The sequence below is a fragment of the Phycodurus eques genome, chromosome 6 (genome assembly GCF_024500275.1).
Source record: "Phycodurus eques isolate BA_2022a chromosome 6, UOR_Pequ_1.1, whole genome shotgun sequence".
Classification (NCBI taxonomy): domain Eukaryota; kingdom Metazoa; phylum Chordata; class Actinopteri; order Syngnathiformes; family Syngnathidae; genus Phycodurus; species Phycodurus eques.
Window position 1 is genome coordinate 31,915,102 of NC_084530.1, and position 142,740 is coordinate 32,057,841.

General features: G+C 45.7%; 7 protein-coding genes across 39 annotated transcripts in view; 1 reads left to right on the plus strand and 6 right to left on the minus strand.

The window, feature by feature from the left end:
- Positions 1-1,260: 1,260 nt before the first annotated feature.
- On the minus strand, positions 1,261-15,433 carry kat14 (lysine acetyltransferase 14). The gene is made up of 10 exons (XM_061679423.1): positions 15,178-15,433; positions 11,213-11,334; positions 11,023-11,144; positions 10,779-10,951; positions 10,224-10,667; positions 9,583-10,106; positions 9,358-9,491; positions 2,334-2,509; positions 2,051-2,241; positions 1,261-1,497 (listed from the first exon to the last, which is right to left on the minus strand). Exons 1-10 carry the CDS (start codon positions 15,431-15,433, stop codon positions 1,324-1,326), a joined length of 2,316 nt encoding a protein of 771 aa, XP_061535407.1. The 3' UTR covers positions 1,261-1,323.
- Positions 15,434-15,484: 51 nt separating this feature from the next.
- Positions 15,485-18,036, minus strand: LOC133403954 (protein PET117 homolog, mitochondrial). The gene is made up of 2 exons (XM_061679428.1): positions 17,824-18,036; positions 15,485-15,643 (listed from the first exon to the last, which is right to left on the minus strand). The coding sequence occupies exons 1-2, from the start codon at positions 17,917-17,919 to the stop codon at positions 15,485-15,487; spliced, it is 255 nt and encodes an 84-aa protein (XP_061535412.1). The 5' UTR covers positions 17,920-18,036.
- Positions 18,037-21,573: 3,537 nt separating this feature from the next.
- On the minus strand, positions 21,574-59,966 carry LOC133403958 (CSC1-like protein 2). Of its 8 annotated transcripts, none has more exons than XM_061679440.1 (25): positions 59,698-59,966; positions 57,589-57,807; positions 57,430-57,509; positions 52,370-52,408; positions 52,040-52,130; positions 49,937-49,974; positions 49,684-49,826; positions 43,471-43,533; positions 40,091-40,142; positions 39,882-39,990; positions 39,740-39,810; positions 39,588-39,668; positions 38,963-39,086; positions 33,062-33,195; positions 32,841-32,978; positions 32,617-32,770; positions 30,760-30,866; positions 30,388-30,474; positions 30,198-30,263; positions 29,955-30,117; positions 29,346-29,451; positions 29,103-29,270; positions 26,382-26,497; positions 26,219-26,302; positions 21,574-24,437 (listed from the first exon to the last, which is right to left on the minus strand). In XM_061679440.1, exons 2-25 carry the CDS (start codon positions 57,778-57,780, stop codon positions 24,261-24,263), a joined length of 2,583 nt encoding a protein of 860 aa, XP_061535424.1. In that variant the 5' UTR covers positions 57,781-57,807; positions 59,698-59,966; the 3' UTR covers positions 21,574-24,260. The 8 variants fall into 8 exon arrangements, with proteins under 8 accessions (XP_061535424.1, XP_061535423.1, XP_061535422.1 ...); XM_061679439.1 differs by having other exon boundaries at positions 21,574-24,440; XM_061679438.1 differs by having other exon boundaries at positions 21,574-24,493.
- A 3,899-nt stretch (positions 59,967-63,865) lies between these two features.
- Positions 63,866-66,985, plus strand: dpy30 (dpy-30 histone methyltransferase complex regulatory subunit). The gene is made up of 5 exons (XM_061679450.1): positions 63,866-63,941; positions 64,291-64,334; positions 66,459-66,506; positions 66,581-66,711; positions 66,870-66,985. The coding sequence occupies exons 1-5, from the start codon at positions 63,911-63,913 to the stop codon at positions 66,940-66,942; spliced, it is 327 nt and encodes a 108-aa protein (XP_061535434.1). The 5' UTR covers positions 63,866-63,910; the 3' UTR covers positions 66,943-66,985.
- Positions 66,986-66,987: 2 nt separating this feature from the next.
- On the minus strand, positions 66,988-99,326 carry psen2 (presenilin 2). Of its 3 annotated transcripts, none has more exons than XM_061679447.1 (12): positions 99,249-99,319; positions 92,413-92,501; positions 91,668-91,810; positions 84,096-84,268; positions 83,879-84,020; positions 83,743-83,810; positions 79,392-79,612; positions 79,231-79,329; positions 77,927-77,989; positions 77,776-77,856; positions 77,202-77,317; positions 66,988-67,708 (listed from the first exon to the last, which is right to left on the minus strand). In XM_061679447.1, the coding sequence occupies exons 3-12, from the start codon at positions 91,788-91,790 to the stop codon at positions 67,553-67,555; spliced, it is 1,242 nt and encodes a 413-aa protein (XP_061535431.1). In that variant the 5' UTR covers positions 91,791-91,810; positions 92,413-92,501; positions 99,249-99,319; the 3' UTR covers positions 66,988-67,552. The 3 variants fall into 3 exon arrangements, with proteins under 3 accessions (XP_061535431.1, XP_061535433.1, XP_061535432.1); XM_061679449.1 differs by having other exon boundaries at positions 92,413-92,464; positions 99,249-99,303; XM_061679448.1 differs by lacking the exon at positions 92,413-92,501 and having other exon boundaries at positions 99,249-99,326.
- Positions 99,327-104,227: 4,901 nt separating this feature from the next.
- LOC133403708 (sodium/calcium exchanger 1-like) lies at positions 104,228-109,146 on the minus strand. Of its 23 annotated transcripts, none has more exons than XM_061678863.1 (10): positions 107,636-109,146; positions 107,359-107,465; positions 105,941-105,961; positions 105,783-105,800; positions 105,698-105,712; positions 105,475-105,543; positions 105,275-105,396; positions 105,048-105,141; positions 104,695-104,976; positions 104,228-104,604 (listed from the first exon to the last, which is right to left on the minus strand). In XM_061678863.1, the coding sequence occupies exons 1-10, from the start codon at positions 109,129-109,131 to the stop codon at positions 104,228-104,230; spliced, it is 2,601 nt and encodes an 866-aa protein (XP_061534847.1). In that variant the 5' UTR covers positions 109,132-109,146. The 23 variants fall into 23 exon arrangements, with proteins under 23 accessions (XP_061534847.1, XP_061534845.1, XP_061534846.1 ...); XM_061678861.1 differs by having other exon boundaries at positions 105,042-105,141; XM_061678862.1 differs by lacking the exon at positions 105,698-105,712.
- Positions 109,147-117,736: 8,590 nt separating this feature from the next.
- Positions 117,737-142,740, minus strand: part of rcor3 (REST corepressor 3) — a 52,362-nt gene continuing 27,358 nt past the window's right edge. Inside the window, exons 14-21 of one of the 2 annotated variants that reach the window (XM_061679472.1) lie at positions 122,543-122,646; positions 119,470-119,624; positions 119,241-119,409; positions 119,051-119,168; positions 118,654-118,978; positions 118,465-118,573; positions 118,040-118,246; positions 117,737-117,933 (exon numbers count right to left, since the gene is read on the minus strand). In XM_061679472.1, coding sequence (XP_061535456.1) covers positions 117,849-117,933; positions 118,040-118,246; positions 118,465-118,573; positions 118,654-118,978; positions 119,051-119,168; positions 119,241-119,409; positions 119,470-119,624; positions 122,543-122,646 — 1,272 coding nt within the window. In that variant the 3' untranslated portion in view covers positions 117,737-117,848. Of the gene's footprint in view, positions 117,934-118,039; positions 118,247-118,464; positions 118,574-118,653; positions 118,979-119,050; positions 119,169-119,240; positions 119,410-119,469; positions 119,625-122,542; positions 122,647-135,862; positions 137,518-142,740 lie in introns of those variants that run through there. The other variant, XM_061679473.1, reaches the window with a different exon arrangement.

Genomic DNA, 142,740 nt, shown 5'->3' on the forward strand with positions numbered 1-142,740 from the left:
GGATCGTCATATATAGGTTTATATTTGCCCTGCGATTGGCTGGCAACCAGTTCAGGGTGTACCCCGCCTCGTGCCCGATGATAGCTGGGATAGGCTCCAGCACGCCCCGACCCTAGTGAGGAGAAGCGGCTCAGAAAATGGATGGATGGCTAGATGGGTGGATTTGGAAAAGGTTAGACCAGGGGTTGGCAACCTTAAATACTCAGGACGATTGGAAAGTCTCCCACTTAAAAAAACACCGGGAGCCATCTTGAGGATATTGCATAGCTTCTTTTTTTTTTTTAAACCACAATGTATAAAGTACTATTGTGTTTCACACGAAAACTAAAAAACAAAAAAAACACACTTTTGAAGCTTACTTTCAAATAAAATAGTCAATGTCTATTTGGGTTGTCATTGAATTCATGAAATGAAAGCCAAACTTCCAATTATTCATCTGCAGCCAACAACAACTCCCCATCTGCTTGTTTCATCATCCTTTGATCGCATGTGGACCATACGTTCGACGGTCAACTTGTATTCAAAAGGAATTTTGTCACTTAATAATGTCAAATATATATTAGCAAAATAATAACCAATTTGAATATTTATTTTTGCTGGTTAATGTGATTTTGGCTCGTGAACCTCAGCGTACAGCGTCGGCAAATCAGGGGTGCAAAAGATACCGCCTTCATCTTCACACTCAATTGTGAGCTGTCATCTGTTAGGTGTGAGTGAGGTTTTCTTTTTAAAACCTGTTGTTCACATAGCATTAAATGTTCTCTTTTCGTCCGAAACTTTTCTTTTTTGGGATTTCTTCAAGTGTTGGCGCCAGGTGTCGCACATCGGCGGCTGTGACACATTTTGAGCGACAAAAAAATAACTTTGAATGTTGCAAGAGCACCATCATATTTCAATTTAGAATTGCATTTGAAAAATGAACAAATTAAAATAAAAAGAAATTTAACTGAAATACTATTTATTTTCCCAAGCAGAACGATGAAAGAGGCACATGCGGCTCTAGAACCGCAGGTTCCAGACCCTGGGTTCGACTAAGAGTTACGCTTTTGAACACAAAGGAACATGATGACTTTTGAACACTTTCATTTTGATAATTTTGGACTTTTAGTAATGGGACTAATTACTTTGAGAAAGTCGTTGAAATAGTATGACTATTACAATTTCAACAGGGTAAAGTAATTGGAAGCAACTCCATTTGCAAGGTCATCTTCTCAACACTGTTGGTATCCATCACTCGGCTAAATGTCACAACCCAAAGGAAAAAAAACCCACGAGCATTTATTGACGTTTTATCGGCTCACATGACAGGAAGTTGAAGATTTGTCAGCGTCGCAGCCGCAGAAAGAAAGCGTGACGACACTCGGTGCTGTCCAGCGTGTAATACTTGTCGTAAAAGTCCAGGATGTACTCCTCGGCCTGGAAGCCGAACTTCTGGTAGAGCAACATGGCGGGATTGCTGGCAGACACGTGCAGCGTCACGTCCTTGCCCATGCACGTCTGAAAACCACACCGCACAAAAAACACACGCCAACAATTCACCAACATTGCAATTGTCATAAAATGTAAAAAATAATCCCTTCCATCCAAAGTGAATACATTGGCTTTCCACAAAAAAAAACAGGGAAATTGAGCAAATCAATACATATAAAAAACAGCGAATAAGTGAATCCACGTCTCGAAACCTGCTTGCTTTGCATAAAAATAAAGTTATTTTGTATTTTTGAAAAATAATTCTAGTAGTACGGTGGACGCCATTTGTGGAGGGTTAGGGACCAGGATAGATTCACCACAAAATCTGCAAATGCTGAAGTGCAAATATGCGGGTCCACCGTAACTCGATTATTCCTCAACATATCTCCTAAACCCTTTGGTTTGGTCCGTTACTTGAGGAAGCCATTCTCCGATTAGCTGACAAGTTGCAGTTGAAAATGCACACCAAGAAGCCAGTACAGGCCCACATTCCCACGGAGGGCTTTTCTGGGCGCACGCGCACCAGTCACGTCGCCAGTATGAGCCCGGTCCCGAGGAAGTCCCGCACGTGGGCGCTCACCTGAATGAGGTGGTAGATCATGAAGGTTCCGATGCCCGCCCGCCGCCACTCGGGGTGCACCAGCAGGAAGGAGACATATGCCTCGTTGTACTTGACGTCGGGCACCATGAAGCCGAAGCCCACCACCACTTTCTTGTATAGGACCACCACGCTGAAGTCGGGGTACTGCAAGCACTCCGACAGGTCTACTCCTGAGGGGAGGGGGAGGGGAGGGGACCCCCGCAAACGTCAGAGACCAGGCGGCGGGGTGCGGCCGCCGCTGGTTACGCCGCCGCCGCGTTACCTGGCCAGAAGCTGTGCTGACACATGGCATTGACCGACGGGATGTGATTGGGCCGCACGTAGCAGTAGTCGAGGGGGGCGTCGGCCTCCGGGGTCCAGCCGGACTCCCGGCGGTGGGGGTGTGCTCGGATCTCACCCAGCAGACGCATCTTCAGGGGACGGCTCTCGTAGTCGCGCCTAGCACACCGGGCGGGCAACACATGAAAACTAGTCCGCCGGAACGCTACAATCGACCGCGTGACTGTGTGTTATTGTCCATGTGATGAAACATGCGCAACCCCGACGTAGTGCCCATGTGACGGAACGACACCGTTGCTAGTCAGGTCACTCGCCCCGTTGTGCTACTACACAATAAGCAGTCTGCAAACTCCCTCACCCATCTGATGCACAGAAGCCGCCCACACCCACGACACGCACATACCCAGTGATTATATCAACTTAATCGGATTTCCGTGCTTCAACATTGGGACAAGGGGAACATGAAAGAGTTTGGCTTGGGCTCATTGACCCCAAAAGGGGTGATTATTCATGATGTCCCCATCACATTTGTATGCACCGAGTCTGAGTCTTTGTATTTAAGCGTCTGCTGATACCAGGTCCCGTTCCGATAATCATCCAAATTTTCTGTAATTATTGTGTAGCCGAGGGCTGAGGGGGCTGGGGGGGAGACAAATCGAATATCTTGGCCAAGTCGACTCCAAAAATAGGTCGACACAGAATTTCTGCATCGAAGCTCCGCTGGGACCCCCCAAAAAATACCCACTGTATGAGTGAGCTGAATGGTAGTTAGCAATAAAAAAAATTTTAAACCGAAAATGGTAATTGCTAGCGCGTTAATGCTGATCGATAATGCTAACCGTTTAGCAAAGGCTGCTGTTTTTTCGTCAAATTCTATACAGAATTTACACCATACACTATGGATGAAAATATACAGTTTAGGGATCAAATTCCAGCACTAAGAAATGAGAATAAAATGCATGTTAGTTGTAGAACAATAATAATAATAAAAAGTCAATTTTTTGGGGGGGAGGGGGGGGGGCGATGATTACTTGACAAAATATCTATAGGATAATCAATTCTAAAAAGATTCGATTGTGACAGTCCTTGTGTAGCCTTTGTATATAGTTACATACATACAAAATGTATACTAATATTTTATATAGATAAAATATTTACAAATATTTTAATAGTATACACACACACGATATATTGGGGCTGTAACAATACACCAAAGTCATTTCGATACGTATCACGATTTCTGACCCACGGTTCAATACACGATTCGATTTTTGAAGTGGGGGGTAAAAAAAATAGATAAGATTGTAATTTAAAAAAAAAAAAAAAAAAAAAAAAAAAAAAAAAAAAAAAACTGGACTATTTACTTAGGACACTTAACTATACATGATTGTAAAAAATAAAATAAACTCCATTCTGTGCTGCAAACAAGAAATTAAAATATGTAAAAACTAAGAATCTTTTCTCTAACAAAATAGCTACCATTTAAAATATAAAGAACTAAACAACGCTGTGGAGTTTAGGAAACAAACTTGGTGTCTGTGCCACGACGTAAACATTTAGTTAACACTGTAGCAAACTTCCTATCTGTGCTGCAAACCAGAAACTAAATAACAAAATGGGTAAAAAATAAACTTCTCTCTTACTGTCTCAAAGGATTTGTGACAGCCCAGTGCTCTCTGTGCAGCCAGGTTTACAACAGTGTGCACCAAGTACACACTACACTAAAGACTACAGGTGTTGCAGCAGTGTCGCAAAAGGCATGTTATGGAACGCTCACAATAGTAGCAAGTACTGTTGGCACACAGTCGTCGTGGACACAACATTGGGGACGAAGATGAACTTTCACTGACATTGTGCTGCTCGCTTCCCTCGTTCCTCTTCCTCCCCGGTGAGTAGATCGGACGAGGCGAGGCTAACGATGCACGGCTAACCGCTATGTTAATTCAAAACTGGGGGGGGGGGGGTCTTTTTCACCCGATCTCGATCAACTGAAAATCACGTGATCGATCCCGATTTTCAATCAAGTGATTGGATTGGGACAGCCCTAGTGAATATAGTGTAGAAGGAACTCAGGTAAAGTGAGCTTCCTTTGAAGGGAATAACTCCCCTTATGGCTAAGAGAAGGGGTGTCCAAACCTTTTCTTCCAAGGGCCCCATGCAGAAAAAAGGCGACAATGAGACTTTCACACAAAAACAATCCATCAGAGTAGGTAAAGCTAAGCAAAGCTACAACATATTTTGATATATACTGTATATTAAAAAAAATAAAATAATCTAGGTAATAAAGCAAAAAGTCTGATTTTTCAGGATTTTGGAGTGGCCAGTCCCATTAGAACAAATTCCCCTCTCCACTGAGCAGCAGCAGCATAATCACATCACCACAACTGGAATCAAAACAGCAAGATTCTGTACAGAGCTGACCTTGGCGTCACATCTTGTGTAATGATGTGTGATTGGTTGAAAACAAGGAAGTGAGCAATACGAACAAACTTTCTCTTCTCCTGCCTTTGCACCCGCTGTAGAAAGTAGATCCTATAGTCCAATGCAATCAAACCACACGTACAGTGTCCAATGTATATTTTAGTCTATGCCGAGGGCCGCTAAAAATGAATGGTGGGCTGCAAATGGTTCCCAAGCCATAGTTTGGACACCCCTGGGTGTCGCCACGGCCGCTCGCTTCCTGCTAAAACTTGCCACATTCCCACGACTTAACTACCCTGTCTGGCGCGTGTGCATCTGTTTACGTTATGCGTGTATGTTTGTGTATGTGCGCATCGTTCATGTATGTACAAACAGCAAAGGAACATAAAGGAGAAATCCACCAAAATGAAGACGAAAAAACATGGATAATATGGTCCAAACATTTACTCGCCATGTGGCGGATAGCCCTCTGAGATGGAGACGCCAAACGGAAAATTTAGCCACATTTGGCGCCTGACGAGTGTTAATTTTAGACCCCGCCTGCATGCTTTGCAAACAGACCCAAAAAGGTCTGCTGGCGCTGATGGCATCCACCACTTCTTTAATTCATATTCCTATATTTAAGTGCGGTGTAAATGTTCGATGTACAACCCCAATTCAAATGAAGTTGGGATGTTGTGTTAAACAAATAAAAACAGAATACAATGATTTGCAAATCATATTCAACCTATATTGAATTGAATACACGACAAAGAAAATATATTTCATGTTCAAACTGATAAACTTTGTTTTTAGCAAATAATCATGAATTTAGAATTTTATGGCTGCAACACGTTCCAAAAAAGCTGGGACAGGGTCATGTTTACCTAGTAGTACCCGCACTCTTTTACTACGAAGCCACGCTGTTGTAACACGTGCAGAATGTGGTTTGGCATTGTCTTGCTGAAAATAGCAGGGGCGTCCATGAAAAAGACATTGCTTGGATGGCAACTCATGTTTGTTTCTCTTTGTGTTTTTCGTTCGTCTTCGGAGACATTACACGACTCACTTACACAAGGGGAGACATGCTAAACATAAACGAGGTTACTCCGGACTTTCTTTCACAAATCCGCTCAGTTTTTTCCCCGAGTTACTCACTGGAGCTGCGACGGTGGTCTTCGGCGCATGGAGGCGGAGGAGACGCCACAGAGGTAAGCGAGCCGGCATCCAGGTGAAACTTCGCAAGAGAGGATACAGACTGGCGTTTCCGTCCATCCACCACGCGAATGTACGCTCCATACCCAACAAAATGGACGAGCTTCATCTTCTGATAAAGTCCAGTAAAGGCTTTGGACGTTCCGCCGCCATGTGCTTTACGGAGACTTAGCTTTGTGAGGGTGTACCCGATGGCGCCGTCATGCTTCCGAAAACATACGGCGGCGAGATATGCTTCTGTATCAACGAAAAATGGTGCACGGACGTCACGGAGCTCAGCACACACTGCAGCCCGCATTTGGAGTCGCTGTTTTTGAACTGTAAGCCATTCTACTCGCCGCGTGAGTTCGCATCATTCATTCTCGCTGGCGCCTATATTCCGCCTCCAGCTAACACTAACGCTGCACTGCTAACGCTTGCCGAACAAGTCAACGAAATTGAAAAAAAAACACCAGGACTCACCCCTCATTATTCTCGGGGACTTTAACAAAGCTAAACTCAACCACCAACTCCCGAAATACAAGCAGCACATCGACTGTCCCACCAGGGAAAATAACATTTTGGACCACTGCTATACTACGCTAAACAAGACATACCGTGCCAAACCTCGTGCCGCCCTGGGCTCGTCTGATCACTGCTTCATTCACTGAATATCGACGTACAGGCAAGAACTTAAATGCGCGAAGCCTACAGTGAAAACAGTGAAAAAGTGGACCAATGAAGCCAAGATGGAACTTCAAAGCTGTTTCGACTGCACAGACTGGAGTGTCTTTGAAAATTCAGATGGCAGCCTGGATGAATATACGGACACTGTTACATCTTATATCAGTTTCTGTGAAGAGGTGTGTGTACCAACAAAGTCATTTCGCACTTTCAACAACAACAAGCTGTGGTTCACTGCCAAACTTAAGAAGCTTCGACAACCTAAGGAGGATGCATATCAAAGTGGGGACAGGGCCCTGTATAATCGAGCTAGAAACCAGCTGACTAAAGAAATTAACATTGCAAAGAGGAACCTCAGCAAAGTTGGAAAAACAGTTTAGCGCTAACGACTCTAAATCAGTCTGGCATGCATTCCAATCGCTGACTAATTACAAGCGACGATCCCCCCCAAGATGAGAACAATAGTCGGCACCCGGCTCTCAAACTCCTGAAGATTGCAGATGACACCACTGTCATCGGGCTCATCAAGGACGGTGACGGGTCTGCATATCAACCGGAAGTGGAGCGGCTGGAGCTGTGGTGTAGCCGACACAACCTGGAGCTGAACACGCTCAAGACTGTAGAGATGATCGTGGACTTCAGGAGGCATCCTTCCTGTGGCTTCTGAGAAAGCACGGCCTGCCACAGGAGCTGCTGAGGCAGTTCTACACAGCGGTCATCGAATGAGTCCTGTGCTCTTCCGTCACAGTCTGGTTTGGTGCTGCTACAAAAAAGGACAAACTCCGACTGCAACGGACAATCAAAACTGCTGAAAGGTTTGTCGGTACCCCCCTACCCACCCTTGAGGACTTGGACGCTGCCAGAACTAAGACAAGAGCGTGCAAAATCCTCTCGGACCTTCCGCATCCCGGTCACTGGCTCTTCCAGCTCCTTCCCTCAGGTAGGCACTACCGATCAATGCAAACTAGCACTACCCTCTTGCAATCACTTCTTAAACACTTAACCTACAATTCCGTTGCAAAATGCTGACAATTTTTTTGTCTTGAGTTTGTTGTCACATTTCTGTCGCGCCAATTATATATTACTCGCGCACTCACTGTAGTAGTCCACCACACTGCACTATTTGCATATCTGTTGTTGACCAATACTGGCCACTCATGCCAGAGTAGCATCTGCTCCATTTGCACACTGACTGCAAGATGTGCATAATCAACATTGTCCCAGATTATCGTACTACTCGCTTGAAGTCTCGGTGCCCTTTGGACAATGGTCATTGTACCGAACTATTGCAATATTAGTCATTCGAACTGCTCTAAGTGCTAGAGGACTCTGCATCTTTTTGCACAATTGTCAAAAAAATAAATCAAATGTACCAGCATTACCAGATAACTAGCAATATTTTTTTGCTCAGTGACTGTTTTTCCTCAATGTCTTTATGTCTCAAAAGTGTTTTCTGTCAAAACTGTTGTCGTACTAGAGCGGCTCCAATTACTGGAGACAAATTCCTTGTGAGTTTTTTGGACATACTTGGCAATACATACTTGGACATACTTTCAGCATTAATGGTGCCATCACAAATCTGTAAGTTACCCATGCCATTGGAGCTAACACAGACACATACCATCACAGATGCAGGCTTTTGAACTTTGCGTCCATAACAGTCCGGATGGTTGTGTTCCTCTTTGGCCCGGAGGACAAGACATCCACAATTTCCAAAAACAAATTGAAACGTGGACTCGTCGGACCACAGAACACTTTTCCACTTTGCGTCAGTCCATCTTAAATGAGCTCGGGCCCAGAGAAGCCGGCGGCGTTTCTGGGTGTTGTTGATAATTGACTTTTGCTTTGCATTGTAGAGTTTCAAGTTGAACCTTATTTACTGACATTGGTTTTCTGAAATTTTCCTGAGCACATGCGGTGATATCCTTTACACATTGATGTCGGTTTTTGATGCAGTGCCGTCTGAGGGATCGACGGTCACGGGTATTCAATGTTGGTTTTCGGCCTTGCCACTTCCATGCAGTGATTTCTCCAGATTCTCTGAACTTTTTTGTATTATGGACCGTAGATGATGAAATCCCTAAATTCCTTGCAATTGTACGTTGAGGAACATTGTCCTTAAACTGTTGGACTATTTTCTCACGCACTTGTTCACGAAGAGGTGAACCTCGTCCCCTCTTTGCTTGTGAAAGACAGAGCAATTGAGAGAAACAATCACGACACCCACCTGCTCCCAATTCGCCTCTTCACCTGTGGGATGTTCCAAACAGGTGTTTGATGAGCATTCCTCAACTTTCTCAGTCTTTTGTGACACTTGTCCCAGTTTTTTTAGAACATTTTGCAGCCATAAAATTCTAAATTAATGATTATTTGCTAAAAACTAATTTGATCAGTTTGAACATTAAATATCGTCTTTGTAGTGTATTCAAATAAATATAGGTTGAACATGATTTGCAAATCATTGTATTCCGTTTTTATTTCTGTTTAAACACAACATCCCAACTTCATTGGAAATGGGGTTGTATAATGTTATAGTCGCTTACGATAACAAAATAACTTTTTAGGAATAAAAGGCCTACTACACTACAGTAGCTTAATGTTGTTTGGGATGGAACGCTAAGAATCTTTTGAGGTGCTCCTTGGCGTTAAACGTTTGAGAACCGCCGCTATCAAGTGTCTGCGGCGTCCTTGGACTGAGTCATGTCATACATTAAAAAATGTTTGTGTACCTGATGTAAGGTTTGAGGAGGCGGGACGTGTACGGGCTCTTGATGCTTTGCTCCAGAGCGCCGTCCGCTCCAGTCAGGCGGCAGGAGAAAGAAACCTGAGGTGGGGGGAAGCCGCGACGAGTAGGACAACTCACCTGTAGACAAGATTCAAAAGTCACGCTGACACCTGGACACAAAGCGGACATCCTGCTTGCTCTGCTCTGACTTCCTGTTACACGGCGTTACCTGGAAGCGGTCCAGGACACGCAGCTCTCGGCTGCCGGTGCCGCACCGTCCACCGCCCCCTTCCCGCGCACCGTAGACTCCTCCCACCAGGCTGAGTGTGCAGTCTATGTCCAGCAGGGGGAGTCCTCGCTGCCGCTTAGCCTGGCGCACCATTAGCTTGCGGCGAAGGCGGCGGGCCTGCGGCGTGACAGCTAACGCTAGCGTGCACGCGTCCAAGCGACGCCGCAGCATCCGCTCCTCGTACAGGCTGATGGGGGCGTGGTGAGGAATTTGAGGGGCGTCGCCCCCGTGGCTTTTGTCGCAGCGAGCCGGCCTCTTCCGCGCCGGGCCCTCGTGGGCGGTGGCAGAGAGCTGCGAGCCTAACGCTTCTTCAAAGTCGCCCTGGCGTCCTTCGTCATACTCGCTGTCCGCCTCCCGCTTGATGTGATGTTGTGCCGGGCAGAGCTTCTTGCGTGCGGCAGCGGGGGGAGGTGCGTGCTCCATCCCGGGGTCGATCATAGCATCCGCCTCCATTTCCTCGTCGTCTGGACGCCACAAAAAAAAAAACTAGGGTTGTTGAAATGAATCATATCCAGTTGAGGATGAATCTTAAACTGCAGCGCAATGCGGGCACGGTCCCGTGACGGGAAGCACAGACTCACCGTGAAAGAGCGCCTGGGGCGGCATGGCGTCCGGGATAAGGTCGGCCTCCGACAGCAGGCTGGGCGTGGCCGAGTGTGAGGCCGGCGTCCCGGGGGCCGAGAAGTCGGGCGAGGGTGACGGTGACGGGCTGGTCAGCGGCGTCCTGTCGGAAGAACTGAGGGAGGAGAAGTCCACCACCTCGCCTTTCTCCAGGAGCACGTCCGGCGGCCGCCGCCCAGCCCCCCCACCGTTGGCACTACCCGCTTTCATCGGCGTAGAAACTGTGCTGCGGTTGGCAAAGCCCGCTTCCTTCTGAGCCCGCCGTATGTCTTTGGCCTCCTGCGTGCGAGAGCGCTTCTCCTTCAGTTGCATGGCTGTCTCCACAGGATTCTTGTTGCTGCCCCGTTTCCGCAGACCCTCCACCATGACAGTAGGCTCCGCTGCTGCAGTTTTGCGCACTGCGCCTGCCACACCAATTATCAATTACTAATCACAACCAAAAAACAACATACAAAAATGAATGTAAACGAAAAACATGACCTGTGTAACTGTTAGCTTAAGCGTGGCTCGCGCACCTTTAACCTTGGCGACAGCTTTGTGGGCATGAGCCCGCAGGGTCGGAGGTCGGTTGTGGACCAGCTTCCACCATCCCGGTTCGCTAAACTCCTGTGCCCCTGAACGGAAGAAAGCGGGACTCCCCACAGACAGGCAGCCCGCCACCGTGCTCCACCATGTGGACGTCTTCTTTCTGCTGGGCCACCAAAAGTAGATCAGATGCACCGGTCGGTCGTCGTGTGAGACAAAGTAACAGGAAGTGACCTGGATCCCAGGAGGAAGTTCCAGTGGCGGCTGATGAATGCACAGATGTCCTCCTTCCATCGGAAGTAGCCTTGGCGTCCGGTCCCTTCCAGAGAGAGATTGTACATTGCCAGCATTACCACCTGCCACACACAAACGGACGTTAGTCGCTGCCGCGCACCCACCGCCAATCACGTGATCATACAACAACCTGCTGCCAGGTGAGCCGCATCCTCTCGAAGGTCTCCTTGCCGTCCTCGGAGCAGTCGAAGCATATGAACTTGAAAAAGTTGTCGCCTTTCAGGTAGCTGGGCTGGTTCCCGTGGAGATGTGCTAGCGTGACAAGCCCACAATTTAGCTGCACATTAGCATTTCAGTGTTCCCCCGCTATATTACGCTTCATTGTTTGTGTCCAGCTCTGTTACCATTTGTTGCTGGTTCGCGCATGTTCACGCAGCACTTGCGTAAGGCTTAGAATTACCGCAACAACTAGGCTAGGTTAGCCCATCTATGGCGTTTTGCACGTTATGTTATCAAAAAGCTAGCGGACCTTTGTGAATACAGTGCTGCCTTGAGATATGCCATCTGCCAGTGGATTTACAGCTTCCTGACGGGCAGGACACAGCAGGTGAGGCCACCTCATCTACACACACCACCAGCACCGTAGCGCCCCAAGGTTGTGTCCTCTCTTCGCTGCTCTTCTCTCTCTCTACACAAACGACTGCACCTTAACACACCCGGCTGTCAAACTACTGAAGTTTGCAGATGACACCACAGTCATCGGCCTCATCAAAGATGGTGACGAGTCTGCATATCGACAGGAAGTGGAGCGGCTGGAGCTGTGGTGTGGCCGACACAACCTGGAGCTGAACACGCTCAAGACTGTAGAGATGATCGTGGACTTCAGGAGGCATCCTTCACCACAGCTGCCTTGTGTCAACCGTCGAGAACCTTCAAGTTCCTGGGAATTACAGTCTCTTAGGACCTGAAGTGGGAGTTCAACATCAACTTCATCCTCAAAAAGTCCCGGCAGAGGATCTACTTCCTGCGGCTTCTGAGGAAGCACGGCCTGCCACGGAGCTGTTGAGGCAGTTCTACACAGTGGTCATCGAATCAATCCTGTTTTCTTCCATCACAGTCTGGTTTGGTGCTGCCACAAAAAAGGACAAACTCTGACTGCAACGGACAATCAAAACTGCTGGAAAGATTGTCGGTACCCCCAACCCACCCTTGAGGACTTCCACGCTGCCAGAACTAAAACAAGAGCATGCAAAATCCTCTTGGACCCTCCAAATCCTGGTCACCAGCTCTTCCACCTCCTTCCCTCAGGTAGGCGCTACCGAACAATGCAAACTACAACTAGCAGACATTCCAACAGCTTCTTCCCTTTTGCCAATAACTTCTTAAACAGCTAACTTATAATTCCATTGCAACATGCTGCCATTTTTTTTTGTCTTGAGTTTGTCGTCACATTTCTGTCGTGCCAATTATATATTACTTGTGCACTCACTGTAGTAGTCTCGCACTACTACTACTACTACTACTACTACTACAACTACGACATTATCGCACTACTATCCATCCATCCAACCAATTTCTACCGCTTATCCGAGGTCGGGTCACGGGGGCAGTAGGTTTCACAAGGACGCCCAGACTTTACTCTCCCCAGCCACTTCATTCAGCTCTTCCGGTGGGATCCCGAGGCGTTCCCAGGCCAGCCGAGAGACGTAGTCTCTCCAGCGTGTCCTGGGTCGTCCCCGGGGTCTCCTTCCGGTGGGACGTGCCCAGAACACCTCACCAGTAAGGCGTCCGGGAGGCATCCGAATCAGATGCCCCAGCCACCTCATCTGGCTCCTCTCAATGCGGCTCTACTCTGAGCCCCTCCCGGATGACCGAGCTTCCCACCCCATCTCTAAGGGAGAGCCCGGATACCCTGCGAAGGAAACTCATTTCAGCTGCTTGTATCCGGGATCATCATCATCATCATCTTTCAGTTTACAACCCACAGCTCGTGACCTGTAGGGTAGGAACGTAGATAGACCGGTAAATTGAGAGCTTCGCTTTTCGGCTTAGCTCGTTCTTTACCACAACGGACCGATACAAAGTCCGCATCACTGAAGACGCTGCACCGATCCGCCTGCCGATCTCCCGTTCCATTCTTCCCTCACTCGTGAACAAGACCCCAAGATACTTGAACTCCTCCACTTGGGGCAGGATCTCATCCCCGACCCGGAGAGGGCACGCCACCCTTTTCCGCCTGAGGACCATGGTCTCAGATTTGGAGGTGCTGATTCTCATCCTAGCCACTTCACACTCAGCTGCGAACCGCTCCATTGAGAATTGGAAATCACGGCTTGATGAAGCCGACATCTGCAAAAAGCAGAGATCCAATTCTGAGGCCACCAAACCAGACCCCCTCTATGCCTCGGCTGCGTCCAGAAATTCTGTCCATAAAAGTTATGAACCGAATCGGTGACAAAGGGCAGCCTTGGCGGAGTCCAACCCTCACCGGGAACGAGTCTGACTTACTATCGGCAATGCGGACCAAACTCTGACACCAGTTGTACAGGGACCGAACAGCCTGTATTAGGGGGTTCAGTACGCCATACTCCCAAAGCACCCCCCACAGGACTCCCCGAGGGACACGGTCGAACGCCTTCTCCAAGTCCAGAAAACATGCACCCTCGAGGACCCTGCAGTGGGTGTAGAGCTGGTCCACGGTTCCACGGCCAGGACGAAAACCACACTCCTCCTCCTGAATCTGAGATTCGAATTCCAGACGGACTCTCCTCTCCAGCACCCCAGAATAGACCTTACCAGGGAGGCTGAGGAGTGTTCCTGCAGTTGGAACACACCCTCCGGTCCCCTCTCTTAAAAAGGGGGACCACCACCCCAGTCTGCCAATCCAGAGGAACTCTCCCTGATGTCTACACGATGTTGCAGAGGCGTGTCAACCAGGACAGCCCCACAACATCCAGAGGCTTTAGGAACTCCGGGAAAATCTCTCCAGAGATAGGACAGACTCTGCTTCCTCATGGGAAGGCGTCTCGGTGGAGTTGAGGAGGTCTTCGAAGTATTCTCCCCACCGACTCACAATGTCCTGAGTCGAGGTCAGCAGCGCCTCATCTCCACTATACACAGTGTTGATGGTGCATTGCTTCCCCCTCCTGAGACGCCGGATGGTGGACCAGAATTTCCTCAAAGCCGTCCGGATGTCTTTCTCCATGGCCTCACCGAACTCCTCACACGCCCGAGTTTTTGCTTCAGCTACCACCAAAGCTGCATTCCGCTTGGCCAGCCGGTACCCATCAGCTGCCTCAGAAGTCCTACAGGCCTAAAAGGGCCGAAAGGACTCCTTCAGATTGACGGAATCCCTCACCGTTGGTGTCCACCAACGGGTTCGGGGATTGCCGCCACGACAAGCACCAACCACCTTACGGCCACAGCTCCGGTCGGCCGCCTCAGCAATGGAGTTGCGGAACACGGTCCACTCGGACTCGATGTCCCCCCGTCTACCCGGAATATGAGCAATGTTCTGTCGGAGGTGGGAGTTGAAACTCCTTCTGACAGGGGATTCTGCCAGACGTTCCCAGCAGACCCTCACGATATGTTTGGGCCTGCCAGATGGGACCGGCATCTTCCCCCACCATCGGAGCCAACTCTTCACCAGAGTGTCCAAGACATGCGGCCGCAAGTCCGATGACACGACCACAAAGTCGATCACCGAACTGCGACCAAGGGTGTCCTGGTGCCAAGTGCACATGTGGACATCCTTATGCTTGAACATGGTGTTCGTTATGGACAATCCGTGTTTGTGGACGGCACGGTCGGAAACCAAAATTACAAGGATGCCTGCACATGGTGCTACATACGGTTGCGCACACGTCGTACAATCACAACAAGGGAACTCCGAACTTGGAATCACCTTTCATAGGTAGGGAAATATTTTTTGGCTCTTTTTTCAAAAGGGCTGCAATTTGGGTAAACCTCTTTTATATAAAAAAAAAAAAAAAAAAAAAAATTTTTTCAACACTTAGTTTTATTGACATTGCAGATTTATTTATTTAGAGAAACATGCTGCCATCCAAGCAACGTCTATTTCATGGACGCCCCTGCTTTTTTCAATGCTACCGCCAGATGACAACCGAAAGAAAATGAACAAAGTGGCGCGCGTACCTGCCGGGATCCACTTGTGGCAGCGCTCACAGTAAAAGGCCAAGTTGTCGCAGGCCCACGCAGCATCTGTCTCCTCACCCAAGTCGCTGGCCAGGGAGTCGCCGCTCTGATCGTGCGACAGGTCCAACGAGACCTGGTCCTCGGACTCGACGATCAGGAGCGTCTCACCCTCTACCTCGCCCTCCTCCAGACCCTCAGAGGCGGAGGTGCACGCCGCCTCGTCCTCGCCACCGCCCAGCTCTCCGCCGCTGTCCATGACCTCGCCTGGAAGGAAGGACACCCGCACGGCGAGCCTGACGTCTTTGAGTCAGTGGGGCGCGTGGTCTCGAGGACAGAGCACCGCCTCCCTCTGCCGCCGCTCCTCTTCCAGGTGAGCGCTCAACTTGCTGTTCTCCTCCAGACGCCGCACGTTCTCCTTCTTCCGCTCCAGGCGCTCCAAATCTCTCAGGACGCCTTCGTGGAGACGCTGCGCGCACACACATAGCCGGCCGCAACCAGTCAAAATGAGTCAAAACCATCTATCCGTTCTCTATGCCACAGATGCTTATTGGGCTCAAGGTTGCGCTGGAGTCCTTCCCAGCTGACTTTGGGTGAAAGGCAAGGTATGTCCTGGACCGGTCGCTGGTCACAGACAACCGGTCACAACTGGTCATAACCTGGAAAAGCCAGTTAAAACTAGACTTTCCATCAATCTGATCTGCTAGATCGGTTCGGTAAATATTTTGCATTTTATGTAGGGATGTCCTGATCCAACTTTTTCACTTCCGATCCAATACTGATATTGTAGCCTTGAGTTTTGGCCGATGCCCATATCGGCCTGATCCGATATCAGCAATGATCATATATACTTTACTTATTTTGAAGCATGGAATGTTAGAAAAGGCTTGATCAAGTGATATTACACAAACAGAGAACAAAAAATCATCATCAAAATCAACAGTAGGTATGAGGAAAAACTGACCCAATTTAATAAGTTACACCTGTAGGGAATGTTGCTTGACAAGTCACACACTTAGGAAAGAAGGCACGTTGATCCCACAACAAAATCAAAACAAAATCAGCTCATGATTATAAATGAGATTGGCTAATGTATTTTGAAGGGTGAATTTATGGCAACGGCAGAAACAACTCGAAAAAAAACTTTTCAGAAACATAAGTCGACATTCACATCGGTGAGGACGGTGGTTTTGGAAGCGCCACAACAAATAGGAAACTGAGCGAGTGGAAGGATGTCACCGCTGCTGCAGTTAACGGAATGAGTTCAACAGGGAGGACTGCAAGGGGGGGGAGAGAAAAGGAAAAGAAAAAAAATAATAATAATAATAATAAATAAATAAATAAAGGTCCCACTTAAAGGTCACGTATTTTACCAAACCAACTTTTTCTAGTATTTGCGAATATTGTCTCTATGGTGCCTCAGTAAACATCCATCCATTTTCTGGACTGCTTCTTCTCACGCTGGTCGCGGGCACGCTGGAGTCTATCCCAGCCAGAGAGGGGCGAGAGTACACTGGAACTGGTCGCCAGGCAATCGCAGGGCACACACAACCATTCGCACTTACATTCACACCTACAGGCAATTTAGAGTCTTCAATCAACCTACCATGCATGTTTTTGGGTTGTGGGAGGGAAACCGGAGTATCCGGAGAAAACCCACGCACGCAAGCACAGGGATAACATGCAAACTCCACACAGACGAGGCGGGGATTTGAACCCTGGTCCTCAGAACTGTGAGGCAGATGTGCTAACCAGTCGTCCACTGAGCCACCCAAAAACAAACAAACAAATAAAAATATAATAACAATAAACAATAAGCATGTAAAATAAATGGAAAAAAAGTAATTTTAAAATAAGTAATAAAGCAAATAACATTTGGCGACGGCTTGTGCATGTCGTTTTACTAGGAAAAATGCCAAACAACCTCCGTTCAACCCTTACTAACCCGACATCGACCTGTATCTATTTTTTATTTAGAAACGCAAAACATACAAATTCGCGAAACATACAAATTCAATCGCCAGGGGGTGAAATTCAAACAAAAGCAAACATTCAGTCTCATTACGGAAATAAATTATACAGAGCACATAACTCTAAAGTGTTATTATGTACTTAAACATTCGTGGCGTGCCTAATGGACCAAATATATGGCTTGAATTCATTTTCAGAAATGCTAAAGAGTGGTTTTTGATTAGTATACCGACATTTATGAATATGCCTTTTAGTCAAATGTATAATGAGATTAATAATATATTTAAACAAATGTTCACAGGTGGATAGTTAGTGAAGCCAAACAATATAAATTCAAAGCAAAGAGAAAGATTTGGTTCTATACAGAGTAAAATCAAATTATAACTATCTTTCCATAAGTGGGTAATTCCAAAATAAAATATCAATGGATCCTTCACAACAAAAGCAATTAGTATCAATGTCTTTTATGAACCATTGCAGAAACAAATTAGACGGGTAAAACCTATGAAATATTTTAAAGGATGAGTCTTTCATTTTATTGTTCATCAAATATTTTGCAGATAAATTCCAAACTCGTCCTTGCTAAATAGCTAGCCTAGCTCGCCATTAGCCACCCGAAGCTAAGTGCGGTCTTTGTACGCCCCGTCCGTCCTCCTGGTTCGGCTCGGTCGGGCTCACCTGTCTGTCCCAGGCCTGCCTGAGGTGTACCGCAGTCACGGTGCTCACAGTCAGAAGCACAGAAAGTCCCAGAACCGCTTTAGAGGTCCGAGACATTACGTTAGAATTCTTCTTCTTCCTCGTCTTCTACTTCCGCTTCTTCTTCTTGTGTAGTTTTATGGCAGTTGGCAACAAAGGTTTATGTGCATTACCGCCGCCTACTGTTCCTCCTAACTTATTAGCCCAAATAAATCCATCCATCCATCCATTTACTGTACTGCTTCTCCTCACTAGGGTCGCGGACATGCCGGAGCCTATCCCAGCTATCTTCGGGCGAGAGGCGGGGTACACCCTGAACTGGTCGTCAGCCAATCGCAGGATCGCAGGAAACACATAAACAAACACCGATGGGCAATTTAGAGTCTTCAATCAACCTCCCACACGTTTCTTTTGTGTGGATGGGGGGTAGTAGGAGTACCCGAGAGAACATGCAAACTCCACACAGGCGGTGCTGGGATTTGAACGCGGGACTCAGAACTGTGATGGAAATGTCCAAAAAAAAATAATATTGTACCGGTATTACCAGATAACTAGCAACCCTTTACTGCTCAGTGACTTTTTTTTTTTTTTTTTTGTCAATGTCTTTCTGTCTCCAAGTGTTCTGTCAATTGACTGTCTGTTGTCGTACTCGAGCGGCTCCGACTACCGGAGACAAATTCCTTGTGTGTTTTTGGACATACTTGGCAAATAAAGATGATGCTGATTCTGATTCTGATGTGCTAACCAGTGGCCACCGTGCCGCCCGCAAATAAATGACAAATTCAAAACTGTTAGATATATTTTAGTAGTTATCATTTATTTGCTTAGCTTGCATTAGTATTTTGCATTAGTAGCTTGCATTAGTATTTTGCATCAGTAGCTTGCATTAGTATTATGGACAATATTTCGATAGAAAGATGTCTCGCCTTCAAGAAGATGACTCAGCAACATTTGATGGAAGGGCGCCTTGACCAAGGACGTGATCGGATGTGGTCGGGGACGGGACGGGTGTCGTCCGGTCCTATGGTTTGTGTTGTGTCTTAATGCTTAGAACGTGATGTCTTGTAGAACCCTCCTATTTTCAAATCAATGTAGGAGCGACGGGGGAGATTGTTTAGAGCGTGTTGAGAGGCTGCCACCTGAACAATCTCCCATGCGCCCTCCTCATGAGTAAAATGACCAACGTCTTCATTCCTTTTGTGTTTATTCATTATCATGTTTGGTGAGATAAATCCAACAAAAACATAACTAGCTATACTCCATCCATCCATTTTCTGAGCTGGAGCCGATCCCAGCTATCATCGGACAGGAGGCGGGGTACGCCCTGAACCGGTTGCCAGCCAATACTGTACATCCTAATTGTTCTCCTTTCCGAGCTCATTTTCTCCTGCTCTTCCTATCCATTTCTTGTTAAACTATTATCCACCCATCGATCTTACTTCTTGACGAGTACTACTCGTCTTTCCCTGAAGTTCATCCCTAACCTCCTCCCATTTCAAACCTTCCATGCCTCGGTGATGTACTGCTGCTATGACTATAAGACAAATTCTTTCTGTTTTCGATTATATATCAGCTGTTGCATTAATTACTCTCTCCACAAAAGTCACTTTTTCTACCCACACTGCTTCACCTAACTTTCCTTTTTCTGCTACTTCCTTCTTGTTGCCTCCTGCGCTCTCATTGCCCTCCTCTCTTCCTTCCACCTTTATCGCTCCCGCATAAGAATTTGCTCTCTGTACTGCTTTTTTACATCTTTCAATATGCTGCACTATGATCCCGTCCACAATTACAACACTTTATTCTCACCCCTTACCGCACTTCCCATGTTAATCTTCTTATGACACCCGCTAGTCACATGACCAAACCCCTGACATTTGAAACATCTCAGGGGTTTTTCAATAAATTCCCTCACTTTGAATCTCATACGTCCAACATTTACCCCCTCTGGCAGTTCCTTTTCATCAAATTCTATCACGACTGTGTTTGTCTCCACTTTCTCGACTCCTCTATTCATTTGTGTTGCATTTTGAGCGAACTATTTCTCACTTTTATATTATCTATCAGCTGTTTCATTTTCATCACCCCTTTACATCCACTTCCTCTTTGTGCTCCCATTCTAACTATTTGGCTCAGTTTAACATTGCCAACATATTTCATTTGTTCTATCTTTTCCACACCCCAGCAACAAGATCCCATCACCTAATATATTTCCATATTTCACCTCTGCCACTTGCCGCCTAATAATTTTTGTTCACTTCCAGGGATCCATTCCTTTAATCCCTCCCTCGCTGTCAAACCTCACCACTACCTTCCCAATTCCTTATGCCTCCATCATACGACAAGACAAATATGGTCTTTCACGATGGCACTATGTCAGACTACTGCCATCAAATCTTTCCGTGTCTCGGTCGGTGAAAACACTACATGACATGTATTCCGATCCCACCGTATCGGGCTTCATCTTGTCAATGAAACATTGTCGGGGAAGCGTGACCGGAAAACATTTCACCTTTCCCCGCAGCCGGATACAACCGTTATCATGGCGACAACAAGTTGTTGTTAAATAATGGATCGCTGCGGCAATGTCGGGAAAAAAAGAACAAAACGAGGATCAAAACATGCGGTGTCACCGGCAGCTCGGGAGAGGTGGTTTCGGGCTTTCCATTCAAGGACTGCTTGAGATAAAGTATGTTCACGCGCTTCTATGATACGGCTCGCAGGCAGGCAACAAAACGTTATATAGCCTAGCAAGCTAGTGCTAGCACGAATGTTTGTACGTAATCACGACGGTGTTCTAAAGCTTCGGTAAACATCGGTTTGCGCGTGTGAACAAATGTTGACAACGGCGAGCACGGGAGGCGATGCGCTGTACGTATCGCAATATGCAATCGTAGATCGAGTTGTCACTGACATGTATCATACTACACGGAAGATATCTCAAAAATCAAATGCGAACAAAACTGAAAACGACAAAATGCGGCTGTTTCAACATGCTTACGTTTAATTGTATTCCCAGTGATTTTGGTTACTATCAAGAAATCCATGGAAAATGCTAAATTCAGCTATATGAGCTGTTTTTCTTGTCATCATTATGTTTGTCCAAACAATTGTACCTTAAGGTACAGCTAAATGTAATTACAATACACTTTCGTAACTAAGGGTGGTCTAATAATTGTTTTCTGTGACTGTATGCATATATGAAACTCATACAGTATGAATAATGGGGATCACAATAGATATTTTTCAAGACGGGAATTTTTGATTTTAGATTTGAAAAGTGGGCATGATTTCATATTCTTGAGTTCCTTTTAGTAAGGGTCCAATTCGGTCCTTGGCGCTGAATTTTGCAAAGTGTAAATCTGCAATGTCAATAAAATTAAGTGTTGATGTAATTTTTTTCCCACTGGGCATCTCGGCCGGGACGGTGGTCGACTGGTTAGCACATCTGCCTCACAGTTCTGGGGACCGGGGTTCAAATCCCGGCCCCGCCTGTGTGGAGTTTGCATGTTCTCCCCGTTCCTCGGTGGGTTTTCTCCCGGCACTCCGGTTTCCTCCCACATCCCAAAAACATGCATGGTAGGTTAATTGAAAACTAAATTGTCCGTAGGTATGAATGTGGGGGTGAGTGGTTGTTTGTTTGTATGTGCCCTGCGATTGGCTGGCAACCAGTTCAGGGTGAGGAGAAGCGGCTCGGAAAATGGATGGATGGATGAATTAACCTACCATGGGGAGAACCATTGATGAGACATTTTATTGATCAATTGACATAAATAAGTAGCATACAAGTAAAAATAAATAGTCACAGCAATAAAACAAATCAAATGTTAGCGCGAGTGAGACAAGACGCCACGTTGTCGGCATTCAGTGCACTTTGACATCTACCCTTTATTTACACACATTGTAGTCATTGGATGGGGGTTATTTTACACAGTTTGACAGCAGCTGCTGTTGTTTTCAGCTCCTTCAACTCTTCCCAAAAGAAGAAGAGCAACAACAACAACAAAATCCCACAATGCTTTGTTTCCCTTTCACGTAATAGTGCATCAGTGTTTTCAATTTCCTGTTCCTTCACAATAAAAGACATGTTCTGTGGTGGCTAATTGGATGACTCAAAAAAAAGAGGGTGACTCTCTGATCTTTTTACAGACACGGAGCCCATTTATACACAGTCAGCAGCCTTTCGTGGAAGTCGCTTTCATTCTTGGAACTCTCGGGCGATCAAAGATATTCCCTTCAAAGGAAGCTCACTGAGTAAACAGGTTTTCGTCCAGTGAGGGCAACCCGACCTGGCTCTATCGAAACGTTCTCTCTCTCTCTCTCTCTCTCTCTCTATCATTTCACATGAGTTCATCCTACCATATGTTTCTTCTATCATTTGGAGCCAACGACCCCTAACCAAACTAATGTTTCCCCCATGTCCCAATGTGAGAACATGATAATGGTTGTGTCTGATTAACTTAAAATGATTATAGGGTATGTCCGTGTCGGTGGAGCTTTTCACGGGGGCTTCTTTCGTTCATAAATTCCCTTTACCATAGTTCAAACGAGGAGAAACTTTTATTGTGAAGCAGGAAACACCAACAGCAGCTGGTTGCCATGGAAAAGAAACTGTTGTCCAATGCGGAGACTGTTTTAGATGTCAATCAGAAGGGAAAACGTGAAGCAAAACCACAACAGTTAAGTACACAGCACGCAGACCCCCAACCAGCACACAGCAGTCAGTGTCTCCAGCATGTGGCCACCCCAGACCCCCACAGACCTCCCGAGATCTTCCACGTTGGGGACCACAGCTTTCATAGCTCACCACTGTGTATACACACGCAGACAGACACACACGCACGCACGCAAAAACAAAACACAATGTAAACATGATTTAAGGAACAAAACACACCTGAGACATCTCTTTCAATCAGCTTCAAATGGCTGCGTCATTTCCTGTTTGTGTTGGCATAGCAACCACAAATGGCGGCAAAGGGCTGTGTGTACGTCAACTTTGACCTCTTGTCTGTGTCACAATTTTTGAAACAAAACAAAGAACATTTTTGTTTGTTTTGCTAATGTTAGCTTATGAACTAGCTAGTTAAAAAAAGTTGTTTAAATTCAAGATGGCTGCCGTTTTCACTCCAAACAGAAGACAAAAAAAATACAAAGAAAACAGCGCAAGTGAACAACCATTAAAGAAAGTGCGGTTAGCCTAGCTTAGCATAGCACTGAATGCCAGATTCAAAGCACATATCTTGAGTTTTATTTAGCGTTACAGTTCAAGATGTCTCCCGAAGCAAAATGATGGCCTTGTAGCTAACATGCTAGCTTTAGGCTAGTGCTAGCAAGTCACTTAGCCAGCCATTTTTTTTTGGCAAGCTTATTGTTTGCAGCGAGCTCATGAAAGCGCCGCCACCCACTGGTATTGCGTCAACGTACAACACATGAAGCTAAACAATACTGGCGCTGTATTAACTAAGCTAGTCACCGTGCTAAGCTAGGCTAACGGGCAGGGCCTCCTACTCACCACAGAAGCTCGCAGATGATCGCAGGTCAAAGAAATCTTGTTGTTTCTTACGCATGCGTTAGCTTGGACTCGCTAGCATACGTGAAAATAACAACAACAACAAAGTCAGTGGAAGAGTCTCGACGTGACGCGTTTAAATCGGGAAGTTCCATGTGCTACTCAGAGAGTTTTTCACCGCTCGTCATATGCGACCGCGACTAGCTTCGTTGAGTCAAAACTGGTCGTTTAGAGTCCCATTGTAGCGAACAGTGATGCGTGAAAAGACCGGTGGGGAAGTTGGATGATGTCATGAGAGAGAGAGAGAGGGAGAGAGGGAGAGAGAGAGACCAGAACTGCAAGAGACAGAGGCCAGAACTGAGAGAGAGACCAGAACTGATAGAGAGAGCAGAACTGAGAGAGATCAGAACAGACAGAGAGACAAAGACCAGAACTGAAAGATAGATCAGAACTGAGAGAGATCAGAACTGGGTGAGACCATAACTGTTAGACACCAGAACTGACAGAGAGAGTGAACATCACAGCCAACTGCGATGAGTGAGAAGACCAGTGGGGAAGTGGGATGATGTCACGTGACATTTGAAGGTCTTTCTGTTGCCGTCGTGGTTTGGCAGAAGGTCCGACAACTCGTTCCAGACGAGTCAAAAGCGGTCGACATGGAGAAAACTCCCGAGCGACCAGTCCAAATCAAGCCACAGATGAGCGCGACGACAGATGGTGGCAGCCAAGCGAGGGGTACCGACGATCACACGCACTTCCTGTTTGATGATGACTCTTTGGTGCCGACGTCAATGGTCAGGGTCAAGTCTTCAGGCTAGGAAGGGGAGGAGCCTCACCAGCGCAGCTAGCTAGCATCGCGTGGTGGCGAGGACCGTGGACTGTCTCCGCCCCCTCCGTGGAGCTCCACCCCCAATTACTGGCGGACCTCGTTTGCGATCAGACTGTCCTCCCCTGAGTGGAAATCCGCCTCATTGATGTTGTTGCTGCCGTTGAGCATGTCATCGTCCTGTGACGACGCCCGGTCCTCCTCGCTACCGCCGCCCGGCTCGTCCGAGTTGGGGTCTTGGAGCACCTGGGCGATGTACATCTGCTGCTGGGGGCAGACAGCGTTAGCACGTTAGCCACATTGCTGAACGTGTACATCTGCTGCTGAGTGACAGACATCGTTAGGACATTAGCCTCGTCGCTAACCGCTATGTTCTCTAATCCGGCCGACATTACACAATACAGGAAGTCCTCGAGTTACGACGTACTCGACCTACGACGTTTCGACTTTACGACGCCCGTGCCTCGTCCGCCATTTTGTCCGCAGCACCATAGTGTTTCTGCTTAGCTAGTGCGTAGAGCTTGTCTGTGTTTGTGCGGCGGGAGTATCTTTGCCTTTTTCGCCCTCCTTTTTTCACACTCTCAGCAGTAATGGTAAGTACAGCATCTTATTTTTTTATTTGAATGTAATTTAGTTTCTTTATACGAAGTGCTAACCTTTCCTGCTACGGTCACCCAAGCGTGGTCGGGAGACGCCTTTTCCAGTGCCGAGGTTGTCCACTTCGGGGTTAACCCCCTTCTCTCGTTGCACAGCGGAGCCGGGTGGCGGCGACAATAAAGGCACGAAGCACCGATTTGCTGCATTAATGGCTTCCTTAGCTCCTCTGCACATTGGACGTCTACGGGTCCTCCGCTAATCGCTACTCTTCCCCGGTCGCCGTCACTACACTTGCCACTGTACACACTCGCACCGGCGCGCACTCCTTCCTCCCTCGCAGTCCCGCCGGATGACGCCTGTGCAGTCCCGTCTCACTCACACATCGACGCACACGCCCACACACACTGAGCTTGCTGTCCCAATCACACGGGACAATACCCGTAACAGAAGTATTTCGACGTAAATTTCGGCTTTAACGGTGAAAACCGACTTACGCGGAAATTCGGGTTACGTCGCAAGCGTAGGAACGGAACTCGTTCGTAAATCGAGGACTTCCTGTACACAATTCACATTAACATGACTCCTGGAATACAATTTTTTTTTATTCATAAAATGGGGTTCATTCAAATATATTTCCCATGTCATTTTTTTTTCATTTATAATCATTCTGTAATTGATTTGGACCATTTGTTATTGTATGACTTAATTGCTTAATCAATTATGGTTCCATCCTAAAATTGCTTACTTCAAATGTATGTGTGCATTTTGAGTTATAGAGCCAGGCCAGCCGCACAGCAAGCGAGGCAGTAGGAAAAACGTGGCCATCGAACCCGAGACCCAGTGTGGGCGAGAGAGACAGCAAGAGAGAGAGAGTGATGTTATTATCTAATTGGTTAATAAATGATTATTAGCTAATTATACATTAGCAATTATTTTTTTCCCCATTGTATTAAGTTAGCAGATCTTTCATAAAATTGGCTAATTAAAAGTCTATTCATGCATTTTTATTTAGTTAATTCATTGAATAATTTAACTTATTTAGAAAAAAAAAAATAAAAAATATCAATAATTGGTCAATAAATTATCATCACATTACTTACAGATTTGCATGAATTATTGTTTTATTAAAATATTTCTAGCATGAATTTCACATTATTTTTCTTGAAATTGGTTAATGAAAATTATTTATTTATTGATCTCATTCAGTAATTTATTTTATTAAAATGTTATCTTTTTTTGTTGCATTTTTCGCTTATGATTGTTAAATTAAGATGTATAATGTGACTGTGTAAAATGTAAAAATTTACATTTAAATCAGTTAACACATTCAATATTGTTTTTAATAGAAAATAATACAAAAAGTATGAGCAGAAAAACCAACAATTGAACATTTATGATATGGTATTATTGAATGCTATAGCAAGTCAGTTTGCATCGCGACCTCTCACCTGCGATTTGGCCGGCGGGGAGGCGGCGCTGCGGACCGGACGTCCGTTCTCCACGACTTCCGCGTCCGAGTCCTTGGTGTCGATCTGCCGCAGCAGAATGTTAGCGTTAGGGAGCGCGTACGGACGGACAGATGAACGGACAAATGCTGCCGGCGCAACATACCTTGTAGTTGTGAGCGCTGAGGTACTTGAAGTGTCCGAAGCAGACGTGTGACAAACACACCACAATGGTCACCACCAGGACCACCAGCGTGAACATCGATGTGGGCGTCTCGAAACCTGCGTGGACTAGGGACCGTTAGCTCGCGTTCACATTAGCTTGTACAAAAAGGTTGTTGGTGATTTTTGAGAAAATTACACTAATGTATATTTTTGAGAGGCATAGGTGCCCCCCCACAAAAAAAAAAAATCAATAAATAAATAAAGAAAATTCTGTGAATAGGTTCATCTATGAAAGCTGAATTGCAAATATGCGGGGTCCACTGTATACAGTATATATATTCTGTAAAAAAGTTAATAGCCAATATTTTTGGCAGTATAATTGGGAAAAAAAAGTTTGGGTTAGTGCTGGTACACACAAAGATTTTTCAAATCTTTATAGATTGGTTATATATCACACTTAATCACTTTTGGTCGTACTGTTTATGGTGTCCGCCAATAATCCCAACACAGAAAACTACACACAAAAAGATTCTGTTCCATCACCAATCTCAAATCCAGGCCTCAAAAACAGAAATCTCGCATGATCAAACATCCATCCATCCATTTTCAGAGCCGCTTCTCCTCACAACGGTCGCGGGCCTGCTGGAGCCTATCCCAGCGATCATCAGGCAGGAGGCGGGGCACACCCTGAACTGGTTGCCAGCCAATCAGAGGGCACACACAAACAAACAAACAAACAACCAGTCGCACTTACATTCACACCTATGGGCAATAACCCTAATCTCCAATTCATGCATGTTTTTGGGATGTGGGAGGAAACCGGAGTGCCCGGAGAAAACCCACGCTGGCACGGGGAGAACATGCAAACTCCACACAGGCGGGGTCGGGGATTGAACCCGGGTCCTCAGAAACCGACGCTCTAACCAGTCATCCACCGTGCCGCCGCATGATCAAACATGATCTAACATGATCTAACAAAATCTAAGAAGAAGAGGAAACAGCAAAAACCAGGGAAACACAAGACACAATGTGGAAGAGGAAACATGAAAAGATGGAATTATGTGGTTTTGGGACTATTTTTGACAGACAAATTCCCCCCCCGCCAAAAAAAAGACTAAGCACTAAGCAGTCTTGCGCTTCTCACAACAACCGATTATGTTGCGCCGATGTTTCCCGGGTGATGTCCAAGCGACCCAAGGCGTGAGTATTGTATTATGGTGATGTCGTCAATGAAACGCTTGCTTTGGAAAATAGTTAGATATTAATTTATATTTACAGCCGCTTCTTTATTCCTCACTCAGGACGCTTCTTGATTGGCTACATGACTCGGGAGGTGTCGGCTTATTGGTCATAAATATCGAACGCGGTTAATAAAATTTGGAAGATTGTCGGCCCCGACACGTTTGGGACCCTGTTGTCGGGACAAATTCACTCTTAACACACCTCAGACCACACGATACAGGACAGGGGTAGGCAAACGTTTTGGCTCAGGGGCCACATTGACTTTTAAAATTTGACAGGCGGACCAAACCATAACCTGATGCTTGCATATAAAAATAAATAAATAAAAAAGGCCTTGTAGCGTTAATACTTAGATTGACTTTTAATGGGAACAGTGTTATTTTGTTGATCACCTTTTTTTGCCAGTGCTTCAAAGTCTGGTGTTAGTTTTGTTGTGGCAATTCTCAGAAGGTGTTCATCACTCAGCTGGGATCTGTAGAATGTTTTGTTGGTGTTCATCACAGTAAAAGTCTGTTCACACACATATGTAGAGCCAAACAAACACCACCAGCATCCTCTGTGCCATCTTCTGTATTTTTGGAAATTTGTCTGCGCTTAATGAAGCATAAAACTCATCCAGTTGAACTTCTCTTTTAAGACAGTATCACATTGGAAATCTATCAGTTCCATCTGCAGCTCGCGTGGCGCTGTTTCAGAGTTTTGTGTGACTGAATCTTGGATGGCAGTTTGTCAGATAAAGGTGTTTTGCCGAGCCAGCAAGCTTGATTTTAACAGCTGAGCCGTAGCCATCAGTTCCTGCGTTGATTGGCTGTTAGCATAATCAGCATGCATGGTAGAAAAGTGACAGCTGATGTTATAGTCCTCTAAAACCGCAATGGTTTCTTAACAAATTAGACATACAGCCTTTGACCGGACTTCAGTGAAAAAGTATTTAGTTGTCCATTCTATATTAAACACTCAGCACTCACTGTCAACCTTTCTTTTCTTTGGCCACTCATGGTTGAAGAAGGGTTCAGAGCAGTAGCAGAGTAAAAACAGAACAGCCAAAGTCAAGTCAATGTATCACTGTACCTACTTCGCTACGTGGTGGAAGCACCGGGCATTACAGGACAACCTGGTGGAACCACTCGGGATTACAGGACAAGGTCAAATGAATGTAGTCATGATTTTGATGTGATTTGGGCGATTATGTACCTATCTTTGACGGGTCAGATTGAAATGATCAACGGGCCGGATGCGGCCTGCGGGCTGTAGTTTGCCCACCCCTGATATAGGATAATCTTAGAAGACAGGGTCTGATGTTTGTCGTCCTTAGTTGGGAAGGGGCAAAATTGGGACAAAAACAGCCCCATTCTTTTAATGTGTGTGCCAGGCCTCAGACCGACCATTGCGTCGCGAATGGGCGAGTGTTCACTGCAACAGCATGAAGGAAGGAAGGAGGAGAACTGAGGTGAAGTGCACGGCGGGTTGAGGGTCTTGCCTGTCCGCATGGTGGAGAAGAAGAGCAGCCAGAAGAGGCAAAGGATGGGCGCCGCCACCACCTGAGTCACGGCGCCAGAGTGGATCTTCTTGTCCAGCTTCGATGGCAGGTACGCGTAGTACATGTTGTAGCGGTCCACCAGGTGCTTCAGTAGCATGTACATAAGACCTGAAGCCAGGACGGACGGGTTCGGGTTCGGGTTCGGCTCAACGTCGGCGTGACGTCATAACGCGCCACACTCACCAAAGGGCACGATGATCGGACAGGTGATGCTGTAGGCCATGACCACGGTGAAGACGTTCATGATCCACGCGTACGCCGCCCCGAACTGGAACTCGTATGCTTGATGCTGATGCAACAGGAAGACACGTTTGTCAATTGCTACGGAAACAACACAGCACAACCGGAAGTTCGGTCAAGATCTGGCCATCTGGACCTGGTTTTCTAGACCTCGTCTTCTGGACCTGGTTTGGACCCAGTTTGGAGCTGAACCTCTGGGCTTGGTCTAATAAACCTGGTCAGGATCTGGCCTTGGTCTTCTAGACCTAGTTAGAATTTGTCCTATTGCACTGAGTCTCTTGTACCTGGTCAGCATCTGGTCTTATGGACCTGATCAGCACCTGGTTTTCTAGACCTCATTTTCAAGCCCTGGATTGGAACCAGTCTGTAGTTGGCCTTCTGGGCCTGGTCTGATAAACGTGGCGAGGATCTGTCCTTTGTCTTCGAGACATCGTTAGGACCTGGCCTTCTGGAACCGTTCTTTTGGCCCTGATCAGCATGTGGCCATTTGGAACTGGTAGTGTCAATCCCAGTCAGGAAATGTCCTTGTGTAGTGGTCTGGTGCGCGCTCACCCTCTTGACGTTGCGTCTATCTGCTGCGGATGGTGCAAGGCAGAGTCGTATCATGTACATGAGGAGGCCGGGGATCCGGAGCAGGTCCATGGCGTTCCCGATGAAAGCCGACGCGATCACGTAGTTGACGAAGAACGCACCGTTGTCGGGCAGGAACACGCACCTGAGGGACCACATGCACCCGACCGGTCTTTTTCCATGTTTCCGGGTGGAGAAAAAGGAAGACAAATAAAGCTGACTCACTCAAAGCGGACGGTGCCGTCGGCCAAGAACTTTTTGTCAAAGAGCCAACGGAAGAAAACATCCAGGCTGAAACACACACACAGACACACACATTGACACACACACATGCAGACACACACGCATAGGGGGTTAGAGGTCAAAAGCAAACGACAACAATTTTACAAGATTACCTGACAAACAATAACATTACCTGCTCAGGCCAAGAGAGGGCAAGAGAAGAACCATAAAGATCAGGAACGTGTAACACTTGTGCATCGTCGTTCGGTTTTCTCCAGACCTGCACGCGCACGCGCACACGCACACAAACGCATGCACGCACAAACACACACACACGCACAGACGCACACACGCACAACCGCCTACAAGTCAGACTAAAATTTATAGTGTGGTGACTAGAAGTAGTCTGGGGGCTAAAAGTGCTCTTCGGAATAAAAGTGGTCTTTGGCTGGATATGGTGACTGAGGACTAGTAGTGGCATTTTGACTGGAAGCGGTGTTTGTGATATAAGCGGTATTGGGATTATAGTTGAAGTGTGGTGACAAGTGGCAGTGTTGCTTGAGACCTGGTCCAGTGTGCCTCGAAGAATGCCGAGTAGTAGACGATGGTTGGCAGCAGGGCAGAAAAGGCCCACAGGAGGAGTGTGGGGAAGAACTGGGTCACAATAGGGTTCTGTGGAGACACAAGCAGTCACAAGCTTTGGAGCAGCGACTCCTCAGGAATATCAACAGACATGCAAACACACCAAAGGCATGAAAAAGGTCGCAAAAAAACAAAAACATTTTAGCGGGGGCCTGGGGGGAGAATTTGTTTTATTTTAACATGAATTAAGCAATCTGGAAGACTCTAAAGAGTACAATAAGGCAAAAAAAAAAATGTTTCTTCACGCAGAAAAACGTATTTACACCACTCAAGTACATGTTGCTGTACAAATTTAAGATTACAATTAAATTTGTCTCATTTCTTTGCTTTTTGTTTTGACCTCCAACTTGACCCAGGCCCATCTCCACCTGCACCTGATTCCTGCTTCAAGCTGTGTCACATGAATAGCAGCCTCCTCTTTAAGCACTCTACATACTCAATCTACATCTAATACAAAATGTACTACCGGATCAACTCTTGTCACCGATGTTACGTGTGCTTCGCGGTTCCACTTGGGACCACAACCAGGGCCACGACCTGCAGCACCTCGACGCGAAAATACAAAAGACCAGTGCAACAAATACCACACTGGCTGATCTGATGAGCAAAAATGTTGCTTAAACGTAAGAGTAGCAAAAGAGGATGTCCGCTCCAGAGGTGGGTAGAGTCACCAAACATTGTCCTCAAGTAAGAGTACTCTTACTTGACAATAATGTGACTCAAGTACAAGTAAATAGTACTCCTCCCAAAATTACTTGAGTAAGAGTAAAAAGTATGCATTGAAATTATTACTCTAGTACTAAGTAAATAGTGAGCAACTTCAGATTTTTTTTTTTTTTTTTACCAAAGCATGAACATCAATTAAAAAAAAAATGTACAAAATAAAATGTACAAATTCTGATGTTGCTGTATGTGTGTGTGTATGCACAGTCAAAACTACAATAAAAACATCTGCAATTTACTGCGCGGTGTTTCCTCAAGTTATAAGCGAGCTGTAATATTCACGTTTGGGCAGACTGTGCCAGACAAATACTACAATACATGAAAGCTGTTGTTTTTGTTCGTCTGAATGTAAACAAGAGTAGCTCGCCGTTGCCTTCATGGTAACGACGACCTTCCCAACATGGCCGCCACGTAGGCACGACCATCAGCCGGGCTGGCTTATCTAGTGTGAATACCTATCTCCGAAGTCTGGGACGCCCAATGGAAGATGTTGTGTGAGGTCATGTGACTTTCTTGTGTCGTTTGATTGGTGAACTAGACTTAAAGGTCACTAGCGCTTAAATTGGATTGACAGCGCCCGATGCGGAAGTCGGAGTCTCGCGCACGAAATAGTTGATAAATAAGCAATAATTGATAAATAAAAGTAGCGAGCGACATTTAGATAATTGTAATGGAGTAAAAGTACCGTGACTTATTAACAGCAGAAGCGGCGGAAGTTTTTTTCTGGTCTTGTCAACTCCTGTGACTTCGAGCGCACAGGCGGAACCTCACGCCGCATATTAGTCCGCCGCAGAGTAATATTCACTATTAGATCTGTGTGTTGATGGTGGATGTGTGGAACGGATCTAGTTGCCAACGTTCAAGGAGTACGAAACGGCCTATGACGCCAGCGACGGCGACCCGCCCCCCCTAAAAAAAAAGATTGATTTCAAAACGGTGAATTTCGCCGAAAGGCGACTGATTTGCATGTATGTATCAAGGAGACGGCGTCGATATCAAGGAGGTGTCATGTATACGAATGAGATGTTGTGCATATTATTAAGGCAGTTCCTCTCACGTTCAGGTACTCCACCGGCTTAGTGACGTTGAACTTGTCCATGGTGGAGATGATGATGGCAGGCGTAGTGAGGAAGAAGAGCAGCAGGAACAGGATGCAGTTGATGATGAGGCAGCGGATCCACCAGGAGACTCCGCCCAGCGACAGGTGCTCCCTAAGAGACACACAGGGTCTCATCAGCAAGCGAGACGGCGACTGGGACTGCTACCGGAATTGGGACCCACCAGCGCACGTTCTGCGGATCGGGCGCGTAGGTGACGCTCCAGTTGTGTACGTGAAGCGCTTCGCTGAACTGCGAGGATCGCGGCTCCTGGCGACAGCGGCACCCTTGAACCTGACACGCGTTAAAATCCTTTAGGATTCTGCCAGGGCAGAAGGAGGGGTCAAGAGGTGGGCTCTGAAAGTAACAGCAGGCCATCTCAGGGGCGGGGGGGGGGGGGCTTACATGGCGGTCATGGCCTCGTTCTGGAAGGTGACAAAGGCCATGCCCAGAGGTTTGGTGTGGACCTTTTCCTTCTCTTTGCGGTATTCCTCCTTCAACTTGGCCTCCCTCTTGGTGTAGAAGCTGACCGCCTCCTCCTGCGAGCAAAGTGCACACACACCGGTCCTACAATCCACAATCTATGTCCTACGATCCACGAGTCTACAATACACAAGTCTACACTTCAAGGGTCTTCAAGTCTACAATCCACAAGTCTATAAATTCACCAGTGCAAAAGTCGACAAGTCTACAAGTCCAAAACGTGTTGGCCAGCTGTCGCCAAGGTGTGGTCTAGGTGTCGTTAGGTGTCTTGCTGCAGAGGTTGGACGTAGCAAAGTACTTTGTTACTGTACTTAAGTAGATTTTTCAAGTATCTGTACTTTACTTGAGTATGTACTTTTCCGGCGACTTTTTCTTTTACTCCTTACTTTTTAAACAAAAGTATCTGTAGTTTTTACTCCTTATTTTTTAAAAAATGAGTTTCTTACTTTTAAATCCTAAAATTAGCAATGATGCGACATAAAAAGCAGAACGCTGAAAAACCTGAAGTAAGCGAGTCAAGCACATTGATCATAGACGCCATAGATTCGACACTCCACTTTGAGCCACGGGCCTACGGCGACGCTAAGATAGTGGCGGCAAAGTGTCAGCGCATTCTATGTAGGTAAGCTAGTGGGGGCATAATCAACCCATAACCTTAACACAAAGTCATGAGAGGACAGGAGACCAACATGCGAGTTAGATTCGCCAGTGCAAGGCAAGATGAATCGGCAGCAGCAGGGAGTTAAGGGGGAGATTTATTTGAAAAGATTAATATGACATTTTAAATAACGTATATATTTACACATACATATTATCTTCTCTGTCTAATACAATTGGTATTATTATCACTGTAAGAGTGATTTGCAATTACATTGCATTTCTATATCAAAACTTGAGTGTTGTTTTCTTATTGTTTGCATTTCAGTGCAACAAAACTCATTTAACAACCAGACATTTACAAATACACTTTATTTGTTGATTTGACAGGCATGCGTGTTCGAGGTCGATCAGGACGACAAGGGAATACATCGTATTATATTAATTGTACATATAAATACTATACAAAAAGAGTGAAGTGATTCACAACAGTTTTTTTTAGCTGAGCTCAGCTGCGCCAAAAGGAGAACTGCAGCATGCTGTCACTCATTCAGAATTTTCGGCTAATGACCAATGAGCAGCCAGCGTCAGGCAGCGCCGCGCAAGCGGGGGAGGGACATAAGTTTACTCAATGTACTGAAGAACTGAAAGTTAACTGAATGTACTGTAATGTACGAGTGATTCGTTCGTTGAACTTCGTCATTCGCAATCCGCCAAGGAGAGACGTACTAGTACGTATGCAGTGAACTGTACTGCCATGAGTGACGAGGACTGAAGTTCACTGCGAATGAGTGATTAGTTTGTGCAAGGAACAACATATTATGCAGTGAACGTACTCGTGAGTGATTTTAACCATTCGTCCTCAGGGGGATAGCTTTTACGAGCATCCATTTCTCCAAACTAACGGCTAATGTTGAGTCAGTCAAGAAAAAATTAAATAAATGTAAATTAATAATAAATACATACATACAACCCCTCTTTGTCTCTAATATGATTATTAAAGCTTTTTGTTTAATAATTATAAAAAAAAATATATAGATTAATACATTAAATTTATTTTGTTTAATAATAAAAAAATAATAATAATTAAAAATCTGAATACATTAAATGTATGTAGCGCTTCTCAAGACACTCAATGACGATTTACACTAATCAGATGACAATAAAAGTACATGGGTGAACAGGAAGTGCGGGTGGTGGTGTCAGCGACGCTGTCCACCGCAGTGGAATGCAGACAAGTCTCGCAGGTCGGCGGTAGCCCGTGTGGATGTGAGGGGATGCGGAAGGAAGGATATGTGCGGCAGCTGAGCTCGCCGCACGGATGTTCACGAGTCACAACCGAAGCCGGTGTTTGAGAGCTTGCTGAGCGACAAGTAGTGATAACTTAGCTTAAGTTTTTTTTTTTTTCTCCAATCTCCCCGCCTTTCCTAGTTTACAATACATGACAACAACAACAACGCATAGTTGTTCGGTGAACGTGTTGAGTGAACGTGAACCTCAGGGATGAATCATGAACTGAAGGAGGAAGCACTTGAATGATTCTGTGAAAAAGAACTGACCGATTCGGTAAACGGATCTTTTGAATGAATCTTTTTAACAAACTGATTCTAGTGATTCAGTATACTCAAAAGAACTGCCGTGACCGTCACTACATTGTGCTGCGTACGGTTGAACACACGTCGTACAATTACAACAAGGGAACTCCGAACTGGGAATAACCTTTCATAGGTAAGAATATTTTTTGGCTCTTTTTGCATAACTGCCTGCAATGAATGAACCATGTTAGTTTTTCAGAAAGCTAGCTTGTGGAAGTCTGTCTCGCTGGTAGTAAATTACGTTTGAGGATTAACATAATATTTTCAAAACATATTTGCGCACAGCCAAAACAAAAAACAAAAACTGAAAATAGCCCTAATTTGGTCTAGTTTCAGTCAATCCGCCCCCCACATCACTCCCAAACCCTGTTTGGCCCTGGGCAAATAAATGTGTCTTTATTTTTAACTATTTATGTTGTACTGGCGGCAGGGTGGTTGACTGGTTAGCACATCTGCCTCACAGTTCTGAGGACCCAGGTTCAAATCCGGCCTCGCCTGTGTGGAGTTTGCATGTTCTCACCGTGCCTGAGTGGCTTTTCTCCGGGTACTCCGGTTTCCTCCCACATCCCAAAAACAGGTACCGTAGGTTAATTGAAGACTTTAAATTGCCCGTAGGTGTGAATGTGAGTGCAAATGGTTGTTTGTTTATATGTGCCCTGCGATTGGCTGGCAACCGGTTCAGGGTGTACCCCGCCTCTCGCCTGAAGTTAGCTGGGATAGGCTCCAGCACGCCCGCGACCCTAGTGAGGATAAGGGGTACGGAAAATAACTGAATAGCACACTAACCAACGACTTGAACACCTTCTACTGCAGAATTGAAAAGGACACTTTCACACCCCACACCCACCCAGCCGCACCACTTTCCACTATCACACCTCTGACTTCTGCGTTTACCATCCGCGAACAGGATGTGAGACGTATCTTCAAACAACAAAAGATTAACAAAGCGGCAGGCCCAGACCATGTGTCCCCATCCTGCCTCAAAGTCTGCGTGGACCAGCTCGCGTCACAGGTCCCCTGCTGGACCACCTGCAGTTTGCCTACCGAGCAAACAGGTCTGCAGATGATGCAGTCAACATGGGACTGCACTTCATCCCACAACACCTCGACAGTGCAGGGACGTACGCGAGGATCCTGTTCGTGGACTTCAGCTCAGCGTTCAACACCATCATCCCTGAACTTCTTTCCTCCAAGCTTCTCCAGCTCAACGTCTCGTCTGCCATCTGCCAGTGGATTTACAGCTTTCTGACGGGCAGGACACAGCAGGTGAGGCTGGGGGAGACCACTGGGGGCACTGGGGCGCCCCAAGGTTGTGTCCTCTCTCCGCTGCTCTTCTCTCTCTACACGAACGACTGCACCTCAACATACTCGGGTGTCAAACTCCTGAAGTTTGTAGATGACACCACTGTCATCGGCCTCATCAAGGACAGTGACGAGTCTGCATATCGACAGGAAGCGGAGCGGCCGCAGCTGCGGTGCGGCCGACACAACCTGGAGCTGAACACGCTCAAGACGGTAGAGATGATCGTGGACTTCAGGAGGCATCCTTCGCCACAGCTGCTCCTCACGCTGTCCAGCTGCTTTGTGTCAACCGTCGAGAGCTTCAAGTTCCTGGGAATTACAGTCTCTCAGGACCTGAAGTGGGCGACGAACATCAACTCCGTCCTCAAAATGGCCCAGCTGAGGATGTATTTCCTGCGGCTTCTGAGAAAGCACGGCCTGCCACGGGAGCTGCTGAGACAGTTCTACACAGCGGTCATCGAATCAGTCCTGTGTTCTTCCATCACAGTCTCGTTTGGTGCTGCTACAAAAAAGGACAAACTCCGACTGCAACGGACAATCAAAACTGCTGAAAAGATTGTCGGTACCCCCCTACCCACCCTTGAGGACTTGCACGGTGCCAGAACTAAGACAAGAGCGTGCAAAATCCTCTCGGACCCTCCGCATCCCGGTCACCGGCTCTTCCGGCTCCTTCCCTCAGGTAGGCGCTACCGATCAATGCAAACTAGAACAAGCAGACATTCCAACAGCTTCTTCCCTCTTGCCATCAACTTCTTGAACACCTAACCTACAATTCCATTGAAACATGCTGCCAATTTTCTTGACTTGAGTTTGTTGTCACATTTCTGTGGGGCCAATTATACATGACTCGGGCACTCACTGCAGTAGTCTCGCCACGCTGCACGATTTGCATATCTGTTGTTGATCAATACTGGCCACTTGTGGCAGAGTAGCATCTGCACCACTTGCACACTGACTGAGGAGTATCTGCAACATTTGCGCAATCGACATTGTCCCAGATTATCGCAATACTCGTCACTTTAAACTGCATACATTCCTTGAAGTCTTGGCGCCCTTTGCACAATGGTCATCGCACTGGACTATTGCTATATTAGTCACTCAAACTGCTCTAAGTGCTAGAGGACTCTGCATCTTTTTGCACAATTAAAATAATAATTTGTACCGGCGGCACGGTGGACGACTGGTTAGAGCTCAGCCTCACAGTTCTGAGGACCCGGGTTCAATCCCCGGCCCCGCCTGTGTGGAGTTTGCATGTCCTCCCCGTGCCTGCGTGGGTTTTCTCCGGGCACTCCGGTTTCCTCCCACATCCCAAAAACATGCATAGATTGGAGACGCTAAATTGCCCGTAGGTGTGCATGTGAGAGCGAATGGTTGTTTGTTTGTACGTGCCCTGCGATTGGCTGGCAACCAGTTCAGGGTGTACCCCGCCTCCTGCGCGATGACAGCTGGGATAGGCTCCAGCACGCCCGCGACCCTCGTGAGGAGAAGTGGCTCAGAAAATGGATGGAATTTGTACCGGCATTACCAGATAACTAGCAACCCTTTATTGCTCAGTGACTGTTTTTGTCAATGTCTTTATGTCACAAAAGTGTTCTCTGTCAATTGACTGTCTGTTGTCGTACTCGAGCGACTCCAACTACTGGAGACAAATTCCTCGTGTGTTTTTTGGACATACTTGACAAATAAAGATGATTCTTATTTCATTTCCGTAACAAGGAACAAAGCAACAACAATGTCGACTGTGGAACAGTGTCTGCTAGAACAAATGGACCTAGATTCCTAGATGATACGTTTGATTATGCTGCAAAATCGATCAACAAGGCGGCGGCGTAGGTGGTATGTGGAACCGAGAGGAACCCTGAGTACGTCATCATCATAGCATGTGACTAAAACGGACCAATCACGAGAGATGATGTCCGCGGCAATCTACGCGCAGCAAACTTTTTTGCCGTGTGCGCGTCAAGCGACGCAGAGGGGCCGCGCGGGCCAATGCGTCGGTCACGCGATGCAATGCGGGCGTTGTCAGCCGCGCGAGCGCGGGAGTATAAAGAGGCCTTTAGCTAGGTGTCGCTTAGATGTCGCCAATGTGTCGGTTAAATGTCGGACAGGTCTCAAGTAGGTGTCAGTCAGTGTCGTTTAAGTGTCTGCTCGGCGTCGGCTAGGTGTCAGCTAGGTGTTTTGCCGACAGTAAGTGTTGTCAATGTGTCGGATAAGTGTGGGATTGATGTCAAGTAGGTGTCGTCTGGGTCACTCCCTATGGCGTCATCTATATTTTGTTTAGGTGTAAACACGGGTGTACGCCACGGGAAGTGACGTAACGAAGGGTGACCTCTTCGCAGCCGGCGATGGCGCAGCAGCAAAGATGTCCACAGGGTTTGGGGTTGATCATGGTGGGAACGTGCTCCTTGGCCATCAGGTCGGTGAAGAACTTTTTACTGCGCTCCGTCTTCTTCCTGCGGCGCGGGATCACACGCTTCAAGATGCCGCAAAGCTAATCGCTAACGGCTAGTGTCCCAGCAGCGTTATTAGAGTTCCCACATAGTTTCAAGGCAGGACAGGCCCCACTGCAACATGATTGGCTCCTGCGTCACGGGAAGGGCAGGCTACGCGGATGTAACGAAATGACCATCCCAAACATGTATCACAATTGTACAAAATAAAAACAAAGACGTTTGTTCTGGTTAGGTTTCGGGCTCGGATTGGGGTTAAGGTGGTTTATGATGGGTTAAGGTTAGGATTACGGTGTATTAGGGTTAGTGGGAAACATATTAATGCTGCCACTCTTAAGACACAAACTTCTTTTCCCGCCTGGAAGCAGTAGGGCGTGTGCTACAGGGATACAATAGCCAATCATAGTGCAGTGGCGTGTGTCTTGGAGCCAGTAATATTGCAGCAGGATGTGTCCATTCTTGAAACTATGTGGGAATCCTAATAACGCGTCCAAGCATGCTCACCTCTCCGCATTCAGAGACATCAGCTTGGCCACGTTGTAGCAAATCCGAGCTTCCAGGACCGTGCAGTTCTCGTACGCCTGCCTGGGTAGGAAAGACGTCCGACATGCTAACAGCTCGCTGTATCGTCGTCAAACAAACAAGAGATCACGTACTCAAAGTGCTGCTTGATCTGGCTCTCTTCGGCGTACTTGGAGATGCCGTTGATGAATAAAGTGCGTTTCACCTGCAACGTACAAAACCGACAAAAGGTCACATTACCGTGTGCTTAGCATGCGCTTAGCATGCGATTATTACCAGGTCGTCTTCCTTGTAGTGCATCTTGGATGTGTGTCGTCTCATGCTGTAGACGGTGAGCAACAGGTACATGAAGGCGAATGATGTGTGTAGCCACAACAAGTTGGTCCTGAAGGAGCACACAATACAACCGCTAATTGCTGACTCCCTTTTCAAGCTAGGATACACTGCAAATTCTGTACATGAAAATGTGAAAATACCAAACTCACCCGGACTTCAGGTTGGCTATCGTCGTGCGGCCGAAGCTGTAGGCATTGTTTTCTGGAAAATTTCAAACATTCCAAATGATCAAGATAGAAAATAAACTCAAATCATGACTATCTGTTCCATAAACATTGACTTTCATCTCATAACTAGACGATGATATTTCTGGAGAAATTACGCGTGAATGCTGAAAAGCTGAAGCAGAACTGAAATGCTGTGGAGTTATATATGGAATGAGACTGGAATTTTGGGAATGTGTATTTTGTAGTTGGAATGTTTTACATCAGTCAAAAAATGTTGAAGGAGGAGGGAATAATGTAGAACAGTGGTTCTCAACTGTTGTCACCCTGGGACCTGCATTTTTACGCACCCACTTTTACAGAAGTGAAGAACAATAAAGTACATGAAATGTTCAAAAATAGCCTTTGAAAACATATGTACATCATATTTTAAACATAAACACATGCTTACATGTTCAAAGTGCCTTTCAGAGCACCTTATTAATTCACTGCCAGCCTTCCCAGTTAACATTGATATTTGACTTCTAAAGCCGTCAATGGCAGTGAATGTGTTTTAAGTAACTAAGGAAGAACATGACAACTTCATGTACAAAAATACAAAAAGTAAAATTAGCTATCACAATTGCACAAAATACTGCCACAAAATGTAATTCTTCTTGATATTTATCTTCTTTTCAGGAAAGTCAAAATAATGTTATTTTCCAAATAAAAGTCAAGTCCGACCTTGGATACAATTGAATATTTCACTGGACAGGGGGTCCTCAATTTTTTGTGTACATACAGAATTTGTACGTAAATCAGCTGTGCGCCGTAGTCTCTCGGTAATCTACAGACAGTAGTGAAGTGCTTGTGAAAAACACTTGATCAATGTAAACCGATCCAATGAAAACACAAAGTAGTTCATAGCGCCATTTGTAACCTCAAAACATTGTATTGTAGTTTTTCCAGTTCTTTTGTTGAAAAGCTCATGGGGGTAGTCAATGATCAAATCAATAAATAAGTTCAATTTTATATTTAGCATATAGAAGTCAGACATAAGACATTTCAGTGCACTGGAAATCATTCAGCAAGGGTCTTGCCGGCATGATCTGATCTCTTCCGGGATCTGTCTTCCTTTATCTGTGTCACTCTGTTCCCACAAAGTCGGGGGAGTTTCAAATCTGTTATCTCGAGCGCATAACTTCAAGTCAGAATGTGCATGGTGGGTACCTTGCTCGACACATTTGCAAACCCTGAGAGTACAAAGCATGATGATGGTTGCTTAAGCATGATCAAATATTGCTCAAGCGATGTCTAGCAGTGACAAAGATATAATATCTAAAACAGGGGTCACCAACGCGGTGCCCGCTAGCATTTTTTGCATCTATTCTTCTATTAGCATCTTATTACTTAATACATCTTATTACTGTTACATCTTACTTATACAACCCCAATTCCAATGGAGTTGGGACATTGTGTTAAAGATAAATAAAAACAGAATACAATGATTTGCAAATCATGTTCAACCTCTATTTAATTGAAAGCAGTTAATTTAACACTACAAAGTCAAGATATTTAAAGTTCAAACTGATAAACTTTATTCTTTTTAGCAAATAATCATTAAGTTAGAATTTTCTGGCTGCAACACGTTCTAAAAAAGCTGGGACAGGTGGCAAAAAAGCCTGAGAAAGTTGAGGAATGCTCATCAAACACCTGCTTGGAACATCCCACAGGTGAACCGGCTCATTGGGAACAGGTGGGTGCCATGATTGGGTAGAAAAGGAGCTTCCCTGAATTGGTCAGTCATTCACAAGCAAAGATGGGGCGAGGTTCACCTCTTTGTGAACAAGTGCGTGAGAAAATAGTCCCAACAGTTTAAGGACAATATACCTCAAAGTACAATTGCAAGGAATTTAGGGATTTCATCTACGGTCCATAATATCATCCAAAGGTTCAGAGAATCTGGAGAAATCCCTGCATGTAAGGGGCAAGGCCGAAAACCAACACTGAATGCCCGTGACCTTCGATCCCTCAGGCGGCACTGCATCAAAAACCAAAATCAATGTGTGAAGGATGTCACCACATGGGCTCAGAAACACTTCAGAAAACCAATGTCATTAAATACAGTTCGCCGCTACATCCATAAGTGCAACTTGAAACTCTACTATGCAAAGCAAAAGCCATTTATCAACAACACCCAGAAACACCGCCGGCTTCTCTGGGCCCGAGCTCATCTAAGATGGACTGACGCAGAGTGGAAAAGTGTTCTGTGGTCCCACGAGTCCACATTTCAAATTGTTTTTGGAAATTGTGGACGTCGTGTCCTCCGAGCCAAAGAGGAAAAGAACCATCCGGACTGTTATGGATGCAAAGTTCAAAAGCCAGCATCTGTGATGGTATGGGGCTGTGTTAGTGCCAATGGCATGGGTCACTTACACATCTGTGAAGGCACCTTTAATGCTGAAAGGTACATACAGGTTTTGGAGGGCAACTACAATGGTTAGAAGACTGTCGGCTATGTCTGGGAATGAAATGTGGTGAAGTGAAACCGAACCATTTGAACTTTGAGCTGCAAGGCAAAGGGAAGACTGTTGCTCTAAATGCATTTCAAGCCCAGATGAACATTTTCTCCATGCATTTACAGAGAAAAAGGGGGCTGTACTTCTGTGTAGATGGTGCTGAAAGACAATGCTGAGACTTCAAATCTGAGACCCTTACCCAAGCTGTGGAAAAGTACGTCATAAACAACGTCATAAACAACACCGGTGCACAGCATGCAATGCCAGGCTTCCCACTAACAGACAAAGATACAGATAGAGATGTTCTCAGTGGCAAAATTACATTCAAATATTGAAAAACTGTCCAAAATGCTTCCGATTTGACTAAAATGTTTTAAATCTGAAAGTAGATCTTTGTATGTTACATCATTCATCATAGATTTGTACAAACATGGTGCAACACAGTTCATGATTCGTAAATAAATTGTTACTGGTGACGAAAATGTGACATTGTGATTTCCTACACTTGCAGAGATTCAAAAAAATAGTGTTATTGATATTTATCTATTTATTTATTTATTTATTTATATTTAAAATTTTCTGTGAAAAATTGGGAATTTTCTTTTGAAAAATGAGTTTTTTTTGTGAAAAATAGGGAATAATTAGGTTTTGGTTGAAATTGTGTGAAGGCGGAAGGCCTTCATACAATTTCAACGTCAGGGTTAGGCTTTGTTTACCAACTCACCACAAATACGCCACTGCAATATACAATCCACAAATCTACAATCTGCCAGTTTCCTGTCCACATGTCTAAAAGTCCACAAGTGCACAAGTCTACAATCCAAAAATCTACAACCCACAAGTGAGCAGGTGAGTTGCTTAGTTTACCTTCTTTGGACGGTGGTCCAGCCGATCCTTGGTTTATCAGCAAATCTTTACTGATAATTCTTACTAAAACAATCACACACACGCACGCACACACAAACAAGCACACACACACACACACACACGAGTCCATTTCCTGTTTTTCATTTTCTTAACATGCCAATCAAAACTCATCAAAGATCCACTTTCTGCTTGTCATTTTCATAATATGTGAATCAAAAGTTTTAGAATGTGAATTAGTCTGGTTAGGGGTCATTGACTCCAAAAGGGGGGAATATAGGGTAGAAGGCAAAAATGGTACAATGCACTAAGGTGAACCAATAGAGAGAGAGAGACAGCACATTGTTCAGATCAAACCACTGTAATAAAACATGGTTGCTCAGTGAGCTCCCTTTTAAGAAAACATCATGCAATTGTTTTGATTGTCAAGACAGTTCCAAGAATGGGAGCAGCTTCTAAGGAATACTTGTGACCATGTGCAGTGAAAATGGACTCTGTGCCAGTCAAAAGATCAGATCATCTCCTCCAATCGTGGGTGGAGCTGTCAACTCATCACCACCTGGTGGTGTGTTGGCTCCGATGGCGGGGGAAGATAGCAGTCCGACCTGGCAGACCCAAACGTATTGTGAGGGTCTGCTGGGAACGCCTGCCAGAGTCACCTGTCAGAAGGAGTTTCAACTCCCACCTCCAGAACTTCACCCACGTCCGGAGGGAGGTGGAGAACATTGAGTGAGTGGGCCATGTTCCACGCCTTCATTTTTGAGGCGGCCGACCGGAGCTGTGTTCGTAAATTGGTCGGTGCCTGCTGTGGCGGCAATCCTCGAACCCGTTGGTGGATACCATCAGTGAGGGATGCCCTCAAGCTGAAGGAGTCCTAGCAGGCCGTTTTGGCCTGTAGAACTCCGGAGGCAGCTAATGGGTACTGGCTGGCCAAGCGGAACACAGCTTTGGTGGTGGCTGAGGCCAAAACTTGGGCGTGGGAGGAGTTTGGTGAGGCCATGGAGAACAACTTCAGGACGGCTCCGAAGAAGGAAGCAGTGCGCCGTCAACACTGTATGGTGGAGATGGCGCGCTGCTGACCTCAATTCGGGACGTTGTGAGTCGTGGGCCGAAAACTCCCCACTTCCACCAACACACCTTACTTTGAGGAAGTGGAGTCTGGGGACTCTGAGGTGGGATTTCTTATCTCTGGGGTTGATGTTGCCGAAGTAGTTAAAAAGCTCCTCATTGGCAGGGCCCCATGTTGGATGAGATCCGCCTATAGTTCCTAAAAGCTCTGGATGTTGTAGGGCTGTCCTGGTTGACACGCCTCTGCAACATCGCGTGGACATCGGGGACAGTGCTTCTGGATTGGCAGACCGGGGTGGTGGTCCCTCTTTTTAAGAAGTGGGACCATAGGGTGTGTTCCAACTATAGGGGGATCACACTCCTCAGCCTCCCTGGTAAAGTCTATTCAGGGGTTCTGGAAAGGAGGGTCCGTCGGGAAGTCGAACCTTGAATATTAACCATAGAATTCTCATATTATCTATTGTCATATCATCCACAGATTTTGTATTCAGTGTCATATCATCCATTTTCATATTGCCTATAGAAGCGAGCGTTATATCCTATCACCCGGGGCCAAAGCCCCAAATTACAAATTAATAAATTACTGCTCCACTCACCAGGCATATTCGTTTTCTCTTAGGAAAGGTAATTAACTCAAATAACTCACACAGGTTGCAAATTGATCCGTTTTATATATCAGGTGCTCAGCAAGGTACAAAGGTCAGAATTCCGGGCCGTTTTCCCTCTCCCTGCCACTGAACTCACCGCCGCTATGAAGATTTGAGAAGGAAAAGAGCGCCATTCCCTTCGTCCCCTTACAATATATAGTTTACAACACAAGCACAGGGAGGGAGGTGTTCCTCTAGTAGCTGGCTTGCCTCACTCGGCAGCCTCCCCCCTCCTCGTTCATCGTGACCCGCTGCCTCCCTGATTCTCATCGGTTGGGCCAGGAGAATGATGAGTTGTTTTTCCTCTGATTGTCAGCTTGGAACATTCTGTAGCTCTTCCCCTTTGCCCGCTTCCTGTAAACAAATTTATGCAAACCGGCAGCTGCAAGCACCTAGCACAAGCGGTCATCGACCAGCCACGGTTAATTAAGGCCTCTGGTTTTAAACAAGCCATACTGAATACAAGATATGAGGACAATATGACAATTCTAGAGGCAATATGAAAATGGATAATATGACACTGAAGACAAAATCTGTTAATGATATGACAATTAATAATTTGAGAATTCTATGGTGAATATTACAATTCCCCCTTTTGACCTCAGCTAGCCTACGGTCAACCCATAAGTATATGCAAAAATTAAGGAGTCCCCTTAGTGTAATTGAGAGTGACGCAACTATCATACGTGCCGATGCACGTGTCTGGTGAGCTTCCGAGCTCACCTTCTCCAACAAACCTCAGATTCAGGAGGAGCAGTGTGTTTTTTGTCCTGGCTGTAGAACAATGGACCAGATGTTCACCCTCAGCAGGGTCCTCATGGTGAATGTGCTTTGTGGACTATGGGGTACCGAACCCCTTAATAAGGGCTTTTCGGTCCGTGTACGACCGGTGTCAGAGTTTGGTCCGCATTGCTGGATTTGTTTCCCGTGAGTGTTGGACTCCGCCAAAGCTGTCCTTTGTCACTGATTCTTATGGACAGAATTTCTAGGTGCAGCCAAGGCGTAGAAGGGGTCCGGTTTGGTGACATCAGTATTACGTCTCTGCTTTTGGCAGATGATGTGTTTCTGATGGCTTCGCCGCGATCTGCCACTCTCGCTGGAGCGATTTGCAGCCGATTATGAAGCAGCAGGGATGAGAAGCAGTACCTCCAAATCTGAGACCACCCCAGTCAGAAAAGGGTGGAGTTCTTTCTCCGGGTCGGGAATGAGTTCCTGCCCCAAGTGGAGGAATACAAGTATCTCAGGGTCTTGTTCACACGTGAGGGAAAAATGCAGTGGGAGATCGACAGGTGAATCGGTGCAGCATGTGCAGTGCTACGGACTCTGTATCGGTCTGTTGTGGTGAAGAAGGATTCTCGATTTAGTGGTCAATCTCTGTTCCTACCCTCCCCTATGGTCACGAGCTGTGGGTCGTGACCGAAAGAACAAAATCACGGATACAAGCGGCCGAAATGAGCTTCTTTCGCAGGGTGTCTGGGCTCTTCGTTAGAGATAGGGTGAGAATCTCGGTCATCCGGGAGGGGCTCAAGGTCGAGCCGCTGCTCCTCCACATAGAGAGGAGCCAGATGAGGTGGCTCGGGCATCTGATTAGGCTGCCCCATGGATGCCTCCCTGGTGAGGTGTTCCGAGCATGTGCCACCGGGAGAAGGCCCCGGGGATGACCCAGGACACGCTGGACAGACTAGGTCTCCTGGCTGGCCTGGGAACACCTCGGGTTCCCCCCGGCAGAGCTGGATGAAGTGGCTGAGGTGAGAGAAGTCTGGGCTTCCCCAATTAAGCTGCTGCCCCCGCGACCCGGCCTCGGATAAGCAGAAGAGAATGAATGAATGATTAAACACCTCAATCGGAATAAACAGCCCAAATCCGAACAAAATTTTGTTCAGTTTCACAGGGGTGGAATATTTCTCTCTCTCAACCGATCGAAAGTCATGTAAACGGAGACAATCGGAATAGTCAGACTGTGTTCTGTCTGCACATGCTCTGTCTTGATATAAATGCGTGGAAACGTTGTCGTTTACGCACTTGAAACTATGGCGGCTTCAAACCAGAGCTGCCCTGCGACCGAGGTCTTGCTTTTAACTACTTGTATCTTGTTTTTTATCAAGCTGTTGCATTGATAAAAGTGGAAAAAAATAAAATTAAAATTGCAACTGACCTCCAGCTTGATAAATGATGTGATGTATACATCGATGTGTGCATGTCACACTTCTATAAAACAGCTGTTCCAATTAAACGTAATGCACATGTATACAGTACGGAATAGATCACATGTAAACAGACCAGAGATCTTCAATCGGAACAATTTCATTTGGAATGACAAAAAAGTCTGCATGCAAACCCAGCTTGTGTCTTGTAAACCACCTCGTTATCCACAAATCATCCATCATCATGGATCACCAAACTTCATCACCAAACTTCCTCCCATGCCCGAGTTTTTGCTTCAGCGACCACCAAAGCTGCATTCCGCTTGGCCAGCCGATACCCATCAGCTGCCTCAGGAGTCCCACAGGCCAAAAAGGCCCGATAGGACTCCTTCTAGAGCTTGACGGCATCCCTCACCGTTGGTGTCCACCAACGGGTTCGGGGATTGCCGCCACGACAGGCACCGACCACCTTACGGCCATAGCTGCGGTCGGCCGCCTCAGCAATGGAGGCGCGGAACACGGTCCACTCGGACTCGATGTCCCCCCGTCTACCCGGAATATGAGCAATGTTCTGTCGGAGGTGGGAGTTGAACCTCCTTCTGACAGGGAATTCCGCCAGACGTTCCTAGTAGACCCTCACAATACGTTTGGTCCTGCCACGTCGGACCGGCATCTTCCCCCACCATCGGAGCCAACTCACCACCAGGTGGTGATCAGTTGACAGCTCCGCCCCTCTCTTTACCCGGCCGCAAGTCCAATGACACGACCACAAAGTCGATCATCGAACTGCAACCTAGGGTGTCCTGGTGCCAAGTGCATGTGTGGACACCATTATGCTTGAACATGGTGTTCGTTATGGACAATCCGTGATGAGCACAGAAGTCCAATAACAGAACACCGCTTGGGTCCTGATCGGGGGGGGCGTTCCTCCCAATCACGCCCTTCCAGGTCTCACTGTCATTGGCCACATGAGCATTGAAGTCCCCCAGCAGAACGATGGAGTCCCCAGCGGGAGCGCTCTCCAGCACCCCCTCCAAGGACTCCAAAAAGGGTGGGTACTCTGAACTGCTGTTTGGTGCATAGGCACAAACAACAGTCAGGACCCGTCCCCCCACCCGAAGGCGGAGGGAGGCTAGACTCTCGTCCACCGGGGTGAACCCCAACGTAAAGGCGCCAAACCGGAGAGCAATAAGTATACCCACACCTGCTCGGCGCCTCTCACCGTGGGCGACTCCAGAGTGGAAGAGAGTCCAACCCCTCTCGAGAGGACTGGTACCAGAGCCCAAGCTGTGCGTGGAGGCGAGTCCGACTATATCTAGTTGGAACTTCTCGACCTCACACACCAGCTCGGCCTCCTTCCCTGCCAGAGAGGTGACATTCCACGTCCCTAGAGCCAGCTTCTGTAGCCGGGGATCGGATCGCCAAAGTCCCCGCCTTCGGCCACCGCCAAGCTCGCACTGCACCTGACCCCTATGGCCCCTCCCACAGGTGGTGAGCCCACGGGAAGGGTGACCCACGTTACCCTTTCGGGCTGTGCCAGGCCGGGCCCCATGGGTGCAGGCCCGGCCACCAGGCGCTCGCCTTCGAGCCCCACCTCCAGGCCTGGTTCCAGAGAGTGCCCGCATCCGGGCAAGGGAAACCTGAACCCATTAATTGTACTCGTCATAGGGGTTTTTGGAGCCGTACTTTGTCTGGTCCCTCACCTAGGACCTGTTAGCCATGGGTGACCCTGCCAGGGGCATAAAGACCCAGACAACTTAGCTCCTAGGATCATTGGGACACACAAAGCCCTCCACCACGATAAGGTGACGGCTCAAGGAGGGGGGGTCTCAAAATAGTTGTTGATAAATTTGAGAATTGATTAGTTGTCAATTAATCGATTTAATTGTTGCCCCTCTAGTCAAAAGTTTCCAACCTGCCCATAAAAGTCTGCTTTCATGATAGGGTTGAACAATTTATCATTATCGTAACCCTTTCTAGAATATTCAAGATATTGGTATTGCAAAATCAACGCAATACCTCGGTAAGGCTGGTGCAGAGTCTGCACATTGCACCGATTTAATGTCATAAATAAAAGTCTTCCTCGTTTATGTAAAGGTATTTTGGATTTAAAAAAAAGAATCTAACCCAGAACGAGGTGTCGTGCAGGTTGTGCTTAGCAAAAGTTGAGACGAAGCAAGGCACCACGTGAAACAACACGCCACAACAACAACAATTTAGTACATCCACGAAGTTGTGAGAGAATGTTTGATGTTTTGATTTGTCGCCCCTCTATTTGTTAGCACGTAGCTAACCAGATTAGCAGAGCTGCAATTGTACAAATGTCAAGTTGCACACCCAAGTGCAGGGGGTCTCACCCAGCAGGTCTCCCGAGAAGTTGACGGGTAGCACGATGCCGACGGAGAGGACGCCGACCACCACCAGGAGGCCGATGATGTGCCGCTGGAAGGACAGGTAGTGCACCGCGTCCTCGCCGCACTTCTCGCGGATCTCCTCGTCCCTGCGAGCGATGGCACACGTCAGATGATGGCTGCCCGCCGCTGCCGCAACGGGGAATGGCAGAGCTACCAAAGGAATGTTTGTAAATGGAGAAACTCCACGCGGACTCACTTAATTCGAAAGATGGCCGTCAGCCAGGAGCAGAAGCCCTGCAACGACAAAACAACAAAAACAAGGTTCAGGGTTTCTGTTTGTTAGGAGACTCAAAATGCTGTCCACACCTCGTCCTGTCGGTCGTTCATGTTAATTAACTCAATTAACTGACGTACAAACGAGTTTTTATATCTATTGTATTTGCATAGTGGTGCCTTGCACCAAGGGCCACATTTGAAATGTTTATACTCACAGATCAGAACATGCAGGGGTCCGACAAGACTTTTTGGGCTTCTTTCACTGTCTGTTGTTCAAATATTATCAGAGCAGTTTTCAGAGTACACGTACCACAACCTTCCCGGCGAGTTTTAATAATCTAAACATCTGATTTTTAGCTGGCGATTGCATATCTCATTATAGATTCTAGACTTGCGCTATAAAAGAAATCAACATGACAGCTTGACTTTCGCCAAATACCCTGAGTCTTCTTAAAATCACAATTAGCCTGGGACCAGTTGGTCCCAGGCTAATTGCAAAAAATTGAATGCAAAAAATCTATTGGAAGTTTTGTACAAACAAGTAATTAAAGTGATGGATAAAAAACCAAGGCACGATCATCACTGTGCAATTTAAAAAAAATACAGTCATCAGCCAAAGAAACAGCTCTGAGCGTGTCACTCGAGGCTCTGTCAGAGGTGACTGTCTCATTCCTCTGCGCAGGAGCACTTTCAGTAAGTCAGCCTGGTCAGTGAGGAGCGCTGGTGAGTGGAAGGAGGTTAAACTGCTTACAACATACAAGGCCTTCACAAAAAAAAAAAAATGAAAATGTGGCTAGTTGACACCTATAGCTGCCAACACTAAAAGACAAGTAGGTTATGTTGTTTTTCTGTTATGATAAAAAAAAATATGGTTTTATTCTCTCTTAATAGTATAGTTTGATTATGTATCCTGTATTATATTGTCTTGTAGATGTATTCTACTGCTTTTTTACATCATGGCCAGGGGACTACAGATGAAAACTAGCCTTCTGGCTAATTCTGGCTTTTTTAACCATGTGTAGTTCATGTGTTTTATGAAATTGCATTGTCCCCTTTCAAAAATAAACTGATAAAACAAATCAGAATCAGTTTTATTGGCCATTTATTGGAATGAGTCTCTGGAAGTTGGAGCCACACAAAAGTGTATTCTCTGGTGTATCTTTGTGCAAATACTTTCTACATGCTTGTGCCAGCTCATCTCCAAATCAATTTGCAGTCCAAAGGAATTAGGAGGTTACCTGCTTAAAAAAACAAACAAAACAAAAAAACAACAAGGCAATTCTGTCTCACTTCTTATTCCACCAAAGACGAAACATTCTCATGTTGTCTGAGTGGACACAGGGGATCGGCTCCAAAAATAATGCAAACAAGTGGTGGATCGGGTAAAAATAATTATGCAAACGAGTGGTGGATCGGGTAAAAAAAAATGCAAATAAGCAGGAGATCAGGTAAAGAAAATTATGAATGAGAGGGGGATCGGGTCCCAAAAATGCAAAGAAGAGGTGGAGCGGGTAAAAAAAATAATGCAAATAAGCGGTGGCTCGGGTAGAAAAAAAAAAAAAAAGAAGCAAATAAACAGGAGATTGTGTAAAAAAAAATGCATATAAGCGGTCGATCGGGTAAAACATATGTGAATAAGTGGCGGACCGGGTCAAAAAAATGCGACACAGCGGTGGATCGGGTAAAAAAATGTGAATAAGTAGTGGATCAGGTAAAAAAAATGTTTTTTTTTAAAAACCCAGACGCGAACAACTTAACCAGGTTATCCAGTGTCACTTACTGTTCCTGCAAAGACTAAACATGTTGTCTGAGTGGGCAGAGCCTCCAAGGCTGACATCTGACCTGCTCACTGTTTAAGTGGATGAGCATTAGCATTACCTACAGCGTCCCACGGATTAAAACCAAAACCTGCTGAGCCTTCACCACGGTGACCGCTCCACAACACGTCACCGTGACGATGACTAACAAACACATGTGCTGACTTCTTACCTGTAGCTTAGCATGGTAGCTGAGGAGAGTAGAGTAGAGTAGAGGAGAGTAGAGGAGAGGAGAGGAGAGGACAGAAGGAAGGAAGGAATCTCACGTTGTCACGCTGTTCAAGGTCCACGGAGCTGGAGACGGACGTGAGGCGTTCGTAGCGGTCGGGCGTGTCCGAGTGCATCGCCGATGCCACGCTGAGGACAAGACAGCGGAAGGGTTAGCAGTTAGCGCTTAACTTCGACATCGGTGGCCAATCACCTCCGAGAAGGTGATCACATGACAAGAAAGAGGAGGCGGAGCAGCTAAGACGACGACGTCCCGTCCGGCTCACGGCTAGTGTTGGGCCTCGGGCTAACTCGCTAGCTGGCTAGCACGCCACGGGGACATCAGTACACACACACAAACACACATGCACACGCATATACGAAGTTACCTTTTGACCGGCTCATAGTTATCTCTGTCTCGTCTTCGGCTGATTTAGTTTTTCACGTTGGGGACAAGCATGAAGAATTGTTAGCATCTTGGCTTCTGTTAGCCATGCAAGGCAAGCAGTCATTGTCTGTTTGACTATTTTATCCATCCATCCATTTTCTGAACCGCTTCTCCGCATTAGGGTCGCGGACGCGCTGGAGCCTATCCCAGCAATCATCGGGCAGGAGGCGGGCTACACCCTGAACTGGTTGCCAGCCAATCGCAGAGCACATACAAACAAACAACCATTCGCGCTCACATTCCCACCTACGGGCAATTTGGAGACTTCAGTTAACCTTCCATGCATGTTTTTGGGATGTGGGAGGAAACCGGAGTGCTTGGGAGACTTGCTAAACATAAAGGAGGCGACTCCGGACTTTCTTTCACCAACTTTCGCAACTCCGCTCAGTTTTTTCCCCAAATTCCTCACCGGAGCGGCGTCCGCGGTTTTCGGTACATGGAGGCACAGGCGACGCCACACAGGGAAGCGAGCCGGCATCCAGGTGAAACTCCGCAAGAGAGGACACAGATTGGCGTTCCCGTCGATCCACCTCGCGAATATACGCTCCCTACCCAACAAAATGGACGAGATTCATCTCCTGATAAAGACCAGTAAAGACTTTGGACGTTCCGCCGCCATGTGCTTTACGGAGACTTGGCTTTGTGAGGCTGTACCCGATGGCGCTGTCATGCTTCCGGGTTTCCATCTTCACCGAGCGGACTGCATCGCGGAGTTATCGGGGAAAACAAAAGTCACGGAGCTCAGCACACACTGCAGCCCACATTTGGAGTCGCTGTTTTTGAACTGTAAGCCATTCTACTCACCGCGTGAGTTCGCATCATTCATCCTCGCTGGAGCGTACATCCCGCCTCAAGCTAACACGAATGCCCTGCTAATGCTCGCTGAACAAGTCAACGAAATAAAAAAAAAAACACCCGGACTCACCCCTCATTATTCTCGGGGACTTTAACAAAGCTAAACTCAACCACGAACTCCTTAAATACAAGCAGCACATCGACTGTCCTACCAGGGAAAATAGCATTCTGGACCACTGCTATACTATGCTAAAAAACGCATGCCGTGCCAAACCTCGTGCTGCCCTGGGCTCGTCTGATCACTGCTTAATTCAGATAATACCGACGTAAAGGAAATAACTTAAATGCGCGAAGCCTACAGTGAAAACAGTGAAAAAGTGGACCAATGAAGCCAAGATGGAACTTCAAAGCTGTTTCGACTGCACAGACTGGAGTGTCTTTGAAAATTCAGCTGGCAGCCTGGATGAATATACGGACACTGTCACATCCTATATCAGTTTCTGTGAAGAGGTTTGTGTACCAACAAAGTCATTTCGCACTTTCGACAACAACAAGCCGTGGTTCACTGCCAAACTTAAGCAGCTTCGCCAAGCTAAGGAGGACGCATATCAGAGCGGGAACAGGGCCGTGTATAATCGCACTAGAAACCAGCTGACTAAAGAAATTAACATCGCGAAGAGAAACTATGCAGCAAAGTTGGAAAAAGAGTTTAGCGCTAACGACTCTAAATTAGTCTGGCATGCATTCCAATCACTGACAAATTACAAGCGACGATCCCCCCCAAACTGAGAACAATAGTACACTAGCCAACGACTTGAATACCTTCTACTGCAGATTTGAAAAGGACACTTTCACACCCCACACCCACCCAGCCACATCACCGACCACAATCACACCTCTGACTTCTGCGTTAACCATCCACGAACAGGATGTGAGACGCATCTTCAAACAACAAAAGATGAACAAAGCAGCAGGCCCAGACCATGTGTCCTCATCCTGCCTCAAAGTCTGCGCGGACCAGCTCGCGCCAGTCTTCACTCAGATCTTCAATAGATCTCTGGAACTGTGCGAAGTTCCATCCGGTTTCAAACGCTCCACCATCATTCCAGTCCCCAAGAAACCTACAATTTCAGGTCTAAATGACTACAGGCCTGTCGCCTTGACATCTGTGGTCATGAAGTCCTTTGAACGTCTCGTACTGGACCACCTCAAGAGCGTCACAGGTCCCCTGCTGGACCCCCTCCAGTTTGCCTACCGAGCGAACAGGTCTGCGGATGATGCAGTCAACATGGGACCGCACTTCATTCTAGAACACCTCGACAGTGCAGGGACCTACGCGAGGATCCTGTTCGTGGACTTCAGCTCAGCGTTCAACACCATCATCCCTGAACTCCTTTCATCCAAGCTTCTCCAGCTCAGCGTCTCACCTGCCATCTGCCAGTGGATTTACAGCTTCCTGACGGGCAGGACACAGCAGGTGAGGCTGGGGGAGGTCACCTCATCCACATGCAGCATCAGCACTGGGGCGCCCCAAGGTTGTGTCCTCTCTCCGCTGTTCTTGCCTCTCTACACGAACGACTGCACCTCAACGCACTTGGCTGTCAAACACCTGAAGTCTGCAGATGACACCACTGTCATTGGCCTCATCAAGGACAGTGACGAGTCTGCATATCGACAGGAAGTGGAGCGGCTGGAGCTGCGGTGCGGCCGACACAACCTGGAGCTGAACACGCTCAAGACTGTAGAGATGATCGTGGACTCCAGGAGGCATCCTTCGCCACAGCTGCTCCTCACGCTGTCCAGCTGCCGTCGAGACCTTCAAGTTCCTGGGAATTACAGTCTCTCAGGACCTGAAGTGGGCGACCAACATCAACTCCGTCCTCAAAAAGGCCCAGCAGAGGATGTACTTCCTGCGGCTTCTGAGGAAAAACGGCCTGCCACGGGAGCTGCTGAGGCAGTTCTACACAGCGGTCATCGAATCGGTCCTGTGTTCTTCTATCACAGTCTGGTTTGGTGCTGCGACAAAAAAGGACAAACTCCGACTGCAACGGACAATCAGAACTGCTGAAAGGATTGTCGGTACCCCCCTACCCACCCTTGAGGACTTGCACGCTGCCAGACCTAAGACAAGAGCGTGCAAAATCCTCTCGGACCCTCCGCATCCCGGTCACCGGCTCTTCCGGCTCCTTCCCTCAGGTAGGCCCTACCGATCAATGCAAACTAGAACTAGCAGACATTCCAACAGCTTCTTCCCTCTTGCCATCAACTTCTTAAACAGCTAACCTACAATTCATGCTGCCAATGTTTTTGTCTTGAGTTTGTTGTCACATTTCTGTCGGGCCAATTATATATTACTCGTGCACTCACCGCTGCACTATTTGCATATCTGTTGTTGACCAATACTGGCTCTCATGCCAGAGTAGCATCTGCCCCACTTGCACACTGACTAAGGAGTATCTGCAACATTTGCACAATCAACATTGTCCCAGATTATCGCGCTACTAGTCACTTTAAACCGCATACATTCCTTAAAGTCTCGGCGCCCTAAGCACAATGGTCATTGCACCTGACTATTGCTATATTAGTCATTCAAAGTGCCATAAGTGCGAGAGGACTCTGCGTCTTTTTGTACAATTGTCAATAAATAAATAAATTAAATTGTACCGGCATTACCAGATAACTAGCAACCCTTTACTGTTCAGTGACTGTTTTTTTTTTTGTCAATGTCTTTCTGTCTCCAAAGTGTTCTCTGTCAATTGACCGTCTGTTGTCGTACTCGAGCGGCTCCAACTACCGGAGACAAATTCCTTGTGTGTTTTTTGGACATACTTGGCAAATAAAGATGATGTAAGCCTGTTCTATGTTCTTCAGCTGCTAGAAGGCTCTTTTCGTTATTGATTTGACGGGTGAACGTCAGATCGGAATCAATCAGCACACGACGGTTTCAGACTTTGTCTTTTGGTTTTAAAGAGAGTGACTCCAGGTCTTTACTAAAAGCCATACTCTTTTCTTTACTGCCAAAAACAATTACCTCAGTTTTGTTGTGGTTTAATTGAAGGAAGGCGGCACGTTGGATAACTGGTTAGCAAATCTGCCTCACAGTTCTGAGGACCGGGGTTCAATCCCCGGCCCCGCCTGTGTGGAGTTTGCATGTTCTCCCTGTGCCTGCGTGGGTTTTCTCCGGGCATTCCGGTTTCCTCCTCCCCCCCCCCCCAAAAAAAAAACACACATGCCAGGTTAATTGAAGTCTCTAAATTCCCCGTAGGTGTGAATGTGAGTGCGAATGGTTGTTTGTTTATATGTGCCTTTGATTGGCTGGCGACCAGTTCAGGGTGTACCCCGCCTCTCGCCCGAAGATAACTGGGATAGGCTCCAGCACGCCCGTGACCCTAGTGAGGATAAGCGGTACAGAAAATGGACGGAAGGATAATTGAAGGAAGTTTTGGTTCATCCAGTTATTCATTTGTTATAGACAGCAACACAACACCTCAATTGAACTGTGGTCATCTGGAGACACTGCTAGATATACAGTAACTGTGTGTCATGTGCATAGCTATGATAGTCAAAATTAAAGTTCTGAAGAATTTGACCCAAGGGTAGCATATACAGGTTGAACAGGAGGGGTCCAATAACTGACCCTTAGAGGACCCCATAGGTCATTGCCATTGAATGAGATTGAAAACTTCAGATGGTTACGAAATAACTCCTTTCCTCCAGGTTGGAGCTGAACCATTTAAGAACTGTTCCATTGAGTCCTACCCATGTTTGCAACCTGCTCAACGCCGCGCTGAGATCCAACGAGACAAGAACTGACACCTTTCACAAGTCAGTGTTCAACCTTATACCATTTAGCACTTTGATAAGAGCTGATTCTCAAAGAGCAAACATGTTTTTGTACAGTAACACAACAGGGCCAAGTGACCTCAGCTCTGTGGCACGGCTTCACCTGTGTTCATTCGCCCATATACGCCCCCCATTAGGGGTCAATGACCCCAAGTCAAACCATACTTTTGTGTTTCTTTCTTGGGAACAATTTGAAGTTGAACAAGGTCTCTAAACGATACACCGCTTGTCGAAATAGTCGTCAATGAATTCGATCATCGATTAGTTGTCGATTAATCGATGAATTGATGAATCACCTTCAAAATACTTTTTGACATGTTGTGTGTATGCGAACGGACATACACCACGACGCACGTCGCTCACCTGTCGGCGTCGGTGACGAGCGCCAGGCGTCCGTAGTCCCACGCCACTTTTCGTAAAATGGAAAAGACGAAGAGCAAGACCTGCAGAAGAAGAAGAAGAAGAAGGAGTAGCGTCTATGTTACGACGTTTGCGGTTCGTCGGTTTGCGCGGTGGTCTGACCAGGAAGCACATGAAGTCGAGCGCCAGCACGGTGGGCACGCCGCCGAAGGGCAGACCCTGCAGCACCGTGCTGCGGATGCGGGCCGAGTAGCAGTACTCTTTGGAGCCGCCGTCGGCCGAGCAGTTGTCCCGGGCGCCGCACGCCCGGCTGCCGCCCACGGTCGCCATGGCGATGATCAGGACTCGCAGCATGCTCAGCGCCGCATCCTCGCCGCCGACCTACGCGGGGAGACCGATCAGCTGCATTTCCCGCCAAAAAGTACGGCCACGGTTCGTACTGCGGATGTTACGTACCGCTTTTTTCAGCCCAAAACCAGTACAAGTACCGGTATTCACTCTTGAGTATTCACCGATACAGAGTACTGCTACCACTAGTACTTTTGATAAATACAAATCTAATTCACACAATGACAGATAATTGTGAACAAAGACCTTCCTTTCTTAATTTTTCCTTCCTTTTTCTCTTTCTTGCTTTCTCCCTTACTTCCTTTCCTTTGCCTCCTCTTTCTTTCTGACACATGATTGATTCACCAATGTGTCAAAACACCGCAGTGTAGTGCCAACTACTGGACAGGTCAGATGTCAGATTTTTTGTTATCGGGTAGCGCCGTGAAGGCGCTACCTTTAAATAAGGTCGGTACCGTCTTGATACTGATACCGATACCTGGTTTCGGTACTTGCCCATCCCTTGTTATGTCAATGAGGTCAAGGAAAAAGTTATGGAAATTGAAAATGCATTTTCTAGGTCTTTGAAACCTTTGAAAAAGATTTTCGAATGTTAGATTTGCCAACAAAATGCCAGAAAACGGCGGCACGGTGACCGACTGCCTCACAGGTCTGAGGTTGTGGGTTCAAATCCGACCTCGCCTGTGTGGAGTTCGCATGTTCTCCCCGTGCCTGCGTGGCTTTTCTCCGGGCACTCCGCTTTCCTCCCACATCCCAAAAACATGCATGCGAGGTTAATTGAAGACTCTAAATTGCCCGCAGGCGTGAATGTGAGTGCCAATGGTTGTTTTATTTTTTATGTACCCTGCGATTAGCTGGCGGCCAGTTCAGGGCGTAGCCCGCCTCTCGCCCGCAGTCGGCTGGGATAGGCTCCAGCACGCCCGCGACCCGCGTGAGGAGAAGCGATACGGAAAAGCAATAATGAACGAATGAGTTCTTGCACTTCATGTTGGTTAGCTGTTCAAGAGGTTTGTGTCATCTTCGAATGGAAATGTTCTATGCACAAGAGCCCTCTGCACTGGGAGAGAGAGAAGGGAAAAAAAAAATCTAGATCAAAAATCACAATACGTGGTTCTTTTTGGATTGTTTCAAGAGTAGATATTTTAGACATGCATTTGGGCATGAAATATGTAGATTAAGCTCCGGTCACGTATTGGTTCAATAAAAAACTGAAATACTGTCTGCACCTATTTTGTCCACGTTTCAAATGGCAGGACATGCATCTGCTTCGGAAGTGCGTGCTCCTACGTAGGTAAGTTTGATGGTGGAAACAGTCTAACTGTGAACGTGCGTAAAAGCCAAATTGTGATTGCATAAATGTCTTTATATTTGTCAATACAACCCTTTTCACTTGTTACACTGAAAAAAAGTAATTTTGGACTTAAATGGAACATGTATATCGGTTGCAAGTGATTGAAATGTGTTAAACTAACATACAGTATTTTTTTTTTCGGAAAAGACGTCAGTTTACCAACATGTAATCACTTGCAACCAAAACTTAAGTACTTGTTTTCAGTGTATGAACAAATGATGAAAAATGCGTCCTGTTTAACATGCCTTCTAAAAAACACAAAGCTTTACTATTATTTTCATTTAAAGATAATTGATGGCCTGAGTCCACACGTGACGTCATCACCAGACGTCAGCAAGTTCGAGGCGAAACGAGCCGAAACCGCCCGATTGAAGCCGAACTCGCAAAGCGGACGCTCGCCGTCTCGGCGTATTCTGCGCGTGTTACGTAAGAACCAACACCCCCCACCAGACCCCCCCCCCACCCCCTCCAACCCCCCACCCCCATACACACCCCACCCCCCCGTGATGGTGCGGGCGGGCGGTCGGTCGGATGAAACAAAGGCGACGGCGGCCCTCATTTTGCGGCCTCACCTGAGCACCGGAAGTTTGCGAGCGTCGCGGCCTGGAATCCTCGTCACGCAGCACGCACGAGCGCCGCCGAGTCGGGCCGCCGCAGCGCCGCCGACGCCATCGCCGAGTGCACCTGACACTCTTCCTCCTCCTCCTCCTCTTCTTCCGGCTGAGATGCTAAAATAGGCTGTGGCTCAGTGGCTCATCTCGTCTCGTCCGCTAGGTTGAAGGCTTTACGGGGTTGAGGGTTTGCCCGCCGATGCTGCTGCTGCCGCTGCGGACGACGCGCAGCGATTGCACGCAGGCGTCGACAGGGGGCGCCGCAGCCGCCCCTTCACAATAAAAGCCTGACGTGTCCGTCCAAAACAAGAAAGGAAGTCTGAGCCCTGCTCATCGCTGCATCTCGACAAAAAAAAAACATTTGACATTTCGGTAAAAATGTCGAAAATTATCGTTATTTTTATTTTGTTTGAAATGTTCAACACACGTGCAAGAACAACTTGAGATGAACAAAGCAGATATTGGTGCCCAAAAAAAAACCAGACCATTTTCACCTCTACATCCCCCAAAAAAATATATATTTTGAAAAAAATTTCAAACATTTTAGCCTTTTTTTTATGTGTGATAAGCGGAGAAGAGAATGGATGGATATTTTTTTGTCATCTGTTTTGATTCATACGACAACAACAGGTGGCGCTGTAACTCCCACAATCCATCCATCCATTTTCTGAGCCGCTTCTCCTCACAAGGGTCGCATGCGTGCTGGAGCCTATCCCAGCTATCCTCGGGCAGGAGGCGGGGTCCACCCTGAACTGGTTGCCAGCCAATCGCAGGGCAGATAGAAACAAACAACCACTCGCACTCACATTCACACCTACGGGCAATTTAGAGTCTTCAATTAACCTACCATACATGTTTTTGGGATGTGGGAGGAAACAGGAGTGCCTGGAGAAAACCCACGCAGCCACGGGGAGAACATGCAAACTCCACACAGGTGGGGCCAGGATTTAAACCCCGGTCCCCAGCACTGTGAGGCAGACGCGCTAACCGTGCCGCTACAATCCTAAATCTTAGAAACCAATCAAAACCTTTGTGGACGATGCGTGGTGGGAACCAGAGCACACCTTCAGAATAAATCTTCTGCTTCAGAATAAAAGCTCCCTTCACAAAAAAAGTTTCACAATAAAAGTCAACCCTCAGAATAAAAACCGTCCTTCACAATTAGAGGAGAGGAGAGTTAAGGTTGCATGGACATTTGTGATTGTTCTTTTGAGTGTTTGTTGTTTTCTTTTTTATTTCTTTGCAAAGACGAAAGATGACAACAGAAAGGTCAGTGTGATGAAGCTAATTATATTCACAAAGTTTTAAATTTAATAAATGAAAGTGTGAATGACAAACTGATTGTTTTCCAGAATTTTGAATTCTACTTTCAACCCCTCACTGAGGACAAAATTCGAGTTTGAGCGCAGGTGCGAAAAGTCATTGGTGCGTCCGTCCATTTCCCGAGCCGCTTCTCCTCGCGAGGCCGGCGGGCGTGCTGGGGCCAATCCCCGCTGACTTGGGGCGAGAGGCGGGGTACGCCCTGAACTGGCCGTCAGCTGATCGCACGCAGGGCACATGTAAACAAACAACCGTTCGCACCTGTGGACAATTTTTTCATCTTCAATCAACCTCACGTGCCTATTTTGGGGATGTGGGAGGAAAGCGGAGTACCCGAAGAAAAGCCACACAGGCACGCGGAGAAGGTGCAAGCTCCACACAGGCTGGCCGGATTTGAACCCGGGTCCTCAGAACTGTGAGGCAAACGCGCTAACCTGTCGTCACCCCATAAAATGTCACCCTTTTTTTTTTTTTTTTAATCTTTAATCTTCATGTCGTGCTGGCAACTTTGTTTGTATTTTTATTTTTTAAGTTTCCTGTTATATGTGAAATGTGTTTATTTATTAATTTTTTTAAAGGAAGGCAGTCGGTGTTTGTAAATTACGGTAACATTTTGTCACATTGGGCTTCAAATATTCTTGAAAAAGCTGCTGTGAATTCTGGAGTCACTTTTTTTGCACATGTACAACAATTTTTGTCAACTTTAATGATTAAATCCAAATATTAAGTGTTAGACAAAAATGTTAAATCTATTATATATCCATTTTCAACACCGCTTATCCCGGTTAGGGTCACGGGACGCCGGAGCCTATCCCAGCTGACTTGGGCGAAAGGCGGACTACACCCTGAACTGGTCGCCAGTCAGTCGCAGGGCACATGTAGACACGGACGACCATTCCCACTCACATTCACACCGTCACTGAGTGGAAACTGACCCACGCTGCCTGCACCAAAGTCAGGCGAGTGTACCACTACACCATCAGTGACTATATATATATATATATATATATATATATATATATATATATATATATACACACACACACAAATGTTTACAGTTAGATTTAAATTAGAAATATATAGTTAACACTTATGTTTCAGGTTTAGGTGTGCTAAATATCCAAATTGTAAATATAAATGTTAAATATACCTAAACGTTCAATCTAATTCTAAATATTGATACTTGGGTATACATTTTACATTTGGATTGAACTATTTTAAATTGCCAGTGCAGCTGTTCTAGTAGGCTTTTGCAGGTTATTTTTGTTTTTAACTGTGGAGCGGAAGTGTGAAGGTTTTGCGCTAACACTGACCGCAATTTGGAACTGTTCATAATTCCCTCCATCGTGACGAAGGCCGCAGGTCCAGATGAAGAAAAAGAGCCGCGGTTCCTGATGCGACCACCTGGGGGCGCCTCCCTTCTTTTGGCGATGTACACCACAGCACATTGCCCCAGACGTCTATCCATCCATTTTCTTTACCGCTTTTCCTCAGGGGATTTCCAGTTTGTTTTTTTTCTTTGTGAGATAAGACTTCCATCTTGCCAGCCTGCCCCATGGCCAGGACAACGCCTTCAAAGTTGCTGCCGGCCTTTTCTTTTCATCAATTTGGGACAGACGTCCAGTTCTTGCCATTGCTGTGCCGCATTTTCTGCACTTGTCGACGACTGGCCGTCTTGTCTTGTTATTTTGTACTCTTCAGCTTTGAACAACGAGACCCCTCCGACACTGTGGAAGCTCCGTGCAAACTGTGTGCTGGAAGATGTGACCACAAAAATGTCACACAAAGCCTGCTAGAAAAACTGAACCTAATTTGGGATTAATCAGAGGCACTTTAAACGGTGGCAGGTGTGTGCCGAGCTTGAATCCGATCGGTTAATTTTGAACACATCCACATCTCAGTTACAAGTGGGTGTGTGCACTTGTGCAACCACATTATGTAACTTGTATGTTTTTAGTTGCCTTCTCAAAAAGATTTTTTCCCAATGGAGTTGTACACGTTAAAGGTCACATTAATGGTGGAAAAAGTTTGGAAAGCGCTCATTCTGGTCTCATTTTCTGTATCACAAAAACCTGGCATTTGAACAGGGGTGTGAAGACTTTATATACTCACTGTGGATATGTATAGGTAGATAGAAAAACGTACTATTCATTAATATACATGAAAAAAAACCAGACAATATAGTCATAAATACATAAAACAAGGCGGCACGGTGGTCGACTGGTTAGAGCGTCTGCCTCACAGTTCTGAGGACGGGGGTTCAATCCCCGGCCCCGCCTGTGTGGAGTTTGCATGCCCGTGCCTGCGTGGCTTTTCTCCGGGCACTCCGCTTTCCTCCCACATCCCAAAGACATGCATGGTAGGTTTATTGACTAACCCTAACCCTAATTGCCCGTAGATGTGAATGTAAGCACGGATGGGTGTTTGTTTGTATGTGCCCTGCGATCGGCTGGCAACCGGTTCAGGGTGGACCCCGCCTCCTGCCCGATGATAGCTGGGATAGGCTCCGGCACGCCCGCGACCCGCGTGAGGAGAAGCGCCTCAGAAAATGGATGGATGGATACATGAAACAATCCAAAAGAGGAGCTGGGGAATTTTCAATAAAAACATAACATGAAGAGCATAAAACAGAAGTTTTAACCCTTTTTCGGTTTGTTTTTTTGGCTTAAATATTGTGCTCGTGTGTTGTCTGCTTTCCTTCTAAAAAATAAAAAGCTTTTGAAGGACTAAATTTGGATTTGTGAATATGAAATGTGGAACGATTCCGCTCCTGACGAACGTTACTTTGAAGGTCGCAGGCAGGAAACGAGCGTGTCAATCGGCAGTGACGCCACCAGGCAACGGCGTCATTTGAATGGAGAATCCCACAACAAACATGGCGGACGGTGAGTTCATTGTTGTTCGTTTTCGCCGTAGTTGTTGCTGCTGCCGCCTCCGTTTCGTCCTTCTTTTTCTCCTCCTTTCACGCCCCTTCGCGACCACAAAAGTCAGCCGACGAACGTCGTCGAAACCGCTAAAACATTTCAAGCAAATCGCTGAATGGGATGCTAAGCTAACATGCGAGATTAACGTTCGTTTTCTTTTTTGGGCACATTTCTGTAAGCATAAAACAGAATCTTGACGCGGCGTTCGAGCGTCAAGCCTGTCACTCTTCTAACTTCAAGTCAGCAGCTACAAAAATGGCAACATCATATTGATGCTCTCCAAATGACCTCCATCCTGTTTGGTTTGCAGAGCACACAGACGCACAACACACCATGGAGCATTCCACTACTACCGTGAGTCATCATCATTTGCATTCTCGATTGATACATTGTTTCCATAAATAGAAAATAGCAAGTATACAAAGAACAGGAATATTGGTTGAACTTTAATGAGCCCACCAGGTGAGGCAACTGAGGACAGGTTGTCGTTTGCAATGCCGACCTGACTGGACGCAGCTGAGGAAAACCGAACAGAAGTTGCAATTTTGCACAAGAAAAAACAAAATTACAATTAAGTCGTAATTTCACAAGGAAGTTGGTGATTAAGTTGCAGCTTTGTTCTGTCGTTTTTTTTTTTTTTTGGGTGCTGTCGAGGTGCCCGATTCTCCCGGAATGACTTGAGACACTCGAAAGAATTTCGGAACTGTGGAGTTTTTCTGACACGCACAAATGCCACACTTTAAATGTGAAATTAACTCCTGCAACGGTTAAGGAAGCTAATCGTCGCCCGTGTCATGTCACGGGCTATTCTAAAGGAGCATGTGTTTTTGTATTCTGTATTGAATAAATTCAACAAACGGAATTTGAATCAGAAAAATGACTTAACACGTTAGGAGCCGGCCCATCAATAGAAAAGCGCGTTGAACACATTTCATGACCGACAAAGACACAGCTCAGACAAAAACAAATGATTCAAACTAACTCACAATCAGTTTTTATGCGATGTAGACGCCTACTAGGAAGTAACAGGAAAGTTTTCCCGCTCGCGGCGGAGACTTCAGCAAGAGGTATGCATGTCTTTGTTTGCAAAAGAAAGCCCTGGCCTTGCTCATTTTGAGGAGGAGCAGACGAGTTGCAGAAAAACGAGGAAATGGGCGCTCGTCGGGACCTCGGAGAGTTTAGGCTTGTTCAAGTCCGCTAAAAAATAAAATAAAAGCACAAAACACCCATTGGAGGACATTATCGCTCTTGACATCGAAGTTCTTTCTTTTCGAGGTCGCTCCGCGGAGCATCAGCCGCCCTCAATATTGTCGCAGCGCGAAAGGCTCTCTCGGCACGTGCACGATGCATGGAAAAGTCGCGGCATCGCCAAGTGCACTGTGAAAAGGCCTTTGATTCAAATGACGAGATGCACACACTTTTGTTTGATACATCCCATTACAGATACACACCCAGATAGCCTTATAAACATAATTGCATTACACTTGGTCGCACCAACACAACAAACACACAACAAATCAACATTGGGTGCGTTGGGAAGTTCAATCCGGGCGTCCTCTCCGCACCCCTCAGAGCGTTGTCAATGTGTGTCTGTGCCACTCGATACAAGGAAAACTGACACATTCAGTATGGCGGCTGTACTGACGTATCCCTGCCAACACGCTTAGTAGTAAAGCTATAGAAAATGGAGCACACACCGCCTCTGAGTGCCTGACTGAATTTCCAAACGCACCCAGACACCGAGGCCAACATAGGATTGGTCCGAGACTGCGTGACTTCACGACAGGAAGCAGTTTTAGCCACAAAACAAGCGGACAAGAACTTCTGCGGGCTCTTTCGTACGGACGCTGTTCTGAGCCATGTGGGGGAGAGCCCAGCGCTGAACCTTCACCAACCTTATTGTTCAACTCTTTATTTTCCAATAAATTGTTCAACTTTTCTTCCGGCCTACTCATTGAAAAGTCACCTGGACCAAAATAAAAAACCGGGCAATAGAGTTTTTCTACGACCGGTGGGTTATACCCGGTCCGCGGTTTTTCTTTGTTCTCTTTTCCTAACCTCACACCTTTAACCCTCCCCGTGGGGGGAAAAAAAAAAAAAGTCAAAATATGTCCTTGGCAATAACGTTGGGATTTTATCAAAGATATTAATACAAAAGAAAGAGTTAAGGGAAATAACTGTTCATTACATCTGCTAGCCCACGAGCTAAGGAGCTCGCGTGTCAGAAACGTCAGCGATTCGCTGGGAGTTGTTGTATGCCGGTCTCCCGCAGAACGGACTAACTGCATTATTATTTATAAGCCCTAACACTGCGGCGCATTTGATTGACAGGTGAAGGGCTCGTCTACTGCGCCTTCACATCTTTAAGTACACGGGGAAATACGGGTCCCTTAGTGATTAGAAGGCGAGCATTAAAGGACTATTTGGAAGTAGACTTCAAACGCACACACTCCTCATCGTTTGTTTGTTGTCGCGCAGGCGTCGGAGAACCCGCATGCGGAGTTCGGCCTGACGGACAGCATCCAGGTAACGTGTCCACACGTGAGTGCACGCGCACGCATGCACGAATTCCCAGTATGCTTTGCTTGCAATTTGGCCAGCGGACGCTGGAGCAGGAGAAGACGTCCGCCAAGCAGAAAGTGGACCTGCAGGCGCTGCCCACGCGCGCCTACCTCGACCAGACCGTCGTGCCCATCCTGCTGCAAGGCCTTGCCGTGCTCGCCAAGGAGAGGTCAGAGGTCACCTCGCGTCACAACAGCAGTAACACGTTTTCAAGTTGTGAGGCCGGGTGGCACCAACCGGAGTTGTCTTGGCGGAACATTCTCGTTCTTGAATTCTTTCATTAGGCGCGTGTCCCTAATGAAGTGACTTTTATTCTGTTCCTTTCAGACCTCTGAACCCCATCGAGTACCTGGCGGCATTTCTCCTCAAGAACAAGTCACAGTTCGACGAACGGAATTGAAGCGTTTTCACTTTTTTTGTCAATAAAATGTCTCACACACGTTCATCTTGTACCAAGAGTCCTCTTTTATTGGCCGTGATGTCAAAACATACAGACATTTGCGTCTTAGGCCCCCGCCCCTAACACGAGCTAGCCCACAGCGTGCCGATGCCGACTTTAACTCATTCACTGCCATCTGGATCGGGACATTTCCATTCGCAAGTGGAATCTGCCCCCAAGCTGAGATTCAATTCTATTCTTAGCTTGTGATTTGATTTAGATTCCTTAGGCTGCAATTGAGGTTGATTCAAATCTTTAGCTTGTCATTCGATTTGGATTCTTTAGATAGTGATTCAGTTGTTTCGGTTGCGATTTAAATTCTTGAAGCTGTGATTCAAATAGGTTTAGATTCTACGGTTTGCGATGCAATTGGATTCTTCAGATTGCAAATCGTCTTCGATTTGTTTGGTTGCGATTCAATTCTGTGGCTCCGTCCAACAGCTGTCAATATGGGGAACTGCAATGAAAGCGGCTATCGGTGAATGAGTTAAAGGTGTGAGCGTCATCTCAAAGCAACACTAAAATCCTTTTGGAAAAACAGCTTTTTGAGGTCAAAGTGTGGTGAGTTACTTCAGATGTAAAACTGATGCGCGGACAGGCGGTCCATGAAGGGCTGCACCAGGAAGTCTGTGGAGAAGTAGAAGATGAGTCCAAAGGTAATAGAAATGGGCAACGCCGGCAGTGCCTTCTTGAAGATGGCCAGCAGCAGCAGTGTCATGCACAGACCCTGAAAGGAAAAATGGGCAAAACATTTTGGCTTGAGCAAAATACTTTTTTTTTTTTTTTTGATTACCAATAAACATCCAAAACATTCAGCAATTCCACCCTTGAAGCTTGTTTTGTTTTTTTCATGGAATCCATGAATCGCTAGGCTTTGGGTTCTATTTTAAAAATGTATTCCCATACAGTTACCCGTGTGTGTAGGGTGGGGGGCCAGTAACTTCATACGAGTACCATAATAATTAAAGTAATGACGACTTTCGGATTACTCCAATAGCAAATATGCCAATGAAGACAAAAGAAATTGTATATTAATAAATGGTTTGTGTGGTCTTTTCTGTTTTGTTATCATTAATGTTTATGTTGTTTAATGCAGGAGGAAGCTGAAGCGCAAACGCGGAATCTCAGAAATCTCAGAAAAAGATGTGCTCACAACTAGTACACCGTGCTGAGAAATATCAGTTTTTACTTTTGAAAACAACAATACAGCATTTTTGACAATTTTATGACGGACGATACAGACTAAACCAGGAACTGAATAAATCTTTTGTGCATTTTCTGCAGTCAATTCGAAATTATGTCCTGTTTTTGAATGAAGGGATGAAAATTACATTTTTTCTCATCCAATTAATCGAAAAAAGTCTGACAGACGAATCGATTCTTAAAATAATTGTTAGCTGCAGCCCTCCTCTTATGTCTACTTGACAAATTTTATCTTTGCAAATGGACAAAAAAAAAAGACAAAAAGGCCATAAAAAAACACTCTCATTCAAGACTATTGTTCTAACGATTTCCATCAGTGACAAATTAGTTATATTTGGGGTGTGTCAGTGGGCTTGTTTGTTTTTCTTGCTTTTATTGTGTAAAACACTGTGCTCCATTTTAATGGAAGAAAAATGATATAGAAATAAAGTGATTGATTGGTTAAAATGTACTAAGTAATATATCAGGTGTTTCTTTTTTGTATCTTACAGTGTTATATCCCTCGCACGTTTCCATCTTTATTTTGTACTCAGTTGAATTGTTTGCTATAGTGCTCATTTTCATATAATTTGATCAATAACATTTCCTTTTGAAAATCAATTCATTTGACTGATGATTATTCAAATTACTGGCAGTTGTTCCATCCATCCATTTTCCATACCGCTTCTCCTCACGCGGGCGTGCTGGGGCCTATCCCAGCTGACTCTGGGCGGGAGGCGGGGTACACCCTAACTGGTCGCCAGCCAATCGCAGGGCACACATAGACAAACAACCCTTCACACTCACACCTACGGACAGTTTAGAGTCTTCAACCAGCCTACCGCGCATGTTTTTGGGATGTGGGAGGAAAGCGGAGTGCTCGGGGAAAACCCGCGGGGAGAACATGCAAACTCCACACTGGCAAGGCCAGATTTGAACCTGGGACCTCGGAACTGTGAGGCAGACGTGCTAACCAGCGTGCCGCCTTGGCAGTTGTTATCCATCATAAGGTCAGAATTCATCCATCCATCCATTTTCTTCCGCTTATCCGAGGTCAGGTCACGGTGGCAGTAGCTTTAGTAGCGAAGTCCAGACTTCCCTTTCCCCAGCCACTTCTTCCAGCTCTTCCGAGGGGATCCCGAGGCGTTCCCAGGCAAGCCGAGAGACTTAGTCTCGCCGGCGTATCCTGAGTCGTCCCCAGGGTCTCCTCCCGGTGGACGTGCCCGGAACACCTCACCAGGGAGGCATCCTAAACAGATGCCCGAGCCACCTCATCTGGCTCGTCTCTACTCTGAGCCCCTCCCGAATGACCGAGCTTCTCACCCTCTCTCTAATGGAGAGCCCGGAGACCCTGCGGAAGAAACTCATTTCGGCCGCTTGTATCAAGGATCTTGTTCTTTTGGTCACGACCCACAGCTTGTGACCATAGGTGAGGGTAGGAATGTAGATCGACTGGTAAATAGAGAGCTTCGTCTTTCGGCTTAGCTCCTTCTTCACCACCACATACCGATAAATAGTCTGCATCACTGCAGACGCTGCACTGATCCGCCTGTCGATCTCCCGTTCCATTCTTCCCTCACTCGTGAACAAGACCCCAAGATATTTGAACTCCTCCACTTGGGGAAGGATCTCATTCCCGACCTAGAGAGGGAACTCCACCCTTTTCCGACTGAGGACCATGGTCTCACATTTAGAGGTGCTGATTCTCATCCCAGCCGCTTCACACTCTGTTGCGAACCGCTCCAGTGAGAGTTGGAGATCACGGCCTGATGAAGCCAACGGAACCACATCATCTGCAAAAAGCAAAGATGCTGCGCATAGAAATTCTGTCCACAAAAGTTATGAACAGGATCGGTGACAAAGGGCAGCCTTGGCGGAGTCCAACTCTCACCGGAAACGATTCAGACTTACTGCCAGCAATGCGGATCAAACTCTGACACTGGTCGAACAGGGACCGAACAGCCCGTATCAGGGGGTTCGGTACCCCAAACTCCTGAAGCACCCCCCCACATGACTCCACGACGGACACGGTCGAACGCCTTCTCCAAGTCCACAAAACACATGTAGACTGGTAGACTAGACTCCCATGCACCCTCGAGGACCCTGCTGAGGGTGAAGAGCTGGTCCACTGTTCCACGGCCAGGACGAAAACCACGCTGCTCCTCCTGAATCTGAGATTTGACTTCCCGAGGGACCCTCCTCTCCAGCTCCCCTGAATAGACCTTACCAGGGAGGCTGAGGAATATGATCCCCTGTAGTTGGAACACACCCTCCGGTCCACCACCCCAGTCTGCCAATCCAGAGGAACTGTCCCCGAGGTCCACGCGATGTTGCAGAGGCGTGTCAACCAGGACAGCCCCACAACATCCAGAGCCTTTAGGAACTCCTGGAAAATCCCATCCAACCCCGGGGGCCTTGCTTTTTAACCACTTTGGTGACCTCAACCCCAGAGATAGGAGAGCCTGCCTCAGAGAACCCAGACCCTGCTTCCTCACTGGAAGGCGTGTTGGCGGAATTGAGGAGGTCTTCGAAGTATTCTCCCCACCGACGGACAACGTCCCGAGTCGAGGTCAGCAATGCCCCATCCCCACTATACACGGTGTTGATGGTGCACTGCTTCTTCTTCCTGAGACGCCAGATGGTGGACCAGAATTTCCTCAAAGCCGTCCAGAAGTTGTTCTCCATGGCCTCACTGAACTCCTCCCACGCCCGAGTTTTTGCCTCAGCGACCACCAAAGCTGCATTCCGCTTGGCCTGCCGGTTCCCATCAGCTGCCTCAGGAGTCTCACAGGCCAAAAAGGCCTGATAGGACTCCTTCTTCAGCTTGACGGCATCCCTCACCGTTGGTGTCCACCAACGGGTTCGGGGATTGCCGCCACGACAGGCACCGACCACCTTACGGCCACAGCTCCGGTCGGCGGCCTCAGCAATGGAGCCGCGGAACATGGTCCACTCGGACTCAATGTCACCCGCCTCCCCCAGGACGTGGGTGAATTGCTGTCGGAGCTGGGAGTTGAAACTCCTTCTGACAGGGTATTCTGCCAGACGTTCCCAGCAGACCCTCACAATACGTTTGGGCCTGCCGGATCAGACCGGCATATTCCTCCACCATCGGAGCCAACTCACCACCAGGTGGTGATCAGTTGACAGCTCCGCCTCTCTCCTCATCCGAGTGTCCAAGACATGCGGCCGCAAGTCCGATGACACGACCACAAAGTCGATCATCGAACGGCGACCTAGGGTGTCCGGGTGCCAAGTGCACGTGTGTACATCCTTATGCTTGAACATGGAGTTTGTTATGGACAATCCACAGTGAGCACAGAAATCCAATAACAGAACACCACACGGGTTTTGATCGGGGGGGCTGTTCCTCCCAATCATTCCCTTCCAGGTCTCCAGAAGTCCAAAAAGGGTGGGTACTCTGAACTGCTGTTTCACAAACAACAGTCATGACCCGTCTCCCCACCCGAAGGCTGAGGGATGCTCCCCTCTCATCCAACGGGGTGAACCCCAACGTACAGGCACCGAGCCGGGGAGCAATAAGTATACCCACACCTGCTCGGCGCCTATTACCATGGGCAACTCTAGAGTGGAAAAGAGTCCAACCCCTCTCAAAAGGACTGGTACCAGAGCCCAAGCTGTGTGTGGAGGCGAGTCCGACTATATCTAGTCGGAACTTCTCAACCTCACACACCAACTCGGGCTCACTCCCTGCCAGAGAGGTGACATTCCACGTCAGATCGGATCACCAAGGTCCCCGCCTTCGGCCACCGCCCAGCTCACACTGCACCCGACCCCTATGTCCGCTCCCACAGGTGGTGAGCCCATGGGAAGGGGGACCCACGTTACCCCTTCGGGCTGTGCCTGGCCGGGCCCCTTTGGTGCAGGCCTGGCCACCAGGCGCTCGCCTCGAGCCCCACCTCTCCAGGCACGGCTCCAGAGGGGGGCCCCGGTGACCCGCGTCCGGGCAAGGGAAACCTAGATCCATTTGATTTATTCTTCATTGGGGTTTTTGGAGCTGTGCTTTGTCTGGTCCCTCCCCTAGGACCTCTTTGCCATGGGTGACCCTACCAGGGGCGTGAAGCCCCAGACAACTTAGCTCCTCGGATCATTGGGACACACAAACCCCTCCACCACGATAAGGCGGTCAGAATTGTTTCTAGCAAAAACAATAATTCTCAAGTAATATTTTTCAAACTTTTATTGCCAAAATGTCGTGATCGTTAGGTGTCCCGAATGAAGTTTCATGATTTGCGTTTTGTGACTATGCTAATGCCATTCGTGGATATTACAGATTTTTCTCCAATTGTTGAATTTGCCTTTTCCATGAAAACAAACACAAATGCATCTTAGTGTCCGAAGAGTTCCTTTTTTTGCTTGTTTTGCAAACGTCACTCAACGCCACCGGAGAGTGAGTCATGATGTTGTTGCAATACACCAGAGGGATCTGTGATAAGGCAGCCATTTTGCAGTCACACAATAGCAGACAGCAAAATAAATGCTGTTTATTTCTGACATACGAAGGAATATGTATGAACAATGGCACGTCTTTACCATTATTACGATGGTTCTCAGCTTGTCAGGCTTCGGGACCCACCGTCACTCCTTATTTCAACATCTCATTTAATGAAAATGTTGCAGTTTAAACCTGACATATTACAAAATATGACAGTGTGCCAATAGACACAAAATTCAAGTTTAAAGATAAAACAAACAGTAGTGACAGTTGAGAGGAAAGTATTCCCTTTAACACTCAGGTGGCTGAATGTTAATTTAAAAAAAAAAGTCAATCTTGAGAACACAACAGAAACTTAATCTAACTTTAGTTACATTGCACAAACGGGAAATAAAGGTACAGCAGCTTTTAATCCACAAACTCCAAATATTTATCAGGGGGGACAAAAATGTTTTTACTTTGTTTAATGAACTTTTATTAGCTGCCGTAACAGTTGGTCAATACCAAATAACACTGGACCTTGAGCAGAGTTTTGCAGAAGGAATAGGAGAATTGGGGATGTTTTTTGCTCCTGATAAGAGTGTCAGAGTAGGGCATCGGCAGGCAACTGTGGGGTCATGCTCACTGCCCCGTCTCTTCAGCTGAACCCGAGCGGAGAAGCCACACTCGCATCAATATGCTGTGCCAAAGCGGAGGATATTCAGTCACCACAGCAGGGAGAGGCTTAGTTGAGTGAATTTGGTTTGCTCTCCTGGTTGCCGGGCAACGTGACGCTTTCCGTGTCGACTCCAAAGGGGCTGCCAATCCACTCGTCATCCCTCCGTTTCTAAGGAAACTAGTGGTTTAACCGCTTCAGTGGTTCATTCAGATGCTACATGATTGTTTTCTTGAGCTGCCTTTTTCCAGCTGCTGTCCCTCATGGCAGGCGTTCGGGAACATGTTGAGCGGCTTTTTAGAAACATGACTTGCCCGCACGGTGATCTTTTTTTTGAAAGCATAACTTAGGTCATGTTGCTCCAAATTGTTGTGCCCTTCGCCTGCATAGACATATTTCATGTGTTCAATTGACATATTTCATGTGTTCAATTGTTCAAACCCATCACAAAGGGAGGCAACGTGTGCGAGCCACACACTGCTGCTAAACAGCTGTGCAAGAGGCAAATTGTTGTTGGGTTGGCTGCAATTTCAGCCGCTAGTTCGTAAAAACGGGACAGTACCTTTCCCTTCGAAAGCCGGCACACCTCGGCACGATTGAACACCTTCGTGCTCACTTCCGAGATCAGTTTTTCAAAAACATGGCGGGCTCTTTGCGCTTCGTTTGATGGAGTTTTACCACTTGGAAGACATGTTCCATGAAGCAATGGTACCATTACCATTACCGATAGTCCCAGACACGTTTTACGTACAAGTAAAACGGCGTTTTTTGTTTTGTCCGTAGATTTGTCCATTTGGAACGCGAAATAATCATTTGCTTTAACTCGGGCTGTGGTTTGTTGTTTGACGTAATCCGACATATCTTTAATTGGCCAACTTCTAGTGTCGTTTGAAAGAGGGATCATTTTCAGTTTATCTGTTGTGGATTGATCAAACACCTGCCTCACCGTATCTATGGGAGTTGTGCGTGGCTTCTTGAACTCGGCAATATGATGTGCCACTTCGGATGACGCACGGAGTGCCTGTTCCTGCTTTGACACTTTAGTGATGTCCTCAGGTCTGAACGTCTTCTTTGAAAGTAATCATAAGTTTTATCTTTGTGAGAACGGTGTTTTTGTTTCTGAATGCCTCCTGAGTTCAGATGGGTTCATGCTCTCTTGTGGCAATACTTCACTGCACAAAAACACTGAGGTCGTTCACATTTTTTGTCCTCGATATAAAAAAATCATATTTTTCATACTGTGTCGTACCTGCGTTTCGCCATTGTCAATACTAATTACCATATTGAAACCAAACCGTAGCTCTTCTTCAATCTGTAAACTGGTAGGATTCCATTAGCATTACAAGGCATCGTCGCCACCTACGTCTAAGAGTGTAAATAGCAGGCATTCCGAGCCCTTCAAAATGAAAGCGTGGTCATTTTCCTTTTTTTCCCAGTTAAAGTTTGGCAACCCACCAGTTGAGAACCACTGGTATAAAGACAAGAGTGTAATGGCTTTAATGAGTAATTTGGATCATTTATGCACTTGTATCCGCAGAGTCTGACGCATGTAAATTGTGCAACTCACATGGGTGCAATTAAGCGAAGGAAAGGTGGAAAGCGGGTTCTTCGGCAGAAAGAGAAGAGCAAAAGCACAGAGCCTAGAACTGAATGTGGCGACTTTGAATGTTGGGACTGTGATAGGAAAATCTCAGCAGTTGGTTGACATGCTGATTAGGAGAAAGGTTGATATATTGTGTGTCCAGGAGAACAGGTGGAAAGGCACTAAGGCTAGAAGTTTAGGGGCAGGGTTCAAATTATTTTACTATGGTTTACATGGGAAGAGAAATGGAGTAGGGGTGATTTTAAAGCAAGAGTTGGCTAAGAATGTCTTGGCGGTGAAAAGAGTATCAGATCGAGTGATGAGGCTGAAACTTGAAATTGAGGGTGTTTTGTATAATGTAATTGGTGGCTATGCCCCACAGGTAGGATGTGACCAAGAGGTGAAAGAAATTTTGGAAGTAGTTCTGAGCATCCCAGACAGAGAGACAGTCATGATTGGTGCAGATTGTAATGGACATGTTGGTGAAGGAAATAGGAGTGATGAAGAAGTGATGGGTAAGTATGGCATCCAGGAAAGGAACTTGGAGGGACAAAACGGATGGAAATGGCTGCAGTGAACACTTTTTTTCCAGAAGAGGCAGGAACATAGGGTGACCGACAAGAGCGGAGGTAGAAGCACACAGGTGGATTGCTTCTTGTGCAGACGATGTCATCTGAAGGAGGTTACTGACTGAAAGGTCGTGGTAGGGGAGAGTGTGGCTATACAGCATAGGATGGTGGTGTGTAAGATGACTCTGGTGGTGGGGAGGAAGATTAGGAAGACAAAGGCAGAGCAGAGAACCATTTGGTGGAAGCTAAGACAGGACGAGTGTTGAGCGGCTTTTCAGGAAGAGGTGAGACAGGCTCTCGGTGGACAGGAGGAGCTTCCAGAAGACTGGTCCACTACACCCAAGGTGATCAGAGAGACAGGCAGGAGAGTACCTTCTGGTAGGAAAAAGGAGGAGACTTGGTGATGGAACCTCAAAGTACAGGAAATCATACAAGCAAAGAAGTTAGCGAAGAAGAATTGTGACACAGAGGACTGAGGAGAGGAGAAAGGAATACATGAAGATGCGACGTATGGTGAAGGTAGAGTGAGCAAAGGCCAAAAAAGAGGCATATGATGATATGTATGCCAGGTTGGACACTAAAGAAGGAGAAAAGATCGCTAGAGGTTGGCCAGACAGAGAGATAGAGATGGGAAGGATGTGCAGCAGATTAGGGTGATTAAGGATAGAGATGGACAGAATACTTTGAGGAGTTGATGAATGAGGAAATCAGAGAGAAATAAGAGTAAAAGAGGCAAGTGTGGTGGACCAGGAAGTAGCAATGATTAGTAAGCGGTAAGTTGGAAAGGCATTAAAGAGGATGAAAAATGGAAAGGCAGTTATCAACAGCACCCAGAAACGCCGCCGGCTTCTCTGGGCCGGAGCTCATCTAAGATGGACTGACGCAAAGTGGAAAAGTGTTCTGTGGTCCGCCGAGTCCACATTTCAAATTGTTTTTGGAAACTGTGGGCGTCGTGTCCTCTGGGCAAAAGAGGAAAAGAACCATCCGGACTGTTATGGACGGGCAAAGTTCAAAAGCCAGCATCTGTGATGGTATTGGGCTGTGTTAGTGCCAATGGCATGGGTAACTTACACATCTGTGAAGGCACTGTGAAGGCACCATTAATGCTGAAAGGTACATACAGGTTTTGGAGAAACATATGCTGCCATCCAAGCAACGTCTTTTTCATGGACGCCCCTGCTTATTTTCAGCAAGACAATGCCAAACCACATTCTTCACAACAGTGTGGCTTCGTAGTAAAAGAATGCAGGGACTAGACTAGACATCTAGACATCCCACTGGAGAGACTACGTCTTTCGGCTGGCCTGGGAACGCCTCGGGATCCCCCCCAGAATAGCTGAAGGAAGTGGCAGGGGAGAGGGAAGTCTGGGCGTCCTTGCTTAAGCTACTGCCCCCGCGACCCGACCTCGGATAAGCGGTAGAAAATGGATGGATCGATGGAGGCTGCCATTCAATAGGATTTAAATTCTTGGAGTTGCAATTCAATTAGGTTTTGATTCTTTAGGTTGTCATTCAATTTCAATTCTAAAGGTTGCAATTTAATGCAATTTCGATTATTTCGGTTGTGATTTGATTCTTTAGGTTGTGATTAGATTTTGAACATGTGATTCAATTCAATTTTGATTCTTTTGGCTGCCATTCAAATCGATTATTTAGGTTGCAATTAGTATATACCATAAAATACAATGTAAGACCATATTTGATATGTACTGTTTTGTGCTGTTGAAATAGAAAGTTTAAAAAAATCGTGTCAGATCCATATTATTCCGGTCTTACAATCAAGATAGCAACAAAGCAGGCGATGGTGGTGTTCCAGTCGCCTCCGCTGGCCGACGCTTTGCCCACCAGGACGCTGTAGAAGATGAAGTCGCCGAGGCCTAGCTTCACGCCTCCTGTGGCAAGACATACACATATGACACCACGTGTCACGACACGCGTCACAACACGTCACGCTTCACGACGCGCCATGACACACATCACGAAACGCGTCACAACAAACGACACGCGTTATGAAACGCTTCACGACACGCGCCACGACAAGTTCCAGGACGCACCACGACAACTGCCAGGACACGCCACAACACGTGCCACGACATGCTTCAAGACACGCGCTTGACGCGACAGGCGCCAGGACGCGGCACGACAGGCTTCACGACGCGCCTGACGACGTCTGACGACGCGCGTCACCACGCGCTTCGCGACGCGCCTGACGACGTCTGACGACGCGCTTCGCGACGCGCTTCGCGACGCGTCACGACGCGCGTCACGACACAGCACTACAGGCGTCAACGACACGCGTCACGGCACACGTCATACTCGCGAAGGAAGGCAGCTGATTGTCGACACTCACGCTCCTCCTGCTCATCTCCCTCCAGCGAGTGCCGTCTCTCCGCCGCCACCCCCTCCCCGCTTGGCTCCGCCTCCTCCTCATCTGTCATACACAGCAATGGTTCACGACAAACTGCGACAGTTTCTAGCAACACTTTGCCGTGGGCGCCCACCTGTCCGACTTCCCGGCTCGCTGTCCGCGGGGCTCGCCATCCCCAACGTCCACGCCATGGCAGCTGCATGCACACCAAGAACGCTCGTCACAAGTTGATTATTCGCTGACACGGTCAGCAGTTCTCAAACCTTTGACACCGTAGCGCCTCAAAAAAATAGGGTTAGCTCTCCAAGTAGCACCATACTGACCGACTTTACCATACAGTAGCTAATAGGCCTAAGTGTTCATAAAAACCAAGGCAGAGCTTTTATTCCTAAAATGTACATTGAAAAGCCACTGTAACATTACACAGTTTGAACATTAACACTGTGCTTAAACGTAGGAACATTTATTCACAATTTTTAAAAAGAAGTGGTGGAGACCATCAGGGCCAGCAGCCTTTTTTTCGGGTCTGTTTGCAAAGTATGCAGGACAATTAAAAAAGAAAAAAAAAGTACATAAATAATTCAATTCAACACGACCAACTGAACATGCAATGTATACAGTATGTACATACAATATGTACGGACAGTGCCGTGAAAAAGTATTGGCCCCCTTCTCAAATTCTTATATTTTTGCATAGTTTCCCCACTATAATGTTTAAGATAATTAAACAAATGTAAATATCAGACAAATATATCCAAAGTGAAATGAAAACGCTGTTTTTAAATGGCGATTTCATTGATTAAGGAAAAAAACTATTCAAAGTTACCTGGTCCTGTGTGAAAAAGTAATAGGCTCCTTATCCTAAGAACTGGTTGGACCATCCTCAACAGCAACAACTGAAATCAAGCATTTTCGAGAACTGGCAATGAGTCTTTCACATCTCTGTGGAGATATTTTGGCCCACTCTTCCTTGCAGAATTGATTTAATTCAGCAACACTGGAGGCTCACTGTGACTGTGAATGGTTGTTCGTTTATATGTGCCCTGCGATTGGCTGGCAACCAGTTCAGGGTGTACCCTGCCTCCTGCCCGATGATAGCTGGGATAAGCTCCAGCACGCCCGCGACCCAAATGAGGACAAGCGGCTCAGAAAATGGGTGGATCTTATTTTTATGAAACCCCCCATATTTTTCAAGAAATAATGTATTTTCATGACCCAAACATTACTGTAAAAGTTAAAATGTATTTAAAAAAAAAAAGAAGTTATTTTTAGTTATTTTTAAAAAGTATTTTTTTTTTTAGGGGACAAGAGATCGTTTAAGAAAACGTCATGATCTTATGAGAAATAAGTAATTTTGCGTAGCACTAGAGCTAACTCGCGTATGTAGCACTAGTGGTCCTCGTAGCACATGAATGACTACACTCGGCGAGCACTCACATGAGTAGATGAGGGCGGGGAAAATGGGCTCGTTGCGTTCTTGTGCTGTCTCCACAAGCACCCTCAGCGGACCCTTTGGACTCAGGACGGCCACCAAGTCTGCGGAAACCACCAAGGCCTCGTTAGCGTAGCATCATGCTGTGAGCTTGCCGTTTGCTCACCATAGACGGAGATTGCTCCCAGGATGACCCATGCCGACCACTCGGGCAGGTACTTGATGAAGACGAGCGCCATGAGCGCGCTGATGGCGATCAGGTAGGCCTGTTGCAGCGGCAGCGGACCCTTCCAGTGGACGCACGCCATGCCCACTGCGCCAAAGTTCCAGATCAGCATGCCCGCCGTCGGGTAGTCAATCGCCACATTGTACGTCTTGAACACCTCGCTGACGCCACGAGAAGCACGTACAGTGTGTAAGGAACCAAAATGTAGCGGCATGCTCCCACGCAGCGTGGTGACATTGTTAAGAGCCTCACAATTCGATTCCATTTCAGTTCTTTAGTTTGCAATTTGTTTGGCTTGCAAGTCAATTCAATTTAGGGTTAGCGATTCAATCTGGTTTTGATTCTTTTGTTTGCGATTCAATATGATTTTGATTCTGTAGGTTGCGATTTGATTTTGCTTCTTTAGGTTTGGATTCAATTGGATTACAATTCAATTAAATGTTGATTCTTTAGATTGCGATTCAATTAATGCAACCCGATGGGGGGCACAAGCCAGTGCAAACTGTAGGCCAGTCCCAAGCCCGGATAAATGCAGAGGGTTGCGTCAGGAAGGGCATCTCGCTTAAAACTTTGCCAAAAAAAATATGGGCGTTCAGCTAAAGAATTCCATACCGGATCGGTCGTGGCCCGGGTTAACAACGTCCACCCCCGGCAACGTTAACCTACAGGGTGCCGGTGGAAATTCAGCTATGATGGGTCGAAGACGAAGGAGATGTGTAAAGCGGGTTCTTCGGCAGGAAGAGAAGAGGAAAGCACAGAGTGCTGCCAGAAGACTGGACCACTACAGCCAAGGTGATCAGAGAGACAGGCAGGAGAGTACTTGGTGTATCTTCGGGCAGGAAAGGAGAGAAAGAGACTTGGTGGTGCAACCTCAAAGTACAGGAAATCATACAACCCCAATTTCAATGAAGTTGGGACATTGTGTTAAACAAATAAAAACAGAATACAATGATTTGCAAATCATGTTCAACCTATATTTAATTGAAAGCAGTTAATTTAACACTACAAAGTCAAGATATTGAACGTTCAAACTGATAAACTTGGTTTTTAGCAAATAATCATTAACTTGGAATTTTATGGCTGCAACACGTTCTAAAAAAGCTGGGACAGGTGGCAAAAAAGCCTGAGAAAGTTGAGGACTGCTCATCAAACACCTGTTTGGAACATCCCCCAGGTGAACAGGCTAATTGGGAACATGTGGGTGCCATGATTGGGTAGAAAAGGAGCTTCCCTGAATTGCTCAGTCATTCACAAGCAAAGATGAGGCAAGGTTCACCACTTTGTGAACAAGTGCGTGAGAAAATAGCCCAACAGTTTAAGGACAATGTTCTTCAACGTACAATTGCAAGGAATTTAGGGATTTCATCATCTACCGTCCACAATATCATCAAAAAGTTCAGAGAATCTGGAGAAATCACTACATGTAAGCGGCAAGGCCGAAAACCGACATTGAATGCCCGTGACTTTCGATCCCTCAGGCGACACTGCATCAAAAACCGACATGAATGTGTAAAGGATATCACTGCATGGGCTCAGGAACACTTCAGAAAACCAATGACAGTAAATACAGTTCAGCGCCACATCCGTATGAAACTCTACTATGCAAAGCAAAAGCCATTTATGACACCCAGAAACGCCGCCGGCTTCTCTGGGCCCGAGCTCATCCAAGATGGACTGATGAAAAGTGGAAAAGTGTTCTGTGGTCCGACGAGTCCACATTTCAAATTGTTTTTGGAAATTGTGGACGTTGTGTCCTCCGGCCCAAAGAGGAAAAGAACCATCCGGACTGTTATGGACGCAAAGTTCAAAAGTCAGCATCTGTGATGGTATTGGGCTGTGTTAGTGCCAATGGCATGGGTAACTTACACATCTGTGAAGGCACCATTAATGCTGAAAGGAGACCCCGGACTGTTGAACAGCTGAAGCTGTACATGAAGCAAGAATGGGAAAGAATTTCACCTACAAAGCTTCAACAATTAGTGTCCTCAGTTCCCAAATGTTTATTGAATTAAAAGGTGCTATTAAAAGGATGTAACACAGTGGTGCTAAAAGCAATCAAGTTTATCAGTTTGAACATTAAATATCTTTTCTTTGTAGTGTATTCAGTTAAATATAGGCTGAAAATGATTTAATGCAGCCCTATGGGGGGTACAAGCCAGTGAAAACTCTAGGCCAGTCCCAGGCCTGGACAAATGCAAAGGGTTGCGTCAGGAAGGGTATCCGGCTTAAAATTTTGCCAAACAAATGTGAGCATTCATCCAAAGAATTCCATACCAGATCGGTTACGGTCCGGGTTAACAACATCCGCCACCGGTGCCGTTAACCTACAAGGTGGCGGTGGAAATTCAGCTATTGTGGGTCGAAGACGATTGAGAGGTGTAAACCGGGTTCTTCGGCAAAGAGAAGAGGAAAGCACAGAGCCTAGAACGGAATGTGTGGACTTTGAATGTTGGGACTATGACAGGAAAATCTCGGTACTTTGTTGACATGATGATTAGGAAAAATGTTGATATATTGTGTGTCCAGGAAACCAGGTGGAAAGGCAGTAAGGCTAGCAGTTTAGGGCCAGGGTTTAAATTATTTTACCATGGTGTAGATGGGAAGAGAAATGGAGTCGGGGTTATTTTAAAAGAAGAGTTGGCTAAGAATGTCTTGGAGGTGAAAAGAGTATCAGAACGAGTGATCAGGCTGAAACTTGAAATTGAGCGTGTTATGTATAATGTGATTAGTGGCTATGCCCCACAGGTAGGATGTGACCTAGAGGTGAAAGAGATTCTGGACGGAGCTAGACGAAGTAGTTCTGAGGATCCCAGACAGAGAGTGAGTCATGATTGGTGCAGATTGTAATGGACATGTTGGTGAAGGAAATAGGGGTGATGAAGAAGTGATGGGTAAGTACGGCCTCCACAAAAGGAACTTGGAGGGACAGATGGTGGTAGACTTTGCAAAAAGGATGCAAATAGCTGAACACTTTTTTCCAGAAGAGGCACGAACATAGAGTGACCTACAAGAGCGGAGGTAGAACCACGCAGGTGGATTACATCTTGTGCAGACGATGTCATCTCAAGGAGGTTACGGACTCTAAGGTAGTGGTCGGGGAGAGTGTGGCTAGACAGAATAGGATGGTGGTGTGTAAGATGACTCTGGTGGTGGGGAGGAAGATTAGGAAGATAAAGGCAGAGTAGAGAACCATGTGGTGGAAGCTGAGACAGGGTGAGTGTTGTGCAGCTTTTCGGGAAGAGGTGAGACAGGCTCTCCGTGGACAGGAGGCGCTTCCAGAAGACTGGTCCACTGCAGCCAAGGTGATCAGAGGGGCAGGCAGGAGAGTACTTGGTGTATCTTCTGGCAGGAAAGGAGAGAAGGAGACTTGGTGGTGGAACCTCACGGTACAGGAAATCATATAAGGAAAAAGGTTAGCTAAGAAGTGGGACACTGAGAGGACCGAGGAGAGGCGAAAGGAATACAATGAGATGCAACACAGGGCAAAGGTAGAGGTGGAAAAGGCCAAACAAGAGTCATATGATGACATGTATGTCAGGTTGGACACTAAAGAAGGAGAAAAGGATCTCTACAGGTTGGCGCGAAAGAGGGTTAGAGATGGGAAGGATGTGCAGCATGATAGCTTGATTAAGGACAGAGATGGAAATGTGTTGACTGGTGCCAGTAGTGTGCTGGACAGATGGAAAGAATACTTGGAGGAGTTGATGAATGAGGAAAATGAGAGCGAAGGAAGAGTCGAAGAGGCAAGTGTGGTGGACCAGGAAGTGGCAATGATTAGTAAGGGGGAAGTTAGAAAGGCATTAAAGAGGATGAAAAATGGAAAGGCAGTTGGGTCCTGATGAGGTATGGAAGCATCTCGGAAAGGGGGCTGTGGAGATTTTGACCAGTTTGTTCAACAGAATTCTAGCAGGTGAGAAGATGAAAAGTGTGCTGGTGCCCATTTTTAAGAACAAGGGTTATGTGCAGAGCTGTGCCTCTTAATCACTAACCTAGCACACACTCATAACTCTCACTGTAAATACATTTCTCACTAGTCACATCTGGGCAACCATACATATCCAGGGGTTCCTGGGGGACTGGTATAGGGTCGGGAAGGTGCGGGTGTCGAACCGGGTTTCAGGACGTCAGTAGGGCCATTGACTGCCAGTTGGGAACCTGGCAGTTATAGTAACCGGGGGAGAGGTGGGTTCTCACTAATTAAATCACAACCTCGGAACCCCTGTTGGCACTTGGCAGATGGAAATGGCTCTTTCGTGAGGCCCCGCCACCCGCTTGCTGGAAACTCTCTCACCTGAGGTACATGAAGCTGAACCAGAAAAGCAGCATGAAAGAGGACAGGATGAGCCACCCATGGATGAACTGAGGACAAAGAGCAGAGCAGCGTGAGAGCAAAGATCGCGGTGGGCGGCCGGCAGCGGCGGACGCACCTTGTAGCAGCGGTATTTGTAGAGGAACACCAGGAAGACGGTCATCACCACGATGACGCTGATCATGATGACAGTGTTTAGGACCGAGTTGAGGAGGCGGCGACCCACCGACGACGTGTTCTCCGTGAATGGCGTGTAAATCCTACGAGTGAGAGCGGCGGTGGCGTTAGCGGTAGTGGTAAGCAGAGGGCGGCCGGGCATGCAGGTGGCGGCTCACAGCTGCTGGTCTGTCTTCTCGCTGTAGAAGTCGACCGACTTGATGGTGGCAACCACCACCAGCATGCACAGCGTGACGGGGATGAAGAGCATGATGACGTGCTTGGCACCATACTTGAGGGTCAGTTCGTCGTCGTCTGCGTCCGAAGCGCCGCCCGCCGGTTCCCCACTGCCCTGTTGGGGCGAAAGTGGCCGTTAGTCTGCTGCTCGGGTGGAGAGGACAACCAGCTAGTCTTCTGATATTGGGACCCTTCCGTTTGCGTTGGGGGTAAAGTGATCCACGAAAGGGGAGAATATACTGCAGGAAGAGCTAATGCTAAACTTTGGCTCAGTTCAACGAAGTCATGAGAAACCGATGTGGTGTGACGGCTACAAAACACGTTTGGCTCAAGGGTGACGCCGCCTGTGTCAAGGGTAATGGCTAACCTTGAACAGTACGTGAGACCTCACGAGTGACGATATGCAAGGGTAATTTGCACAATAATTGTAAAGACGTGACCCCCTAAATTTCATTTTTGAAAATTAATTAAACTGATGAGTATTTGAAACAAATTTCTTGTGTGTTTTTTGGACATACTTGGCAAATAAAGATGATTCTGATTCTGAATTATTAGCAGTTGTTGTTCATCAAAAACTCAAAATTGTTTCTAAGAATAAAAAATATTCTAGTCATTTATGCCAACATGTCTTTACCAAAAGGTGTCCGAAATTAAGTTTGATGATTTCCAACATGTTTTGTGAAGATGCAATGACATCTGTGAGCTTAAGTGCCTGGATGAGTCAGACATTTTGCCTTTACACAATAGCAGACAGCAAAATAAATGCTGTTATTTCTGAGGTATGAATGAATATGTATGAATTTGTCAAAGTGTCAGAACTATTGCATGTCTTACTGTTAATGATGGTATGGTGAGCAGTCACCTTATCGTGGTGGAGGGGTTTGTGTGTCACAATGATCCTAGGAGCCAAATTGTCTGGGGCTTTATGCCCCTGGAAGAGTCACCCATGACAAACGGATCCTATGTGAGGGACCAGACAAAGCACAGATCCAAAGACCCCTATGATGAGAAAAATTATTGTATCGCAGTTTTGGTCCGCATTGTCGGTAGTAAGTCGGATTCGTTTCCGGTAAGAGTTGGACTCCACCAAGACTGCCCTTTGTCACCGATTCTGTTCATAACTTTTATGGACAGGATTTCTAGGCGAAGCAGAGGTGTAGAGGGGGTCAGGTTTGGTGGTCTCAGTATTGCATCTCTGCTTTTTTCAGATGATGTGGCTTCATCAAGCCGTGATCTCCAACTCTCACTGGAGCAGTTCACAGCAGAGTGTGAAGGGGCTGGGATGAAAATCAACACCTCCAAATCTGAGACTGAGATCTGTCTCTTCAGTGCCACTGTCTCTAATCCGTACATCATGGCTGGCCTCACCACTTTCTTCTAAACTTTGCCCTTCATCCTAGCAGAGACTTCCGCCATCCGTTAAAACCTGCTTGGACCTGTTTCTTCACTTCCTTACCACACTCACCATTGTTCTGAACTGCTGATCCCAAGTATTTCAAGTCCTCCACCCTCGCTAGGTCTTCTCTTCTCCATGTAGCCTCACTCTTCCCACGCCACCCCTCTCATTCATGCACATAGATTCTGTCTGTCTTCGGCTAATTTTCATTCCTCTCCTTTCCAGTGCATGCCTCCACCTTTCTAACTGTTCCTCCACCTGCTCCCTGGTTTCACAGCAGATCACAAGGTCATCTGCAAAAATCATGGTCCATGGGGATTCCAGTCTAACCTCATCTGTCAGCTTATCCATCACCACTCCAAACAGGAAGGGGGTTCAGACCGGATCCCTGACGCAGCCCCCCCCCTCAAACTCCTCTGCCACACCTACAGCATACCTGACCACTGTTCTGCTGCCCTCATACGTGTCCTGTATTATTCTAACATACTTCTCTGCCTCTCCAGACTTCCGCCTGCAGTACCACAGTTCCTCTCTGGGTAGTCTGTCATATGCTTTCTCTAGAGCTACAGACACACAATGTAGCTCCTTCTGACATTCTCTGTACTTTTCCCTCAACATCTTCAAGGCAAATAATTCATCTGTGGTACTTTCTAGGTATGAAACCAGACTGTTGCTCACAAATACATCTGTCCTGAGTCTAGCCTACACTACTCTTTCCCATAACTTCATTGTATGCCTCATCAACTTTATTCCTCTATATTTCCCACAGCTCTGCACATCACCCTTATTCTTAAAAATGTGCACCAGCACACATTTCCTCCATTCCTGTGGCATCTTCTAACCCTCGAGAATTCTGTTGAACAACCTGCTCAAAAACTCCAAAGCCGCCTCTCCTAGATGCTTCCATACCTCCGCAGGAATATAATCAGGACCAATTTCCTATTTTTCATCCTCTTTAGTGCCTTTCTAACCTCCCCCTTACTAATCATTGCTACTTCCTGGTCCACCACACTTGCCTCTTCTACTCTTCCTTCGCTCTCATTTTCCTCATTCACCAAATTCTCAAAGTATTCTTTCCATCTATCCAGCACACTACTGGCACCAGTCAACACATTTCCATCTCTATCCTTAATCCCTCTGTCTGGCCAACCTTTATACATACCCTTTCCAAAAAACTTAGAATATCATGGAAAAGCTTATGTATTTCCATAATTCTATTAAAACTTTATTGAGTAAGACTAAAAAGTACACAGTGAAATAATTACTCAAGTACTGAGTAAATAGTAACTTCAGATTATTTTTTAACCACAGCATGAACATTAACAGCAAAAAGAATTACAAAATAAAATTTGAATGTGGAATTTCTGATATTGCTGTATGTGTATATGCACAGTCAAAACTACAAAACATCTGCAATTTACTGCAAGGTGTTTTCTCAAGTTCTAAGTGGGCTGAAATATCCACATTTGGGCAGACAGTACCAGACAAATACTACAATACATGAAAGCGATTGTTTTTGTACCTCTAAATATAAACACGAGCTTCCCAACATGGCTGCCACGTAGGCACGACAATCAGCCGGGCTGGCTTATCTAGTGTTAATACCTATGCCCGGGAACCCCAACGGAAGACGTGTGTGATCATGTGACTTTGTGTCGTTTGATTGGTGAACTAGACTTAAATGTCACTAGTGCTTAAATAGGATTGGCGCAAACAGCACCCGATGCGGAAGTCGAAGAGGTAGTCTCGCGCACAAAATAGTTGATAAATAAGCAATAATTGACATTTACATCATTCTAACGGAGTAAAAGTACCGTTACTTCTTAAAGGCAGAAGTGTTTTTTCTAGTCTCGTCAACTCCTGTGACTTATCCAAACAAAGCAGGTCCCGAGCACACAGACGGAACCTCAGGCCAATGCGCGCGCATATTAGTCCGCCGTGGAGTAATATTCAGAAATTACATCTGTGTGGATGGGGGATCTGTGGAACGGATCTAGCTGCCAGCGTTCAAGGAGTACAAAACAATCTATGACGTCAGTCTATTGCCTAATAAATAATAAATGAAAAAAAAATATTATATTTATTTCATTCAACTGTAGTACATTTTTTAAATGTATTTTTTTAAAGTTACTTTATGTAACTCATTGGTTAATAATAAATGTGTCAGTTTTTACTCATACCTACTGTTGCTGATTACTGTTCTCTGTTTGAGTAATATCACTTGATCAAGACTTTTCTCACATTCCATACTACAAAATAAGTATTGCTGTTATCGGACCGATATCGGTATCAGCCAGAATTCAAGGCGGCAATATCGTATCAGTATCATATTCGAAGTGAAAAAGTTGGATGGAGACCCTCCTATTACACACCACCATCGTATGCTGTCTAGCTACACTCTCCCCCACCACTACCTTACAGACAGTAGCCTCCTTCAGATTACATCGTCTGCACAAAATCCAATCCACCTGCATGCTTCTTCATCCACTTTTATCTCACCCTATGCTCAGAATCAGCTTTATTGGCCAAGTATGTTAAAAGACAGAAGGAATTTGTCTCCGGTAGTGGGAGCCACTCTAGTATGACAACAAACAGCCACTATAATGATTTATATACATTTAAGACATAAAAAACACATGTGGCGAATCATTGAGCAATGAAAGTGTACCACATTAACATAACACCCTCAATTTCAAGTTTGAGCCTCATCACTCGATCAGACACTCTTTTCAACTCCAAGACATTTTTAGCGGACTCTTCCTTTAAAATAACCCGTACTCCATTTCTCTTCCCATCTACACCATACTAAAATGATTTTAACCCTGCCCTTAAGCTTCTAGCCTTTCCACATACTCTCCTGGACACACAGACACTATATTACGAAAGGTATTCGCTCGCCTGCCTTGACTCACATATGATTTTGAAGTGATATCCCATTCTAAATCCATATACGTTGATGGTCCTTTTTCAACTGCAACATCTTCAACTAGCTTCAACACTTGTGGGAAGGCTTTCAACAAGGTTTGGGAGTGAGTTGATGGGAATTTTTGTCCATTCTTCCAGCAGCATATTTGTGAGGACACACACACACACACACACACACACACACAGACACACTGATGTTGGACAAGAAGGCTGGCTCACTGTCCACTCGAAATCAACCCAAAGGTGTTCTATCGGGTTGAGGGCAGGACTCTGTGAACCTTAATTTGTGCAGTGGTGCACATGACATGTTGCAACAGGAAGGGGCTCTTGGTATGCTGAAGCACTCAGAGTTTCTTTCACTGGAGCTCAGGGGCGAATATTATGGACATTTCCAACTTATTGGGAACAGTCTGGAGATGGCCCCTTCCTGTTCAAACATGACTGTGCATCAGTGCACAAATCAAGGTTCATACAGACACGGATGAGAGTTTGACGTGGATGAACTGCACAATCATGACCTCAACCATACAGAACACTTTTGGGCGAATTAAAGCAGAGACTGAGAGCCAAGCCTTCTCATCCAAAATCAGTGTGTAACCTTACAAATGCGCTCCTCGAAAAATCGTTCTATTGTAAATCCCCATAAACACACTCCTAAACCTTGTGGAAAACCTTCCCATAAGAGTTTAAGATGTTATAACTGTAGAGGGCGGGCAATGACATATTCAACCCTATGGATTAAGAATGGGATGTCACAAAATCGTATCTGAGTCAATGTAGGTGAGCGAATACTTTCGGCAAGATAGTGCTCTCTGACTCTAACTTTCTCCTAAATCATCATGTCAACCAACTCCCTAGCTTTTCCTGTCCCAACATTCAAAGTCCCCACAATCAGTTCTAGGCTCTGTGCTTTCCTCTTCTCTTTGCCGAAGAACCCGGTTTCCACCTCTCAATCGTCTTCGACCCACAGTAGCTGAATTTCCACCGCCGCCTTGTAGGGTAACGGCACCGGTGGCGGACGTTGTTAACCCGGACCGTAACCGATCTGGTATGGATCTTTATTTGCCAAGTATGTCCAAAAACACACAAGGAATTTGTCTCCGGTAGTTGGAGCCGCTCTAGTACGACAAGACAGTCAATTGACAGAGAACACTTTGGAGACAGAAAGACATTGACAAAAAAACAGTCACTGAGCAGTAAAGGGTTGCTAGTTATCTGGTAATGCCGGTACTTTTTTTTTTTTTTTTTTTTTTTTAATGCGATGGTCTTTGGCTGTTTTGCTGTTTCGGGACCTGGAACACTTTCTGTGATAAAAGTAACCATGAATTCTGATGTCTACCAAAAAAACCTGAAGGAGAATGTCCGGCCATCTGCTCGTGACCTCAAGCTGAAACGCACTTGGGTTCTGCAGCAGGATAAAGATCCAAAACACACCAGCAAGTCAACTTCTGGCTTAAAAAAAACAAAATGAAGGTTTTGGAGTGGCCTGGTCAAAGTCCAGACTTGAAGCCGATTGAAATGCAGTGGCATGACCTTAAAAAGGCCGTTCACGCTCGAAAACCCTCAATTTTTGCTAAATTCAAACAATTCTGCAAGGAAGAGTGGGCCAAAATATCTCCACAGAAATGAGAAAGACTCATTGGCAGTTATAGAAAACACTTGATTGCAGTTGTTGCTGCTAAGGGTGGCCCAACCAGTTAGTAGTCACTTTTTGCAACTTGAAAGTCTACTATGCAAGGCAAAAGCCATTTATCAACAACACACAGAAACGCCGCCGGCTTCTCTGGGCCCGAGCTCATCCAAGATGGACTGACGCAAAATGGAAAAGTGTTCTGTGGTCCGACGAGTCCACATTTCAAATTGTTTTTGGAAAGTGTGGACGTCGTGTACTCCGGGCCAAAAAGGAAAAGAACCATCCGGACAGGTTTTGGAGAAACATATGCTGCCATCCAAGCAACGTCTTTTTCATGGACGCCCTTGCTTATTGCAGCAAAACAATGCCAAAACACATTCTGCACGTGTTACAACAGCGTGGCTTCGTAGTAAAAGAGTCCGGGTACTAGACTGGCCTGCTTGCAGTCCAGACCTGTCTCCCATTGAAAATGTGTGGCGCATTATTAAGCGTAAAATACAACAACAGAGACCCCAGACTGTTCAACAGCTGAAGCTGTACATCAAGCAAGAATGGGAAAGAATTCCACCTACAAAGCTTCAACAATTAGTGTCCTCAGTTCCCAAACGTTTATTGAATGTTGTTAAAAGAAAAGGTGATGTAACACAGTGGTAAACATGACCCTCTCCCAGCTTTTTTGGAACGTGTTGCAGCCATCAAATTCTAAGTTCATGATTATTTGCTAAAAACAATAAAATTGATCAGTTTGAACATTAAATATCTTTGTAGTCTTTGTAGTGTATTCAATTAAATATAGGTCGCACATGATTTGCAAATCATTGTATCCTGTTTTTATTTATGTTTAACACAACGTCCCAACTTCATTGGAATTGGGGTTGGATTCGATTCGATATTAATTTAAATGCTTTGTTGTCGATTCAGTAATAAATAGAAATACACAAATAGCGTACCTGTTGACAGCTTTTATAGCTTTATTTTCCATACTCGTGAACATATGTGGTGTGTCACCTTACATTTTAGAGCAATTAAAGATCGGGGGGAAAAAAATTTGCTCAAAAGTTTAAAAACAAAACAAAACAAAAAAACATGATAGTTCTGAATAAACACTGCAAAGGTAAAGAGGAGGTAAACTTAAATATTTATTTCCTCTTGGAAATTGTAATGTAAATAAAAATTCTGCAGACAAAAGACCTTACCCTTTTGCCTACTTCCTACGTTCCGACACACGCCCCCCACTGGCCAGGAAGCAAAGCGCCCCCCACTGGCCAGGAAGTGAATCGATTCAGAGGATTTGCTGAATCCATTTTGAGTTGGGGGATGGGCAAGTATTCTGATGTATCAATGCGTCGATATTTTTACCCATACCTACCTGCAAGCTACTACTCGTAAAGTGTTAGATGTTAACTAGAGGAATTTGATCACGTCAATAGCAGTACTCGTAAAACGCAGTTGTCAACGAGTGCAGTTTTGCCTCACTCGTAGCAGCTACTTCTACTACTAGTGGGGACAAAATGTACTCGTGGACGGACCTTGCGTTTGATACGGAAGCTCAACTTTTACCCTTCCGGATGAGCGCTGGGCGGACGCAGGGTCCGGCTGGTAGGATGGCACAGCCGGATTCTCCGATTGGACGAGCGCAGTCCGCTCCGTGTAGGCGTCGTCCTCGCTGTCGGACACGATCATGGCCACGCCCCAGATTTCGCCTGAAAACAAGCGCAAGTGCCCACATCGGGCTGGTACGTTACTCGTTGAAGATGCTGGAATGTCACCACGTGGCTTCAGGTGCCCTCTGGTGGCCACCCAACACAGCGACATCAGTACAAACAAGAACATGGCAAAGAGCAACAACGAATGTATTCATCGACAACTGCTTTGACAATCGATTGACAATTTATCAACTATGAAATTAATCAACAACCATTTTAATAATAGATTAATGAACAACTAATCATTATCAAATAATCGAGAACCATTCTGATAGTCGATTAATCGTTTACCGACCCTGTTCAACTTCAAATTGTCCAAATTCTTACAATTTCAGCCTCTCAAGAGTAAATATTCTCAGATTCATGTAGTCCTCCATGAAAGCAGACAGATTATCTCTACATTTTTTCAAAATACGACATTGATAACTGATAAGGTTTTCCGATTTTGATTCCATTTTTGATACGGCTTCCCCATTCAATTCTTTATCGATTCTCTTCTTGATTCTCAAATTGATAGTTTGGAGGAGAAAAAACGCCAAGGGGACTTCAAATGTATGCATGTTCCTGCATTGTTAATGCACCCTGAACGCACAGTGTACCTTGCAGCAAGCGTGACGCATGTTCTTCTGCCGTCCCTGAGCGTGCTTGAAGCTGTTTATTGACACACCAGTTGGAGTTTACTGTAAAACTAAATGCACAACAAAAAAATAACACACATTGTATATTTAAATACAAGACACATATCACTTTAGAGATCGCCAGCTAAATGCTAACACTCAATGGAAAACCCTATTGATGGGCTATCTTAAATAAACATTAGCTCACGGGGAAGGATTTCCCTTCAAATAACAAATATTCACACACAAAATCCATAGTAACACATACAGTTAATATAACAGTACTCTCAGGCGTACATTCTGCCTAATCTGTAAAAAACGAGTTTATTAAAGTTCTATCGTTACTTTCTTCTTCTACTCTTTTTTTGCTTAAAGTAAACGTGTAGCTCCGTGCCTTTGGGGAGGGCTAAGTCTCAAAATTATAAAAAAAAAATTTATGTTGTTCAAATCCACAAATATATCTGCGATTTACACGTGTTTTTCAAAGCCACAAATTATTTGCACGTGTTTTTAGAACCCACAAATATATCCGCGATACACACGTGTTTTTCAAATCTACAAATATATCCAATTTACGTTTTTCAAATCCACAAATATGTCTGTGATTTACACGTATTTTACAAATCCACAAATATGTTCGCAATTTACACGTTTTTCATATCCACAAATATATCTGTGATTTACCTGTGTGTGTGTGAGAGAGAGAGAGAGAGATGTTTGAGAACTAGACACTATTATCATTCACGGATATATTTATGGATCTGAAAAACACACATGCAAATAATTTTGAGACATATCTCTCCCCACACATGCCTGCATCGCACCGCAATGCCCCTAAGAGGCCAAGGCAAACTTCTGGTCGCAGTTTCTGGCACTGCGGATTTTAGTGTAACACCCAGAAAATTTGAATGCGCTGTTTCCCAGAATGCACTGCTATAGTTAAAACTACTGTGTCATGATTTGACTGGGTTCAAATGTTATTTTGTACAGATAGGGTTTCGTAGTTAAAGTCGTGTTGTTTTTTGTTGTTTCTCGTTTTTTGTGTGTCCTTTATAGTTAAATTACTGCTGCTTTTGGTGGCAATTTGGAACACTTACTCAATGGTTAGAGTTATGTTGCCTATGAATACCACTTGCAGACCTACAATTCAACAAATGTCAGCTGGTCCACACGTTGCGTGAGCTGCGTCATGAGGGCAATGATGTCATTATTCCAAATAGGATCGATAAGACAATCGTTTGAAAATGAAGCAAACGATTCCATGAAATCCTGGGCCCGCCTCTCGGCTGGGTGGGGTGGGGTGCAGGTGCAGCAATTACAGGTCACTACTGAAGGTTATTGTACATGCGAGATGGTGTCAATTCACTTGTATGTGTCTGCAGATACCCACTTCTGCAATTTATTTGCTTGGTGTGGGGCCACTCACTCATTGCGTTAAATAACTCATAACTATGCAAACTTCCTGGGTATCCCCTCACTTGCACTCTATTTCTGAAGATGTTTAGAATTTACATAGCCACTCCCAGCACACTTCAGTTGTACAGCCGGCCGGGTCCACTACCTCTGTCCCGCATGCTTCTCCTCCTGTCCTTGTCCTGTCCTATATTGTCCTGTCCTTCCCTCACAGGGTGGAGCATTACCGTGCCATACAACACTTGAATCGTACCATTGCACGAGGTACATAATGATTTACTTTCCTCATCTTTATTTCAGTTAATGTCCTGTATTTTGTTGTCTTCTCTTCCTATATTATTTAGCTAGCTTTTCACTTTCACTCCCTTTTAAAACTTTGTTCTGTCCAACAAAAATTCTCAATTAAAAATCCATCAAAGAACCACAGTGGCAGCTTAAAAACTCCATTATGACAAAGTAAAACTGTTCCGGCATAACAGGACGGGGAGGGGAAAAAAACAAAACACTTTGGGACCGGTTCCCACAGAGTCTCGGTTTTCAATTCCCATCCCTAATCCTGACCACATTAAAATACAGTAGCATAGTAGGCAGTGTCCAAAATTAACTTTTTGAGTCACCGGCCAAGAGTCTCTGCTAGGATGAGTTTATAAGACAGTGTTGAGGCAAGCCATGATATACGGATTGGAGTAGCACTGAAGAGACAACAGGAAGCAGAGCAAATGAAGATGTTGAGGTTCTCCTGAGGAGTGAGCAGGTTGGATAGGATTACAAATGTGTTCATCACAGGGACAGCCAAGGTTAGATGTTTTGGAGACAAAGTTAGAGTGAGCAGACTTGGATGGTTTGGAAATGTCCAGAGGAGAGATAGTAAGTATATTGGCAAAGGGTGATGACGATGGAGCTGCCAGGCATAAGAGCAAGAGGAAAACCAAAGAGAAGGTTAATAGATGTTCTGAGGGGAGACATGGCGGCAGTTTGTGATAGAGAGAAGGATGCAGGAGATAGGCTTACATGGAAAAGGATGAAGCGCTCAGGCGACCCTCTTCACCCTCCCCTTCACCCTCAATATCAAGATTTTCCTGATGTACTTTCCTTTTATGTCTTCTTGTGTACCGTACTGTATGTGCTTTCTAATGAGTCTGCTTAATAAAAGTTGACTGATAGTATTGCTTTGCAATGAAACAAAGGTGAAAACTGAAACAAATTATTTATATGATTTCAGCTCTGATTTGACTTGTTTTTCCTCAAAAAGAGGAAGAGCTTCAGGGCTGTTTTTCTGCAAGGGGACGAGGACAACTGATCCGTGGAAAGGAAAGAATGAATGGGGCCATGTATCGTGAGATTTTGAGTGTACACCTCCTCCCATCATCAAGGGCATTGAAGATTAAACGTGGCTGCGTCTTTCAGCATGACAATGATCCCAAAAACACCGCCCGAGTAACAAAGGATTGGCTTTGTAAGAAGCATTTCAAGGTCCTTGAGTAGCCTAGCCAGTTTCAAGATCTCAACCCCATAGAAAATCTTTGGAGGGAGTTGAAAGTCTGTGTTGCCCAGCGACAGCCCCAAAACATCACTGCTCTACAGTGCTGCTCATCATCTTCATTTCCACCACCTCCAGCTCTGCTTCCTGTCGTCTCTTTAATGCCACTGTCTCTAATCTGTACATCATGGCTGGCCTCAACATAGTCTTCTAAACTTGTCCCTTATCCTAGCAGAGACTCTTCTGTCTCATAACACACCTGGCACCTTCCGCCACGCATTCCAACCTGCTTGGACTAGTTTCTTCACTTCCTGACCGCACTCACCATTCCTCTGGACTGTTGACCACAAGTATTTAAAGTCCTCCATCCATGCTCTCTCTTCTCCCTGTAGCCTCACTCTTCCCCCTCCACCTCTCTCATTCATGCACATATATTCTGTCTTACTTCGGCTAATCAAGATGGCGCCTACCAGTGTGGTCGCCTCGGTTACCCGCTCTCTAGTGTTGTTTTTGTGTTTTTCGTTCATCTTTGGAGGCATTATACGACTCACTTACACAAGGGGAGACTTGCTAACCATCAAGGAGGCTACTCCGGACTTTCTTTTACCAACTTTCGCAAATCCACTCAGTTTTTCCCCTCGAGTTACTCACCGGAGCGGTGTACGCGGTGTTCGGCGCATGGAGGCGGCGCCACAGAGGGAAGCGAGCCGGCATCCAGGTGAAACTCCGCAAGAGAGGATATAGATTGCCGTTCCCGTCGATCCACCTCGCGAATGTACACTCCCTACCCAACAAAATGGACGACCTTAACCTTCTGATAAAGACCAGTAAAGACTTCGGACGTTCCGCAGGCATGTGCTTTACGGACACCTGGCTTTGTGACGCTGTACCCGATGGCGCCGTCATGCTTCCCGGCTTCCATCTTCACCGAGCAGCAACATGGAATCATCGGGGGAAAACAAAAACAAAAGGCGGCGGAATATGCTTCTATAATCAACGAAAAATGGTGTACAGACGTCATGGAGCTCAGCACACACTGGAGTCGCTTTTTTTGAACGGTAAGCCATTCTACTTGCCGCGTGAGTTTGCATCATTCATTCTCGCTGGTGTCTATATTCCACCTCAAGCTAACACGAACGCCGCACTGCTAATGCTCGCCGAACAAGTCAACGAAATTGGAAACTACTAAAATATATCTAACAGAAACAAAAACACCTGGACTCACCCTTCATTATTCAACGGTCCTACCAGGGAAAACAACATTTCAGACCACTGCTATACTACGCTAAAAAACGCATAGCGTGCCAAACTTTGTGTAAAACTGGGATCGTCTGATCAATGCTTAATTCACTTAATACCGACATACAGACAAGAACTTAAATGCGCGAAGCCTACAGTGAAAACAGTGAAAAAGTGGACCAAAGAATCAAAGATGGAAATTCAAAGCTGTTTCGACTGCACATACTGGAGTGTCTTTGAAAATTCAGCTGGGAGCCTGGATGAATATACGGACTCTGTCACATCCTAGATCAGTTTCTGTGAAGAGGTTAGTGTACCAACAAAGTCATTTTGCACATTCAATAACAACAACCCGTGGTTCACTGCCAAACTTAAGCAGCTTCGCCAAACTAAGGAGAACGCATATCAAAGCGGGGACAGGGCACTGTATAATCGAGCTTTTACACAACATCGAGCTACGTTGTGTAAAAGAAGGAACTAAGCCGAAAGGCGGAGCTCTCGATTTACCGGTCGATCTACGTTCCTACCCTCACCTATGGTCACAGATTTGAAAAGGACTCTTTTACACCCCACACCCACCCAGCCCCACCACTGACCACTATCACACCACCGGCTTCTGCGTTAACCATCCACAAAACAGGATGTGAGACGCATCTTCAAACAACAAAAGATTAACAAAGCGGCAGGCCCAGACAATGTGTCCCCATCCTGCCTCAAAGTCTGCGCGGACCAGCTCACGCCAGTCTTCACTCAGATCTTCAACAGATCTCTGGAACTGTGCGAAGTAACATCACTCCAGTCCCCAAGAAACCTGCAATCTCGGGTGTAAATGACTACAGGTCTGTCGCCTTGACTTCTGTGGTCATTAAGTCCTTTGAATGTCAAAACAGTCACTGCGCAATCTGGGGTTGCTAGTTATCTGGTAATGCCGGTACTTTTTTTTTTGACAATTATGCAAAAAGATGCAAAGTCCTCTAGCAATTAGAGCAGTTTGAATTACTAATATAGCAACCCTTTATTCCTAAGTGACGGTTTTCATTTGAACTGCTCTTAGTGTTTGCATCTTTGCATCTTTTTGCATAATGCACACTACTGGCACCAGTCAGCACATTTCCATCTCTATCCCATGTATGCATGGCCTGTATGCACGCTCACCACGCGAGACCCCATTGCTGAAAATAAAAGCATGTCAGAGCTCGCTTAAAGTTTGCTGAATAACATTTGGACAAGCCAGTTAAATACTTCTTGGCCTCAGACACCAGCTCGGGCTCCTTCCCTGCCAGAGAGGTGACATTCCACGTCCCTAGAGCCAATTTCTGTAGCCGGGGATCGGATCGCCAACGTCCCCGCCTTCGGCCAGCGCCCAGCTCAAACTGCACCCGACCCCTATGGCCCCTCCCACAGGAGGTGAGCTCATGGGAAGGGGGACCCACGTTACCCTTTCGGGCCGTGCCATGGGTGCGGGCCCGGTCACCAGGTGCTCGCCTTCGAGCCCCACCTCCAGGCCTGGCTCCAGAGGGGGGCCCTGGTGACCTGCGTCCGGCCAAGGGAAATCTAGATCCATTTAATGTATTCTTCAAAGGGGTACATACGTACATAAGCAAAATCACACTCACATTTACACTTTCACTCTGATTTCCATAGGACATGTTCACATTATACATTGCATATTTTAAAGATACGCTAAATAATACTGTATAAGGGGCGACACGGTGGGTGACTGATGAGCACATCTGCCTCACAGATCTGAGGTCCCGGGTTTAAATCCGGCCTCCCCTGTGTGGAGTTTGCATGTTCTCCCCGTGCCTGCGTGGGTTTTCTCTGGGTACTGCGGTTTCCTCCCACATGCCAAAAACATGCATGCTAGGTTCATTGAAGACTAAATTGTCCATAGCTGTGAAAGTGTGCACGAATGGTTGTCTGTCTATATGTACCCAGCGATTGGCTGGCGACCAGTTCAGGGTGTAGCCCGCCTCTCGCCCGGAGTCAGCTAAGACACCCGCACCCGTGACCCTAGTGAGGATAAGCGGTCAGAAAATGGATTGATGGAATACTGTTTAGGTTACATGCAATAATATGCAAGATCCAGCATGTGTCCGTATTGAGCAAAATAGGGACACAGCACCAATATAATTTGCCGCAACACTTCACGGGGACTCATCACTACCACCATATAGTTTTCTATTGTCACCATCCTATGAAGGAGTGATTTTCGAGGCCGAAATCGAGGAACAATGTCATCTTTATCAGAACCACAGAAAATCTCAACCGAATTGAAAAAATCAAAAACAAATGAAAGGGATTTCCCACCAACGTAATCTGGACGTAATTTCCCACCAACGTAATCTATTATCTTGTGCAAAACTGATGAGAAAACGTGATTGGATTGAGTAACATACCTAGCCAGGCCCCCCCATTCCATTTTCCTGTATGCGGCCCCCCTACCCCCCAAAAAAAAGGAAAAGCGAGAGGCGCGTGGTGGAAGTCTTCGCTTTGAGTCATTGAGTCATTTTCATACCGATCGAAAACTTTCTTTTGGTCTCACGATTAGTGGCACTCGAAGATGCAAAGCGCAAATCCTATTTCGAGTGACGTCATCGTCCAGGTAGACTCAATATTATAATTCTGTTTAAATCTTTGCAAATGTCTGAAAGGCTTCAAATTGACAACAGTATTTCAAGTTTACCTGATTTGTTCAACAAAGTGACGACGTGCAGCAAGCAGCAACTCACAACCCGGAAGTCAGCAGTTGGTCAGGTGATCGCAAGCCACGTGATCAACATGAAGTCACGTCGTCGGGTCTTCCTACGGCGTCTCGTTTGAGTGAAAAAAAGCAATAAGATTAAAAAAAAAAAAAAAAAAAGAACAGACACACCATAACATTCTGAAGGAATTCCCCACTACATTAATATACACATTTCATAACTTTATTTATGTCATTTTATGACTGTGATCGACTTACTGTATTTTTTTTCCCACCACCAAGTCTTCTTCTCTCCTTTCCTGCCAGAAGATACACCAAGTACTCTCCTGCCTGCCTCTCTGATCACCTTGGCTGTAGTGGTCCAGTCTTATGGCAGCTCCACCTGTCCACCGATAACCTGTCGCACAAGACTCTTCCTGTCTCAGCTTCCCCCACATGGTTCTCTGCTCTGCCTTTGTCTTCCTAATCTTCCTCCCCACCACCAGAGTCATTTTACACACCACAATCCTATGCTGTCTAGCCACACTCTCCCCTACCACTACCTCACAGTCAGTAACCTCCTTCAGATGACATCGTCTGCACAAGATGTAATCCACCTTTGTGCTTCTACCTCCGCTCTTGTAGGTCACCCTATGTTCCTGCTTCTTCTGGGAAAAAAGTGTTCACTGCAGCCATTTCCATCCTTTTTGCAAAGTCTACCACCACCTGTCCCTCCAAGTTTCTTTCCTGGATGCCGTACTTACCCATCACTTCTTCATCACCCCTGTTTCCTTCACTAACATGTCCATTAAAATCTGCACCAATCACGACTCTCTCTCTGTCTGGGATGCTCAGAATTACTTCGTCTAGCTCCTTCCAGAATTTCTCTTTCACCTCTAGGTCACATCCTACCTGTGGGGCATAGCCGCTAATCACATTATACACACACACAATATCAGAATCATCTTTATTTGCCAAGTATGTCGAAAAAACACAAGGAATTTGTCTCCGGTAGTTGGAGCCGCTCTCGTACGACAACAGACAGTCAATTGACAGAGAACACTAACCCTTCTTACAACCTGGTGGGAGTTTCAATGTACTGTGGTGTGACTCCAAATCCATCCATCCATTTTCTGGGCCGCTTCTCCTCACCAGGGTCGCGGGCGTGCTGGAGCCTATCCCAGCTGTCATCAGGCAGGAAGCGGGGTACACCCTGAACTGGTTGCCAGACAATCGCAGGGCACATAGAAACAAAAAAAACATTCGCACTCATGCCTACGGGCAATTTAGAGTCTCCAATTAATGCATGTTTTTGGGATGTGGGAAGAAACTGGCATGCCCGGAGAAAACCCACAGAGGCACGGGGAGAACATGCAAACTCCACACAGGCGGGGTTGGGGATTGAACCCGGGTCCTCAGAACTGTGAGGTTGACGCTCTAACCAGTCGGCCACCGTGCTGCCCGTGACTCCAAATGTTTTTTGAAATTAGACGTTGTGTTCTTATAGCTTGACAGTACTTTGTTGCCAGTACATAGTGTACAACATCAATTGCAATGAAGTTGGGACATTGTGTTAAACATAAATAAAAACAGAATACGATGATTTTCAAATCATGTTCGACCTATATTTCATTGAATACACTACAAAGACAAGATATTTAATGTTCAAACTGATAAACGTTATTGTTTTTAGCAAATAATCATGAACTTAGAATTTGATGGCTGCAACACGTTCCAAAAAAGCTGGCACAAGGTCATGTTTACCACTGTGTTTATCATCTTTTCTTTTAACAACATTCAATAAACGTTTGTGAACTGAGGACACCAATTGTTGAAGCTTTGTAGGTGGGATTCTTTCCCATCCTTGCTTGATGTACAGCTTCAGCTCTTCAACAGTCTGGGGTCTCCGTTGTCGTATTTTACGCTTCATAATGCTCCCACACTCTTTTACCACGAAGCCACGTTGTTGTAACACGTGCAGAATGTGGTTTGGCATTGTCTTGCTGAAATAAGCAGGGGTGTCCATGAAAAAGACGCTGCTTGGATGGCAGCATGTTTCTCCAAAACCTGTATGTACCTTTCAGCATTAATGGCGCCTTCACAGATGTGTAAGTTACCCATGCCATTGGCGCTAACACAGCCCCGTACCATCACAGATGCGTCCATAACAGCGTCCATGCGTCTTTTCCTCTTTGGCCCGGAGGACACGACGTCCACAATTTCCAAAAACAATTGGAAATGTGGACTCGTCGGACCACAGAACACTTTTCCACTTTGCATCAGTCCATCTTGGATGAGCTCGGGCCCAGAGAAGCCGGCGGCGTTTATGATAAATGGCTTTTGCTTTGCATAGTAGAGTTTCAGGTTGCACTTATGGATGTAGCGCCGAACTGTATTTACTGACCTTGGTTTTCTGAAGTGTTCCTGAGCCCAAGCGGTGATATCCTTTACACATTGATGTCGGTTTTTGATGCAGTGCCGCCTCAGGGATCGAAGGTCACGGGCATTCAATGTCGGTTTTCGGCCTGGCCGCTTACATGTAGTGATTTCTCCAGATTCTCTGAACCTTTTGATGATATTATGGACCGTTAGATGATGAAATCCCGAAATTCCTTGCAATTGTACATTGAGGAACATTGTCCTTAAACTGTTCGACTATTTTCTCACACACTTCTTCAAAAGAGATGAACCCCGCTCCATCTTTGCTTGTGAATGACTGAGCAATTCAGGGAAGCTCCTTTTCTACCCAATCACGGCACCCACCTGTTCCCAATGAGCCTGTTCACCTGCGGGATGTTCCAAACAGGTGTTTGATTAGCATTTCTCAACTTTCTCAGTCTTTTTTGCCACCTGTCCCAGCTTTTTTGGAATGTGTTGGAGTCATAAAACTCTAAGTTAATGATTATTTGCTAAAAACAATAAAGTTTATCTGTTTGAACATTAAATAGCTTGTCTTTGTAGTCTATTCAATTCAATATAGGTTGAACATGATTTGCAAATCATTGTAATGTGTTTTTATTTATGTTTAACACAACGTCCCAACTTCATTGGAATTGGGGTTGTACAACGGACCTTAATACAATCAAAACATTGATTGTATTTCCAGCTTCTGAATACCAAACTCTCGTCCCCCTCCATTTTGTTTGCACCTCTGGCTGCTTGGGTACACGTGAGTTGATTATGATGACAGATGACGTCACTCTCCCAGAGGGCCTCGTTTATAAATATTTGGCCTTTATTCGATATTGTAATTATTCGTTGTGTGCATTTTAGTTAGGAATAATAAAGAATATAGTGTGTTTCCTTTGTTTTATTCGTCATTACAAAAACAAAGGCTGAAATTGATCTACACTTTAGACATGCACCTCGACTGAATCAAGTGTCTTGGTTATTGAATTTCCTCACGTTCCTTTGTCAAATGTCAATATCTGTAGATGACTAAGTAGTAGTAGTAGTAGTAAATAGGATGTGTTAAAATCCATAGCATTTCAAAATCTGAATCTTAAGATCAAAAAAATAACTATTGTGGCAAAAACCAAAGTAACTCTAATCTGACGACTCTTATATAAAAAGTAACACGTTAGATTACTTATGACGTCATCGGGCCGCATTTCTGGAGTAATGCGTACTTTGTCACACCTTACCGGCATCACTGCTGATGGCACAGATACAGTATACGTCATAGATATGCTTCCATAATTACCAACAATTTATCAAGGAGAATAGGTGTTTAGACATTACAAAAAGCATTCCACCACACCACTCATCAGTAGCACTACCTTGCTCATTTCCCATATCCTGTCCTGCCCTTTTCTCTCCTCTTGCATCTTGTTCTATTGGTTAGTTGTTGCATGTCCTCACTGGGTGTGTGCCCTCCCACCCATCCACAAATAAGAACACGATTTGACTGTTGTAGCATTACTTGTTGTCAAATATTTAGACTGTAACTATTGTTCTGCTGTGCTTCACACTCCTATTCCCCATGTTCGCTCTGTCCCTCTGTCTGTCCCTTAAAACCCTTTTCTGTCTGGCTGCATTTTCAATAAACATCATAAAAATAAAAAAATAAGCAGAGAGAGTATTTCAAACTCACCTGTTGCACAGCAGAACTGTTCCAGCACAAAGGCATACAGATACACCATTTTGCATCAACGAGAACAGGATACAAATTGTATACTGATTTATTATTTGACCACAAATCAAATCAACACAAACAAATGATTGATTGCTCTTGCGCTTGACATGGATGGGCATGTGAAAAGGTCTCTTTAAAAAAAAAAAAAAAAAAAAAAAAAAGTGCCAACATTTATCCAGTAAATTGAAATGACAAATGTGTTTACATTCATTTTGTGGATGGATGATTACGAGTTCATCATGATTTCATCCATCCATCCATTTTCTGAGCCGCTTATCCTCGCAAGGGTCGCGGGAGTGCTGTAGCCTATCCCAGGTATCATCGGGCAGGAGGCGGGGTACACCCCGAACTGGTTGCCAGCCAATCGCAGGGCACACATAAACAAACAATCATTCGCACTCACATTCACACCTAGGGGCAATTTAGAGACTTCAATTACCCTAGCATGCATGTTTTTCTGGGGGGGATGTGGGAGGAAACTGGAGTGCCCGGAGAAAACCCACGCAGGCACGGGGAGAACATGCAAACTCCACATAGCCGGATTTGAACCCTGGTCCTCAGAACTGTGAGGCAGATGCATAATTTGGAAAAACCACCAAAATTCCACATGAATGAAGACGGAAGAACGTTCTTCCATTGTGGCATCATTCCCGTTGATCAACGTCCGTCCGTCCGTGTGTTCCTGGAGGTGGCCTTCTTGCTGCAGACATGATATCATTCCGACAAGAGAGGTGCGTGCATGTGGGAACAGGAATAAAAAAAGGCGAAGGTGATGGGACCCGACATTTTTGGAGTCCACGTGACGATGGTCCGATACCTCAGGATGTACGAACAGCCGAAGGCAGCGTCAGAAGCCGCGGATGTGGCAGTAGGCCTCGAGCGAGGACAGGAAGATGTACATCAACCACAGGCTGAAGAACAAGCCGGCAGTCACCGTCTTAGCGAGCGGCGGTCCGCCCAGTTCTCCACCGATCTCGGGTCGGCGCCGGTACATGAGGACGGCGATGCAGATGAAGGCGAAGATGGTGAAGAGGGTGACTGAGAAAGCTAGCGTTCCCGGGTCCACCCTGAACACCTGGTTTTTGGAGTAGTGGTAAATGGCAGCGATGGACCAGGCCACACCGATGCCCAGGAACACGTTGACGGCATTGCTTCCTGTCACGTTGCCGATAGAGGCGTCGGCGTACTGGTCCTGGCTGGCCGCCGCCTTGCTAGCGAAGGTATCTGAGGAAGACACGAGATTCCGTGAAGGTGTCACACCTCGGCCACGCTTCACACGCCATTGTCATGCTTCGCAGGTGAGCGGCAACCTACCAGGTACTGATGTGCCCAGTGCAACAAACACCACAGCTGTGACCGAGTCCTTCAGACCCACCGTGCAGCCGAAGTGCGATGCCAGGTCCCCGATGACCGCCGTCAGGATGCCGATAACCACGATCGAGACCACGAAGCACGCCCAGCCGTTCCAGTAGTCAGTGGGTGGGACCAACACGAACAGAAGCTTCCAGAAGACGGTCAGGAAATGCAGGACGTAGTCCAGAGCGGAGGGCAGCTTCTTTCCACCTCCACTGCCGCTGTCGTCGTTGTCGCCACCGCCTAGACACGACAAAGACGAGCCCAACTTTCAGACTGGACCACTTCATCTGCTTCAAGTTGTTTACCTGCGCTGACTGTGATGGCCTCCACAAATTGTTCTCGCCACGACGTCGTTTCCACCAGCACGGCCAGTCTCGTCTTCTTCAGCACCTTGTCCACTGCGCTCTGACACACGCGCAAAGATGCCGCGATCGTGTCAAGACGCACAAACAAGTGTCTGACATGAACTACCTCAGAGTCAGCTGAGTGATTTATGTGTTCAGACGTCACACATGAGATGATTTTGTTAAGGTGACACCTTAAACTCGTACGACTCCTCAATGACGACTTCCAGTTTGACGTGTTCGCCCAACATCGGTCGACCCATCCGTGCGACGCGCCGCTCCTCTTCCTCCTTTGTCCCCAAGTCCTCAGCTCCCTCTGACAGACACACACGTACACTGAAAAGTCCCCGGAGGGATGGACATGCCGGGGGACATGCAGCAGGAAATGCTGTACCTGAGATGCTAACAATGGAAGAGGGGTTCGGTTGTTCTTGCGGTTGTAGCTTTCTGTAGACGTCTTTGCCTGTCCGATGGTGACAAGGAAGTGAGGATGTTGTGAGGATGTTGTGATAAAAAGGAAGAGAAAAAGGAGTCAGGGAAGTGGGCACATGGTTCATGTAGCGTTGCGGCCGGTCCGGGGGCCGCTACCAAGCAGCCAGGGATGAAAGCGCTCTTACCGAACAATTGCTTGTCTGTCAAAACAAAACATGATATCACTCATCATGGGACAAAATGTCCTTCCTTTTTTATTCTTTTACCCACCTGTTCGAATGAATCCACCTAAAAAGAAAATAAAGTGGGGGGAAAAAAACGGTTTAGCTTCATTTTCAACAAAGCTTTTTTTAAAAAAAAACTACAAAAAAACTTCCAAAACATTTTAAAAAGAAAAAAAAAGAAATGCAAAAGGAAAGGTATCTTACCAACTTCTCGAAGCAGGACAGCTAAAGTTGTCGTCCGCAAACAGGAAAGAAAACAGGCATGAACTTAAAAGGCTGCAGGTTTGACACAAAAAAACAAAGATGGTTGCCGGCAAAAGACCAAACATTTGGATGTTTTTTTTCACTTAGACAACATAGTTGATAACGTCTCTAAATGAATCATCTGAAAAAACGGCTTTTCCCTCTCTCTTTTCTGAGTTCTGAATGATCAGCATCGGTATCAGCAAAGTGGTAGCATCAAATTCTGGGCTCCCATATGTAAGCCTCCTGAAGCCCCCGAACATTAAATATTCCTATATCTATGGAAATACTCCCTAAAAGGTCCGTAACTGTACGTACTCTGTAAACCTACTGAAATGGTCTTTAACCAACATAAGCACTCAGTAAATCAACTGATGAAGTCTCATTATTTATATGAATACCAAACATAATGAAATGTTATCTAAATGGCCCAAAATCCTTTTAAACCTACCTAAATGCTCCCTAAAAGTTACCTTATCATTTGTACATATATTAAAATACTCCCAAGTTACTAATCCTAAATCACTGAAATACTCTCTAAAAGTAACTCAGATAGTCCTAGATGCACTCACATATTTCTTAATTGTGGCCTAAACACTCCTATATGTATTCAAATACTTTGTAAAATCAGAATCAGAATCATCTTTATTTGCCAAGTATGTCCAAAAAACACACAAGGAATTTGTCTCCGGTAGTTGGAGCTGCTCTAGTACGACAACAGACAGTCAATTGACAAAGAACACTTTGGAGACAGAAAGACATTGACAAAAAAAAAAAAAAAGACAGTCACTGAGCAGTAAAGGGTTGCTCGTTATCTGGTAATGCTGGTACATTTTGAATTTTTTTTGACAATTGTGCAAAAAGATGCAGAGTCCTCTAGCACTTAGAGCAGTTCGAAAGACTAATATTGCAATAGTCCTAGTAATAGTAGTAATAGTCATAAAAGTGACCTAAATTGTTTCAATTCTCCTAAAACACTCCCTAAGATTTACCTTAACACTCCTATTTCTAGTGAAAGTCTTTTTGTGATATTGATCTCCTGCCCAGCAACTGTTCGAGATGCTTTCAAGAGTAGCTCAGAAAAATGTGCTATGACATGTTAAAAAGGATGTAAACCATTTAAGCCCTGTGAAAGTGTGGAGGACAGAGGAGAAAGATTCAATTAAAAAAGAAAAGAAAAACAAATCTTCATAACTTTACAAAAGCCCAGCCCACCAATGGTACACCATTCCAACTTAGCATCTTATTTCAATTTGGTAGAACATTGATGGATGAGTTGTGGTTTGATATTGCCCTGCACTGGTGCAAAGCTGTGAGGTTAGCGGAGGTGGTTAGTGGACAAGGGGCAAGGTAAGAGGTGAGAAAGGCAACACTCCCACCTTTCCTTTGGCTCATCTCCAGAAGTCGCGGCTCGTCCATCTGCACCCAAAAACTTTTGTTCTTCTCGTACTTTTCGTCATCGATGATGTTGATTTGCAGCGTTTTACTGAAACACAAACAGGAAGAGGATAACACTACGTTGTAAAGAAGAAACCCAGCGACTGATTGGTCAGTGAATTAGGTCGAGGGTCGGGCTTAAGAGGAACACACCATCAGCCGAGTCAAGTGTGGTCTCATCTCCTTACACGGAAAGCGCCACACACAATTTCTACTCACCAGATCTCATCGTTGTCAAACTCCAGGACACCGTGAGTGTCTTCAAAGTCTTCACCGCCACCTTTGGCGGTCCCCTCGATGGTTCTGTACGGCACGGCCACAGCTCCCCGAGCCCCCGCGGTCCGGACCACTCTGACTTCCATCACGCCGACGCTCTCACTCACGGTCACCGTGGGCTCCTCGAAGGTGAAGATGCCCGCGTGGTCGTCGTCAAAGATGGTGACTGTGGCTGTGCAGAGCAAACCCAAACCCGCTGGGCTGTCGCTGTCCGTCGCCGCTCCGCTGGCGGCGGACAGGACCCTCACGCCGCTCAAGTGGACCAGGAAGTGCTCCTCCTCCTCAAAGATGTCATCGTCGATGATGTTGATACGGATTTCCTTTTGTGTCTCGCCGGCTCTGAACACTACCGTTCCCTTTGTGAAGCCAAAGTCTGAACCAGCTTTAGCGGTGCCATCTTGCGTCTGAAAGTCGACAGCAACGGTTGTGCTCAGATTTCCTCCTCGACACAAATTCAGCGCAACGCTGGCGCAGTTCTCTAAGCACTGGTAGACCGCTGGCTGGAAGAACACCTTAGCGGACCGGTCATTTTCTGACATCTGAGATGTTAAGTCGCACCGAGTGACTCTCTGGTTCAGGTCGGCGGCCGACTCCTTTTTCGGGATGTTGTCGGTCCCTGTCGTGATCTGCGAGGCATGGCAGAAGTAGAACGCACAACTCTTCTCCTGCTGTGTTAAACCGCGGCAGGTGGCTAGCTTCATTAGCTGCTGCGTCTCCTTATCGGGATACTTCAGTTTCAACTCCTTCGCCATCCCCGCCTGGCCGTCTTCCGCTGGCACCTCAACGCCCAGCTCGGCATCAAACGGCTCCCTGTCGCAGGCCGGCTTTTTGACGTTGGCTTTGGAGGGAAGCTCCGGCTCACCCTCGGTTTCGATGATCACCCCTCTGCGCTTTCCAGCTCGGTAACGCTTGTACACGTACTTGTAGAACAGGAGGCGCCGGTCAGCCACGTACGCAAAGCTGACACAAACGGGAAAGAAGAAGAGGGTCAGGAGCCCCTCCCAAATCTCCACGATGCCCGGAGAGAAGTAGGCCAGGATGAGGTAGAGCCATGTGTAGGCAAAGACGCTCCAGGTGGCCGTGACGAAAAACACTCGGAGGTGCTTGACCCTGCGGGTCTCTCCGTCGGGAATGACATAAACGCAAAGGCCGATGATGACGAACATGTTAAAGGCGGCGCTTCCCACGATGGTGTTGGGCCCCAGTTCGCCGGCGTCAAAGTTATGACCGCAAATCTCGACGACAGAGAGCAGGATTTCCGGAGCGGATGAACCCAGCGCCATGAGAGTCAGGTTAGACACGGTCTCGTTCCAGATGCGCACGGTGGTTGTGAACTTCGTCCCGTTGGCTTTTTTTACAGTGATCTGTCGCTCCTGGGATGTGATGACCTCGATGGATGCCATAAAGCGGTCGGCAATGATGGAAACACCCAGAAACATGTACGCCAAGCCCACAAAATAAATGGTGGCCCTGGCTATGCGGTCCGGGAGGCCGGGGTCCTTCGGCCGCCACTGCGACAAGATGACGCCGTCCTTGCAGTCGGTGCTGCCGCCACATTTACTGTTGTTGTGCAGCGTGTTGTTCCAGGAGGCGGCGACGGCCCCCACTGACACGACTTTAGCCAACATGAGGCTCAACAAAACAAGTGATGATGACGTTCCGGCTCGGTGCATGGCGAGACGTTACCGCTCCTCTGCTAGCCTGCCAGATGCAAAGTCCCGTTAGGGTCGCTCATGTATATTAGAGAAATCATTAATTATTTTATTAATTATGCTATGAGAGCAGACTTATGACTACATGAAAATACTGATTACACTTAAGACTTTATGATAACCGCATTTCATACTACACTATGAAAATGTAAATAACACTTTTAAAGGGGTACTAAACCCCCACATTTTTTGCAAGAATACACTTTACTATATCTAAAAAAAAAGACCTACTTAAAACACGGTACACTGGTTAATATTGCATTCGTGGAATAAGAATTGAACCAAATAAATAAACAATTTAGGTTGGTGTCATGTTGGGCAAAACCGTTGTCTGATGCAGGCATTGAATCGAAATGTAGTGCCTGACCTACCACTATTGGACCATGTCAGTTGACAGATTTTGAAAGCGATGTATTTAATCGTTTAATCGTATGAACACCGCAGCTGAGACGGAAAACGTACAGCGGCCATCAATTGCAGCGAAGACTAAAAGCGTTGTACTTCAACTTCTTGATGAGAAAGAGATCCGCAAAAAGAAATCCAGTTCGGCTCACGACTCGCTAAGCACATGTAGATGAGGACGTTTATGATCAACAAAGGGGGGACCAAGTCTCAAGTCTTTGCCCTCAAGTCCCAAGTCCCACTTTGAGTTTCGAGTCCTTTCGAGTCATTTTACCAACAACATAAAAAAAAAATTATATATATATATATATATATATATATATATATATATATATGACGCTCTAGCCGACTGGTTAGAGCGTCAGCCTCACAGTTCTGAGGACCCGGGTTCCGGCCCCGCCTGTGTGGAGTTTGCATGTTGTCCCTGTGCCTGCATGGGTTTTCTCTGGGCACTCCGGTTTCCTCCCACATCCCAAAAACATGCATTAATTGGAGACTCTAAATTGCCCGTAGGCATGACTGTGAGTGCAAATGGTTGTTTGTTTCTATGTGCCCTGCGATTGGCTGGCAACCAGTTCAGGGTGTACCCCGCCTCCTGCCCGATGACAGCTGGGATAGGCTCCAGCACGCCCGCGACCCTAGTGAGGAGAAGCGGCTCAGAAAATGGATGGATATATATAATATCTATATTAAATTAATATCCACATATTATGTGCTGCATTTATATATTTAATAAATTTTAATTCCATATTTATTTATCAAAACAAACTTGATCAACAAGTGCATTGAACCTCGGAAAACTCGGGGGCTGATCAAAAACTTTGCATCATCAAAGCCAATCATCAAGGGTGGTGGGTGGGTTTGGGGCTTAGTTTATTGGCCCTTCAAAACCAATCGAAACTACGTTTTCAGTTATTCTATAAAAATGCTATTGTAGCGGACATGCATACCGCAACTTTGAGGCGTCACAGAGACTACAAAATTGGGAGTGTTTGAGATTATTATTTTAAAACCTATTTACTCAAATTTGTAGACAGGATTCAGGCTGGTGGGCGTGGTCTTCTCCAAGTTGGCACTCCCTCTTCCTACGCCCCGCCCCGCCCCACCCCTGGGTTATTTAACTCTAAACTCACACCTTTTTCAGAGTTGGGGAGAACTAGAGTTGGAGTTGAGTTGAGGCTTTTTTTCCCTTCTCCTCGTACCTGTGCTGGGAGCTCATCCGCTAAGGTGGCCTCCGGCCACCCCTCCCCCTTTTTTTGTTCCCTTTTTGTCCTCGGGTGCCGGCACTTGCGCGAACGCCCACCGCAACCAAGCTGGCGGTGTTTTCAATCGAAGAAGTCGACCATGCGGCTCCGATCGCTTTCCCTCGCCACGATCGGTCGGCGGGGCCTCAACGAGCAGCTGCCGGCATCCCGGACGGATCCCGCACGCCTCTGAGGGCCAGAGCTCGGCCCGCCACCAGGTCAACCGGCAGGGAAGTTATGAGCGCATCCCAAATGGGACAACAACTTTCCTTTCCTATTTCTTTTTATTTTTGTGCGTCCTGTTTTTCTTCAACCGAACCTTCTTCGTTTCCGCCTGAGGTCCGGAGGAAGACCACCCCAAAGACCAGCTGATCTGCGTTCTTGAGTCGACACTGCAATCCTTACTATGATGTACAACATCAGTGCGTAATAATTGTGGGGAAATTACTAGCTTCATACAAAATCCCACACGCTCATTTAGTTTAGCCCAGCGACCACACACGATGTCCTCTTTTCCATTTTCGTACACCTTATTTTCTTTCTTTTGTTTACCCTTAGTATTATTTTCTTTTTGTAGTTTGTAGTTATAGTTGTGTGTTTCATTAAATATACAATAAAATTCCACTCGTGGCCATATTTTGTGTGTGTTCTGAATTTGAGTCCACCTCTGTAACCTAGGACTCAAAATGCAATAGAGTGTAGCAACCTACAGGTCATGAGACTGATTTAAAAAGGTTTGTCGTCATTTCACCTCAAGTTAAACTTGAAAAATTTTACGTGGTGCCCTTTTCGAGACATTAGTTTGAGTTTAACAATCAAATCAAATTTTACGATAAACCGGAAGTAACGCAAACGTCGCTTATTACTTTATCCTAAATTAATTACAATTCTTATTTCATACATAATCGCTACACTATGCTATGAATTACTTGTTCTCACTTTATTTCTGAAGTGACATTGAACAGACGTGTCACAAATAAGAATTTGTATGCAGTATTTCTGCCATTAGTATTCTATCGGAATAATCGAGTCTAAGGATAAAATACATGTTTGCTTAGTTAAAGAGCAATTATGAATACACAAGAGAAAATGAGTAATTTCACTACATAATGAACGACCAATTGATTTCCTCATTTAGCTAATCAACAGTACTTTTTCTTAAATTCACATTGTGCACGTAGCAGAAAATTGCATTTTCTTGTCAACAAACATTTCTAGTGAGGCAATTTCAAACACAAATATAAATAGATTTCTGTTTAAACTTGGCATTTCTTGTATTAAAAAAAACACACAAGTTTGTCATCTTGTTATAAAGGTAAAATTCTTTCCAACTGTGGTATCTCAGTCGGAACACCAAGGAGCACTATGTAAAAATGTTACGTAAAAAAGAGGCGAAGAAGAATGATTGAAAAAAAGAACAACTGAAATATCACACAGCCATAAGTATTGAGACCCTTTGCTGTGACACTCATATATTTAACTCTGTTGCTGTCCATTTCTTCTGATCCTCCTTGAGATGGTTCTACACCTTCATTGGAGTCCATCTGTGTTTGATTATACTGATTGGACTTGATTAGGAAAGCCACACCCCTGTCTATATAAGACCTTACAGCTCACAGTGCATGTCAGAGCAAAGGAGAATCATGAGGTCAAAGGAACTGCCTGAAGAGCTGAGAGACAGAATTGTGGCAAGGCACAGATCTGGCCATGGTTACAAAAAAAGATTTGCTGCACTTAAGGTTCCCAAGAGCACAGTGGCCTCCATAATCCTGAAATGGAAGAGGTTTGGGACGACCAGAACCCTTCCTAGAGCTGGCCGTCCGGCCAAACTGAGCAATCGGGGGCGAAGAGCCATGGTGAGAAAGGTAAAGAAGCACCCAAAGATCACTGTGGCTGAGCTCCAGAGATGCAGTCGCGAGATGGGAGAAAGTTCTAGAAAGTCAAGCATCACTGCAGCCCTCCACCAGTCGGGGCTTTATGGCAGAGTGGCCCGACGGAAGCCTCTTCTCAGTGCAAGACACATGAAAGCCCGCATGGAGTTTGCTAAAAAAATACCTGTAAGACTCCAAGATGGTGAGAACTAAGATTCTCTGGTCTGATGAGACCAAGATAGAAATTGTTGGCCTTAATTCTAAGTGGCATGTGTGGGGAAAACCAGGCACTGGTCATCACCTGTCCAATACAGTCCCAACAGTGAAACATGGTGGTGGCAGCATCATGCTGTGGGGGTGTTTTCAAAAGGGTGCTTCTTAAATACTGAGCAAAGGGTTTGAATACTTATGGCTGTATGATATTTCACTTTTTCTTTTTTAATAAATGAGCAAAAAGTTCAACAAATACTTTTTTTTCTGTCAATATGGGGGAAAACTTAACCTGAACTTAAATGATTTTAGCAAATGAAAACCTTCCGTACCCACTGTATATGTATATGTGTCTGTCTATGTGTCTGTCTATATATATATATATATATATATATATATATATATACTATACTAAACTACCGTAAGTGAGGACTGGTAAAATACATTGATACACTATTTGCATATCTGTTGTTGACCAATACTGGCCACTCATGCCAGAGTAGCATCTGCTCCATTTGCACACTGATTGAGGAGTATCTGCAACATTTGCACAATCAACGTTGTCCCAGATTATCGCGCTACTCGTCACTTTAAACCGCATCCACTCCTTGAAGTCTCGGCGCCCTTTGCACAATGGTCATTGCACCGGACTATTGCAATATTAGTCATTCAAACTGCTCTCAGTGCTAGAGGACCCTGCATCTTTTGCACAATTGTCAAAAAATAAATAAAATGTACCGGCATTACCAGATAACTATTAACCCCTTATTGCTCAGTGACTGTTTTTTGTCAATGTCTTTCTGTCTCCAAAGTGTTCTCTGTCAATTGACTGTCTGTTGTTGTACTAGAGCGGCTCCAACTACCGGAGACAAATTCCTTGTGTGTTTTTTGGACATACTTGGCAAATAAAGATGATTCTGATTCTGATTGATCGAAAAGCCAAACGTTGTAAGTTCTCAATTCTTCTCGTATCTTTTTCCAAATCGTCTTGCACAATTCAACATATTCAATTTTGTTGATAGTGCTGCCCCTTTTCTTCATTTCTCATCGCTTTGTCATTAAGTCGAGAGTAGCTTTAGATATTCTGGATGTTGTCATCTTTCTCGTTGATGGCGCTACTTTGTGTGTAGTTTGAACAATCCCGTTTACAATTTCGTCGTTGTGTGTTGACAGATCTGTGTCTTCCAGCATGAGAAGAGCTTTAAAGCGATTAGCCAAACGTATTTGAAACTCGTCGCTTCTTTCTTGAATTAAGTTTAATTTGGTAAGCTTGCACTTTAGAAGTTTCTTTCGTTCAAGTTGGCAGTTGATTTGTACTTTGACCCGAACCAATCTGTGGTCACTTCCAATTTCTATATATATATATATATATACATACACATACATATACAGTGGGTACGTAAGGTTTTCAGACCCCCTTAAATTTTTCACTCTTTGTTATATTGCAGCCATTTGTTTAAATCATTTAAGTTAATTTTTTTGCTCATTAATGTACACACAGCACCCCATATTGACAGAAAAAAACTTAATTGTTGAAATTTTTGCTCATTTATTAAAAAAGAAAAACTTAAATATCACACAGCCATAAGTATTCAGATCCTTTGCTCAGTATTTAGTAGAAGCACCCCTTTGAGCTAATACAGCCATGAGTCTTTTTGGGAATCATGCAACAAGTTTTTCACACCTGGATTTGGGGATCATCTGTCATTCCTCCTTGCAGATCCTCTCCAGTTCTGTCAAGTTGGATGGTGAACATTGGTGGGCAGCCATTTTCAGGTCTTTCTAGAGATGCTCAATTGGGTTTAAGTCAGGGCTCTGCCTGGGCCATTCAAAAACAGTCACAGAGTTGTTCTGAACCCACTCCTTCAGTCTTTTAGCTGTGTCCTTCGGGTCATTCTCTGGAGAAGGTTTTCATCCAGGATATCCCTGTACTTGGCCGCATTCATCTTTTCTTCAATTGCAACCAGTCTCCCTGTCCCTGCAGCTGAAAAACACCCCCACAGCATGATGCTGCCACCACCATGCTTCACTGTTGGGACTGTATTGGACAGGTGATGACCAGTGCATGGTTTTCCCCACACATGCCACTTAGAATTAAGGCCAACAATTTCTATCTTGGTTTCATCAGACCAGAGAATCTTATCTTGGAGTCCTTCAGGTGATTTTTTTTAGCAAACTCCATGCAGGCTTTCATGTGTCTTGCACTGAGGAGAGGCTTATGTCAGGCCACTCTGCCATAAAGCCCCGACTGGTGGAGGGCTGCAGTGAAGGTTGACTTTATAGAACTTTCTCCCATCTCCCGACTGCATCTCTGGAGCTCAGCCACAGTGATCTTTGGGTGCTTCTTTACCTCGCTCACCAAGGCTCTTCTCCCCCAATTGCTCAGTTTGGCAGGACGGCCAGCTCTAGGAAGGGTTCTGGTCGTCCCCACGTCCCACGTCTTCCATTTCAGGTTTATGGAAGCCACTAACCCTAACCCTAACTTTCCGTACCCTCTATATATATATATATATATATATATAAACTACAACAGGATACAAATTGAACATTGATTATTTGACATCAAATCAACACACACTTTCAGCATTATGTTGTCACTTATCATATTATCTTGTAGTAGAACAGTAAATTGCACATGTAGTATATAGTTTTTCAACACACTGTATTGTCAAATCTAAAGTAATCAAAATTCATGACTTGAGTCCACACCTCTGATGATCAAAGTTTATCATGTACCTTTTCTACTTTCTCAAGGTATTGAATCGATGGCAAGTGGATTGTTCTGGTTGTCTTAGAGGACGTTTGGCATCTCATTGTGAGCAGGCTTCAATAGTTCATGCAACAAGGCTGAGTTAGGACAGACTAGCCTGACTAAGCTTTGTTACATGAACTGATGAGGTCAGCACAGATGAGAGGAAAAACATCTTCTAAGACAACCAGAACGGTACACTTGCAATCGATTCAATACCCTAAGAACAAAATGACCTGGATGCGCGAGACTGAAAAAGCCTACAAATGGCGGTTTTAAACGTACACTTAAGAATAAATAGTTCAGAGCAGCTGATAAAGAAGATATGCACATTTGCAGTATAACAAAGTTTGGACTAGGGATGCAACTAATGATTGTTTTAATAACCTATTAATATGTGGATTATTTTTTTCAGTTAATTGAGGAATTGGATAAAAAAAAGGATCATTTTCATACCTTTTTCAAAAATAGGACATTATTTATTTTGAGATTATTTTATTATTTTCAAATTGACAGTGCAGAAATGATTATTTATTATTAATATAATATGATTTTGTTTCTAGTTTGGTCCGACATCCATAGGAAAATCGGCAAAAATGTTGATCAGTTTTTTCTCAAAATAAAAGCAGAAGATTGCAAATGTTGATTAAACACAAAGTTAATAATCATTCTGCTTTCATGGAGGACGGGAATTTACTGTTGCGTGGCTGAAATTGCGAGGATTTGGACAATTTCAAGTTCAACAAGTCCTCTAAATGATTAACTGATTATCAAAATAGTTGTCGATTAAGTTGATCGATTAGTTGTCAATTAATCAATTCATTGTTGCTCCTCTAGTTTGGAAATCTTGGGTTTAGTTCACCTTAAGACTGTACTGGTGTTACCACAGTATTTTTGTATGGTATTGTAATCTTTTTTTTTTGATTGGTTTGGGCAAACTTACCTTCCAAATCTTTCAGGATTTTTGTTGAAAAAGCTAAACAAAAGTAAAAATGCAAAAAAATAAAACATTAAAACAACATTTTCACAAAACCATGAGCAGAGTTGTCATAGATGAAGACAATATGTGACGAAGGTACAAGCTGAAGAAAACGGACGCAGGCAAAGGATCACCACACTGGGATGTCATTTGGCGGAGAGGTGGAGCCAAGAGGGACTTCCCACCCTTATTAGTCAGTCCCAGATGAAATAGCAGTAATAAAAAATTATAATAATCTCCTCTGTGTCATGAAGTACTGGGGGGGGAGAAATGATTATGAAGAATTAGCAGTAAAACAAAATAATGCTGCTTCGTAAACACAGTGCCGGCTTCAAAGACGATGCTAATGTGTTTGCTAACCCTGGGGGGGACGGTGTCCGGCATGTGGGTTGGAGGGGGTGATAGTGATAAGCGCTCCTAAGTGAGGAGATAAAGTTCTAAAGACGGCTGCCCAGCGAGGAGCTTATCAGCTAGCCGAGACCAAAGAAGGTAGCAAACACGCTAATGTTTGGTGAGGACGAGATAGCAGCTAATGCTAACAACTCACACGGTCAGGGTGACATCTGAGCGACCTTCACAGACCTTCACTGAGCTCAAACATCACAACAGGAAGTGTTTGTTTTCTTCATTAAAAGTGTAATTTAGGATATTATCTGTGCAATATTCAATGTGCTTGGAACCCTGTGCAATACTACTAGTTACAGCACAATTCTATTCTTTATCCACTTGCATCAATATAAAATTTTTTGTTTGTTTGGTGATTTTATTTTATTTTTTTACTTGATATTTTACAGGTCTACGCTGGAGGAGGCGCTGCTTTCAATCTCATTGTACATGTGTATAGTGAGAATAAAAGCCAATCTATTATATTCTTTATTTTCAGAAGGATTTTGTGGTTCTCAGGTTATTTCATTTGAAAAAGTTGAACATGTCGATTCAAGCGTCAGCCAATCAAAGTTGTCGATCCACCACCAGTCTGATTGGTCATGCTAATCCCGCGGCGCCACCGCTGTGGTAATGCTGTTGACTGTCATCTCAGCGCTATGATGGTCGTTGCCCTCCGACTTCCTGTGTCTGAACACCAACAAAAGGGCTTCTTTAAAAGGTGTGCTGCTGTCTTTTGACTGTAGGGGGAAGTGCAAGGGCATACTGTCAATACATTTTCCTTTGCGCTGCCTACCTTCCCTCCTCAATGTCCAGAATGTACTCTGGCAGGTGCACGTCGAGCGTCTCGGGCAGCAGGAAGACAAGCATGCCGCTGAATATTCCCAGGGAGGAAAAGATGAGTGGCGGCAGGAAGAGCCAAGCGTCCTCCAAAAGCATAATCATTGGGGCCAACGAGCTCCCGATGCGACCCAGGCAGCAAGTGTAGCCGATTCCGCACTGCCTGTCCAATGAAAGCTTCTAGGGTTAGCATGCTAGCGGCATCGGCTAACTGAAAACAGAATCAAACTGACTTGCTTAACAAGATAACTCTGTGCTATCAAGAGAAGTCATGTCAAGGCTAACATAACACAGAAACGGCTATCTGGCCGATAATGAGCTTCTGTAGGCTGATGCAAAGCCAATCCAGCCAACTCAAGACGTCAGGCTAAGCGGTCTTACCGAAGGACGGTTGGGAAAAGCTCAGCTGAGTAGAGGAACGCAGTGGTGAACGCCGCCTCAGAGAAGCCCTTCGCCACCACAGCCACGCAGGTCCGAAGCACGGACAAGTCTGTCAGACCAATGAAAAACGCACTCGAGATCAAAGCTCATTCCGAGCAAACATTTGCGCAGTCTGCCATTGGTGCTTACCGAGCGGGATGGCAGCGTTGACGGCTATGAGCGCTCCCGTTATGATCAGAAACCCCGCCTGACCGTTACGCCGTCCGATCCAGTCCAGAACAAAGTAGGTCAGGATTTTGGCAGGCGCTTCGATAGCACCGTAGATTAACTGTGTGAGGTAGATGCTGACACCAAAGCCTGAGATCCTGAAGCTGATGCCATAGTACAAGACGCCCACGGAAAACCAGAAGAGTCCGGAGACCAATGTAATCTTCCTCAGCTGAGGCGTCTTGAGCAGGTCCAGGTAGGAATGAGTCTTGCTGGCCACGTCGGACGCTGCCGCCTTGTCCAGAAACTGTGACGAGAGGCCCTTTTAATTTGAAACTTCGCAGGAAGCGTGGCGTCACGCCTGCGTGGCGACACCTACTTCTGGCTGCAGTCGGCTGGCGTTCTTCCCATTCATCTTGGCGCAGCGAATAAGGCACTCACGGGCCTCTATGGTCCTACCGTTGGCGAGCAGCCAGCGGGCCGACTCAGGCAGCCACCTGGACGGACGGAGAGAGATCGCGGGTCAAGGGTTGGGGTATGCGGACGCTGCAGACCCACATCTTACTTACCAGCAGCTGATCAAGGTCAGTACACACGGCGCCGTCACCGCCAGCATCAAGTGGCGCCAGTCTCGAATGGCGTAGGCCAGCAGGGCCAGCAGCATGTTGCCCGCACTCCAAGACAAACTGATGATCGTGCCTGTCAGGGTGCGGTGCTTCATGTCCGTCCACTCGATGCCTGAGAGAGACACGAGCAGTTAACGCTCGGGACGGGAAGCACGAAACGGGCATCGCTCACCCAGAACCGTGCTGATGGTGGACATGCCGCTCAGCGTAGCGCCGCTCAATGCCCGCGACACAGCAAACATCACATAAGAGCTGGAGAAGGCTGAGGCAACGCCCAACATGGTGGTGCCCGCCAACGCCGCCATGAGAATCATCTTTCGGCCAAACCTGTACACATGAGAACGATGATCAAGATTTAGCCTTGTGACATCAAATGACACTGTTTACGTTTGATTGGCGCAACGGGTGCCCTATGCGAAAGTCAATGATGGAGTCTAAAAATAGACGCACACACGCATGAATGAATCAATAAAAGTAGCGAACGGCATGTATATCATTGTAACGGAGTAAAAGTATCGATCCTTCACATAAATACTCAAGTAAAAAGTACAGTGGATTTAAAGTACTCTGACAAGTACAGTTTATCGAAAATGTTACTTGAGTAAATGTAACAGAGTAAATGTAGCGCGTTACTATCCACCTCTGTCACGGTTGGGGTTTGGTCGAAGGTGAGGAATGCAAGGCAAGAACACGGAGGACCCAAGTTCAGGGAAGCAGGGAGGCAAAGCAGGAGTGCGGGAGTCTCCAAAAAATATTTAATCTTCAAAAACAGCCAACAAGGAATGTGGATAAAGCAAAACTAAACAAAGTCCCACAACCAAACCAAAGTAACAAAGAAACACTTAAATACCTAAAACTGGAAACAAACTATCACTGGTGAGTAGGCCGTAGAACAGAAAGGGACAATGACACCTGACAATGACATACTGCAACGACAACGACAATGAACCAACAAGAACTGAAAGAAACCAGGGAACTAAATACAAACAGATTGACGAGACAACGAGGAACACCTGGACAAGACACGAGTGGCTGGAGAGAGCTGATTGGTCGACACAAGGTAGACGAGAACAGGTGGACACAACAACCTAATGAGCACACGACAAACATGTAACACAGGAAAACATGGAACAAAACTAAACACAACCCAAACCATAACACAGACCATGACAACCTCTGCCGTTACATGACCATCATGTGATGTCATGTGACTGTCCCTCACCATCAAGTGATGTCACATGACCATCGTGTGACTGTTATGTGACCAGAAAGTGATGTCACGTGACCATCATGTGACCTTCAAGTGATGTCACGTGGCCGCCACAGATCCGCCATTTCGATCAGGCAAATGGAGTCAAACGTCGCCAGCGGTCACCTTGGATTGGTCGAACAGAGTCGTGTCTCTCTATCGATCGCGCAAGCAACTAAAGCAGTGAGCGCAACGTAGCCCAAGCACAACAAGTACCATTTCGTCTTCTTCTTGACAAAATACCTGTCAAAAAGCCACAAGTATCCATGATGAGTCAGCCGTTAGATTACAAGCTCCAAAATTGCATTTGTCAACATGTCTCCATTATTTTTGTTTCAGGCATTTAAAAAAAGTTGACACGAGCACAAAGTACTTTGTTTGAAATGCTTTTAAATGTTCTACTTTTAATCTTGTAAAGCACATTCAATTAGCTTGTGCATGAAATGCGCTTTGGAAATTAAGCTGCCTCTCCTCCCAGTGGCCTCATTTTGGTCACTCCCCCTCTATTTGGCCACGCCCCTTCTCATTTGGCCACACACCCTCCTCACAACACTCCGTTTTTGAACGGGTTTTTTTAAAGATGCGAAAATCAGCCAGCGCCACTCCTCCGAGGTTTGAGGACTTCCAAACGCATCTGCATGTCGCATCTACAGTGGAGATACAACTTGAATTTGTTCTGTGACTACGCTCAAAACATTCACATCTCAAATCCTCTTTTCCCCACTGAAGCGAATTTGGAAGGAATATAAAAAGCTTTTAATTCGTTCCAGCCTCCCTCTTCCTGAGAAAAATAGAAGTCTATAATATTACAGTTTATATAAACAGTTCATAAATGATTAATTACTTTATTCAACTGAATTAAACAGAACTAAATGTTTTTTGTCACACTGCATGAATGAAGCACTGCTCATTCTGTTGTGCCCGACTTGGCCACCAGGGAGCAGTATAAGACGGACAGACGGCTATACTGTTTATTGCGACATCTCAGCTTCTCAGTACAGCACTAATATTAGTCATTCTACGCGGAGGATAAAGACTATGACTGTGAGTGTAGTCTGTGACCGTGAGTTATATTGTCTTTCTACACGTGTTTGTGCTCAAATATCCGTTGCTGAAATGGTTGCAGCACAGCAACATAGACGCTATTTAGTGCCAGCGTTAGCACGTAAATGGAGTTTCCCAAATCTGTCAGCATTAGCATTAAGATAGCAGAATAAAGGCTCAACTATGTGGATGTTTTAAATACACATGTAGTTGTCTTTGTTTGTTGTTTAGTTTGACAGTAAACTTAACCTGGGAGTGTCAATAAACCGCTTGAAGGCTCTTCTTTTCACCAGTCCTACCTGCAAAACTGCTGCCTGCTGTGAAGTGAATCGAGATCACTGCCATCATTCAATGTTCGTATCTCAAGTTCGTGCTTGCAATTCAAAGCTAAAGAAAAGAAAAAAATCAGCTGAACGGCGTCCTGTATCTTGAAACTCTCGTTTGTCGAGGCACCACTACACTAAACTCCTCCCCGGATTATGTGTGTGCGGGTAGAAAATTAATCGTGTGGCAATTTTGGGCATTTGGCAGATGCAATCCTGGGAGCGTTCAGGTAGGAAAGTCCAAGTTTGCGCCTGTTTTTGCATGCGCAAACCTTTTCGACAGCAGCCAGCCCACCAGGATCAGCTGTGTGCTTTCCCGTCGGAGTGACAGCCGTACACACGTCATCTGGTGCGGTCCTGTCCGAGAGTCCGACCCACGTGACCACCGTTTGCAGGTTGAGAGACGAGTGCACTAAGCGCTGGGCCAAAAGCCCGGGCCGCCAGTCCAGCGGCCAACACCCTCTTCTCAGAGTCCGGCAAGACATACAAAAAAAAAAAAAAGCTGGAAATTGATGGATTTCTTGAATAGTTCCTCATTTTCATGCTTGTTTACAAGAGTCACACAAGATTAAGTTGATTTTTTGGGGAAAAGATTGAGGTTTGTTTTCTTTTCCCGTCTGCATACTTACTTGTCGGAGAGATGTCCAAATAGGATGGCACCAAAGGTAACACCCAGGAAGAAATACGTTGCCAACGCCTGATTCATTCTACGCTCCTCACACACCAGATCCCACTGCACCCACACACAGAGTTCAAGACTTAACTTTTAGACATTTCACAGGGGTTTTACTAAGTAACAATAGTAATCAAGTTTACAGTAACTTTTTGACAATAGTGTCAAATCAATGCTTCTATTGAATGTGGTGCTGACAAGTTACACAAGGTAAACGGGAACTCTTTTGGCTTGCAGAAGTAGGCCAGATAACGCTTATCGTAACTTTACTTAGCATACAGAAGAACTGACTGGGTTGTCACTCTATTGCACACAACCCACTGTCAGGGTTTCATGAAAAAGTGCAACATTGTGTACATGTAATGCGAGAGTTAGACAGATTTTCAACAAACTATGGGTAACATAAACATACATGATCAATGTTACGTTAATCCTTATCGTTCATGAACATGAAGGATTAACGTCTTTTTTACAGCAACAATTCAACATTTGATGGTGCAATGCATGCTGAGAGCACACGGCTTCACAATTCTGCTGCATGCAAAATACAGTAACTCTGTGTGACGTTAACCCAAATCCCATGATACAGTGGAAACTGTAGTTAATTAATGTAAAATCACGTTGAAGTATTTTACTGTAAGCTATGTGGTAAATAGCTGTAGAATTTAAAGGAATGTCTAACAGGGTAAATCAAGACCCGGTCAAGATCTGCTCACAACCTGATCAAGACCTGGTCTGTGCTGAATCATCATGACATGAAGTGTCCTTATCATTGACATAAACAAGGACTGAATAGTCTTTCCAGAGGTGGTTGGCACTCACTGGAGTGATGGGGTAGATGGGCCTCTGAAGATTGGGGAGTGGGAAATGACACGTGAGTGAGGAGGGGTTACTACATGTAAAGGTTTCAAGTGGCACAGGTGAACTTTGGCTCACCTCTGTGGCGGTGGTAGAGCTGAACTCGGATCGGTCGTAGACATAGCCGTGAGGACAAGGGCCAGTCCAGTTCTTTTCCCGGGTGAGGTTGCCGGTCGTCAGCTCCGCGTCGTAGATGCTGCACGAGCTCCAGATGCCGTCGTCCGGGCGGGTAAAGTCTGGGGTCCCGAGGTGGCCGGCCCGGCTCCTGAGGGCGCAGCGGTGAGCGGGCGTCGCCGACACAAAGTTGTGCAGCAGGAAGTGGAGCGGCAGAATGGCCCGTGGGAGGCAGAGGATGCTCAGAACCAGTAACTGGAAGTTGGAGAAGCCGCCGACATCATTGAGGATTTCCTCAAACCTCATGGCGACCACTTGGTTCCGTGACTCCAGAGGAGTTTCTTCTTCTTATGCTTTTTGAGACAGAAGGAGGAAGGGCTCTGTGTGGGCGTGTGTGTTTGCGTGTGTATGCGTGCGTGTGAGAGGAAAGCGTTCCTCGCTTGATCACCAGCTGGCAAAAAGACAATTAGACACAATGTCTTCTTCCTCATGACCACTGGCGGAGAGTACAAATACTTCATTACTGTACTTGGGTAGATTTGTGTTCAGCTATACTTTTCTTTGAGTTTTTCTTTTCCTAACAAATGTTTACTTTTAAAGTATATCCTGAAATGCTCCCTAGGCGCTTCAGCTGCCCCGTTCTCCAGTGTGTTCCACTAACGTGTATGTGTTCACTGTGATGGGTAAAATGCAGAGAACAAATTTCATGTGCATGCATGCATGTTCATAACAATAAAGGTGATTCTTCTTCTTGACTTTAAAGATTTGAATCAGTACTTCAACCTGTGCACAAGCATGTTTACTTCTACTTCGGTACTGCTCGTCTGTATTTTTGTTTGCCACATGTGCTCATGACATGAATGGCCGCAGTTCCTGTTTGAGGCGTGACATTTCGTCTTCATCTGATCAGCTCACGGACGATTGATTATTTATACTTAATTTCTCCATCATTGCTATGTGACACGAGTGACATCACATGGACGGCCGGGATGCTTCCTTCATGTGCGCTATAGCAAGAAAAAAACATTTCATTGGCTGCTTTTCAGACACGGACAGCTCTCCACCATTAGAGTTGGTCCCGACTTGCATCCCCCATGAAAGCGAACGTGCGCTGACGTTTTGTTTTGGTCCCAACTCACATCCTGAACGACTAACATATATGGAAAATGCTATTCAGATGGTAGAGTTTTGCATCGACAGTTGCGGTTTTAGAGACTTTTAAAAAACAGATATTTACAATTTCAAATCTAATCTAATCATTTAGATTATATAACAACACTAAAAAACTATACGCTAATTATCCATACCACCAGTTTCCTTTCAGATACGATATTGAAAATACAGTCCCTCAAATGACTGCAGTATTAAAAGTAATTATATAATTAATTTTGAGAATCAAGTTTCTGGAAGGCCGGCGCGGTAGGCGACTGGTTTGCACATCTGCCTCGCAGTTCGGAGGACCGGCGTTCAAATTCGACCTCGCCTGTGTGGAGTTTGCATGTTCTCCCCGTGCCTGTGGGGGTTTTCTCTAGGTACTCCGGTTTCCTCTCATATCCCAAAAATATGCATGATGGATTAATTGAAAAGTCTAAATTGCCCATAGGTGTGAATGTGAGTGCAAATGGTTGTTTGTTTACAAGTACATGTGCCCTACAAGTTCAGGGCGTAGACTGCCTCTCGCCCAGTGAACTGGGATAGGCTGCAGCTCGCCCGCGACCTGTCAGGAGACTAAGCGGTATGGAAAATGGATGGATGGTTAGGGTTAGTTGGTTGGTTTGGATCTTCTGGTATTAGTGCCATCGACATTTGGGACAGTATCGATCCTTCCCCACACCAGAAACGTTGCTCCAGCCGTTGTATTATGGCGTCTCGTCACAGCACACTCTGTCCTGTTTTTGTTTGTATTTGTGTGTATTTTCGCTTGGAAATCCCACTCGATGTTGAGCAAAGCAGTCGCCAGGATCTTTTGAGTTTAAAGACTATAACAGGAAGCGAACCAAAGCAGCAGTGCCAAGCACGATGCGTAACTTATCTCCAGTGACTTCATCCACAATTTTACAGTTTTAAAGCTGTCTCAATGATTTGCCACGGGGTGTTTCAGTAAAATCATTTTTAAAAAGTTCCAACAAAAGTATTTAGTTGTAATTTTATGTACAGTACTGCATGTTTTAAAAACAACTACAAAAAATCAAGTTCTGCTAATTTGCTATCAAAGAAATGTTTGATATTCAAATCACACAAATTTTTCCCCCCCTTAATCCAAACCCTCATGCTGCTGTTACATTAATTTAAGTACGACATTGATGAAAAGTAAAAAACAGAATACATGTAAAGACATGCATGCCTGTTGTTAAGCTTTGCTTTTATTTGAACGTTTCCATTATCCATCCATCCATTTTCTGCACCGCTTAGCCTCACGAGGGTCACGGACGTGCTGGCGCATATCTCACCTCACTCTGGGCGAGAGGTGGCGTAGACCCTGAACTGGTCGCCAGCCAATCGCAGGGCTTGTATCGACAACCAACCATTCACTCACATTCACACCTACGAATAATTTTGAGATTTCAATTAAGCTACCGCGGAACGGTGTAAGACTGGTTAGAGCCTCTGCCTCACAGTTCCCAGATCCCAAAAACATGCACGGTAGGTTAATTGAAGTCTCTAAATTGCAGCACATTGAATTGGATCGCAGCATTAAATCATGATGCATGAACAGTTTCATTCTTTTATGTAATGAAGTTATGACTGCATGTTTTTATAAAGTACAATATTAAAGTGCTATTTTTATTTATTGAAGACAAAATGTTTTAGTTTTTTTTTGGGGGGGGGGGCTGGAAAGGATGAATGGCCTTTCCATTAATTTCACTAGGGAAAGATGTTTTGAGCTAAGCTTTTGAACACTATGAGCACTTGTACAATTTCGGATAAACACAAAAACTGGAACATGCACTTTTGTTTGACACCGTTGAATAATTAGATTTCTGTGCTTGTAAGAAAGTACCGCGTCATCATGTGAGCTGTGTCCAATATTATGGAACCAAATCGTTCCACACAGCTCCCTCTCGAGTACCATAAATATTTTGTTCAATGAATACCTCTGTGAGCGTGTGTTATTGTCACGTGGTCGTCATGTCAAGTTTTGGCGAGACAATAAGACACCACACGATTGGGAGCGTGACCTTCACACACCCTTGACTAAGTGCTTCTTCTCACTGAAAGCAAAACAACTTGAGTACAGTACAGTATCAGCAACTCTTCTGTCCATTTGCTTCACTTTGAGGAGCAAAAAGTCTCAAGATTAGACGTTAGTCCTTTTTAAAAAGTTGTTGTATCCTGTTGGACAAATGTGAATCCACTGGCAATGAAAAGTTGTTCAATGTGTTGAGCAACTTGAAAAATCATCATTCCATTGCAAATTCCATTGCAAATTCCATTGCAACATGCTGGCAATTTTTTGTCTTTATGTCTTGAGTTTGTTGTCACATTTCTGTCGGACCAATTATATATTGCTCGTGCACTCGCTGTAGTAGTCTCACCACCCTGCACTATTTGCATATCTGTTGTTGACCAATACTGGCCACACATGCCAGAGTAGGATCTGCTCCATTTGCACACTGATTGAGGAGTATCTGCAACATTTGCACAATCAACATTGTCCCAGATTATCGTACTACTCGCTTGAAGTCTCGGCGCCCTTTGCACAATGTTCATTGCACCGGACTATTGTAATATTAGTCATTCAAACTCCTCTAAGTGCTAGAGGACTCTGCATCTTTTGCACAATTGTCAAAAAAAAAAAAAAAAAAAACTGTACCGGCATTACCAGATAACTAGCAACCCTTTATTGCTCAGTGACTGTTTTTCTCAATGTCTTTATGTCTCAAAAGTGTTCTCTGTCAATTGACTGTCTGTTGTCGTACTCGAGCAGCTCCAATTACCGGAGACAAATTATTTGTGTGTTTTTTGGACATACTTGGCAAATAAAGATGATTCTGATTCTGATTTGAACTCCCCTTCAAAGTTTTCACATTTTGCCACCTTACAAGCACAAACTTTGAGTTAGTTGAGATTTTATGCGATCGACCAACACAAAGTAGCACATCATTATAAAGTGGAATGGAAATGATTGATTGAAATCTGTATGTTAGTCTTATTAGTTGAAATGTGAGGTTTAACAAGACCATTTTCTAATTTTTCAATGGCGGCGTCCACTCGAGACATCTCATCTCATCTTCCGGCCGAGAACAAGCATCAGAATTACTTCAAACTTCACAGAAAAAAAGAATAATTATAGTGAATCACAGACATACAGTTTTCTATCGTGTGATTTTCAATCCCGAACTTGAGGAACATTTTTATCTTTGTCAGAACCACAGAAAATCCCAACCGAATTGAAAATTTCAAAAACGAGGTGGTAAACGGATTTCCCAACAACGTAATCTACTCCGGTTTCCACCCACAGGAACATGCATGGTAGGTTAATTGAAGACTAAATTGTCCGTCGGTGTGAATGGTTGTTTGTTTCTATGTGCCCTGCCATTGGCTGGCGACCAGTTCAGGGTGCACCCCGCCTCTCGCCCAAAGTCAGCTGGGATAGGCTCCAGCACGCCCGTGACCCGAGTGAGAATAAGCGGTTTGGAAAATGGATGGATGGACATTTTGGGGGGTCATTCTGCCGGTGTGACAGAGGCGTTTAAGGTGGAGGTGGCCCTTCCTGTTTGCAGTGGTGATGGATAGGCTGACAGATGACGTTAGACTGGAATCCCTGTGGATCATGATGTTCGCAGATGACACTGTAATCTGCAGTGAGAGCGGGGAACAGGTGGAAGAACAGAAAGGTGTAGGCATGCACTAGAAAGGAGAGGAATAAGATTAGTCAAAGTAAAAGAGAATATATGTGCATTAATGATAGAGGTGGAGGGGGAAGAGTGAGTCTACAGGGATCGTGAGGGTGGATGACTTTAAATACTTATGTTCAACAGTCCAAAGCAATGGTTGAGTGTGGTAAGGAAGTGAAAAAACGGGTCGAAGCAGGTTGGAACGGGTGGAGGAATGTGTCAGGTGTGTTGTGTGACAGAAGAGTGAGTCTCTGCTACGATGAAAGGCAACGTTTAAAACACAGTGGTGAGGCCTGCCATGATGTACGGATTAGAGACAGTGGCACTGAAGCGACAACAGGAAGTAGAGCTGGAGGTACAGTATATACAGTGAGCACAGAAAGTATTCGGACTTCCCTTCAATTTTCACTTTGGTATATTCCAGCCATTTACTAAAATAATTTTTCATTTATTTTTCCTCAATGTACGCACAAGGACCCCATATTGACAGAATTTTTTTTTTTACAATTTTTGCAGATTTATTAAAAACTGAAATATCACACAGCCATAAGTATTCAGACCCTTTGCTCAGTATTTAGTACAAGCACCCTTTTGAGCTTTTTTAGTCTTTTTGGGAATGATTTTTCAGACATGGATTTGGGGATCCTCTCCAATTCTGTCAGGTTGGATGGTGAAAGTTGGTGGACAGCCATTTTCAGGTCTCTCATGCTCAATTGGATTTAAGTCAGGGCTCTGGCTGGGCCATTCAAGAACAGTCACGGAGTTGTTCTGAAGCCACTCCTTCATTATTTTAGCTGTGTGCTTAGGGTCGTTGTCTTGTTGGAAGAAGAAGAATCATTATCTTTATTGTCATGAACAAGGTGAACCTTCATCTCTGTCTGAGGTCCTGAGCACTCTGGAGAAGGTTTTCGTCCAGGATATCCCTGTACTTGGCCGCATGAATCTTTCCTTCGATTGCAACCAGTCGTCCTGTCCCTGCAGCTGAAAAACACCACTACAGCATGATGCTGCCACCACCATGCTTCATTGTTGGGACTGTATTGGACAGGTGATGAGCAGTGCCTGGTTTTCTAAACATACGCCACCTAGAATTAAGGCCAACAATTTCTATCTTGATCTCATCAGACCAGATCATCGTATTTCTCACCATCTGGGAGTTCTTCAGGTGTTTTTTAGCAAACTCCATCCGGGCTTTCATGTGTCTGGCACTAAGGAGAGGCTTCCGTCGGGCCACTCTGCCATAAAGCCCCGACTGGTGGAGGGCTGCAGTGATGGTTGACTTTCTAGAACTTTCTCCCATCTCCCGACTGCATCTCTGGAGCTCAGCCACAGTGATCTTTGGGTTCTTCTTGACCTCTCTCATCAAGGCTCTTCTCCCCCGATCGCTCAGTTTGGCCGGACGACCAGCTCTAGGAAGGATTCTTGTCATCCCAAACCTCTTCCATTTAAGGATTATGGAGGCCACTGTGCTCTTAGGAACTTTAAGTGCAGCAGAATTTTTTTTGTAACCTTGGCCAGCTCTGTGCCTTGCCACAATGATGTCTCTGAGGTCTTCAGGCAGTTCCTTTGATGTCATGATTCTCATTAAAAGTTGGATTCTCAAAGTTGGAAAATCAGTTTAGCGCAAACGACTCTAAATCAGTCTGGCATGCATTTCAATCGCTGACTAATTACAAGCGACGATCCCCCCAAGCTGAGAACAATAGCACACTAGCCAACGACTTGAATACCTTCAACTGCAGATTTGAAAAGTTTCACACCACACACCCACCCAGCCGCACCCGCGACCACAATCACACCTCTGACTTCTGCGTTAACCATCCATGAACAGGATGTGAGACGCATCTTCAAACAACAAAAGATTAACAAAGCGGCAGGCCCGGACCATGTGTCCCCATCCTGCCTCAAAGACTGCGCGGACCAGCTCGCTCCAGTCTTCACTCAGATCTTCAATAGATCTCTGGAAATGTCCGAAGTTCCATCCTATTTCAAACACTCCACCATCATTCCAGTCCCCAAGAAACCTGCAATCTCGGGTCTGAATGACTACAGGCCTGTCACTTTGACATCTGTGGTCATGAAGTCCTTTGAACGTCTCGTGCTGGACCACCTCAAGAGTGTCACAGGTCCCCTGCTGGACCCCCTGCAGTTTGCTTACCGAGCGAACAGGTCTGCGGATGATGCAGTCAACATGGGACTGCAGTTCATCCTAGAACACCTCAACAGTGCAGGGACCTACGCGAGGATCCTGCTCATGGACTTCAGCTCAGCGTTCAACACCATCATCCCTGAACTCCTTTCATCCAAGCTTCTCCAGCTCAGCGTCTCACCTGCCATCTGCCAGTGGATTTACAGCTTTCTGACGGGCAGGACACAGCAGGTCAGGCTGGGGGAGGCCACCTCATCCACACGCAGCATCAGCACTGGGGCGCCCCAAGGTTGTGTCCTCTCTCCGCTGCGCTTCTCTCTCTACACGAACGACTGCACCTCAGCGAACCCGACTGTCAAACTCCTGAAGTTTGCAGATGACACCACTGTCATCGGCCTCATCAAGGACGGTGACGAGTCTGCATATAGACAGGAAGCGGAGCGGCTGGAGCTGTGGTGCGGCCGACACAACCTGGAGCTGAACACGCTCAAGACTGCAGAGATGATCGTGAACTTCAGGAGGCATCCTTCGCCACAGCTGCCCCTCACGTTGTCCAGCTGCCTTGTGTCAACCGTCGAGACCTTCAAGTTCCTGGGAATTACAATCTCTCAGGACCTGAAGTGGGCGACCAACATCAACTCCGTCCTCAAAAAGGCCCAGCAGAGGATGTACTTCCTGCGGCTTCTGAGAAAGCACGGCCTGCCACCGGAGCTGCTGAGACAGTTCTACACAGCGGTCATCGAATCAGTCCTGTGTTCTTCCATCACAGTCTGGTTTGGTGCTGCTAAAAAAAAGGACAAACTCCGACTGCAACGGACAATCAAAACTGCTGAAAGGATTGTCGGTACCCCCCTACCCACCCTTGAGGACTTGCACGCTGCCAGAACTAAGACAAGGGCATGCAAAATTCTCTCGGACCCTCCACACCCCGGTCACCAGCTCTTCCAGCTCCTTCCCTCAGGTAGGCGCTACTGATCAATGCAAACTAGAACTAGTAGACATTCCAACAGCTTCTTCCCTCTTGCAATCAACTTGCAATCAATTACAACAAGCTGGCAATTTTTTGACTTGAGTTCGTTGTTACATTTCTGTGGGGCCAATTATGTATTACTCGTGCACTCACTGTGGTTGTCTCGCCATGCTGCACTATTTGCATATACTGGCCACTCATGCAAGAGTAGAATCTGCTCCATTTGCACACTGATTGAGGAGTATCTGTAACATTTGCACAACCAACATTGTCCCAGATTATCGCACTACTCGTCACTTTATACCGCATACACTCTCAGCGCCCTTTGCACAATGGTCATTGCACCGGACTATTGCAATATGAGTCATTCGAACTGCCTCAGCGCCCTTTGCACAATGGTCATTGCACCGGACTATTGCAATATGAGTCATTCGAACTGCTCTAAGTGCTAGAGGACTCTGCATCTTTTTGCACAATTGTTTTTTGTCAATGTCTTTCTGTCTCCAAAGTGTTCTCTGTCAATTGACTGTCTGTTGTCGTACTAGAGCGGCTCCAACTACCGGAGACAAATTCCTTGTGTGTTTTGGACATACTTGGCAAATAAAGATGATTCTGATTCTGATTTGCCCTGACATGCACTGTGATCTGTAAGGGCTTATATAGACAGGTGTGTGGCTTAATCAAACACAGCTGGGCTCCAATGAAGGTGTAGAATCATCTCAAGGATGATCAGAAGAAATGGACAGCACCAGTGTTAAATATGTGAGTGTCACAGGAAAGGGTCTGAATACTTATGGCTGTGTTATTTCAGTTTTTCTTTTTTAATAAATCTGCAAAGATTTCAACAATTCTGTTTTTTCTGTCAATGTGGGGTACTGTGCGTACATTGAGGAAAAAAAATTACTTAAAAGAGTTTAGCAAATGGTTGCAATATAACAAGAGTGAAAAATTTAAGGGGGTCCGAATACCTTCCGTACCCACTGTATACCGCGGCTGAAATAAGTATTTAACACGTCACCATTCTTCCTCACTAAATATATATTTCCAAAGGTGCTATTGACATGAAAAGTTCACCAGATGTTGGGGACAGCCCAAGTAATCCATACATACAAAGAAAGAAGAACAAATAAACTCAGAAATTAAATTGCGTGTAGTAATGTGAAATGACAGGGAAAAGGTATTGAACATGCCAACTGGTATTTATTTTATAATTTGTACAAAAGCCTTTGTTTGCAATGACAGCTTCAAGAAGCATCATGTATGGAGAAACTAGTCGTATGGATTGCTCTGGTGTGATTTTGGCCCATTCCTCCACACACGCAGGATTCAAATCTTGAAGGTTCCTTGGGTTTCTTTTATGGACCTTGAGTTTCAGTTCTTTACATAGATTTTTGATTGGATTCAAATTAGGCGATTGGCTGGGCCATTCTAGCAGCCTTATTTTTTTTTTCTTTATACCAATTGGCAGAAGAGTCTCTGCTAGGATGAAGGGCAAAGTTTATAAAACAGTCGTGAGGCCAGCCATGATGTACGGATTAGAGACAGTGGCACTCAATAGACAAGAGGTCTTTCCAGAGATGTTCGATTGGATTCAAGTCTGGGCTCTGGCTGGGCCACTCGAGGACCTTCACAGGCTGCTCCTGAAGCCACTCCTTTGTTATCTTGGTTGGGTGCTTTGGGTCATTGTCGTGTTGGAAGGTGAAAAATCTGAGTTCCAGAGCACTCTGGAGCAAGTTCTTTTGAAGAATTTCCCTATATTTAGCAGCTGTCATCTTACCCTCTATGCGGACTAGTTGTCCAGTTCCTGCAGTGGAAAAACAGCCCTACACCATGATGCTGCCACCACCATGCTTCACAGAAGAGATTAGAATCATCTTTATTTGCCAAGTATGTCCAAAAAACACACAAGGAATTTGTCTCCGGTAGTTGGAGCTGCTCTAGTATGACAACACAGTCAATTGACAGAGAACACTTTTGAGACAAAGACATTGAGAAAAACAGTCATGCCGGAACAATATTTTTTATTATTTGGACAATTGTGTAAAAAGATACAGAGTCCTCTAGCACTTAGAGCAGTTTGAATGACTAATATAGCAATAGTCCGGTGCAATGACCAAAGGGCGCAGAGACTTCAAGGAGTGTATGCAGTTTAAAGTGATTTGTAGCGCAATAATCTGTCGATTGTACAAATGTTGCGAATACTCCTCAGTCAGTGTGCAAGTGGGGCAGATGCTACTCTGGCATGAGTGGGCAGTATTGGTCAACAACAGATATGCAAATAGTGCAGCCTGACGAGACTACTACAGTGAGTGCACGAGTAATGTATAATTGGCCCGACAGAAATGTGACAACAAACTCAAGACAAAAAAATTGGCGGCATGTTGCAATGGAATTGTAGGTTAGGTGTTTAAGAAGTTGATGGCAAGAGGGAAGAAGCTGTTGTAATGTCTGCTAGTTCTAGTTTGCATTGATCGGTAGCGCCGACCTGAGGCAAGGAGCTGGAAGAGCCGGTGACCGGGATGCGGAGGGTCCGAGAGGATTTTGCATGCTCTTGTCTTAGTTCTGGCAGCGTGCAAGTCCTCAAGGGTTGGTAGGGGGGTACCGACAATCTTTTCAGCAGTTTTGATTGTCCGTTGCAGTTGGAGTTTGTCCTTTTTTGTCGCAGCACCGATCCAGACTGTGATGGAAGAACACAGGACTGATTCGATGACTGATGTGTACAACTGCCTCAGCAGCTCCTATGGCAGGCCGTGCTTAAGTACATCCTGTGCTGGGACTTTTTGAGGACGGAGTTGATGTTGATCGCCCACTTCAGGTCCTGAGAGACTGTAATTCCCAGGAACTTGAAGGTCTCGACGGTTGACACAAGGCAGCTGGACAGCGTGAGGGGCAGCTGTGGCAAAGGATGCCTCCTGAAGTCCACGCTCATCTCTACATTCTTGAGCGTGTTCATCCCAGGTTGTGTCGCCCGCACCACAGCTCCAGCCGCTCCGCTTCCTGTCGAGATGAAGACTCGTCACAGTCTTTGATGAGGCCGATGACAGTGGTGTCATCTGCAAACTTCAGGAGTTTGACAGCCGAGTGCGTTGAGGTCCAGGCGTTCGTGTAGAGAGAGAAGAGCAGCGGAGAGAGGACACAACCTTGGGGTGCCCCAGTGCTGATGCTGCGTGTGGATGAGGTGGCCTCATTACAAAGTTACAAAGCCTCACATTCAACCATTCACACACATTCATATACCAATGGGCGACTGCTGCGATGCAAGGCACTGCCAGGCACACTGGGAGCAAATTAGGGTGCGTCTTGTGCATGGACACTTCGACATGTGGACAGTCAGAGCCGGGATTTGAACCAGCTACCCTTCGGTTACTGGACGACCCACTCTGCCTAATGAGCCACACCATCCCAGCTATCCATCTCTAAGCAGCTTGATGTTCCTGCGACCACAGTTGCACATACTATTCAGAAATGTTAGATCCATGGGACTGTAGCCAACCTCCCTGGATGCAGCCGCAGGAGGAAAAATTATGACAAATTTAAGAGCTGGATAATACGAATGGTAGACTTTACACCGATCTGATTTGCCTGATCGGTATCGGACGATATTTAGCATTTTATGCTGATCGGCTTTAATGTCATAATTCCGCAATCCGATCAATGACGTAATTGATCGGCTCCGCAGAAGACATTTACTCCGTGTCGCCATTGTGCACAGTATATTTGGATCCAAAAGCTAGTTTATTTTTAGCCTTGTCGCGCGTCTTTTGACGTAGTACTGTAAATATCTGACGGCCAATAAAGTTATTGAAAAAAAAAAAAAAAAAAACATGTCGGCGGTGTGGGGCAGACAACACGTAATGCCCGGATCAGACTACAAGACAATTTTGCTCTTTCACGATTGCACTATGTCAGACTACTGCAATAAAATATTGTATTCCGATACCACCGCATCACGTTTTTTTACGATCATTGGGCTTTACCTTGTCAACTCAAATGCGACCGGATACACTCGTTCGTTACTGTGGCGACAACAACAAGAGTGGATCGCGCCGACAACAAAAATGGGGAAAAGAGAAGAGGACATCCATTTAAGGCTTGCTTGAGGTATGTTCCCGTACATTTAATACGATACGGCTCACAAGCAGGCAACAAAACCTTATGTAGCCTACCAAGCTAGCGTCGGTTTACGCACGGTGGTGTGTAAACATGCTGCCGTTCTGTCAAATCATGCTCTAAAGTTTCGCTGTGGGTAAAGTAATTCAACTACAGTAAGGTAGCTCCCATTATTTCTGTCATATTGTAATGTTGGTTTGACCTGACTGATTAGAATACATGACCTGACTAGAGCAGTGATTTCCAACCTTTATGGAGCCAAGGAACATATTTTACAATTGAAAAATCCCACTGCACACAAACAAACAAAAATGTCACAAAAGTGGATATATTAATTACTGTATGTACTTCCTGCCATCTAATAGAAGACCATTCATTTGTTCCGTCTGTCACTATGCCTCACTGGCATAAATAGAGGAACAAAGATACATTATTAATTGTAAATATAATTTTTTGAGCAATTAAGTACACAAGTATATACAGTAAATGAACCGGTCATTTAAATAGACACATTGCTCCATCTTGTGATTGGATCGGTGATTTTTTATTTTATTTTATTTTTTTAAACTCGCTGATCGATGATTGGCACCAAAAATCCTGATCGTTTAAAGCCTAACGAATGGTAACAAAAGAGCCCAGAGCAACCTCCAAAGAAATCAAAGGTGAACTCCAAGGTTATTAAATTACATCAGTGTCAGATCGCACAATCCGTCATTTTTTGAGCCAAAGTAGACTTCATGGGAGACGACCTAGGAGGACACCAACATCACTGTTGAAAATAAATGAGTCAAAACACAGCTAAAAACACCCAAGAATGGCTAAGAGCAAAGCATTGGACTATTCTGAAATGGCCTTCTATGAGCCCTGATCTAAATCCTATTGAACATCTGTGGAAGGAGCTAAAACATGCTATCTGGAGAAAGCACCCTTCAAACCTGAGACAACTGGAGCAGTTTGCCAAAATACCTGCTGAGGTGCAGAAGTCGAAAGTTGAAAGCTACAAAGATCGTTTGATTGCAGTGATTTCCTCAAAAGGTTGTGCAACAAAATATTACGTTAAGGGTACCATCATTTTTGTCGAGGCTTGTTTCATGAGTTTAATAATTCTGTTGAACCACATATCAAAAGCAATGTCTGACTTTCATTGGTTAATTTTCATTATTTCTTTTATTTATCATTACTTTTGTCAGATTCAAGTTATTTCTGTGACCACTGTGCGTTTTTCTTTCATTAACAAAGGGGTACCAACAATTTTACCCACGTGTGTGTGTGTATGTTTGTATGCTTTTATTTACCACAAGCTGCCTGCCTACTTGGTTGTCTGATTTATTTATTTTTCTGTTGGTCTTTTTGTCTTTGATTGACAGTTCGCTGCTGTCTTTTTGTCTTTGATTGACAGTTCGCTGCGGACACTTGTACTGCCTTCAAGTGCTGTAGGAAAGTTGAATGCCACGAAGGCGCCTCGTTCAGACGTTCCATGGCAAACATCACGTCGTCTTCTCTTGTTTCCTCTCAGCGCGTTAATGGTGTGAGGAGGACGAGGCCGCTGCGTCCGGTTGGTGGAGCGTCATGCTTGAAGGCTGCTGGCTGCCTGCTGGGACAGACGGGCGGGGGTTGAGACGAGGCGGCGGCGGGTTGGAGGGCCGGATGAGGGGCGGCGGCTGCTGCAAGGCGGTGGGGCGGGACTGCTGCGAGGCGGCGGGGCGTGGCTGCTGCAAGGAGGGCCGGGGCTGCTGCTGGAGGGGCGGTGGCTGGCGGTGCAGGGAGGGCGTGGCCGGCAGCGAGGGACGCAGGAGCGGCGGCGGCTGCTGGATTGAGGAGGCGGGGCTCGACGTCACGGCGGCCTGAGACGAAGACACGGGAGCGGAAGATGCCCCCAACGCGGGCTGAGCCTTTGAACAAAAGGGCGGAACCTCAATCAGGTGATGTCATCAACGATACACCTGTCAAATGAAATCTACATTTTTTTTACTAAAATATAACTGACAATTTTACTTGTATTGTTCAAAAATGACTGACTTTTTGTGTAGAGGTGCAACAACTAATCTATGATCAAATTAATTGACAACTATTTTGATAATCAATTTATGGTTTAGAAAACTTGTTTAACGGAATTTCAGCCTCTCAACAGTAAATTTTCTCAGATTTCAGTAGTCTTCCATGAAAGCAGACTGATTATATTCTCAAAGTGTGGCACAAGTACCACTAGTAGTCGTCGTCATTTGGATGCCTGGTAGAGAGGCCACTGTCCGTCCATAGCACTCGTTAGGTAGCAACTCCCTCATTAATATTCCATTCAGTGGTAAAGTGTTGGTGGAGCTGCTCCACGGTCAAGGAGGGACATAACTTATGTGCTATACATTTTTAATTGAATCATTAAGTATTTTTATCCCCTATATTTAAGCTCAGTGTTAATGTTCAAACAGTGCATAAGATTACAGTGACTACTTTTTAGTAGGGTTGCACAATATATCGTTTGAGCATCGTAATCGCAATGTCAGTCTGGGTCCTGTCCATGTTGGTGTATTTATATGCAGTAAATCAAGTGTAATATTAGTAACATTGTTCAATTGCATTCAGCATTCACACAATAAGTGACCAGTAGAGGGACCTGGTTGGACAGGCTAATAAGATTAGCATCGGTGTTACTGTAAATTAGAACCCATCAAACGACACACACAAAGCAGCCCAGATTGTCATGCGTGCTGGAGCCTATCCCAGCTATCTTTAGGCGAGAGGCGGGGTACACCCTGAACTGGTCGCCAGGGCGTACAAACAAGCAACCATTCGCACTCACATTCACACTTATGGGCAAGTTAGAGTCTTCATTTAACCTACCATGCATGTTCTTGGGATGTGTGAGGAAACCGGAGTACTCAGAGAAAACCCACACAGACACAGGGAGAACATGCAAACTCCTCACAGGCGAGGCCGGATTTTGAACCCGAGTCCTCAGACTGTGTGAGGCACATACATATGTCCACCGCGTATGTATGTGCATAAAAATTGTATATCTATATACAGTAAAGGTATGATATACTATACAGTCATGAAAAAAAGATTAGCCTACCTGTGGTTCTTCAATTTCTTATTCATTTTAATGCCTGTACGGTACCACTAAAAGGTATATTATCTGAAGAATTCATAAGCTTAATTGTATTAAATATGAATTTGGGTATTATCAAGAAAACCATGGAAAATGGCTAGATATCAGCTCTTAAAGGTCCCATATTTTGCCGATGTCGACCTCCATAGAGTGACTCTAATATGGACTAAATATAAAAGTGTCATGACCAGTTGTGCGAATGCCAGCCGATGCCAGTGCCATGCGACGCGTACGCTGCGTAAAATGCGCAATGACATCAATTAAAATACAATCGATGAGGGAATCGCTAGAAAAGTCAGATAATGATTCCAAAGAGTCGTTCCTTTTGGAACCGGTTACCACCAATTCTCGAGACCCATTCCTGTTCTTAATGGGTTCTAAAATCACGACTGTTGATGCTAACTGTTAGCATGATGTTTTGGTCGTTGTTAGCATTAAGCTAGCGGACTTTCCCAAGGCAAAACTGTGGTTGTTTTATCTACACAACGTGTAAATCTCTATTTTAAGGTTAGTTTGACCATAAACTTCAACTGGAAGTATCATTAAACCATTTGAAACATATATTTTTAATTAAATATTCACCATTTGTTAAAGTGGTGCTGATTGTGAAGTGAGTTAAGTTTACTGCCACTATAAAGCGCTGGTAGCTCGCTAGTAGCTCAAGTTTGCGCTCGCAAGTCAAAGCAAAAATTTGGCCAAATGATCACTCTTATCTTGAAAAACATGTAAGCGTATCTCTCGTATCTCAAGGTACCACTGTAGTTAGAACATTGCTCTTAGCTTTGTTTCTTTTAATGTTTCTTCAGAATCATCTTTATTTGCCAAGTATGTCCACAAAACACACAAGGAATTTGTCTCCGGTAATTGGAGCAGCTCTAGTACGACAACAAGAACACTTTTGAGACATAAAGACATTGACAAAAAAAAAAAAAAAACAGTCATTGAGCAATAAAGGGTTGCTAGTTATCTGGTAATGCCGGTACAGTTTTTTTTTTATTAAAATTGTTTTTTTTTTTACTATTGTGCAAAAAGATGCAGAGTCCTCTCGCACTTAGAGCAGTTTGAATGACTAATATTGCAATAGTCCGGTGCAATGACCATTGTACAAAGGGCGCCGAGTCTTCAAGCGAGTAGTGCGATAATCTGGGACAATGTTGATTGTGCAAATGTGTCAGATACTCCTCAATTAGTGTGCAAATGGAGCAGATGCTACTCTGGCATGAGTGGCCAGTATTGGTCAACAACAGATATGCAAATAGTGCAGTGTGGCGAGACTACTACAGTGAGTGCATGAGTAATATATAATTGGCCCAACAGAAATGTGACAACAAACTCAAGACAAAAAATTGCCAGCATGTTGTCATGGAATTGTAGGTTAGGTGTTAAAAAAGTTGATTGCAAGAAGGAAGAAGCTGTTGGAATGTCTGCTAGTTCTAGTTTGCATTGATCGGCAGCGCCTACCTGAGGGAAAAGAGGCGGTGACCGGGATGCGGAGGGTCCGAGAGGATTTTGCACGCTCTTGTCTTAGTTCTGGCAGCGTGCAAGTCCTCAAGGGTGGGTAGGGGGGTACCAACAATCCTTTCAGCAGTTTTGATTGTCCGTTGCAGTCGGAGTTTGTCCTTTTTTGTAGCAGCACCAAATCAGACTGTGATGGAAGAACACAGGACTGATTCGATGACCGCTGTGTAGAACTGTCTCAGCAGCTCCCGTGGCAGGCCGTGCTTTCTCAGAAGCCGCAGGAAGTACATCCTCTGCTGGGCCTTTTTGAGGACGGGGTTGATGTTAGTCGCCCACTTCAGGTCCTGAGAGACTGTAATTCCCAGGAACTTGAAGGTCTCGACGGTTGACACAAGGCAGCTGAACGTGAGGGGCAGCTGTGGCGAAGGATGCCTCCTGAAGTCCAAGATCATCTCTATAGTCTCGAGCATGTTCAGCTCCAGGTTGTGTCGGCCGCACCGCTCCAGCCGCTCCGTTGATATGCAGACTCGTCACCGTCCTTGATGAGGCCGATGACAGTGGTGTCATCTGCAAACTTGAGGAGTTTGACAGCCGGGTGCGCTGAGGTGCAGTCGTTCGTGTAGAGAGAGAAGAGCAGCGGAGAGAGGACACAACCTTGGGGCGCCCCAGTGCTGATGCTGCGTGTGGATAAGGTGGCCTCCCCCAGCCTGACCTGCTGTGTGCTGCCCGTCAGAAAGCTGTGAATCCACTGGCAGACGCCAGGTGAGGCGCTGAGCTGGAGAAGCTTGAAGGAAAGGAGTTAAGGGATGATGGTGTTGAACGCTGAGCTGAAGTCCACGAACAGGATCCTCGCGTAGGTCCCTGCACTGTGGAGGTGTTCTAGGATGAAGTGCAGTCCCATGTTGACTGCATCATCTGCAGACCTGTTCACTCAGTAGACAAACTGCAGGGGGTCCAGCAGGGGACCTGTGACGCTCTTGAGGTGGTCCAGCACGAGACGTTCAAAGGACTTCATAACCACAGATGTCAAGGCGACAGGCCTGTAGTCATTTAGACCCGAGATTCTAGGTTTCTTGGGGACTGGAATGATGGTGGAGCGTTTGAAACAGGATGGTACTTCGCACAGTTCCAGAGATCTATTGAACATTTGAGTGAAGACTGGCGCGAGCTGGTCCACGCAGACTTTTGAGGCAAGATGGGGACACATGGTCCGGGCCTGCCGCTTTGTTAATCTTTTGTTGTTTGAAGATGCGCCTCACATCCTGTTCGCGGATGGTTAACACATAAGTCGGTGTGTGATAGGGGTCGGTGGTGCGGCTTGGTGGGTGTGGGGTGTGAAAGTGTCCTTTTCAAATCTGCAGTAGAAGGTATTCAGTCGTTGGATAGTGTGCTATTGTTTTCAGCTTGGGGGGATCGTCGCTTGTAATTAGTCAGCGATTGGAATGCATGCCAGACTGATTTCGAGTCGTTAGCGCTAAACTGTTCTTCCAACTTTGCTGAATAGTTACTCTTTGCAATGTTAATTTCTTTAGTCAGCTGGTTTCTAGCGCGATTATACAGGGCCCTGTCCCCGCTCTGATATGCGTCCTCCTTAGCTTGGCGAAGCTGCTTAAGTTTGGCAGTGAACTACGGCTTGTTGTTGTTGAAAGTGCGAAATGACTTTGTTGGGACACAAACCTCTTCACAGAAACTGATATAGGATGTGACAGTGTCCGTATATTCATCCAGGATGCCAGCTGAATTTTCAAAGACACTCCAGTCTGTGCAGTCTAAACAGCTTTGAATTTCCATCTTTGCTTCATTGGTCCACTTTTTCACTGTTTTCACCTTAGGCTTCGCGCATTTAAGTTCTTGCCTGTACGTCGGTATTCAGTGAATTAAGCAGTGATCAGACGAGCCCAGGGCGGCACGAGGTATAGTACGGTATGAGTTTTTTAGCGTAGTATAGCAGTGATCGAAAATGTTATTTGTTATCTGTACTTTTCCATCAACATCCTCAAGGCAAATAATGCATCTGTGGTACTCTATGCATGAAACCATACTGTTGCTCGCATATACCTCCACTACTCTTTCCCAATGACTTCATTGTGTGGCTCATCAACTTTATTCATATATCGTTCCCACAGCTCTGCACATCATCCTTAAAAATGGGTACCAGCAAACTTTTCCTCCATTCCTCAGGCATCTTCTCATCCGCTAGAATTCTGTTGAACAAGCTGGTCAAAAACCCCACAGCCACCGCTCCAAGCTGCTTCCATACCTCCACAGGAATGTCATCAGGACCAACTGCCTTTCCATTTTTCATCCTCTCTTATGCCTTGGTTACTTCCCCCTTACTGATCATTGCCACTTCCTGGTTCATCACACTTGCCTCTTCGACTCTTCCTTCTCTCTCATTTTCCTTATTCATCAACTCCTCAAAGTATTCTTTCCATCTGTCCAGCACACTGCTGGCACCAGTCAACACATTTCCATCTCTATCCTGAATCACCCTAACCTGCTGCACATCCTTCGCATCTTTATCCCTCTGTCTGGCCAACCTGTATAGATC

Bases quoted from the DNA above. Each gene is read 5' to 3' on its own strand.
- LOC133403708 (XM_061678882.1), bottom strand. From the start codon at position 109,131: ATGTTTCTGGGTGTTTCCATCATTGCCGACCGCTTTATGGCATCCATC. The intron at 105,962-107,358 runs GTGGGAGTGTTG...CGACAACTTTAG, and splicing joins GGAGATGAGCCAAAGGAAAG to CTGTCCTGCTTCGAGAAGTT. The intron at 105,554-105,683 runs ATCCCTGGCTGC...CTTCCTTGTCAC, and splicing joins TGTTCGGTAAGAGCGCTTTC to CATCGGACAGGCAAAGACGT.
- psen2 (XM_061679448.1), bottom strand. From the start codon at position 91,790: ATGATCGTGTCCGACAGCGAGGACGACGCCTACACGGAGCGGACTGCG. The intron at 84,269-91,667 runs GTAAAAGTTGAG...TCGCCCCAACAG, and splicing joins CCCAGCGCTCATCCGGAAGG to GGCAGTGGGGAACCGGCGGG. The intron at 79,330-79,391 runs GTGAGCAAACGG...TGGTTTCCGCAG, and splicing joins GGGAGCAATCTCCGTCTATG to ACTTGGTGGCCGTCCTGAGT.
- LOC133403954 (XM_061679428.1), bottom strand. From the start codon at position 17,919: ATGTCTCGGACCTCTAAAGCGGTTCTGGGACTTTCTGTGCTTCTGACT. The intron at 15,644-17,823 runs GTGAGCCCGACC...GTGTGCGCGCAG, and splicing joins GGCAGGCCTGGGACAGACAG to CGTCTCCACGAAGGCGTCCT.
- kat14 (XM_061679423.1), bottom strand. From the start codon at position 15,433: ATGGACAGCGGCGGAGAGCTGGGCGGTGGCGAGGACGAGGCGGCGTGC. The intron at 11,335-15,177 runs GTACGCGCGCCA...TTGTCACGCTAG, and splicing joins CCACAAGTGGATCCCGGCAG to CACATCTCCACGGGAACCAG. The intron at 2,510-9,357 runs GTACACAAACAT...CCGGTGTGCTAG, and splicing joins CTCCTCAAACCTTACATCAG to GCGCGACTACGAGAGCCGTC.
- LOC133403958 (XM_061679438.1), bottom strand. From the start codon at position 57,780: ATGCTGCGAGTCCTGATCATCGCCATGGCGACCGTGGGCGGCAGCCGG. The intron at 39,669-39,739 runs GTACGTGATCTC...TTTCCTACCCAG, and splicing joins CAGATCAAGCAGCACTTTGA to GCAGGCGTACGAGAACTGCA. The intron at 30,264-30,387 runs GTAATGTTATTG...TGTGTGTTTCAG, and splicing joins CCCTCTCTTGGCCTGAGCAG to CCTGGATGTTTTCTTCCGTT.
- dpy30 (XM_061679450.1), top strand. From the start codon at position 63,911: ATGGAGAATCCCACAACAAACATGGCGGACG. The intron at 63,942-64,290 runs GTGAGTTCATTG...TTTGGTTTGCAG, and splicing joins CACAACAAACATGGCGGACG to AGCACACAGACGCACAACAC. The intron at 64,335-66,458 runs GTGAGTCATCAT...GTTGTCGCGCAG, and splicing joins TGGAGCATTCCACTACTACC to GCGTCGGAGAACCCGCATGC.